General features: G+C 45.3%; 1 protein-coding gene across 1 annotated transcript; it reads left to right on the forward strand.

The window, feature by feature from the left end:
* The first annotated feature begins 53514 nt into the window (after positions 1-53514).
* On the forward strand, positions 53515-107878 carry LOC126109517 (glycoprotein-N-acetylgalactosamine 3-beta-galactosyltransferase 1-like). Its single transcript, XM_049914538.1, has 6 exons — positions 53515-53596; positions 65077-65235; positions 72408-72549; positions 82878-83098; positions 102280-102425; positions 107747-107878. Exons 1-6 carry the CDS (start codon positions 53515-53517, stop codon positions 107876-107878), a joined length of 882 nt encoding a protein of 293 aa, XP_049770495.1.
* The last annotated feature ends 28517 nt before the right edge of the window (positions 107879-136395 follow it).

Consider the following 136395-nt stretch of genomic DNA (forward strand, 5'->3'; position numbering starts at 1 on the left):
TTTATGATGTTCCTGGACTGCTGTCGATTGCTTATGTTGTCTTGAGTAATTTCCAGTTCCTTAATGTCTTATTCTGTTTCATTGGTCCACTTTGTGTTGTTCTTGTTAGTGTTTACTATGCCAAAGATTTGCCTTGCAAACCTGCTCTTGTTCAACCTGCTGATACGTAGATAAAATTTCAGTCTTCTGTTTCTAAAGCTGTCCGTTATTGATTATTTCTCTTTGTAGGTCTCTTTTGCTGGCCTCTTTATCCAAATTCCTTCATGAAACTCTGGTCCATATATCTTCCTCAGAAGTTTTCTTTCTTGCTTTTCAATATTTCTGGTTTTGTTATGACCATGAATCACTGTAGTTTCTGTAGCGCAGTGTGCTTCTGGTAGCCGGCCGTGGTGGTCTAGCGGTTCTAGGCGCTCAGTCCGGAACCGCGCGACTGCTACGGTCGCAGGTTCGAATCCTGCCTCGGGCATGGATGTGTGTGATGTCCTTAGGTGAGTTAAGTTTAAGTAGTTCTAAGTTCTAGGGGACTGATGACCACAGATGTTAAGTCCCATAGTGCTCAGAGCCATTTGTGCTTCTGGTAGAACCACTGAGTTGCACTGCCTTAGTTTTGTGCTGACAGAAACAGATTTTTTATTGTAGTGATTCCAAGTGAGCTTATATGCTTTCTATAATTTGGAGAGTCTTTCTCGATTGGCTATGGAGTTCAATCCTGATGTTTGGATTGTCTATCCTAGATATCTGAAGTGCACAACTCATGCCACTTTCCCATTCTGTGATGGATTGATTCTTCTCATAGGAGATTTGTTTCTATCAATCCAACTCGAAAAGCACTCAGGGGTGAACGCTGAGAGATAGAAATGTTGAAAACTGACGAAACATAGCAAAATACGTTTTCAGCATCTTCGAAAAGAGGACATGGAGTAAACACCAGTTTCATCAACCCTTATTAAGGAAAATGCTGTTTTATGAAAGCATCCTTTTCATATAGCATACTTCTCTTATTGGCTACTCGAAACGCCTAACGGTACAAACATTAAATTAAAGAGGCGAAATGCGTCGTTTTGCTGCATCATATACGCTTTTAAAGACCAGAAAACGTAGAAACCAATGCTTGCTTCTTTCTGGTACTGCTTCTTGTTAGTTACACTTTCAGCTCGTACGCACAGCCTCGGATCTACGATATTTCCGAACGGGGGCAAAAACTTGATGGTGACGCCCCCCCCCTCCCACCCCTCGAGCATTTGAGATTGGAAGTCAAAATTTTTTTAAAAATTGATTTTTCGAAAAGTATGTTCATTTTTAGCGCACGTCTTTCTAAAGAGTTTGATATATAAAACATATATGTGTGAGGAAATGTAAGGCATGTTATTTGATATTAAGTGTGCCGAAATGCAGTGTCACACCACATCGCGCAGCATTGTTCTATCGCACGTCACTGTATTTCGTTCTGTGGAATCCAAACGTGTTTATTTTTGTAATGGAAGCCATCAAACTTATGTTCGGGACAGTGGAAATTAAAAGATCCTGTGGTGCCTCTCCTGCTCCCAGTTCGCCAGTTTGACATTGGACACCCCTTTAAAAAAAACTTACAATTAATACTGGGTGGGATTATTTGTGACCGGGAGAAAAAGAACCCTTCAACAACTTCGCACTCTTTATTGGCTATTAGCTAATAATTTTCCCTTTTGTGTGACATAAAATTAAATATAGGAAACATAAAACCAGTAAAGACAAGAGACAAGCAAGGCAGTACACATTTCTTCAATCCTTAGGTCCCAGCATTTTCTCCCTCTCTAATCTTGCTACAGCCTTACACTATATGCTTTCCTTTCAACGAAAGAATCTATTACCTCATCAAAGTTCGTCAAACGTTTTGCTACATGAAAAATCAAAATGTCACTGTCTAATACTGAGAAAGCTGTTAATGAGAACAGTACCCAAGACTGGTGTGCTTTCTCGATTTGAGTAAGTCTATTTTGTCACTGTCTGCTAGATAAAACAAAATAAGGCTTTCTCATATTGCAGCAATTGTAACACACGCCAAGTAAGGCGAAACTGTTTTGGCACAAATGGTCATTTTTAACTAACTCATTTACATGAATAAAACGACAGAACATAATTCACGAAGTACCAATATGAAATGCCTATGCGGCCTACTACAAGCTAAAAGTTTTATGTTAGGAAATAGTCTCACATTTAATCCAAATGCTCCAGTTTCTCAAACATGAGATCGAAAAATAGCAGTAGTACGAAATTTTTATATAAATTTGGAATCGTCATATTCTTCTGTATAATTTGGGTGATGTCCCCGTTTCTTCTCCTTCCTCGTTCCAACAAACAATCTTGTCGTCACTAATTCTGTAACTATTCCTACCATTGTCAAAACTTATTCTCTTGTTAACTTTACTAACCCAGCCTGAGCCACCGGTTCAGTTATTCCGCGTTTAATCTCCGGTTAGCTGTTACTGCGTTTTCCGTGCTATTCCGAGAATAGAACTTAAGCGGCTGCTACCAGATGCTGTACAACTGCCCCTTAGTAGTGTAACGACTGGCAAAAATTTTCTGTCAGAATTTCATTTTTTTCAATACACCGAGAAGATGATACGTAAACTTTCTTACCTGTTATTCCTGTTAGCCGCTTATTTCCATTCTGGTAGTCTGAATCTAGTGATTTTGCTAATAAATATAACAACGCTGATCATTCGCACACAGAATCAACCACATAAACAAACAGCGTGTGGCATTCACCCGTTCGGGTTTATTCGGCTCAGCTCGTATAGCCGGCTCCACTTTTGTCTGCGGAAAAGTTTTTTTAATTTCCAGATGCGACGGGGATTTCCGTGGTAGAGACATCACGTACACTATGCATGCATTCAAAAATCAAGTTATGATTCGTTCAGAAATCAACTTAGAACGTGTACAAACACTAACAGGGATGTGTTTCAAAATCATATGAATAATCGATAGGCCAAAGTGTGATTGTTATTTTTCTTCGAGAATATGAATTTGGCGTTCTCTGAAATTGCCGCCTGGATCAATTAGCGCGGTCTGTCCACCCCCGCCCCTTCCCCCTCTGTACACCACGAAATCAACAACGACGCTAGCGCTTGGTCTCGTGACTGCTCTTTTTTCTCCATTATTATAGTATCTAGATCACTGATGCGTTATTAACTGACATTAAGTGATAATGGTTGCTTCGAAACGGAATACTGCAAGTTATAATTCAAAACATTTAAATATGCCAAAATGAATGTGGCGTCTGACCCACCGATTGTCGATATTCCGTGTGACGTCAAGTTTGCAGATCTTCTGAGATGAGCGTTAACCATAGAGGTTACCTCAGTGGTGTTACCAGTTTCTGTGGCTCCTCAAACAGTATCTTTGATAAGTTACGGTTTCTGTTTGAAAATATCGTAAACGAACGTTTGTCGTGAAACGTGTGTGAGTTGTATTTTCAGTACGTAGTGTGTTAGCGGGGCTCATTTATCTTTCGTTGCCGCTCTCGTCTTGCCTTCAAATATACATCATGCTGATGACGTATTTCAGAAACAGTAAGTAAATACTCTTACACCAATAATCCGCTGTATAGTATGGAACGTAAATATTGTGTTCAGTTCGGTCTCTTGTTAAGGGTCCAGTGTTCGAAATAAAAAAATCGTTGTCATATTCGCTTATTATTTAACATGCAATTCTCAGCAAATACAATCGCGTGGTAGATCTAGAAATTTTGTATTGCTTTATTATCTTCAGGCTGCATCGTTCCCCTACGCTCTGTAAAGAAGCATGGGACTTCATAAAAATATAAACATGTTTATTGTACATATCCCATACATCTGCTATATTGCTGGGTGGGCTACAAAGTAGTAGCCGAAATACAATTACAGAACAAAAAAATGGTTCAAAAGATGGTAACTGGAGTACCTTGATTGACTGTTTTGTATAGATGCGTTTACAGGGGCCATATTTTAAGCCAGTTCGTGGTCGCAGTACTGTTGATATCAACATTGCTGCGATGTGGCTCTAGCATATGCAATGCTGCGGTGTGGCCCGGCAGTACTGTTGATGATAGAGCAGCCTGTTGCAAATAGTTGCCGAGGTTTTGCCCAGCAACGGTGGAGAATATTTTGTATGGCCTGGCCCTATGAATGTGTTCTCGTCTGTAAACGCTTTCCTCTCGTGCCAGCCTTGCTGATTTCGTTCTCGCGCCTAGTGTTGCCAAATTTCCGAAACAAAATAAGCTAGTTGTGTCCGTGAAACAAGCAGAAAAAAGCTGATAGAAAGCATTCTTTCAAACTGTAGCCATTATACCGTGTAAGATGTTTAAGTGGGGGACGGACGTAATCGAAAATCCAGTAAGGTAGGTATTGTTAGATAACTGCAACTATATGAATAACAATTTGAACAAATTTTACACAACGGCAAGCCAAAATGGAATCAACGCTAATATTATTTTCACGAATTCTTTTTACTTTGCAATTGAGTTTAGGGGGACAAAATTTTCGGAAATATTTTTTCTCACTTTTTGATCTCGAAGATGTTATTTATTTTCATCCCCGATAAAAACTTTTTAATATATCGAGAGAAAAAAAATTTTTAATGAAAAAATTTTTTCCCATTATTTTGACCGGATCACGAATATGTTATTTGCAAACATCATTCAAGCTAAATCGTAGCACATCAAAGCACTCGGATAAAAACGCATCATCCAGTTTGCACTAAAGTCAAGTAACAGTGTAGTTAAGTGTTAGTTCGGTGTTTGTTCTGTGCGTTTGTTCTACTGACTCGTAATGACTAGAATTTTCCCTGATTTGACCGAATTTCGTGTGGTAAATCTGTTCGACGTTTGCCGTGATAGTGATTCAGCTATTGAATGGGCTTTCGGTCATGGTTTGCTGAAACGTGAGAGATTCTGTGAAGATGGACAATGCCTTGGTGGTGCGAATAAAATGTTCTTAGAACGCAAGCAATCTTCCGACGGTCGTATTTGGAGCTGCTCTGTAAGACGCATTTGCTATAAGATTATTTCAATTCGCAAAGATTCTTTTTTTACGGGTAGTCATCTATCCAATGGATTATCAAAATGCCTTACTTCTGGAGCTTCGAACTCGATAAGCAGGAATTTTTGATGCGTGAACTGCAAATCTCGGCTAATACGGTTGTGGATTGGAAACAGTTCTGCAGAGACATTTGCCACGAGTATTTCGTGCAAGAGCCGATTGTTTTAGGCGGTCAAGGGCGTACAGTTGAGATCGACGAAAGCTGTTTTGCCCATCGAAAATACAATCGAGTCCACAAGGTTACGGAACAGTGGGTATTCGGCGGATACGACACTTTAGACCAGAGAAAGCGTCCTCGTTCCTGTAGTTCGAAGAGATGCAGCAACTCTGCTGCCGATTCTACAACATTATGTGCGGCCTGGGACCACTATTGTTTCCGATTTGTGGGGAGCGTATAACACAGTCCAGAATCTAGGTTATCAGCATTTGACTGTTAATCATTCCACGCATTTCGTTGATCGAATTACTCACGCACTAATCATGTTGAAAGTGTATGGCAGAAAGCAAAACAGAAACACAAGCGCATGTTTGGTACTCATCGCAATACGCTGTCCAACTGTTTGGCCGAGTTTCTACGGCGGCAACGCTTTGGATCAAACCCATTTCACAATTTGATTGATCACATCAGGCGCGTTTATCCGAATGCTGCGATTTAACTTGCTGCAATTCAACTTCAGTGATCTTTATGCATTGTTATATTTCGATTACATGAGAATATTTTATTGTTTCAATCACTTTGTCGTATATTACATTTTGATTAAATGACAATATGTTTTACTGTTTCAAAACTGATGAAAAATATTTCATATTCGTGATCAGCATAGTCAAATTGACGATAATCGGTAAAAAATCAGATTTCATGGGTGTCCCCCTAAACTCGATAAGTGCGTCAAGTTCCTGGAAAAATAGTTTGGTCGTATCAAGTACGTAAGTCAGTTTAAAACAACTAGAGGAAATAAATATCCCATAGGATTCAGTATTTTAAATGTGTGTACGACGTTTCATTTTAATGGGTTTAAAAGTCGGAGAGCAGAAAAGAAAAAAAATGTAGAGACGTTCCTTGTGCATCTCATTAGAAATTATTTCTAAACGCACTAGTACTTAGGATACGGAAATAACAATTTGAGAATTTATTTCTATGATATGCATGTGAAATACCAGCCCATTTTTAAAACCTCGTTACTTTGATACAAAAATGTAGGCTTATTTAAGTAATCATCTTCATGTCAGTTTCTTTCCCAAAGCTTTTTTCTCACAACAAAAATGTAAGTAATGCTTCTGCTAGGTACTTAGAAAACGCACTTCAGAATATCCGCACTGTAACATTACACTGTTCCTTTTATGCATCTTCCTTCATTGTTGTGTAGTTGACATGCTACACTACGCTGCAACAGCTTTTCCTGTGAGGCTCTCAACTGTTATCTACATCACACTCCGCAAGCCACCTAATGGTGTGTGGCGGAGGGTACTTTCGGTACCACTATCTGTCCGCTCCAACCCTGTATCACTCGTGAATAGTGCCTGGGAAGAAAGATTGTCGGCAAGCCTCTGTATTGGCTCTAATTTCTCGAATTTTCTCCTCGTGGTCAATACGCGAGATGTATGTGAGGGATGTAATATGTTGTCTGACTCCTCCAGAAAAGTGCTGTCCCGAAATTTCAATAGATCTATCCGTGAAGCACAACGTCTCTCTTGTAACGTCTGCCAGTGGAGTTTGTTTAGCATCTCCGTAACGCTCTCTCGCCAGCTAAACGATCCCGTGACGAAACGCGCCGCTCTTCATTGGATCTTCTCTATCTCCTCTATCAATCCTACCTGATAGGGATCCCGGTAATTTCCAAGAACGTTTGCCCATCGAAGCCGCGGGCTGCAAACGACATATATCGAACGTGCGATACTTAAACGGTTCAAATGGATCAGAGCACTGTGGGACTTAACATCTGAGGTCATCGCTCCCCTAGAACTTAAAACTACTTTAACCTAATGAACCTAAGGACATAACACACGTCCATGCCCGAGGCGGGATTCGAACCTGCGACCGTAGCGGTCGCGCGGTTCCAGACAGAGGCGCCTAGAACCGCTCGGCCACAGAGGTCGGCCGTGCGATTCTAAGTCGATCACCCGACTGTGGTGGCGGGCGTTATGAGAAATTATCTGTAAGACGCTAGGAAAACCCAAACGATTTATGACGGTAGTGAGTGCTATGTCTGGTATTGTAGACGTTTCTTCGGCCGATTGCCTCACGTGGAAGAATCTAATTCCCTGCTTATGCAATGTAGAAAATTGTTCGAATTTTTGTCGGAAATGTACTACTCTACCCATACTTCTGTGTGACATTGGAAGAGTGTACCCAGGTTACGGCAAAAAGGGAATGCTTCCCGTAGCATACACATCAGATGGACTTTCTCATGACGACAACGAGTGAAGTAAGTCGTTTCCTTTATCATTTCAAATATTGTAGTAATGCTCTTCTTTTGTCGTTGCTGTAGTGGCCACTATAAACATGCTCATAACGCCCGCCCCCAAAGTCGCTTGATCGATTTAGAGTCGCATGTTCGGTATCTATCGTTTGGAACCCACGGCTTCGATTGAAAACATTCTTGGAAATTACCGGGATCCCAGATAGATGAACAATACTCAAGAATCGGGCGAACAAGCGCCTTATAAGCCACTTCTTTCGTGGATGAGTTACATTTCCTTAAGATTATTCCAGTGAATTTGAGTCTTGTCTGCTTTTACCACTATTTGTTTTATATGGTCATTCCACTTACGGTCGCTCTGGATAGTTGCGCCTAGATATTTTACGGCAGACGCTGCCTCCAGCTGTTTGTCATCAATAGTGTAGCTGTACAGTAGTGGATTTATTTTCCGTACTGTATGCGTACGCCGACGAGCCCTGAACACACACACGCACACGCGCACGCGCACCAACACAGCTTTAGTTTCCTTTTCGCACTTTTTCATTCAGTCGAATTTTCATGCAATATTGAAGCGAGTTTTGAAATCATAGTTTAGTGCAATTTTTCTTCAATCAACACGACTTTTAATGCTTTCCTGTTGAGAAAAGGAGGTTAGAAAAGAATCTAAATAATTGCGAAAAAAGCCTTAGCTCCCGACCCCAGCTGACCACTCATTTGTATAGTATTAAAAAGAAGCCAGAGTTAGATCTATAAAAGCTGATTTAGCAGCATTGCTCACGCCGGCTGCGCTGTTCTGCCAAGCCACACGATCTTTGTGCTGAAACAATATTACATTACTGGCCATTAAAATTGCTACACCAAGAAGAAATGCAGATGATAAACGGGTATTCATTGGACAGATATATTATACTAGAACTGACATGTGATTACATTTTCACGCAATTTGGCTGTATAGATCCTGAGAAATCAGTACCCAGAACAACCACCTCCGGCCGTAATAACGGTCTTGATACGCCTGATCATTGAGTCAAACAGAGCTTGGATGGCGTGTACAGGTACAGCTGCCCATGCAGCTTCAACACAATACCACAGTTCATCAAAAGTAGTGACTGGCGTATTGTGACGGGCCAGTTGCTCGGCCACTATGTGACCAGACGTTTTCAATTGGTGAGAGATCTGGAGAATGTGCTGGCCAGGGCAGCAGTCGAACATTTTCTGTATCCAGAAAGGCCCGTACAGGACCTGCAACGTGCGGTCGTGCATTATCCTGCTGAAATGTAGGGTTTTGCAGGGATCGAACGAAGGGTAGAGCCAAGAGTCGTAACACATCTGAAATGTAACGTCCACTGTGCCGTCAATGCGAACAAGAGGTGACCGATACGTGTAACCAATGGCACCCCATACCATCACGCCAGGCGATACGCCAGTATGGCGATAATCATGATGCTGTAAACAAAACCTGGATTCATCCGAAAAAATGACGTTTTGCCATTCGTGTATCCAGGTTCGTCGTTGAGTACACCACCGCAGGCGTTCCTGTCTGTGATGCAGCGTCAAGGGTAGCCGCAGCCATGGTCCCCGAGCTGATAGTCCATGCTGCTGCAGACGTCGTCGAACTGTTCGTGCAGATGGTTGTTGTCTTGCAAACGTCCCCATCTGTTGACTCAGGGATCGAGACGTGGCTGCACGATCCGTTACAGCCATGCGGATAAGATGCCTGTCATCTCGACTGCTAGTGATACGCGGCCGTTGGGATCCAGCACGACGTTCCGTATTACACTCCTGAACCCACCGATTCCATATTCTGCTAACAGTCATTGAATCTCGACCAACGCGAGCAGCAATGTCGCGATACGATAAACCGCAATCGCGATAGGCTACAATCCTATCTTTATCAAAGTCGGAAACGTGATGGTACGCATTTCTCCTCCTTACACGAGGCATCACAACAACGTTTCACCAGGCTGTTTGTGTATGAGAAATCGGTTGAAACTTCCCTCATGTCAGCACGTTGTAGGTGTCGCCACAGGCGGCAACCTCGTGTGAACGCTCTGAAAAGCTAATCATTTGCATATCACAGGATCTTCTTCCTGTCGGTTAAATTTCGTATCTGTAGCACGTCATCTTCGTGGTGTACCAATTTTAATCGCCAGTAGTGTATTTCGCTCCAGTTAGAAAAGTTAGCGCTTGTTGGTAAAGGTACTCGATTTATTTGCTGTCTACAAGAATGCAGAAGTGGGCCAATAAATTTGATTCGTGTGCCTCTGGCCGTAGCTATGGAACGTAGGAATTAATCTAGACGAGACAGCTGTTACCGTCATAATAATCGGCAACAGAGAGCAATAGTTCTATGTCACGTAAGATACGTCTCCTAAACTGTTTTAAGTTTCATCACATGTGTTTCATGCTCATGGGCAGCAGCCTGCCAATTGCCTTTTTTATTCCAGATTTCGTAAAAATAACTTTTCGCGTCCGTTGATACGGGTCGTAGATGTGTCATTTATGAAATTCGTAGTACTCTCATTGTACTGGTCAGTTGCTCCATCGAAACGTTGCAAAGTCTGGTAACGTGAAATCTGTCGGTGAGAAGTTTTTATGAGGTACATCAAACTAGTGTATGATTCGGCAGCAGTCAGGAACTAAACGGCTATAGCCATTCTAGTTGTCACCTAGTTGTCAACTGATATAAATTTTTTCTGGGTTTGGTACCGCGTCATAATGTAAAAACTACTGCTGCTATAGAAAAACCGTTTCGGCCACGATTGCAGCGGCCTTCTTCTGGGTCCAGACTTCTATGTCGACTGACTCTGGCCGCGGAAGCCTACGCAATTATATAGTTGTCAACTGGTTGGAGCAATTCCTTTTGCGATAAATTTAAAGATATGTCCGCACGTTGCCTCTTTCGTCGTGTGCAATCATAGATGCGTGGGTAATAAAAGAGCATGCAAATTTGTGGAAAGAACGCATCATAGGCGTTTCCGTGTCCACACGTTGCCTCATCGCGCAAGCAGTATGTTATGGATCCTCTTCTTTGCCTCGGAGCCTGTGCTGCGTTTGTTGTGATGTAAACGCGACAGGAAAAGAAAACACAAAAGCGACTATAGGTGAAGAAGTATTTTTATAGAGGTACGAGTAACAGAAAGTGAGAACATATTGTTTGCAAGTTACAGGAGGTGGCCACAGTGGGAGTTTAGATTTTTGTTTGCTAACTGCAGCGGTAAGATTGGCAATCAAATTTCTTTAGCTGGTAACCGGCGACTTGTATACCAGTTTAAACTATTTATTTGGCGTTTCATAACAAAGCATTTCATTGCCTTTGCGTTTTCTAGGTGTCACCATTTTCATTTGTAGTCGTAGGTCTATTAATTTCTGTTTGTTTTCATGTCAGTCTTGTGTTTTAGGTGGCAGTACACGAAATCTATTTTTTTAACGAGTGTTGAAAGCTGTGTTGCGTTACATATGTTGGGTTTGCAGTGTTGTAGGGTACCACCCGTCTGCTTTGCCCTGTGACGTATTGCTCTGTGCCGCGAAGTCGAGGCCAACAAAAAGACAGGCCGCGGCGCGTACGTTCAAATAGCTCAAATGGCTCTGAGCACTATGGGACTTAACATCTGTGGTCATCAGTCCCCTAGAACTTAGAGCTACTTAAACCTAACTAATCTAAGGACATCACACACATCCATGCCCGAGGCAGGATTCGAACCTGCGGCCGTAGTAGTCGCGCGGTTCCGGACTGAGCGCCTGAACCGCTAGACCACCGCGGCCGGCGGCGCGTACGTCACGGATACAGGCCAGAGCTCGCTCACCGACGAGTTAGAACGGAATTTTTTTTCACATTTTCGGATTTTTACTCATTATAAAATTTGCAATTTTCCGAATAAAATGATACGTATATCACTTATACGTTGTGTTAAAAAAGTCTCTCCGCAGTGCCGTATGATTGTTAGCCGCGCGTGCCGTATGATTGTTCGCTTGCCTGCGTTACTTCCCTTCAAGTGGACTCTCCCAACATTCCATTGTTTCGTTTATCTCAGCCAGCGTCAGTAGTATCGTTGGTGTGTGTCGTTACGTGTTGATGTGAATGTTTAAGTTTAGTTCCTTTGTTCGTTTTTGTCACTGTTAAAATGCTAACCATTGAAGAACGTGTGTTTTTAGTCGAAGAAGTGTTCAAATCTGCCGGTAAATACACACTTTTAGTTCGTAAAACATTTCCCGGAGACAACACTCCCACATCACGATACTGTGCGAGATCTGATTAACAAATTTCGAGGTACGGGTTCAGTGACAGATGCACCGAGAAGTGGTCGTCCTAGCAGTTTGTCTGAGGATAAACTACACGATGTTGTTGTTGTTGTTGTTGTTGTTGTTGTGGTCTTCAGTCCTGAGACTGGTTTGATGCAGCTCTCCATGCTACTCTATCCTGTGCAAGCTTCTTCATCTCCCAGTACCTACTGCAACCTACATCCTTCTGAATCTGCTTAGTGTATTCATCTCTTGGTCTCCCTCTACGATTTTTACCCTCCACGCTGCCCTCCAATACTAAATTGGTGATCCCTTGATGCCTCAGAACATGTCCTACCAACCGATCCCTTCTTCTGGTCAAGTTGTGCCACAAACTTCTCTTCTCCCCAATCCTATTCAATACTTCCTCATTAGTTATGTGATCTACCCATCTAATCTTCAGCATTCTTCTGTAGCACCACATTTCGAAAGCTTCTATTCTCTTCTTGTCCAAACTATTTATCGTCCATGTTTCACTTCCATACATGGCTACACTCCATACAAATACTTTCAGAAATGACTTCCTGACACTTAAATCTATACTCGATGATAACAAATTTCTCTTCTTCAGAAACGCTTTCCTTGCCATTGCCAGTCTACATTTTATATCCTCTCTACTTCGACCATCATCAGTTATTTTGCTCCCCAAATAGCAAAACTCCTTTACTACTTTAAGTGTCTCATTTCCTAATCTAATTCCCTCAGCATCATCTAATATTAGACTACATTCCATTATCCTCGTTTTGGTTTTGTTGATGTTCATCTTATACCCTCCTTTCAAGACACTGTCCATTCCGTCCAACTGCTCTTCCAAGTCCTTTGCTGTCTCTGACAGAATTACAATGTCATCGGCGAACCTCAAAGTTTTTATTTCTTCTCCATGGATTTTAATACCTACCCCAAATTTTTCTTTTGTTTCCTTTACTGCTTGCTCAGTATACAGATTGAATAACATCGGGGAGAGGCTACAACCCTGTCTTACTCCCTTCCCAACCACTGCTTCCCTTTCATGTCCCTCAACTCTTATATTTCCTATAAAATGTCATGAGTCCGAACAAAACAGTGAGAAAACTCGCCCAGGAAATCGATGTTAGTGTCGGAACGGCCCACACAGCAGTAAGGAAAAAATTAGAACTTTTCCCACACAAAGTGACAGTCGTACAAGAACTGAAAAATACTGAACATGGCAAGAGACTGCATTATTGTCAATAGTTCAAAAATTTCGTTTAACAAAATGGAAGGGATATTTTTAATGAAAAGTTTTTAACTGATGAGGCGTGGTTTCATTTATCCGGGTTCATTAACTCTCAAAATTCTCGTATGTGGAGTACTGAAAATCCATTGTGTATTCTTGAGTAACCACTTCATTCATGAAAATAGGAGTTTGGATTTCAATTTCTAGACGTCAGATTGTGGGTCCCATATTTTCAACGAAACAATAAACGCACTACGATACTGCAGTGATATTCTGTACCCATTCATAGGAGAATTTGTGTTAAGCGAAATACTGAACGGTTATTTTCAAGATGGTGCAACCGCGCATACAGCTCGCGTTTCAATGTCACTGCTTGCTGATGTTTTTGGTGATCGCATAATTTCACAGGGACTTTGGGCTCCACGATCACCTGACCTAACACCACCTGACTTTTTCTGCTGGGCTGCAGTGAAAACAACTGTTTATAAAAACCGTCCAAAATCCATCGATGAATTGAAAACTACAATATCCACTTTCACTGCTTCTGTTACAGAAGAAACGTTACAACTTGTGTTTGGAAACATGATTAGACGAATTGAATTGTGTATTCAACAACAGGGAGGACACTTTCAGCATTTAATGTGAAAATTTGTAAGTAAAAACGAATATTCAATAAATTAATAACTTGTATTTCATTGAGTTTAATTTCGATATATCCACTGCAGCATACGGCACATGCGGCTAACAATCAAACGGGACTGCGGAGACACTTTTGAACATCCCGTATAATATCACATTGGAAGTACTTTTTTTTAATGTAATCTTCACCGGTTGAAAATGTTAAAATTTTTATGTGCATTACTTCAAGATCTAATAAAATCGGTAATTTTTTGTATAGAAGGCTGTGGACTGCTGATGGTAAAACCATAAGAGACAGGCTGAGAGACATAATGATTTATGAACCACAGCAGAATTATGTGATGGCCATTAGAAATAATACTGAGTATCTGTTGAAAATGAAGCAGGCAGTATGGGCTTCCACAGACTGTCAACTGATGATAAACCAGTGCACCATCTTTGCCCTCCTGGAGCTGATTCATGGTGCAATTACCGCAATGCCCAGTACTCAAACAGTCGATACAGCCATAAACAACAGCAGTCATAGATATCATAAAAACTATTCAGAGACATGGCAAATCCTTGATTACTGAAGAAGTGTCTGCATGGTCAGGCTCAAAATTCCAGTGACTCGTTCAGTAATCTTACATGGGCTCGCTTACCAAAAAATGTTTTTGTTGGACCGAAGGCACTGAAGTTGAGGTCAGTGATGCTGATATTGCTTTTAATTATGGCAACACTGGTAGGGTGAAAATGCTACAGCATTTGAGAATTAATCCTGGAACAAACTGCATCAGAAAACTTGAATGGATGGACAAGGTTCGCATTGATAAAGCAGAGTATGCAGTACAGTTGGCCACTAAGGAGTCCAGAAAGAAGGAAAGAAGAAAAAACTTGGAAAAAGCTAAAGAGGATGATATACAGTATGGTGCAGGGTGCTTCTGAGTGACTAAAAATAAAAAATAAAGCATATATTAAGTGAGTTACAGTCTTTTGAAACTTTGGAAGCCGTTCCTGAAAAATTACATTTTCTGTTGCATTTTTCCCTAAATCCCAGAAACCACTTCGAGTAGAGTATTCAAATTTTCAGGCAGTAATAACATACATGTTCTGAGTTTACTGAACTAAAACAAGACCATAATGTTATGTATAATTAAAATTGTTGACGCAAAAAAGTACACAATTTTAACTGTGTAATTAAAAAATTGTATTTCCGAAAGCATTGCTGAAATGCAATTATTGTAGTTCAGTTGACTCCGCGTACAGTTTAATGTCCTATAAAAGTTTCTTGTCAATGGCTACAGTGGTTCCTGAAATAAAGGGAAGCCGTCACTAAATTTGACATTGTAGGGATAGGGCGCTCCAACTTCCCTTAACTCGGCAGACAAAATGCGTTTCTAAACCTGTTAACTAGCAACTGGGTGTGAATGTACTAACGAGAATTGCACCTTCTACTGGAATCTGCTATTATAAAGTCTTACTGATTACTACTTGCACAACAAAATTTAAAATCAATTCTCGACGTAAATGGTATAACGGCTTGTTTGTGGCATTTAGTATCTTCTGCGTAGCAGTCCTCATTTCATACAAGATGTGGTTCCTTACGCAACTGATAGTGATTTTGACATATTAATTTTATTGTGCAGCAGTTCAGCTGTTAGTAGGCCCATGCACTTCCTATCATTGCAGGTCTAATAACAGTAAAATTGAATAATAGTGGATTCCAGTAGAAGATGCAACTCTCGTTTGTACTTGCAAATCCAGTTATGAGTTAAAAGGTGTAGAAACGCAGTTTTTCCGCTGAGTTGAGCGAGCGAGCGAGCGAGCTTGGCCTACCTTAGTGACGTACGCGTCGCGGCCTGTCATCCTCGTGGGGCCTGGTACGAAGTTTTGTGACGTCATAGAGCCTGTGTGTGTGTGTGTGTGTGTGTGTGTGTGTGTGTGTGTGTGTGTGTGTGTGTGTGTGTGTGTGTGTGTGTGTGTGGTGGAAATAATTTTTGACTTTGTGTTCACGATCCTCATTTTTATTAAACTTCGTGTAAATTCACATATACTTCTTCTTGTCACATCATCAAGAAAACAGTTTTGTATCAATCTTCATATGTTTAATTTCCACGTTAACCAAACACAAGACTTGACTGTTCTTTATACAAAGCGAAATAACAACTTTACTTCTGCAAAGTGAAACGAAGACTGCTCTGTGCGCATTCGCGCCAAAACGGTTACAAGTAAGTCAAAGATTATGGCAGTTTCACAGAAATACACACAAGAACCATATCACTGTAATATATCGATACATCGGCGTACTTATACATTAATAAAACCAAATGTGAATATTGTCACAAAAATATGTCTGTTACTTCGCAGAAAAGTAGTACGATATTACTGGTATCGAGAACTGGGGTTGGAGAGCCGTAATGGTCACGTAAATAAAGAACCGTTACACTGGTCTAGAGTTCAGTTGCCTGTATATCGAACGTGCGACTCTTCAGTAATAAACACTGATCCAATTACTTCCTCCCAGATTTAATGGACTCGCGTTTGGCAGGACGACGGTTCAATTCCGAGTCCGGCCATCCAGATTTAGGTTTCCCGTGATTTCCTTAAATCGCTCCAGGTAAATGCCGGGATGGTTCCTTTGAAAGGGCACGGCCGACTTCCCTTCCCATCCTTCCCTCATCCGATGAGACGAATGACCTCGCTGTTTGGTCTCCTCCCCCAAACAACCCAACCCACCCCCATAATTTAATTGATATAAATTGATTCACTTAGTCATTATTCTTGTGCAAATCGATCAGTGGGTGTTTTTATGGTTTTGTCGAGTTTTAATTTTAATTCCAATTCCAAAGAAAGCGGGTGTTGACAGATGTGAAAATTACCGAACAATCAGTTTAATAAGCCACAGCTGCAAAATACTAACACGAATTCTTTACAGACGAATGGAAAAACTAGTAGAAGCCGACCTCGGGGAAGATCAGTTTGGATTCCGTAGAAAAATGGGAACACGTGAGGCAATACTGACCTTACGACTTATCTTAGAAGAAAGATTAAGGAAAGGCAAACCTACGTTTCTAGCATTTGTAGACTTGGAGAAGGCTTTTGACAATGTTGACTGGAATACTCTCTTTCAAATTCTAAAGGTGGCAGGGGTAAAATACTGGGAGCGAAAGGCTATTATTCAATCTGTATATTGAGCAAGCAGTAAAGGAAACAAAAGAAAAATTCGGAGTAGGTATTAAAATCCATGGAGAAGAAATAAAAACTTTGAGGTTCGCCGATGACATTGTAATTCTGTCAGAGACAGCAAAGGACTTGGAAGAGCAGTTGAACGGAATGGATGGTGTCTTCAAAGGAGGATATAAGATGAACATCAACAAAAGCATAACGAGGATAATGGAATGTAGTCGAATTAAGTCGGGTGATGTTGAGGGTATTAGATTAGGAAATGAGACACTTAAAGTAGTAAAGGAGTTTTGCTATTTGGGGAGCAAAATAACTGATGATGGTCGAAGTAGAGAGGATATAAAATGTAGACTGGCAATGGCAAGGAAAGCGTTTCTTAAGAAGAAAAATTTGTTAACATCAAGTATAGATTTAAGTGTCAGGAAGTCATTTCTGAAAGTATTTGTATGGAGTGTAGCCATGTATGGAAGTGAAACATGGACGATAAATAGTTTGGACAAGAAGAGAATAGAAGCTTTCGAAATGTGGTGCTACAGAAGAATGCTGAAGATTACATGGGTAGATCACATAACTAATGAGGAAGTATTGAATAGAATTGGGGAGAAGACAAGTTTGTGGCACAACTTGACCAGAAGAAGAGATCGGTTGGTAGGACATGTTCTGAGGCATCAAGGGATCACCAATTTAGTATTGGAGGACAGCGTGGAGGGTAAAAATCGTAGGGGGAGACCAAGAGATGAATACACTAAGCAGATTCAGAAGGATGTAGGTTGCAGTAGGTACTGAGAGATGAAGAAGCTTGCACAGGATAGAGTAGCATGGAGAGCTGCATCAAACCAGTCTCAGGACTGAAGACCTCAACAACAACAACAACAACAACAACAACAACAACAACAATTTTAGGGAGTTCGATTTTTCTTATCTTCAGATGTTGTGTATGGATCAGTGTTTTCATGAATGAATTCTTAGATTTCCCTTCCCCAAAATCTTCTGTGGTGTTTTGGTGTTCGTATTTTCGCACACTTTATCATCGATGTTACAGTTGCCATGTTGGATACGCTCGAAAAAAAAAGAGGGCTCGGCATGGTGATGACATTGGTTAAAGCAGACAACTGATATCCCAGTCTCCAGAACCCACTTTATTTAGGAGTCTTTCTTGTATGAGGTTTTGCATTTACTTTAGTTGCATATAGCTGTGATGGCTACAGCTGCAATGTCGTGAAGACTATTTTTTGGTTAAATTTTAATGTATCGATATCGCACTTTCAGGCAATATAGCGCAACCAAACATATAAGAATAGGGCGTCTCGTGGATAGATCTTTAATGCGCAGCATTGAAACTGCAAATTTGAGAAATAAGCAAATATCAATACGAAATCCACCAAATAAGGCACGATAGCTTCAGAAACTGTGAAATCGGGAGTACGCTGTACGATGTGCTTTTGTTAGGCAATCTGACCACAGCACGCATGATCTCATTAGCCAGTTACAGCGAGCATAGCATTGCGCCCCCCCCCCCCCCCACACACACACACAAATTAAAATACATACAGTAAAGAAATAAGTAGCGCTATGGCTTCATACATAATTTTGGTTCTACTTGCTTTAGCCACAGATGTTGTTAGGATGGTATGTAAGGCGACATCTTAAATTGATACGAATGAAGCAGTGACATAGCTACTCCTGTTTGCGAGAACTATATGACTCTTTTATTCCGAATATGTCGTGGTTTTCATATCGCGATTCACAAGGGTATGGTACTGCTTGGGCGTAACGACAGAACTTAATCCTAAAACATTACAGAGGGCAGCACTGTGACGTTGTTAGTAAACCATCGCAAATTTTTCTATTCAGCATTTTATCCCAAGGAAATCATAATTTATACACCACTGGCCATTAAAATTGCGACACCAATAAGAAATGCAGATGATAAACGGGTATTCATTGGACAAATATTTGATACTAGAACTGACATGTGGTTACATTTTCACGCAATTTGGGTGCATAGATCCTGAGAAATCAGTACCCAGAACAACCACCTCTGGCCGTAATAACGGCCTTGATACGCCTGGGCATTGAGTCAAACAGAGCTTGGATGGCGCGTGCAGGTACAGCTGCCCATGCAGCTTCAACACGATACCACAGTTCATAAGGAGTAGTGACTGGCGTATTGTGACGAGCCAACAGCAGCCATGGTCTCCAAGCTGATGGTCCATGCTGCTGCAAACATCGTCGAACTGTTCGTGCAGATGGTTGTTGTGTTGCAAATGTCCCCATCTGTTGACTCAGGGATCGAGACAAGGCTGCACGATCCGTTACAGCTATACGGATAAGATGCCTGTCATCTCGACTGCTAGTGATACGAGGCCGTTGGGATCCAGCACGGCGTTCCGTATTACTCTCCTGAACCCACCGATTCTATATTCTACTAACAGTCATTGAATCTCGAACAACGCGAGCAGCAATGTCGCGATACGATAAACCGCAATCGCGATAGGCTACAAGCCGATCTTTATCAAAGTCGGAAACGTGATGGTGCGCATTTCTCCTCCTTACACGAGGCATCACAACAACGTTTCACCAGGCAACGCCGGTCAACTTCTGTTTGTGTATGAGAAATCGGTTGGAAACTTTCCTCATGTCAGCACCTGTGAATGCTCTGAAAAGCTAATCATTTGCATATCACAGCATCTTCTTCCTGTCGGTTAAATTTCGCGTCTGTAGCACGTCATCTTCGTGGTGTTGCAATTTTAATTGCCGGTAGTGTAGTTTATGCGCTACTTAATTACAGTTATAAGGTCTCCACTGGTATTCCACAAGCAAAATGCCCTGTTTTAGACCCTATTCTGACAATTTTTGCTCATAGTGTTGGCGGGAAGCACGAATTAGTACAAATTGCAGTCATAAATTCTACGAGGGTTTAGTGATCTAGGGCGAAATTGCTGTCAGTGAAGCAGTGACTTTTAAATTCTTTGTTGATCTACGAACAGGTCGCGATTTCTAGGAGTGTGATTAAGCAGTTTACGGCTGCATTTTCCGAATATCTCGCGATTTCCGATGCTGTTGTTAGGCTGGGACGTAAGAGTTTAGGCTGGGACGTAAGAGTACAGCTTCAGTTTGTAAAAAAAAAAAAAAAAAAAAAAAAAAAAAAGTGATAGACCGATCTGTCGTGTAGCCAGAGTTCCAGGTTAGGATGGAATGCAACAGTTTGGCTGAGAGTTAGCGAAGCCAACGAATGTGAAATAGAAAAATCTGGGTGTAGTGACAGACTGATCTGTAGCATAGGCAGAGCTCTGAGTTAGGATGGAATGCAACAGTTTGGTTGAGAGTTGGCAAAGCCTTAGAATATGGAAGCAAAAAACCGGGGTGTAGTGACAGACTGATTTGTAGCGTAGCCCCAGATCTAGGTTAGGATGTCTTGCAACAGTTTGGTTGTGAGTTGGCGAAATAAATCTGGGAAAAGGAAAGGCAACAAATCTTATGAAATTAGCTGTTCGGTGGAATTCAGCGAGGGTCGACAAAAATGCTTCCTAGAGTCCCTTGAATTTTGGACCAAGAATGATAAAAGATCCTGGCTGGGACTACGGCCGTTAGTGTCTGCTTCAATTCATACAACACTGTAGGTAAACACAGAACGTCGACAGAATGCGGCGAGACGTTAGAGGTTCCATCCCACGGTATGGCAGGAAGTTCAAACATTTCGCGAGTTACCTAGTTTAGTATTTGTTCCGTCGAGCACATCGCCAGAAAGAAATATTACGTCACTTTTTTTGCTGAAGCGGCTAAACTTTACCCGCTCGGCGCAATAAATACGAAATCCGCCAAATACGGCACGATAACTTTGGAAACTATGAAATTGAGACCACGCTGTACGATGTGCTTTTGTTAGGCAATCTACCACAATAATTCTTTCAAAGAATGTTGCAAGTACGACTAACGACTACATTTCCGTGTCTTTCGAGCAAACCGACTTTGTTTCCTCAGCATTACAGTTATGTTACAGTGTCGCTTTGCTTGGTACTGTACACTTTGTACATTGCACTGGAATATCAACTTTAGTCGTGTTTCACTCTTAGCATTTTTCGTCGTTTGTGTGCGCGCATTGAAAATGTGGTGGTATGATTGGATGATTAGAAATCGTGTAATGTGCTCTCATTCTGTTTTCTGATAAGCTCAGGAGATCACATGTCCTGTGCCTGGGTTGTGTAATGAAAGTACATTGTACAGCGCAATATCGAGTTGACAATTTCCGAAGCTACGTATTTGGTAGATATCGTATTTATACTTCCTTATTACGCAAATATGCAGAGCCATTGCTACGGCGCATGAAAGATCTACCCAAGAGACATCATTTTCTTCTGTTTGTTGTGCTACTGTGCCTGGAAGTGCTATATCAACGTATAAAAATTCTACCTATTTTTGTTGCTGATAAATTATAGAAGTATAAAAGTTAGGTTTTTTAGGCAATGCGCACCTTTCCTCATACGTTATACACTCCTGGAAATGGAAAAAAGAACACATTGATACCGGTGTGTCAGACCCACCATACTTGCTCCGGACACTGCGAGAGGGCTGTACAAGCAATGATCACACGCACGGCACAGCGGACACACCAGGAACCGCGGTGTTGGCTGTCGAATGGCGCTAGCTGCGCAGCATTTGTGCACCGCCGCCGTCAGTGTCAGCCAGTTTGCCGTGGCATACGGAGCTCCATCGCAGTCTTGAACACTGGTAGCGTGGGGCGTGAGGTCTCCACAGTACATCGATGTTGTCGCCAGTGGTCGGCGGAAGGTGCACGTGCCCGTCGACCTGGGACCGGACCGCAGCGACGCACGGATGCACGCCAAGACCGTAGGATCCTACGCAGTGCCGTAGGGGACCGCACCGCCACTTCCCAGCAAATTAGGGACACTGTTGCTCCTGGGGTATCGGCGAGGACCATTCGCAACCGTCTCCATGAAGCTGGGCTACCGTCCCGCACACCGTTAGGCCGTCTTCCGCTCACGCCCCAACATCGTGCAGCCCGCCTCCAGTGGTGTCGCGACAGGCGTGAATGGAGGGACGAATGGAGACGTGTCGTCTTCAGCGATGAGAGTCGCTTCTGCCTTGGTGCCAATGATGGTCGTATGCGTGTTTGGCGCCGTGCAGGTGAGCGCCACAATCAGGACTGCATACGACCGAGGCACACAGGGCCAACACCCGGCATCATGGTGTGGGGAGCGATCTCCTACACTGGCCGTACACCACTGGTGATCGTCGAGGGGACACTGAATAGTGCACGGTACATCCAAACCGTCATCGAACCCATCGTTCTACCATTCCTAGACCGGCAAGGGAACTTGCTGTTCCAACAGGACAATGCACGTCCGCATGTATCCCGTGCCACCCAACGTGCTCTAGAAGGTGTAAGTCAACTACCCTGGCCAGCAAGATCTCCGGATCTGTCCCCTATTGAGCATGTTTGGGACTGGATGAAGCGTCGTCTCACGCGGTCTGCACGTCCAGCGCGAACGCTGGTCCAACTGAGGCGCCAGGTGGAAATGGCATGGCAAGCCGTTCCACAGGACTACATCCAGCATCTCTACGATAGTCTCCATGGGAGAATAGCAGCCTGCATTGCTGCGAAAGGTGGATATACACTGTACTAGTGCCGACATTGTGCATGCTCTGTTGCCTGTGTCTATGTGCCTGTGGTTCTGTCAGTGTGATCATGTGATGTATCTGACCCCAGGAATGTGTCAATAAAGTTTCCCCTTCCTGGGACAATGAATTCACGGTGTTCTTATTTCAATTTCCAGGAGTGTATTTTCATCAATCTATATTAATATTTTATTAATTATAGGCATATTCCTTCACATGTATAGTTCTCCAGTGAAGGATGAATCTTTGATGTCTGAGCGAACCTGAACTCTGGCGACAAAATTTCGGATGTTATGTGATATTTGAGTGTTATGGTTCAAGGGACTCGTGGTCTCTGGTGGGTCATTACAGAACAATAGTGTAATTGAGTTGTTGCATTTGTTCCCTCAATTGTTTTTGTTCCTGCGAGAATACTATCATAACAGCGAAAGAGTCTTTCATTTTCAATCCCCGAAATGGTACAACTGTTCTTCATGCAAGATTCGCTAAACATTAGTTTCGCTAATGTTCAGACCTCGTGCAATGCGTCGGCTATAGCACGTAACGAATTATCTTCCAGATCAGGTGTTCTGACATACCTTCATTCCAACATGCAAGGATTCTGTTTCTGATAGATGCCCATGTACAGATGCAGAACCAGTGCGATGTTATGAAATGAAACTATATGGCTCCACAGACTTTTCAAGTCTCAAAGATCTACGATATATATATGCAGACTGAAGCGACAAATGAAAATTTGTACAAGGTCGTGATTCGAAGCGTGGTTTCCTGCTCACTAGACAGATGTGCTAATACGATGCAACCCTGTTAGTCTGCGCAGAATAACGTAGCCAGTAGACGCGTAGTCGGCAGGGCATCTGTGGGGAGAGTGGCTCAAATGGCTCTGAGCACTATGGGACTTAACATCTGAGGTCATCAGTCCCCTAGAACCACTTAAACCTAACTAACATAAGGACATCACACACATCCATGCTCGAGGCACCCCCCTGCGGGTCCGGGGTAAGAATAGGCCCGAGGTATTCCTGCCTGTCGTACGAGGCGACTAAAAGGAGTTTCAACCGTTTCGGCCTTCCATGTGATGGTCCCCCTTGGGGTTTGACCTCCATTTTTCTAAATTTCTACAGAAGTACGAGCCTTTTGGGGAAGGACACATTACGTGGTGTACCACTGGTCCTAAGTGCACTCAGACCTTGGCACTCAGCATTGCACCGGCGTTGTAACCATACCCACTATTACTCAAATTGGGAAAAAACGCCTTTTGGGTTGTCCAAGTTACGCCCATAGTGCGTCTCCATCTGCACCAGCGATCATGATGGACTTTCCATGGCACCAGAAATCCAGCACGGTAGCCAGCCCGTTGTGGTGGGGTCGTCATGTACCCTCTAGGTTGTAGCCCCCTGACAACACAGGGATCGTACTGCCGATACCTGAGCTGCACCCTCCCCACGTCGGCCAAGGAGTAGATGCCCGTCCCCTTGGGGCATCAGGACTCCCGGCAATGGTCATCCTGCCAGGTGGCCCTTGCTGCGGCTGGGTGGCGCCCGTGGGGAGAGCCCCTGGTCGGAGTGGGTGGTATCGGGGCGGACGTTTCGCAGATGAAACGTCACCACGTATCGGGTCGCTCTGCGGCCGAGTCTTTCAAAAGAAAAGGTACCGTTTCTAGTTCTGGTTCTCCTGCCCCTTCCTCCTTGGCCACTCCATGGGAGGAGGGACAGGCCCGCCGGCTTGGAGCGAAGTACTTCCCCCGCTATTTGGTCTGTTCTCGAACCGATGGGGGGACATTCGCCACCTCCAAGCCCATGTTCTTTGTTCAGCACATTGAGGACATCTTCGGGGAAATCGAGGCTCTCAGCAAGATGCGTTCAGGGTCCGTTCTTATCAAGACCACGTCCGCCACACAGTCGGCGGCGCTCCAGGCGTGCGACCGCCTAGGGGACATCCCAGTCTCCATTGTCCCACATCTTGCACTCAATAGTTTGCAGGGGGTTATTTTTCATCGTGACCTCCTGCTACAATCTGATGAGGAGCTCAGGGCCAACCTGGAGCGCCGAGGCGTGCATTTCGTCCGGCGAGTCCAGCGCGGCCCCAAAGACCGTCGCATCGACACTGGGGCCTTTATCCTTGCCTTCGAGGGGGACGTTTAGGTGTTTGCGCTTTGGGCACATGTCGTCACGGTGTGAGGCTGAGCCCCTCTGTGGCGATTGTGGACGTCCTCTTCGTGAGGAACATACATGCACCCCACCACCTCGGTGCGTTAATTGTCCTGGCGTCCACTCGCCTAGATCCTCAGACTGCCCCGCATATCAGAAGGAGAAGAAGATACAAGAAATCAAAACTTTGGATCGGCTGTCTTATTCTGAGGCCAGGAAGAAGTACGACCGCCTCCATCCCGTGCCATTGACCACTTCGTTTGCCTCAGTTGTGTCCACTCCTTCCGCGGTATCCTCACCCCTCTCCTGTCCGCCCTCCGCCTCCTCCGCCCATCAGGGGGCTCTGCCTCCGCCTCCCAAATCCCTCCCTTCCAAATCCTCCCCCCCCCCCCGTGGCCCCCACCCCCTCTGCCCCAGGGGCCACCCTTCCTCCTCCTTCTCCCCACACGCCACCTGAGAAGCGATCCTCTTCTCAGGCGTCCATCGGGGAAACGCTCCGGACCCCGGCTTCCGAGGTCCGGCGTTCCAAAACGGACCCCGCGCGTGAGGACCTTCTTCGGGTCCAGCCCACCATCCCTGTGCCTCCTCGGCCTTCCAAGAAGGCCTCCAAGAAGAAGTCTCTATCCCCTTCTCCACCCCGGCGCGTTTCGACTGACGCTCCATCCGTGAGTCGCCGCTCCCGGCTGTCCTCAGTTTCGCCGGGACGCTCTGCTGCCAGGCGCTCAGCTGGCCTTTCGTCGGCAAATGATGCTGCCCCTCCTACACCACCAGGGACAGCGGCCGCAGCTGGCGACCAGTCGATGGAACCGGATCCGCCTCCCGTCTGTTGTAGCGTTGTTCCCTCGCAACCTGGCCCTCCGCGGCCGTCGAGGTGACCAGCCCTTCCCCCGTCTCGTTCCCCCGACTCTTTGACTAGCGATGGCGTTGTTTCATTGGAACATAAGAGGTATTCGATCTCATTGGGAGGAATTACAACTGCTCCTCCGCCTGCACTGTCCGCTCGTCCTTGGACTCCAGGAAACCAAGTTGCGCCCGACTGACCGTATTGCCCTTAACCACTATACCTCGGAGCGGTATGACCTCACCCCTGTGGACGGTGTCCCAGCTCATGGTGGTGTCATGTTGCTCATTCGGGACGACGTCTATTACCATCCCATCCCACTGACCACCCCACTCCAAGCAATAGCTGTCCGCATTACTCTTTCTGCTTTTACTTTTTCAGTTTGTACCATCTACACTCCACCGTCGTCTGCTGTTAGTCGGGCTGACATGATGCACCTGATCGTTCAGCTTCCCCCGCCGTTTTTATTGTTTGGCGACTTCAATGCCCATCATCCCCTTTGGGGCTCTCCTGCATCCTGTCCAAGAGGCTCACTCTTGGCAGATGTCTTAAACCATCTCAATCTTGTCTGCCTCAATACCGGCGCCCCGACTTCCCTTCGGACTCCACTCATACCTACTCCCACTTGGACCTCTCGATATGTTCTACCACTCTTGCCTGTCGGTTCGAGTGGTATGTCCTTTCTGACACCTATTCGAGCGACCACTTCCCCTGTGTCGTTCGTCTCCTGCACCACACCCCATCCCCACGTCCTTCGAGCTGGAACATACTGAAAGCTGACTGGGGACTTTACTCATCCCTGGCGACCTTTCCGGACCACGATTTTCCCAGTTGTGACAGTCAGGTCGAATACCTCACGGCTGTTATCATCCATGCTGCTGAACGTTCCATTCCTCGTACTTCTTCTTCACGTCGCGTTTCCGTCTCCTGGTGGAACGAGGCTTGTAGGGACGCTATCCGTGCTCGACGACGTGCTTTACGCACCTTTCGCCGCCATCCTACGCTGGCGAATTGTATTGAATACAAACGACTCCGAGCGCAATGCCGTAGAGTCATCAAAGACAGCAAACAAGCTTGTTGGGCCTCTTTCACCGGCTCCTTTAACAGTTTTACTCCCTCTTCCGTCGTTTGGGGTAGCCTGCGCCGGCTCTCGGGCATTAAGGCCCACTCCTCGGTACCTGGCCTGACCTCAGGTAATGCGGTCCTTGTTGATCCGGTGGCTGTCTCCAACGCCTTTGGCCGCTTTTTCGAGGAGGTTTCAAGCTCCGCCCATTACCGTCCTGCCTTCCTTCCCAGGAAAGAGGCAGAAGAGGCTCGGCGACCTTCCTTCCACTCGCTGAATCTGGAAACCTATAATGCCCCCTTTACTATGCGGGAACTCGAACGTGCGCTTGCACTGTCCCGGTCCTCTGCTCCGGGGCCGGATGACATTCACGTTCAGATGCTGGCACACCTTTCTCCGGCGGGCAAAAGCTTCCTTCTCCGTACCTACAATCACGTCTGGACCGAAGGTCAAGTCCCCATGCGTTGGCGTGACGCCGTTGTTGTTCCTATACCCAAACCCGGGAAGGATAGACACCTTCCTTCTAGTTACCGCCCCATTTCTCTTACAAGCTGTGTCTGTAAGGTGATGGAGCACATGGTTAATGCTCGGTTAGTCTGGATTCTTGAATCTCGACGGCTACTTACTAATGTCCAATGCGGCTTTCGTCGCCGCCGCTCCGCTGTTGACCACCTCGTGACCTTGTCGACATTCATCATGAACAACTTTTTGCGAAGGCGCCAAACGGTAGCCGTGTTCTTCGACTTGGAGAAGGCTTATGACACCTGTTGGAGAGGAGGTATCCTCCGCACTATGCACAGGTGGGGCCTACGCGGTCGCCTGCCCCTTTTTATTGATTCCTTTTTAACGGATCGAAAGTTTAGGGTACGTGTGGGCTCCGTATTGTCCGACGTCTTCCTCCAGGAGAACGGAGTGCCTCAGGGCTCCGTCTTGAGCGTAGCCCTTTTTGCCATCGCGATCAATCCAATTATGGATTGCATTCCATCTAATGTCTCAGGCTCTCTCTTTGTCGATGACTTCGCGATCTACTGCAGTGCCCAGAGAACATGCCTCCTGGAGCGCTGCCTTCAGCGTTGTCTAGACAGCCTCTACTCATGGAGCGTGGCAAATGGCTTCCGGTTCTCTGAAGAAAAGACGGTTTGTATCAACTTTTGGCGATATAAAGCGTTCCTTCCGCCATCCTTACATCTCGGTCCCGTTGTTCTCCCATTCGTGGACACAACTAAGTTTCTAGGGCTCACGTTGGACAGGAAACTTTGTTGGTCTCCGCATGTCTCTTATTTGGCAGCCCGTTGTACACGTTCCCCCCCCTGCGGGTTCGGGGGTTAGAATAGGCCCGCGGTATTCCTGCCTGTCGTAAGAGGCGACTAAAAGGAGTCTCAAATGTTTCGGCCTTATGTGATGGTTCCCTCTCGGGTTTGACCTCCATCTTTCTAAATTCTTCCGAAGAGCGAGCCAATTGGGGAAGGGCGCCTTACATGGTGCACTGTATCCGTCGTGCAATTAGACCTTTAGCCGGCTTTCACGTCGTTGCAATGGTGTCCCGCTCGTTTTCGATCTTTAGGGCGGGGATACGTCCCTGGGTGCGATTACCACGCTGCCCTCTGCAGTGTTTCTTTTAACTGCGACGACGACCTTGGACAGTTTTGCACCTAAGATCCAGCACGGTAGCCAGTCCGTTGTGGTGGGGCCGCCATGTACCCTCTTGGTTGTAGCCCCCTGACAACACAGGGATCGCTCTACTGATGCCTGCGCCGTTAACTCCCCACGTATGCCAAGGAGTAGATGCCTATCCTCCTGGGGTATCAGGACTCCCGGCAACGGCCATCCTGCCAGGTGGCCTTTGCTGTGGCTGGGTGGCGCCCGTGGGGAGGGCCCTTGGTCGGAGTAGGTGGCATCAGGGCGGATGACCCGCAATGAAGTGTGGTACATCATCTCTCGCTGGCGGCCAGCCGCCAGCAGTATCTAAGCGTTCTCGGGCTCATTTTAATGCTCAGAAGTACGATCCGAAAACGTTCCCCTCCCTGGCCACGCCGTGGGAAGAGCGTAAGTCCCAGGATGGAGGTAACAGTTATTCGCCCCGATTCTTAGTTTGTACGAGAGCTGATGGGGAGTCTTTTCTCTCCACAAAGCCTCACTTCTTTGTCGAGCATTTAGAGGACAAGTTTGGGGAGGTGGAGGGCTTGTCTAAAATGCGCTCTGGCTCAGTACTGATACACACGGCATCCTCCGCCCAGTCACGCAGGTTACTTGCTTGTGACAAGTTGGGGGATGTTAACGTTACTATTACTCCACATAAGAGTTTAAATATGGTCCAGGGTGTTATTTTCCATAGGGACCTCCTTTTGCAGTCTGATGACGAGCTGCGCGCCAACTTAGAACGTAGAGGTGTTCATTTCGTCCGGCGCGTTCATCGGGGTCCGAGGGACAATCAGGTTGCTACCGGTGCTATCATCTTGGCCTTAGAGGGTGATACGTTACCGGAAAAGGTCAAGGTGATGGTCTACCGATGTGACGTCAAGCCCTATATCCCTCCCCCGATGCGGTGCTTCAAGTGCTGGAAGTTCGGCCATATGTCTTCCCGCTGCACTTCCAGCCTCACATGTCGAGATTGCGGACGCCCATCTCATCCCGATACTCCATGTGCCCCGCCTCCCATCTGCGTCAACTGCGGGGAGCACCATTCACCTTGCTCGCCAGACTGCAGAATATTCCAGAAGGAGCGCAAAATCATGGAATATAAGACCCTGGACCGACTGACTTATACTGAGGCCAAACGGAAATACGACCGATTACATCCAGTGCGAATGACAACTTCCTACGCTGCTGCTACAACACCTGTGCTAGCCCCATCAGTTTCGAGCCTTCCGGCTGGATCGACGAGTGATACAACTCCTCCTGCCCCCTTGCCAGTGGGGGGCTCTACCCACCGGGTTGCTCCTGTGCCACCTACCTCAGGAGCAACACCATCCCCCCCCATCGGAGACGTCGGTCCCCGCTTCTAAGCCGGAGAAGTGTCCAACTTCTTCAGCTTCTCACGCTCGCAAGGGGTCCCTTGGGTCCCTCCCTTCCCAGGTTTCCACCGGCGGGAAGGCTGACGATCGACAGTGGCGTAAGTGCCCACAATCTGCAGGTCGAAGGTCTTCCCGATCCTCCTCAGTCCCGGAGACTGAATCGGTGAAGCCCTCCCAGCCAGTTAAACCCAAGGAGCAGCGTGAGAAATCAAAGAAGAGCAGCTCTAAGCCCACGGAACGCGCGGTGGTAGCCACCCCATCGCAACCTTCTAGCTCTGCGTCTGGGGACGAGGTGGAGATTCTGGCGTCCGCTGAGGACCTCGATCTCGCCGGTCCCTCAGACGCCGTGAATAGCAATAGCACTAGCACGGGTGCTCAATCGGAGGCAGCAGGTGACCCAGCGGCGTAATCTGCCGTCCCAGTCCCGGCACGCCTTTCTCAGCCATGAACAAAACCATCCTCCAGTGGAACTGCAGCGGTTTCTTCCACCATCTAGCTGAGCTCCGCCAACTTATCAGCCTTCACCCTTTCCTCTGCATTGCTCTGCAGGAAACTTGGTTTCCAGCAATGCGCACCCCCGCCCTCCGTGGCTATCGGGGTTATTATAAGAACCGAGCAGCTTATGAAAGGGTGTCTGGTGGCGTCTACATCTATGTCCTTAACTCTCTTCACAGCGAGTCTGTCCCTCTCCAAACAGCTTTAGAGGCTGTCGCTGTTAGGGTGTGGACGCCGCAGGCTCTTACCGTCTGCAGTCTTTACCTTCCACCGGAGGGTGATGTCGCGCAGCATGTCCTGGCTGCGCTGATAGCCCAATTGCCGCCACCTTTCTTCTTACTGGGCGACTTTAACGCCCATAACCCTCTGTGGGGTGGGTCAGTGGCAACAGGTCGAGGCGCCACCGTTGAGCATTTATTGTCGCAGCTCGATCTCTCGATTTTGAATGATGGTGCCTCCACACACTTCAGTGTGGCGCATGGCACCTACTCCGCCATTGACCTTTCAATCTGTAGCCCTAGCCTCTTACCATCTGTCCACTGGAGTGTGCATGACGACCTGTGTGGTAGTGACCACTTTCCGATTTTTCTATCACTACCACAGCGTCACTCTTCTCGGCGCCCTAGCAGATGGGCTATGAATAAGGCTGACTGGGACTTGTTCTCCTCCACTGCCGCTATTGAGCCTCTCTCAACTGATGCCATTGATGCGGTGGTTACATCGGTCACCGCCGGCATCGTCACTGCCGCCGAGTCTGCCATTCCCCGTTCTTCTGGGTCCCCTCGGCGGAGGGCTGTGCCTTGGTGGTCGCCTGAGATCGCTGAAGCGATTAAAGATCGCCGGCAGGCGCTCCAGCGTCACAAGCGACATCCCTCCATGAACCACCTTATCGCCTTCAAACGGCTGCGTGCGCGGGCCCGCCTCCTTATCCGCCAAGGCAAGAAGGAGTGCTGGGAGCGGTATGTGTCCACCATTGGACTCCATGTCACTCCATCGCAGGTGTGGGCCAAGATTCGACGGGTCTTCGGCTATCGGACCCCTGCCAGCGTCCCTGCGGTCTCACTGAATGGAGCAGTTTGTACTGACTCCGACGTCATTGCAAACCGCTTAGCAGAGCATTTTGCTATGAGTTCGGCTTCTGCGACTTACCCCCAGGCCTTCCGCTCCATTAAAGAGCGGATGGAACGTCGGAGCTTTTCTTTTCGCACCAACGCTTCTGATCCCTACAACGCTCCATTCAGTGAGTGGGAATTTCAGAGTGCCCTTGCCGCTTGCCCTGATACCGCTCCCGGGCCAGATCGCATCCACTGTCAGATGCTGAAACACCTTTCAGTGGACTGCAAGCGACGCCTCCTTGACCTTTACAACCGTCTCTGGGTCGAGGGTGAGTTTCCGTCGCAATGGCGGGAAAGTATTGTCATCCCCCTTTTGAAACCTGGAAAGAACCCTCTGGAGGTGGACAGCTACCGTCCCATTAGTCTCACCAACGTTCTTTGCAAGTTGCTTGAACGGATGGTGAGCCGGCGCTTAAATTGGGTGCTGGAGTCTCGGGGCCTTCTGGCTCCGTCTCAGGGTGGGTTCCGTAAAGGCCGCTCCGCCACAGACAATCTGGTGAGCCTTGAGTCGGCCATCCGTACAGCCTTTGCCCGCCGTCAGCACCTGGTCGCTGTCTTTTTCGACATGCGGAAGGCGTACGATACGAAATGGCGTCATCACATCCTTTCTACGCTTCATGGATGGGGTCTTCGGGGCCCTCTGCCGATCTTTATTAGAAACTTTCTGTCGTATCGTACCTTCCGCGTGCACGTCGCGGCCTCGTATAGTTCCTCCCTCGTCCAGGAGAACGGGGTACCCCAGGGCTCTGTCCTCAGTGTCTGCCTGTTTTTAATTGCAATAAACGGTCTCGCTGCGGCAGTAGGAAATTCTGTCTCCGCTTCCCTGTATGCTGACGACTTCTGTCTTTACTATAGTTCTATTAGCATTGCAGCAGCTGAACGTCAGCTACAGGGCGCAATCCGCAAGGCGCAGTCTTGGGCTGTAGCGCGTGGTTTTCAGTTTTCGGCTGCCAAGACCCGCGTTATGCATTTCTGCCGGCGCCGAACGGTCCATCCTGAGCCGCGTCTTTATCTTGCCGACGAACTTCTTGCTGTGGTGGAGACCCACAGGTTTTTGGGTGTCCTTTTTGATGCCCGGTTGACTTGGCTGCCTCATCTCCGGCAGCTTAAACAAGCGTGTTGGCGGCATCTCAACGCCCTGCGTTGTTTGAGCCACACCCGCTGGGGCGCCGACCGATCTACCCTGTTGCGGCTCTACCAGGCGTTAATCCAGTCTCGCCTGGATTATGGGTGCCTAGCTTATGGCTCAGCATCCCCATCCGCGTTGCGGGTGCTGGACCCAATTCTCCACAGCGGGATACGCCTTGCCACTGGTGCTTTCCGCACCAGCCCTGTGGACAGCGTCCTAGTGGAGGCAGGTGTACCTCCACTGCGGTTCCGACGCCAACATTTGCTGGCCGCTTATGCTGCCCATGTTTTTAGCTTGCCCGGGCATCCAAATTATCGTGTCCTGTTCCCGCAGTCAGTCGTCCATCTGCCAGACCGTCGGCCCCGGTCGGGTTGTCCGATCGCCGTACGCATCAAGGAGCTTCTCTGCGGGCTTGGGTTTTTCCCAGTTCCACCTCCTTTCCGGGCGCCTCTGTGTACACCCCCGTGGTGTGTTCCTCGCCCTTGCCTTCGGCTCGACTTGGCACAGGGCTCGAAGGACTCGGTCCCTCCAGAGGCCTTCCGCCGCCGCTTTTATTCCATCCTGGCCACGTATCAGGGCTCTGGAATTGTTTACACCGACGGTTCGATGGTTGCTGGTCGTGTCGGGTATGCGCTAACTCTAGGGGACCATTCCGAACAACGGTCCTTGGCGGCTGGCTGCAGCGTTTACACTGCTGAGCTAGTCGCCATCTTTCGTGCCCTAGAGTATATCCGCTCCTGCTCAGGTGAGTCCTTCATTATCTGTAGCGATTCCCTGAGCGGTTTACGAGCTCTCGACCAGTGTTTTCCTCGTTCTCGTCTGGTGATGGTTATCCATGAGTCCCTGCATACTCTTGCGCGTTGCGGCCGCTCTGTGGTCTTTGTGTGGACCCCCGGTCATGTCGGTATCCCGGGCAATGAACATGTTGACCGCCTGGCGAAAGAGGCCACGAGTAAACAGTCTCTGGACGTTGGCCTCCCCGAGACTGATTTGCGGGCAGTCCTCCGCCAAAAAGTTTTTGCGCTTTGGGACGCTGAATGGCGCAATCAGATCATGCCCAATAAACTCCGTGCCATCAAGGAGACGACGACTGTGTGGCGGTCATCCCTGCGAGCCAACCGCAGGGACTCTGTCGTCCTTTGTCGGCTCCGCATTGGCCACTCCCACCTGACACACAGTTATTTACTGCGCCGGGAGGACCCTCCTGTATGTCGCTGCGGGGCGGCTTTGACAGTGGCCCACATTTTGTTGGCCTGCCCCCTTTTAGCTGTGGTCAGGCAGACATTTGCGCTGCCTGATACGCTCCCTGCCCTCTTATGTGATGACCCTGGTATGGCTGACTTAGTTTTCCGTTTTATTCGGGCAGGGGGTTTTTATTATTTACTCTGAGTGTTTGTTCTGTTCTTTTGTGTTGATTCTGGCCATTGGCCTACGATTTTACGCTGAGTTTTTAATGTGTTCTCGGTGGTTGGCTTTTCCTTTTTATCTCTATGGTCGGCCAACCACTGTCACACTCTGTGTGATTTTAATTTGTTTCGTCTGATCTCTGTAGGAGTATTTCTTGTCCTGTGTCGTCTGACGTCTTTCCTGTTGTTCGTTTTTTATTCTTTTTGGGTGGTTTCCCTTTTTTTGGAAAAAGGGACCAATGACTGTCGCAGCCTGGTCCCTTTAATCTCCCCCAAACCAACCAACCATGTACACGTTCCCTTAATGTCCTCAGAGTTCTTAGCGGTTCATCTTGGGGAGCGGATCGCACTGTCCTGCTTCGCTTGTATCGGTCCATAGTCCGATCGAAGCTGGATTATGGGAGCTTCGTCTACTCGTCCGCTCGGCCGTCCCTCTTACGCTGGCTCAACTCCATCCACCATCGGGGGATACGTCTTGCGACCGGAGCCTTCTACACTAGTCCTGTCGAGAGTCTTTATGCTGAAGCTGCCGAGTTACCGTTGACCTACCGGCGCGACGTACTGCTGTGTCGGTATGCCTGCCGGCTGTCGTCTATGCCCGACCACCCCTCTTACAAGTCCTTCTTCGCCGATTCTCTCGACCGTCAGTACGGGTTGTATGTGTCTGCCCTGCTGCCCCCCGGAGTCCGCTTCCGTCGCCTGCTTCGACAATTGGATTTTGCCCTCCCTACCACCTTCAGAGAGGGTGAGAGCCCGACACCACCTTGGCTCCAGGCCCCGGTTCATATTTATCTCGACCTCAGCTCACTCCCGAAGGATGGTACTCCGGCTGCAATGTATTGCTCACGGTTTGCCGAACTTCGTGCTCGACTTGCTGGTCACACCTTTATTTACACCGATGGCTCCAAAACTGACGATGGTGTCGGCTGTGCCTTTGTCGTCGGGGCCGCCACATTTAAATACCGGCTCCTCGACCAATGTTCCAGCTTTACGGCCGAGCTTTTTGCTCTCCATCAGGCCGTTCAGTATGCCCGCCGCCACCACCATTCATCATATGTACTCTGCTCTGACTCACTCAGTGCTCTTCAGAGCCTTGGAGCTCCCTATCCGGTCCATCCCTTGATTCAACGGATACAGCAGTCCCTCCACTATTTCGCTGATAACGGTGGTTCTGTCAGCTTTCTGTGGGTTCCCGGACATGTGGGAGTGCCTGGGAATGAGGCTGCAGATGCTGCGGCCAAGGCTGCAGTCCTCCTGCCTCGGCCAGCCTCCCATTGTGTCCCGTCATCCGACGTTCGTGGGGCTGTCTGTAAGAGGCTTGTGTCGTTGTGGTGGGATGCTTGGTCATCCCTCCAAGGAAACAAGCTCCGGGCAGTGAAACCGCTACCAACTGCTTGGACAACATCCTCCCGACCATCTCGGCGCGAGGAGGTCCTTCTGACCAGGTTGCGGATTGGGCATTGCCGGTTTAGCCACCGCTACCTGCTCTCCGGTGACCCAGCCCCGCAGTGCCCTTGTGGTCAGGTATTAACAGTGCGCCATGTTTTATTGTCGTGTCCCCGTTTTAGTCAATTTCGTGTTGTCCTGTCCCTGCCATCTACTTTACCGGATGTTTTAGCTGATGACGCTCGAGCAGCTGCTCGTATTCTGCGTTTTATAACTTTAACTGGCTTGTCCAAAGACATTTAATCTTTTTACTTATTTTGTCTGCATCTTTGTCAGGTCCTTCTTGTGTCCCCTCCATCCCCTTGAGTTTTACCAGATTCCATGTGCTTTAACAACAGTGACTGGGCGCTAATGACCTCAGCAGTTGAGCGCCCTTAAACCCAACCAAAAAAAAAAAAAAAAAAAAAAATGCTCCAGGCAGAATTCGAACCTGCGACCGTAGCGGTCGCGCGGTTCCAGACTGAAGCGCCTAGAACCGCTCGGTCACACCGGCCGGCGGTGGGGAGAGTGGTAGGGAAGAAGTTATGGGCAGGCGCTGTGGGGAAAATGCCGTGGGCTGGAGCGGAAGTGACGTTTTAAGTTGGAGCCTATGCTCAAATTTTTTATAAATATTAAGTGGAGCCACTGCATGGTGACCATTCAAGAAGCTCTGTCACCACTGCTCTGGTTAGTATCCAAAAGGATTCCGCTGAAAATGGAACAGAGGCAGCGATTTATTTGCGTCTGGCTTGTTAACCATTTGCAACTTACAGAGAAGCGTCATGAGAGGCGAATTTTGAGTTGCCATGTTAAAATTTGCTTTTTCTGCGGAAACACGGGAGAGTTTACATAAGTTATGCACACTCAATTGCGAGAGACTTGTGAAATAGTAGAGGGTGCGGCAGAACCGACTAAGCAGTTTCTATCGATTACCGCTGGGGCCGTGGTGGGATAAGCAGTTGCACATGGTCTGCCTTTGTTCAGTCGTTGACCCCATTTCAGTAGACAACATGGTCTGGAAAGGTGCACATGGTGGTTTTGCCGTTCGCGCTTATTATGAAAGCAACAAATCTGTGAGCGCTACAGCGCGGCTGCTGCGGTCGCACGTTCGAATCCTGCCTCAGGCATGGATGTGTGTGATGTCCTTAGGTTAGTTCGGTTCAAAAATGGTTCAAATGGTTCTGGGCACTATGGGACTCAACTTCTAAGATCATTAGTCCCCTAGAACTTGTTAAACCTAACTAGCCGAAGGACATCACACACATCCATGCCCGAGGCAGGATTCGAACCTACGACCGTAGCGGTCTCGCGGTTCCAGACTGCAGCGCCTAGAACCGCACGGCCACTTCGGCCGACTTAGGTTTAAGTAGTTCTTAGTCTAGGGGACTGATGACCTCAGATGTTAAGTCCCATATTGCTTAGAGCCATTTGAATCATTTGTGATCGCTACACAACGAGCTTTTCGGCGACACTTCAACGTTCCACGCAACAATGCCGTTCCTAATGCAAACACAATTCGGTCTTGGGTTCGGCAGCTGGAGGGAACTGGTAGCACTCTTAAGAATAGATACACATGGCCGACATAGATCCATCAGAACGCTAGCAAATGTGCAGCGGGTGAGAACAGCAGTTCAACAATCGCCGAAATGTTGTGCTCGACGACATGCTGTTGCATTAGGGATTTCAGACCGCAGTTTGAGAAGGATTCTGCAGTGCGATTTCAAGTTTCATTCTTTCAAAATAATGGTTGCTCAAGAATTATGCCCAGCACACTACGCCAATCGTCAAAATTTGTGTGAGCAAATGCTTGCTCAGATTCCTCCGAATGCAGATTTCTTCAGTAGTGACGAGACACATTTCCATCTTAGTTGGTGCGTGAATAAGCAAAACTTTCGCTACTTGGTTGAAAATAACCCCCGAATTATTCATGAAAGGCCGCAACATTCTCCTAAAGTGACAGTGTGGTGTGCCATATCACAATTTGGCGTGGTAGGCCCTTACTTTTTTGAGGATGGAGTGACCGTGTCAGTGAATTCCACACGTTATGTTTCGATGTTGGAAAATTTTCTGCAACCCAGAATTGACGAGATTGTTGAACATGAACCGGGGGACTTGTGGTTCCAACAGGATGGAGCTACTGCTCACAAAGCCCGAATTTCGCTTGCTGTTTGGAGAGAAATGTTTCCGTGACGCCCCTTCTCTTTGACGGGTGATGTCGGGTGACCTGCGCCGTCACCGGATTTGAGCATTGGTGATTCATTTCTTTGGGGATATCTGAAGGAAAAGGTTTTCAAAAGCCGCCCTCACACCCTACCAGAGTTAAAAGAGCGGATTATTGACGAAGTGAATGCCATACCCCGCGATATGTGTGCAAGAGCTGCTCGAAACTTCAGGGATCGTCTACAAAAACGTATTAATGCTAACGGCCGCCATCTTGAGGACATTATTTTCAAAACTAAATGAAATTAAAATGGTATATTGTACTAATTTAGAAAATAAAAACTTTTTTTTCTATACATCCATACTTTTTATTGCTCCCTAAAACTGCTTAGTCGGTTCTGCCGCATCCTGTAGTTTATTAAGGAAATGAGTAAAAGTACATCCTCGGTACAAAAATAAATGTTCAACGTTTTCACTGGTTCCAAAACCCATAGCATTTCTCGTTTCACCGGCTCTTGATGATCCTTAAAAATTACACTCTTTCATCGCAGAAGCCTGTAGTAAGGGGAATAACACACTAGACAGTGTTCTGCATAACAACCATATGGCAAAACACTCTTCATTGCGTGTTACCATTTGCCACAATCTCATTTCGATTTCTCAAACCGTTTATGAAAAGTGGGGAATGTTGTGAATATTTCACAATGGCTTTATCGCTGGTCCACGTGATCACAAATCAGTGTGCTACATTAGATCAATTTTCTCGAGACTGGTGACGGAGACCTCCATCCATGTCTTAAGAAAAATAGAATTTATCTAAATTTCATATGCAGCAGCTTCTTATGTAAGATGCACCTAAAAAATCATGCGACCTCTACTTTTCAATGCAAACTTTTTAGAATTTCTCGCAGTGTCTTACTTCTATGCAAATATCACAATAACTGTGACCATTAACGAAATGATGGGCGCATCATGAAAATGACTTATAAAGCTACAAGTAAACCAGAAATGAATTTTTTTACCGAAAAGTTTCTTAAAGAAAGACTGCAGGGCGTGTCCCTCGATTCTCTCATCACCGACCGACCGTAGGGGGAAAATTTGTGTAGTTACAAATTATTGTACATTGGTGGAGGGGGGGGGGGGAAGGGCGAAGGATGCCATGAACAGTAAGTATATTAAATATCCTGAATGGTAGGGTGTTAACGTTGGAGCAGCTGGCGGGAGGGGGGAGGAGGAAGGGCGTCCGAAGATCAGCTAAGCTGAAAGAACGCTTGTAAGCGATATACACTACTGGCCATTAAAATTGCTACACCAAGAAGAAATGCAGATGATAAACGGGTATTCATTGGACACATCTATTATACTAGAACTCACATGTGATTACATTCTCACGCAATTTGGGTGCATAGATCCTGAGAAATCAGTACCCAGAACAACCACCTCTGGCCGTAATAACGGCCTAGATACGACTAGGCATTGAGTCAGAGCTTGGATGGCGTGTACAGGTACAGCTGCCCATGAAGTTCAACACGATACCACAGTTCATGAAGAGTAGTAACTGGCGTATTGTGACGAGCCAGTTGCTCGGCCACCATTGACCAGACGTTTTCAGTTGGTGAAAAATCTGGAGAATGTGTTGGCCAGGGCAGCAGTCGAACATTTTCTATATCCAGAAAGGCCCGTACAGGACCTGTAACATGTGGTCGTGCATTATCCTGCATCAATGTAGGGTTTGGCAGGGATCGAATGAAGAGTAGACCCACGGGTCGTAACACATCTGAAATGTAACGTCCACTGTTCAAAGTGCCGTCAATGCGAACAAGAGGTGACCGATACGTGTAACCAATGGCACCCCATACCATCACACCAGGTGATACGCCAGTATGGCGATGACGAATAGACGCTTCCGATGTGCGCTCACCGCGATGTCGCCAAACACGGATGCGACCATCACGATGCTGTAAACAGAACCTGGATTCATCCGAAAAACTGACTTTTTGCCATTCGTGCACCCAGGTTCGTCGTTGAGTACACCATCGCAGGCGCTCCTCTCTGTGACGCAGCGTCAAGGGTAGCCGCAGCCATGGTCTCCGTGCCGATAGTCCATGCTGCTGCAAACGTCGTCGAACTGTTCGTGCAGATTGTTTTTGTCTTGCAAATGTCCCCATCTGTTGACTCAGTGATAGAGACTTGGCTGCGCGATCCGTTACAGCCACGTGATACCAGGCCGTCGGAATCCAGCACGGCGTTCCGTATTACCCTCCTGAACCCACCAATTCCATATTCTGTCGACAGTCATTGGATCTCGACCAACGCGAGCAGCAATGTCGCGATACGATATACCGCAACCGCGATAGGCTACAATCCGACCTTTATCAAAGTCGGAAACGTGATGGTACGCGTTTCTCCTCCTTACACGAGGCATCACAAGAACATTTCACCAGGCAACGCCGGTCAACTGCTGTTTGTGTACGAGAAATCGGTTGGAAACTTTCCTCATGTCAGCACGTTGTAGGTGTCGCCACCGGCGCCAACCTTATGTGAATGCTCTGAAAAGCTAATCATTTGCATATCAGAGCATCTTCTTCCTGTCGGTTAAATTTCGCGTCTGTAGCACGTCATCTTCGTGGTGTAGAAATTTTAATGGCCGGTAGTGTAGAAACTTTATTTTGAGAAAGTACAACACATGTCAAAACTCATACCGGTTCGCAATAGTTCGCGTTGACACGCCAGGACTCACAAATCCTCTTCCTGTGCTGTGGTAGCTGTACGGTCTGCCGCTGCTGGCCTTTTAGTATGGCGATCTTGGTGGGCGTCTGTGCTGCGTGGACGTCCAGAACCTCATCTGTGAGTGTGAGAACGACCACTCACACTAGCGTCGTTGCACAACTGGCGCAGCTCTCCAACTTGTGTGTCAGTTCTCTGGAAGGACCATCCCGCCGCTCGGAAGACCACAATTCCCTTTCAAACTTGTTCAGTTGGCTGTGTAGACTCGGCCTAGACTCCAGCTTTAGTGCGATTTGTACCTGGATTTCAGCTGTTGTCCAGTTCGTGGCGGTATTCTACCTGTATCCTCTACCTGGGTTTCAGCTATTGTCCGGTACGTGGGGCACGCCACGTGTAACTAGGGCTGACGGTTATCTCTGAAAAATCTGGTTTTCGGTTACACTGGTTGTTGTCATCTCGGATTTAACTTAACCGCTCAAGATAACCGGTTTTTTCGTTGCTATTATTTCCAGAAATAAACGTAGACATCACACGAAGGTTGATAAATTCTACGACTTCCTCTGACATTTGTGTTAGGCTTGTCAAGATACACAGAATCAGAATATCAAATAAAATAGATAAATAAATGAAAACTTAGTCCATCCACCGTCCGGTGATTTTCTCGAAAATTAATGGGAGTTTTAATACTGCAAATATTCGCCAGTATTCTCCTGCCGATTCTAATTTTTTAAATCTAGTAAAAAATCACGTTGTAGTTGATGTGTTCGGGTATTCCGAATAGTCAGTGCTAAAGGGTGAGAACTTAGGTTGGTGAACTGAATTTTTCGCGTTAACTTATCCGTTTGTAAAGGTTGCAAGCAGATGAAAACGTATTAAGTAGTAACAGGCAGCAGATAAAGTAATTTCTGTTATCATAAACTACGAATGAATTGTTAAATTTTTATTTTATTTACTTTATTACTCATAGCATAACTTCCTTTTCTATTATTTCACAGAAATGGCGGAGTAGTACTAAGCTTTTGTGTAAAATTTGTAGCTTTCTTTTCCTTTAATTATTTCGAATGAAAAAGCTGTTTTTACTCAAACATGCATCCTTACTTTCTGACTGGAATCTGAATACAATTGGGTTTCGCTGGCAAAACCAAAAATGGTCTTTTAAAAAATTCGAATGAACAGTAGAGATAGTGCACAAAACATAAAATTTACCAGGAGCAATGACATGACAACGCATAAAAATTTCAATAATGAATTAATCCAATATTTATAGTTCCATCTGATCATAAATACTGAATCTATAATGTGTTGATCCGTAAGTTGATTCCTTGAATCAGAAAAAAAGTCATTTAAAGACTATATCAGTCTTTCATTAGCCACAAAAAAATGGTTCAAATGGCTCTGAGCACTATGGGACTTAACATCTATGGTCATCAGTCCCCCAGAACTTAGAACTACTTAAACATAACTAACCTAAGGACATCACACAACACCCAGTCATCACGCATTAGCCACATATCGCTCGTTTTTTTTTTAAGTTTTTTCTTAAACCAACAGTTCCAGCACAATTGCTGTGGTAAATTGATACATTGATTTTACACTCGGTTATCAGAAAAAAGAAAAATACACACTATATGACCAAAGGTATCTTGTCATCTGGCTGAAAATGACTTAAAAGTTCGTGGCGCCCTCCATCGATAATGCTGGAATTCAAAATGGCGTTGGCCTACCCGTAGCTTTGATGACAGCTTACACATTTCAGGGGCGTGTTGCTAGATTTATTACCGGTAGGTTCGATCTGCACGCAAGTGTTATGGAGATACTTTGGGAACTCAAAATGGAATCAGTGGAAGGAAGACGAGGCTTTTTTTGTTTGACACTATTGCGGAAACGTAGAGAATCTACATCTGAAGTCGACTGTTGAACGAATCTACCGCCGCTAGCTTAGGTTTCGCGTTAAGGACCAAGAACATAAGATGAGAGAAATTAGGGCTCGGATGGAGGCTTGTAGACAGTTGTTTCCCTCGTTGTATTTACCAGTGGAACAGGCAAGGAGGTGACTAGCGGTACATGGTACCATCCATCATGCACCGTGTGGTGGCTTCCGGAGCACGTGCGTAGATGTAGAAAAATATTGGTATGAACTGGGAATTGGATCAATTTTTAATAATCTTCTACACTACCACCCTTAAAATTGCTACACCCTGAAGACATGCAGATGATAAACGGGTATTCATTGGACAAATACATTACACTAAAGCTGACATGTGATTACATTTTCACGCAATTTGGGTGCATAGATCCTGAGAAATCAGTACCCAGAACAACCACCTCTGGCCGTAATAACGGCCTTGATACGCCTTGGCATTGAGTGAAACAGAGCTTGGATGGCATGTACAGGTACAGCTGCCCATGCAGCTTCAACACGATACTACAGTTCATCAAGAGTAGTGGCTGGCGTATTATGACGAGCCAGTTGCTCGGCCACCATTGACCAGACGTTTTCAATTGGTGAGAGATCTGGAGAATGTGCTGGCCAGGGCAGCAGTCGAACATTTTCTGTATCCAGAAAGGTCCGTACAGGACCTGCAACATGTGGTCGTGCATTATCCTGCTGAAATGTAGGGTTTTGCAGGGATCGAATGAAGGGTAGAGCCACGGGTCGTAACACATGTGAAATGTAACCGCAGCTACGGTCTCCGAGCTGATAGTCCACGTTGCAGCAAACGTCGTCGAACTGTTCGTGCAGATGGTTGTTGTCTTGCAAACGTCCCCATCTGCTGACTCAGGCATCGAGATGTGGCTGCACGATCCGTTACAGCCATGCGGATAAGATACCTGTCATCACGACTGCTAGTGATAAGAGGCCGTTGGGATACAGCACGGCATTCCGTATTACGCTCCTGAATCCACCGATTCCATATTCTGCTAATAGTCATTGGATCTCGACCAACGCGAGCAGCAATGTCGCGATACGATTAACCGCAATCGCGATAGCCCACAATGCGACCTTTATCAAAGTCGGAAACGTGATGATACGCATTGCTCCTTCTTACGAGGCATCACAACGTTTCACCAGGCAACGCCGGTCAACTGCTGTTTGTTGTGAGAAATCGGTCCGAAACTTTCCTCATGTCAGCATATTGTAAGTGTCGCCACCGGCGCCAATCTTGTGTCAATGCTCTGAGAAGCTAATCATTTGCATATCACAGTATCTTCTTCCTGTCGGTTAAATTTCGCGTCTGTAGCACGTCATCTACGTGGTGTAGCAATTTTAATGGCCAGTAGTGTAATACAAATTTGTTCTTTCTTCCAGGCAAAAGTGAAATATTTTAATCTGTTTTTATTATATTTATTCATTTATATTTTCTTTGTGTACTTGCTGACTGTGGAAGTGGTTGCAGGATACTCGCATCGTGGGCTGATCGCGTTCTGTGCTGCTACAGTTGTGGGCTTTGCTGGCGGCCTGCTCTTCACAGGTAACTGAAAATATCCTACTTCATATATTTTCAAGTGGATATTTTATGAAATTTTGAATGAGCATCCCAATTATATTAGTACCTGTAAACCATCAATCCCATTTCTCTTCCAAGAATCGATCTTCTGTGTGTGAAATTGTTTCAAACGTATTGCAAATCAGTTAATGTGATAAACGTTTGACGTTATGTAAACGAGAAAAAGTTCAGAAAAGGTTTCAAATTGTGTGTAAAGTTGGCTGGAAGACGCTAAGTGCTCTGATTCTAAAATACCTGAAGATTACGTACTGTGTATTTGAGCACCGTAAATCGCGTTGGCCAAGCCATCGAAACGGCTCCTAACAGTAATAGCTCTCTGTATTACACCTTTAACGAAAGATTATAGGCCTTTCAGTGGATTATGACAGCATTTTCAAATTTAGCCTGCCTATGTGGCCGTGCGGTTCTAGGCGCTTCGGTCTGGAACTGCGTGACCGCTACAGTCGCAGGTTCGAATCCTGCCTCGGGCATGGTTGTGTGTGATGGCCTTAGGTTAGTTAGGTTTAAGTAGTTCTAAGTTCTAGGGGTCTAATGACCACAGATGTTAAGTCCCATAGTGCTCAGAGCCATTTGAACCATTTCAAATTTAAATTTGGTCCATAATTATGTAAAATATTGAAAAAGAGGTTTTTGTCGCCTCTGGAAGCCATTGGATAGGCAACTTACAGTTCCGACCATGTACTGGACTATCCATTTAGTAATATTGCTATTGACAGGTGGCTGTAAGCAGGGGAGTTCTCTAGGCTACTCACAAGGGTAAGGCATCAGACACTGCGAACCGATTAGGCTGCTCATGTGTGCGTCTAAAATCAAAGATGTGTATATGCAGACTGAATTGACCAATGAAAATTTTTACCAAGGTCAGGATTCGAACCCGGGTCGCCTGCGCATTAGGCAGATGTGCTAACCACTACACCACCCTTGCTCAGTGGCTATGCACGAACTACTGTATTGGCCTCCCTCCTCAGTTTTTCTTCAGTACCCCCGACCCAACCTCTCCCTCTCCCCTTCCCGCCGTTTTTTGAGAAAACCACATAAAATTCATGACGAGCAGCCGTCTCAAAATTGAGGGGATCAGTACAAAATTTGTTATCGTATATTAGGTCTACAAACGAAAATTACATAGAAATTGAGGAAAGAAAGTTTTACGAACTACTGCTCGTGTACCCATAAGGTGAAAGCTGTTGAACGAAAGCGCCGCTGGTGCAGCGATCAAAGGCATCTGGCTGGAGGACAGAGAACATGTCTTCAGTTCCCAAATGCAGTCTGCAGCTTTTCATACATGTATATTTTTTTTTGTGTCGAAATTGGAGGATTAATAAGGCAGGTAAATAATACCATACTAATAATAAAACCGTAAAACCGTGTCTGGTCTGTTTGTTTGAACACACTAATCTTCAAAACTGTTAGACGATTTTTCATAGCATTTTTACAGGTAACTTGAGCGTAGGCTTTATTTCGTCAAAATTGGATCACAGAAAGGAGATAGAGTAATTTAAAATTTTAACGCCGCTGCAATGTGGAGGTAACGTGCAAACCGGTGATAAGTGAAATAATAAGTACAGAGGACTTGCAAGATATAACATATTTATTGGCTGATCAACAGTTTAACCCAAATGGCACAGTATTTATCCAAAAATTTTGTGCAAGTGTCTCTTATTCACAAGTCAGAAAAATCCATTACACAATACCTTTCTAATTGAATTAGGTGCAAACAAGAACTTCTTATAACTTCCCTACTAACTGTAATTGCTTTAATAATAAGATAAAATCAGTTCCATTTGACAAGGGCACTTTAATAATAAAGGTGAAATAAGTTTCTTTGATCTGGATACACCAAGTTACAAATACAAATACATTACACAAAACCTTTCTGATTGAATTACTTGCAAACAAGAACTTCTTATAACTTCGATCTTACTGTAACCACTTCAATAATAAAAGGTAAATATAAAAGCAGTATAGCAAACGGAACAGACGCCTTGGCATCCCAATGCAGATCCCCACTCACTGCAACCTGAAGAACTCAGTGGCCGCCGTATCGGTTGCCATTTTCCCGGCGGACAAAATAACCCCCATTCCCTCTGGTACTGGTCGGCCAAGACATCGTACTCCAGACATCGATTTAGACATGGACTAGGTGCCCGCTGTAATAGAAAAGCACGAACACACAGCCACAGCCCAAAAGAAACAATGTTAACAGCCCCAGAATATAGTAAGATAAAATTCTGCAACGATAGATCACACCAAGACAAAGGCAAATTAAAAATGGTTAAAAGCATTAACTGTAGATTTCAATTTTCAAAATATGTAAAATTGCCCCAGGACAAACAGACTAGTTTTAAAAGGGCAACGATAATACAAGACATAATATTATTACACCAGTACGTCGCAGTTCCAATACAATATTGACACTCATAAGAAAAGGTAGAAGCTAGTGATAACACGGGTAGGCCCAATTGCAAAACTAGAAGCTTGAATGTCTACTTCTTCAATGGACTCCACTAGGCAAAATGAATAACACATTGCTCAGCGTCCTGTGTAGAAGACTATGGCCCAGTCACACCTCAAGAACTTGCAATAACAGGCCCGCTTCTGCACTCAGAGCCACATACACCAGTCAAATCCAGCTAACTCCATGCATACACAAGTTTCACTGTCTGAGGAGCGACACGTACCGGCCGTTACGAAGCCAAAACCAAATCTGCCACCAGCACCACCACTGGCCAATGAGGCAAAGATAAGCAACGTCAGAGGGAAACAATCGATCAGGGTGAATCGAACGGAGAGAGCACTGGCGCCGGCGCCTCCCCACATACCAGCCGCATAGAGAAACATGTTGTATCTTTGGAAAAAGCTTTCAACTTTTTGATGATGTTTGAACTGCATAATATTTGCGAAAATGTTTTTATTGATTGAAATGTTCTACATAATACTATTCAACGTAATGAATACAGTGTTTATACTAAACGTCAACGTGTTTAATGCATACTTCCATACCAATTTTATTAAATGCGAAAGTAACTGTGTGACATATTCACGACGAAACTGCTGAACTGGTTTTCGTGAAATTTTGTATGGAGAAAGCTTGAACCCTGAGTATGAACATGGAGTAGTTTAGTGGGAGAAAACGGCCCCTGAGAGTGTGAAGTAGGGGATGGATCATATTTTCCGTTATCGAACATGAACTATGTGAACAGCGTATTAAATTTGTTATATAATGTCCATTTAGATGCTTCAGTGACACGGTAGATAGATGCACCCCTCCGCACGCCCCACTCTGCTGCGACATTGTGCGTGATGGTGCGCCGTTTCGTGCTTTGGGGCAGTGGAGACGTGGGAAAAGGGTGGTGGTGGGGGGGGGGGGGATGAATGGTGGGTGGGACAAAAAACCCAATAGCAGTAACTAAGCTCGCTGGAACAGGCAAACATGCGAGTCCAGCTACACCATTGCACATACAACAGCTGACTTCCTCACCGTCGCTCATCATAACTAAACTACTGGTAAGTGAGTGCAGTCACAAGTAGGCAAATAAATTTCTCGTACAATGGATTAGTAAAGAAATAAAATTTTAATCCTTGTCACTTTGAAATTACTCTTTCATCACTCTGTTACATGTCCTTTCCTTCAAACAACTTGTCATATAATCATTCAATGCAAGTACGAGGTGCAACAATAAAGTAATGAGACGGATGTGAAAAAATGTTGCTTACCGTTTTAGTCAAGTTTAGTGTTGTCTACTTCAGAGTAGTTGCCTTCTGATTGCACACACTTTTTCCAGCGCTTCTGCCATTGTTGGTAACATTTCTGGAACTCACCTTCTGTAATACCCTCCAAGACCCTCGTCATAGCTTTTTAGACATCTTGTGTTGTTTGAAAATGGTGTCCCTTGACCGCCCTTTTGACTCTTGGAAATAGAAAAAAGTCGCACGGAGCGACATCTGGTGAATAAGGTGGCTGTCCTAGTACTGAAATTTGTTTTGAGGTTAAAAATTGCTGTACTGACGGAGCAGTATGGGATGGCGCATTATTGTGATGCAGAATCCAATTATCAGCAATATTGGCACGGACACGAAGAACTCTTTTACAAAGTCTTTCTAAAATTTCTTTCTTGTAATATTGGTTAACTGTTTATCCAGGAGGCACCCACTCTTCATGAACAATTCCCTTGGAATCAAAGAAGCGCATAAGCATGCGTTTCACTTTTGACTTCGACATGCGAACTTGTTTTGGTCTGGGTGATCCCTTTGAGCGCCATTGCGAACTTCGGCGTTTTGTCTCTGGATCGTACTGAAAAAACAACTTTCATCACCAGTGATAACACGGCTCAACAATTCTGGGTTGATTTCCGTTTGCTCTAACAGATCAGCTGCCACATTTTCCCGAGTTTCTCGCTGTCGTGGTGTGAGATTTTTGGGGACCATTTTTGCACAGATCTTTCTCATACCAATATCTTCAGTTATTATTAGACGAACCGTTTCTTGATTGATGTTCAGTTCTTCAGCAATCATTTTCATGGATAATCTTCGATCAGATCGTACGAGTTCACGCACCCTGGCCAAGTTGACATCCATTCGTGTGGTTGATGGTCATCCACTGCAGTTTTCATCTTCAACATTCGTTCTGCCTCACTAAACATTTTGTGCCAACGAAAAACTTGACCTCTTGACATAACCTCCTCTCCAAAAGCATTCTGAAGCTTACCGTAAGTTGTCGTCGCGTTTTCACCCAATTTAACACAAAATGAAATGCCATACCGTTGCGCAGTATTATGCGGTTCCATTTCCGTGACGAGAGAGACAAACACCTGTTAACTTGCAGCACAACTCACGACTGAGCAGTTGCATCGATGTGCCGCTTGGACTACAGTTCAATTCTTTCATCTTGGCGGCTCGCGCATGCCCGCCCAGACGCGGGAGATTGCTGCGTTGCCAGTTGCACACGACGCACATGCCAAGAGAAGCAGCGCCATTGTATAGCATAGTTCGCAAGCTTACGTTTAGGGGGGAGCGCGCAGTTTATGAAGTAAAGCCACCACGGCTGCATTAACCCTTTCGCTGTTACACAGACGTGCTCCCCGCGATTTTGTCACTGCACTGCTCGCCTGTGCAGACACATGGTGTTCCGACTGCTTTGACACTCTTATCATTCGATTCCACAAAAACTATTTGGCCCAAAAATTAGATTTTCACACATATTCTTGACTGATACCTTCCCACCATAAATGATTTAATTTTGTTTCGATGTTTAACGCAGTTATTATAAAGCATTAAATATAGTAAACTATTCCATGAAATTTCGAAGAGTTTGCAGAGGTAAAAGTCCATAGCGTATATTTTCCATATGGTCGATTTTAGTTGCCACAATGTTGAGACTGAAATGTGGACAAATACCTAAATTTCATATAAAATTTACTGTATAACAATATATCATTTAAGTACCACATAGGTGTCGTATGTAATATTGAGAAATATTCCATCTTTCGCGACTGTAACAAAAGTTTTATTTACACCGGGCACGTTTGGCTTTATTTTAAAGCATAACTCGACAAAATTTCGTGCAATGGTTTACTACGTCTAATGCAGCACAATAACTGTGTTGAACATCGAAACAAAATTAAGTCATTTATGGGGGGAAGGTATCAGTCAAGAAGACGTGTTAAAATCAAATTTTTGGGCCAAATAGTTTTTGTGAAATCCAATGACAAGTGTGTCAAAGCATTGGGAATACCATGTGTATGCACAGGCGAGCAGTGCAGTGATGACAAAATCGCGCACAGCGCGGAATGCGGGGAGCACGTGTCGGCAGCAGCGAAAGGGTTAATGAAGAGACAAAGCACTAGAAATTTCAAAAAATTGCATTCAAACGAATAAAATTCGTCAAGTAAGGCACTTCAATATTGTTTTTAAATAAAGAAAATATTAGGCACCATGCGAGGTTTGAACTCGCAAGCTTGCGCTTATCAGCCCAACATCTTAACCGTTACGCAAACACAACTTGTCTGACGACAAAACTCCAGAGGATTGTAACACAGCACGCAAAATACTACAAACACTGTTGGTGTAACTATGAATTACTCACGATTCATCGAAGTACAACAGGAAATAAACAATTACCGCTGTTCTTTATTGCAAAAAAGTGGTTCGTGAGATTGATACAAACACCTTTCCTTGCTATTGCCTGAATTAGGAGTCTTATTGCTTGTTTGGTTTAATTAATTAATAGAATATGAAGCAATTGGTATAAAGAATGCTTTTTCCAAATATTCTGTAAATGAAAGGCTGCTATCAAGACATTGCTTTTGTTCTATTACTTTATTTTTGACTGAACGTTTCTAAAACTGAGGACACTCGTCCGTGCTCTGCACTGCAGTCGAGATCTGGCAACGTCGTTCTCTGTTCATTGGCTGACTGTGTTTTGTGCCGTCAGATGCGCAGAACGAATCTAAACTCGGCCACCAACATAAATGACGCGCACTTTAGAAGCAGCTTATAGGCCAAGGTCAAAGATATTGTGCCTACGCAAGTTTGCAGGGTTGCCACATCTTGCGAAGAAAATAAGTCTCATTGCTTTATTGTTGCAACTTGTATACTTGCGGCACCAAGAACATCTAATGAATGCAATCTTCGTGCAGCAACATTGTTCCTTCCAAAGACTCGACAGAAAATAAACTTCATGTACATTTAAAAAGGTTACTTCTTGGGGAATTAATTTTGATGCATACCACGCACGCGATAGCATCACCTGAAAAATCGGTACTGGAAGTTGATCATGAATTATGCTATGAATTGTTATTGTGTCCTTACAGTCTTACTCCGAATTGTTTTCATTCAATGAGGCTTAAAATTTTGAATCATTACTAACCCAATTTACTTGTCTACCATTGTTATTACTCCTTATTGATTTACTTGCTTTATTGCCCCTCCCATTCCTACCAGTTTCGATACAGAAAAGAAATAATAGTGAAAGGAAAGCTACAGGATGCATTTGGGAATTTAGCCAGATGTATTGATCGCTACGCCAGTGGCGATTTTCTTGAACAGTGTTTATCTTATGGGTATGTAACGAAAAAGTTTCTTTCGTTGATTAAAGAAAATATGCGTTTCCAGATCCCATATACGATGATTAAAAATTCTGAGTTTCCAGTCATCTATCGATCCCTACAAGTTTGAGTCGATTGTGCGTCATGAAATTTTGGGGTGGGTTTCTTAAAAATGGTGTGGTGGGGGTATTGAGTGAAATATCTCAGACTTTTTCATTTTAGGTTTTACAGGAGCGATCTACTACACATGGGCTAGATCAGTTGGCTCTATCTTAGCCCTTCCATTTGTTAGTGATTTTAGAATATTCGCAAGCTGTATTGTGGGCAATGTTGTGGGTACTGGAACAGACGGAACATATCTGTACTGAGAAATTTAGCCTCTACTCTCACTGTAAGAGTGCCCTTGTTCTATACAACGCATGTGTCCAAAAGACACATAGGCCCAGAACAGTTAAGGCTCCCTTCTCTACCTACAGAACCTTGGGAAGTAGCTGTCATTCGGCTGACTACTAGGGCACAAGTAATTCAGGGAAATCAGTTTAGTGGCTATGACTGTCAAGAAAGCGCGTATCCCAAATCCCAAAGCTCAGTGTGCCATCCCACCATCCAAGATTACTCATTAGGATATATTCAGTCCCTGCCCCATTGAAGTAGTTATCATGAATACCGGATCTTACCATGCCATACAACTCATTAGGGTAGCATTCAAGTCCATTGTTGCTCAAAGTTGGTAAAATGCTAATGAAGAACTGCACAAAAGTGTTGAAGTCTTTTGATGTATAACTTGTCAGATGCTCTGCATTCAAGATGTTATGGAGATAACATAGATCTCTGTGTGCGGTTGGATGATGTACATACATATCCGCTGGATATATGCTTTTTACTCGTAAGTGCTGCAATATAAACAGGGATAGTGATATGCGGTAGTGTCACGTGCACAAAAAATGAAAGTGTAGTGCGTTGGCGAAGCTGTTATTTGTACTGGGATTATTCATATGAAAAGGTTTCGACGTGATTATGGTCGCACGAGGGCATTTAAGACACTTTGAACGTGGACTGGTAGTCGGAGCTAGACACATGAGACTTTCCATTTGGGAAATCGTTAGGAAATTCAATATTCCGAGATACACAGTGTCAAGAGTGTGATTCAAATGGCTCTGAGCACTATGGGACTTAACTTCTGAGGTCATCAGTCCCCTAGAACTTAGAACTACGTAAACCTAACTAACCTAAGGACATCACACACATCCATGCCCGAGGCAGGATTCGAACCTGCGACCGTAGTGGTCGTGCGGTTCCAGATTGTGGCGCCTAGAACCGCTCGGCCACCCTGGCTGGTGTCAAAAGTGTGCCAGGAATACCAAATTTTAGGCATTATCTCTTTTATCACGAACATCGCAGTGGCTGACGGACTTCACATAACGACCGAGAGCAGCGACGTTTGCGTGTAGTTGTCAGTACTAACAGACAATCACCACTGTATGAAATAAGCGCAAAAATTAATGTGGGACGTACAGCGAAAGAATCCGTTTAGGCAATGTGGCGAAATTTTGCGTTTATGTGCTATGCTAGCAGACTACTGACCCGAGTGCCTTTGATAACAGCACGATATCGCCTGCAGTGCCTTTACCGGGTTCATGACCATATCTTTTGGAACCTAGACGACTGGAATACCATGCCTGTTCAGATAAGTACGGATTTCAGTTGGCACGAGCTGATGGTAGGGTTAGTGTGGTGCAGACTCCATGAAGCCATGAAACCAAGTTTTCAACAATGCACTGTGCAAGCTTGGTGGTGGCACCATAATGTGTGGTCTGTGTTTAAATGGAATGGACCGGATCCTCTGGTCGAACTGAACATCTTAGAGACCATTTGCAACCATTGATGGACTTCATGTTCCCAAACAACGATGTCATGCCACTGGGCAATGGTTGTTTGCGATTGGTTTGAAGAACATTGTGGACTGTTTGAGCCAATGGTCGCCCGACATCAATCCCATCGAACATTTATGCGACATAATCGAGAGAGCAGTTCGTGTGCAAAATCCTTCCCCAGCAAGACTTTCGCAATTATGGACGGCTCAATTTTTATGCATGGACGACTCAATATTTCCGAATGGGACTTCAAATGACTTGCCGAGTCAACGCAGTGTCGAGTTGCTGCATTACACCAGACAAAAGGTGGTCCGACACGATATTAGGAGGTATCCCTTAGCTTCTGTCATCTCAGCGTAATCCACTCATCAAAAAAGCATATTTCCAAATTACTCACCAATAATGGATTTGGACGTTCCTTTTATGTTTATACAGGAAGGTGGTTGTGTACATAAGGCGAATTCGTCCATCATTGCCACTCCGCCTCATCAGGGGCATGCAATTGCGGCTTGTAAACAAACGCAGTACGCCAGAGCTGAGTTCTTGTGAATCCACTGTTGTCCGTGTGCCTTGTATTGTGGCACAGTACCTCACAACAGGCTCTCTGTGGCAGACCGTATCTAAATCATTGGGGAGAAAACAAGAGACAAGCTGACGTTGCGGATATTGTTCGCGTTAATCAGTGTGGTGTCTCCAGACGGCGGAAAAAATTCCAGGAAACGCATTCAGGGGCGGATCGACATCGCGAAATCTGTCCACGCAAAACTCCAGCAGCTCAGGACCGCTTTGTAAAGGTATCTGCACGGAGACACCCTACAAAGACAGCGACTACTCTGCGCCACAAGCTTCGAGAAGCAACAGGGTTACCAGAAGTACCCAAACTGTGTGCAACAGACTTCATGATGGAGAGTTGTACAGCTGAAGACCTCTCAAGACTCCACCACTGCGTCCACGTCGCAGGGGTGCTCGTGTAAGATGGGCTGGAGCAAGTGAACATTGGACACCAGACCAATGGACCTAATCGCTGTTTGCAGACGAAGTGCGAATAGGCTTGCATCCAGACGACGATTCTGTTCGCATACAGGGGCGACCAGGGAAGACCAGTCATCCCTCAATGGTGTGGCACGTCGCCAACGATCTGGCGGCTCAATCATAATCTGGCAGGTGCCATGTATGACATCCGCACAACACTCCTTGCAATTGAAGGCAACATGATTGCTGCAATGTATGAAAACAGCGTTCTCCGACCAAGTCAGTAGTTTTGCAGAAACTGTAGGGAAAAGGTTCGCTCTACGGGACGATAACACCTGTCCTCATCGTACTGGCAGTGTGAAGGTATCTGACACGATGTAGGATCAGAAGAATGGATTGGCCAGCATGCTCACCAGATATGAATTGGATAGAGAATGGATGGAGGTTGCTCATAAGAGTGATTTCTAATCGTAATTAACCTTCATTACCGATTAAAGCCCTCAGGAATGCTGCCATTATGGAGTGGGGAAAATGTCTCAAGAGGCCTGCAATGAGTCGTTACTGAGCATGCCCGGTAGCATTCAAGAATGCCTGAGGATTCGTGGAGGATCTACACGTTATTGAATAGTGCACTGAACGCACAATTTATGTTTTTTGATATTATGGGACAATGCAAAGTTCTTTTTTTTTCCAAAAATGTCCCTTTTTCCTTTCATAATAGATTTAAAGGAAACATAGTATAGTTTCCTTTTGCGTAATATTCTGTATTATCAAAAACAGAGTGTAAGACATCAATCTCATTTCAAGATATGAGAAACAAATATATCCTTAACTTTTTTTTGGTGGGTGTATACAATGTACTGTTTTGATGTAGGTGTAGCGTACAGTATCCTCACTGTTGAGATAGCGCATGATGCTTGGTTGAGAGATGAGAGGCTGGAAGTGGCAGCAATGAGGTGCGGTTAGTATTTTTTAGATTTTAGATTAGATTTACTTTCATTCCAATTGATCCGTAGTGAGGAGGTCCTCCAGGATGTGGAACATGTCAGAAAAACAACAATACATGACAAATATTTACAACTAAAACAAATAAGCTAATGTACCGTTCCACAGGTCCCAAGTGGAATGATCGTCATTTTTTAATGAACACTAAGTCATTTTACAAATACTAATGCACTGAATTTAAAATAAAAAAGTTTATTTATTTATAAGGTAATAAACATGTAATACAACTACTGTAATACTTATTTACAATGAACACATTACTGCACTAAATGGTGCAGAAGTTACACACACACACACACACACACACACACACACACACACACACACACACACACACACACACACACACACATTTTCAGTGAACACATTACTGCACTGAAGTTATGTTGTACTTATATGCAAATCAGTTGGTTTTACTAAGAAATTCATCAATGTAGTAGAAGGAGTTGGCCACCAATAAATCCTTCAGGCTTCTCTTAAACTGAATTTCATTGGTTGTTAAGCTTTTTATGGCTGCTGGCAAGTTATTGAAAATGTGTGTTCCTGAATAATGCACACCTTTTTGTACAAGGCTAAGTGACTTTAAATCCTTGTGAAGATTATTCTTATTTCTAGTATTGATTCCATGAATTGAGCTGTTGGTTTGAAAAAGTGATATATTTTTAATGACAAATTTCATTAAGGAATAAATATATTGGGAAGCTGTAGTTAGTATCCCTAGTTCCCTAAACAGGCTTCTGCAGTATGTTCTTGAGTTCACACCACATATAACTCTTACTGCACATTTTTGTGCCCGGAAAACTTTAGCTTGGGTTGATGAATTACCCCAAAAAATAATCCCATATTACATTATGGAATGAAAGTAAGCATAGTATGCCAGCTTTTTCATTTTTATATCCCCTATGTCTGACAAAATTCGCATTGCAAACAGAGATTTGTTAAGACGCTTCACCCCTGCCGTTCCTCCTCCTGGACACTGACGGAGATGAAGGCCTTCACACTCGCCTCAGAATTGAGCACAGCCTGATAACACAAGACTTCCTGCTCTGGTGGGTGGCTGTCCAATGTGAGACATTGAAAAATAAATGTTCTGTTGGAGTAGATGACCTCTCTAACAAGTTATTAAAACAATGTGGAGCAATTACAGCTGATGTTTTGAGTCACATATGTAATGCATCACTGACTCAGGGTACTTTTCCAGACAGGTCAAAATATGCCATTTTTAGGCCTCTCTACAAAAAGGGGGAAACCACAGAAGTCAATAATTACCGGCCAGTATCCTTGCTTACAGCATTTTCAAAAATCTTTGAGAAAGTAATGTACTAAAGAGTGGTTAGCCATTTCAACAGTAATGGGATACTTAGTAAATCACAGTTAGGATTTCAGAAATGCTGTTCCACTGAGACAGCAGTATACAATTTCACTGTACACATAATAGTCTTTAAATAGTGAAATGTCACCAGTAGGGATATTCTGCTACTTATCCAAAGCATTCATTGTGTGAACCATGACATTATGTTAGAGAAATTACAATATTATGGTATAAACGGAACAGCATATGAGTGGGTTAAGTCATATCTACAGAACAGGAAGCAAAGAGTCTCTTTACATGCTTCAAGTGATTCAAAGGAATTTGTCACTTCATCTAACTGGGGTGAAATTACATTAGGTGTTCCACAAGGTTCGATCATGGGTCTCCTCCTGTTCTTGATATATGTGAATGATCTCCCTTCTTATGTGAAACAAACTGCTGAACTGACACTGTTTGCTGATGATACAAGCATAATTATTAATCCAGTAAAAGTAAGTCCGATAGAAAATTATACAAATAAGGTCTTTGGAAAAGTTATTAATTGATTTTCTGCGAATGGGCTTGCTCTGATCTTTGAAAAAACACAGTACATCCAATTTTCTGCTGCAAAAAGTATAATTCCTTCAATAAACATAACACATCAAAAGAAGTCAGTAGCCAGTGTAGAGCATACTAAGTTTTTGGGTGTGCATATAAATGAGAATCTTAATTGGAAAATTCATTTGATGGATCTCCTAAAGCGACTAGGTTCAGCAACTTTTGCAATCAGAATAATTGCCGATTTTGAGGATGTAGAAATTAGTAAGCTAACATACTCTGCATACTTCCACTCTCTGATGTCATATGGAATAATATTCTGGGGCAACTCAACTCTCAGGCAAAAGGTATTCACTGCTCAAAAGAAAGTAGTTAGACTAATGTGTGGGGTTCATAGTCGCACATCTTGTAGGCATCTGTTTAAAAGGTTAGGAATTCTTGCAACTGCTTCACAGTACATTTACTCAGTAATGAAATTTTTTCTCAACAACATGGACCAGTTTAAAATCAACGGAGACATTCATGATTACAATACCAGAAAAAAGAAAGACCTACACTGTTCTTTACTTAAACTATCTTTGGCACAGAAAGGGGTAAAATATGCTGCTATAAAACTTTTTGATAAATTACCAGATGAAATAAAATGTCTGACAGACAGCAGTAATAGTTTCAAAAACAAACTGAAATCATACCTCCTTGACAACTCCTTCTATACCATAGATGAATTCTTGAATGTGAGTAAATAAATCTGGGGCTATAATATGAGTTTTATGCCATTTAAGGGAATGGGATAGAGAATAGCAATATTTAGGTATAACACTATAATGTAAAAAAAAAACTTGTTTCCTGTACGCATTTCTTATGCATTTGACACGTTCCACATCATAACGGTTTTTCCGTGCTATTGATCAATGGAACACGTAACTAACTAGCAAAAGAGCAGTGAATGGTTTATCAGATGATGTGTCCTCTGTTTTAGCATGTAATGAGACAAGTGTGGTGAAACTTTGAAGAGCTTGTGAACCGTCTGACTTTCTCCCTTAGACAAGCCTACAAATTAAAATTAGGGGAGTAAATTTTTGTACAGAGATAGAAGGGAGTGTAACGAACAACATACTAAAAATCCTGACCAGTGACGGTGGAGTTGGGAGGGCATTTAAAGGTTACTTTTTTACGGTTTTTCTCGACTGTCTTGAAAATCGCAGCTTCTAGCGAAAATGTTTCTCAATACAAAATTAAACTACATTATATTGCCTACAAAACAGTTCCTTTAAATTTTTTCTCTAGGACTAATAGTTACTGCGTTGCAGGGGATGGAAAAATCTGATTACTAAAAATGTTTTAATGGGATAAAATTAATGTGTATTGTTAGATAACGTGGGTTAAGAACAAATATTACATTTTTGTACTGCATATAAGTGCAGTAGAACCGTATTAGCGGATAAACTGTATTTTGGGAGTGGAGGTTAGAAACATGAGGGAAGATAGGTCGCCAGATTGTGGTCATACACTTCCTCCTTCGTGCTGTCTACCACACTGAAGAGTCTGTCCCTAGAGTAACATGCTGTCAGTACGTATTTGACAATCTCAATTTGTCTCCACTACCTATAGCGTTTATTAACCTTACGGAAAAACCCTAAGAACTTATGGAACAACCTAATACATTACGACACTTTTTGTAATAGTTGGCCGGCGGGGGTGGCCGAGCGGTTCTAGGCGCTTCAGTTCGGAACCGCGCTGCTGCTACGGTCGCAGGTTCGAATCCTGCCTCGGGCATGGATGTGTGTGATGTCCTTAGGTTAGTTAGGTTTAAGTGGTTCTAAGTCTAGGGGACTGATGACCTCAAGGTGTTAAGTCCCACAGTGCTTAGAGCCATTTGAACCTTTTTTTTTAACCTACAGAGGAGCAGGTATGTAATCGTAGACGTGTCGCATTATCAGTATTCATTCACAGTGATTTGAGTACGTATTTTCATCTCTAATTGTTTTTGTCATGTAATTTTGTTAATTATTACGTAAGGTAGTCTCACTTCCATCTTTAATTAGCAACCAACCATCATACCTGAGTTGTTATTCTCATAAGTGCAATTAATATCACACTCTACCGTGCTGATTACTCCCGTTGTGTTTAGCGAAATTCCTTCCCCTGCCAGCCCACGGCTACTTCCAGAACCGCTGCAGACCTCGCTGACCTTGGCCGCAGATCCCGTTGCCTCCCCAGGGACCCACCCCCTCCCCCTTCCCTCCCGGGCGCTTTCACTGCACAGAACTGGGAGGACACTCCCTCACCCCCCCTCCTCCTTCACACGCATTCCGCATTCCTCATGCCAGACCCTCACCGCTAACCACAACCCGCAAACATCTGTCGGCACTCGGCAGCCTCCTCGGGCAATCAACACCCGAACGCACCAAGCTGCATATTGCACTTGCAAATGTCCAATCTCTGCATCTCTGCCAGCTCACTTCGACGAGTTCAAATATACACTCCTGGAAATGGAAAAAAGAACACATTGACACCGGTGTGTCAGACCCACCATACTTGCTCCGGACACTGCGAGAGGGCTGTACAAGCAATGATCACACGCACGGCACAGCGGACACACCAGGAACCGCGGTGTTGGCCGTCGAATGGCGCTAGCTGCGCAGCATTTGTGCACCGCCGCCGTCAGTGTCAGCCAGTTTGCCGTGGCATACGGAGCTCCATCGCAGTCTTTAACACTGGTAGCATGCCGCGACAGCGTGGACGTGAACCGTATGTGCAGTTGACGGACTTTGAGCGAGGGCGTATAGTGGGCATGCGGGAGGCCGGGTGGACGTACCGCCGAATTGCTCAACACGTGGGGCGTGAGGTCTCCACAGTACATCGATGTTGTCGCCAGTGGTCGGCGGAAGGTGCACGTACCCGTCGACCTGGGACCGGACCGCAGCGACGCACGGATGCACGCCAAGACCGTAGGATCCTACGCAGTGCCGTAGGGGACCGCACAGCCACTTCCCAGCAAATTAGGGACACTGTTGCTCCTGGGGTATCGGCGAGGACCATTCGCAGCCGTCTCCATGAAGCTGGGCTACGGTCCCGCACACCGTTAGGCCGTCTTCCGCTCACGCCCCAACATCGAGCAGCCCGCCTCCAGTGGTGTCGCGACAGGCGTGAATGGAGAGACGAATGGCGACGTGTCGTCTTCAGCGATGAGAGTCGCTTCTGCCTTGGTGGCAATGATGGTCGTATGCGTGTTTGGCGCCGTGCAGGTGAGCGCCACAATCAGGACTGCATACGACCGAGGCACACAGGGCCAACACCCGGCATCATGATGTGGGGAGCGATCTCCTACACTGGCCGTACACCACTGGTGATCGTCGAGGGGACACTGAATAGTGCACGGTACATCCAAACCGTCATCGAACCCATCGTTCTACCATTCCTAGACCGGCAAGGGAACTTGCTGTTCCAACAGGACAATGCACGTCCGCATGTATCCCGTGCCACCCAACGTGCTCTAGAAGGTGTAAGTCAACTACACTGGCCAGCAAGATCTCCGGATCTGTCCCCCATTGAGCATGTTTGGGACTGGATGAAGCGTCGTCTCACGCGGTCTGCACGTCCAGCACGAACGCTGGTCCAACTGAGGCGCCAGGTGGAAATGGCATGGCAAGTCGTTCCACAGGACTACATCCAGCATCTCTACGATCGTCTCCATGGGAGAATAGCAGCCTGCATTGCTGCGAAAGGTGGATATACACTGTACTAGTGCCGACATTGTGCATGCTCTGTTGCCTGTGTCTATGTGCCTGTGGTTCTGTCAGTGTGATCATGTGATGTATCTGACCCCAGGAATGTGTCAATAAAGTTTCCCCTTCCTGGGACAATGAATTCACGGTGTTCTTATTTCAATTTCCAGGAGTGTATATTTCAAACTACTGATATACACGTAATACTTTTGTCAGAGACTTGGCTCAAACCAAGTATTCCTACAGCTTCCGTAAACCTAGATTGCTATATCTTTCTCAGGCACGACAGATGCAACAGACGAGGGGGCGGAGTAGGGGCGTACATACGCTCTGATTTGTCACCTATTGTACTACATACATCCGACAACAATGTAGATAAACAAGAGGAATATATGTTCATAGAGACCAAATCTCTTAACAGAAAGTGCTTAATATGTGTCCTTTACAAACCTCCTAAAGTAGGTGGGTTCGCCTGCTTCGAAACTGCCCTCTCTAGTCTCGAATCGTCATATGAACATGTAATTATAGCAGGTGACACTAACATTAATTTTCTGCGCAATAGTCCTTCCACTGGGAAATTTGAGAGGATGCTTTCTTCCTCAAATATGACGCTACTTCAGCTGGCACCTACTCATGACACGACTACCAGTCACACTTTCATAGATATATTCGCAACGAAATCTCTAAACAGAATAATCCGCACCTCTCAAATATCTGCGCCTGGCATGTCTGCCCATGACATCATTTTCATGACGTATTCACTACAATGTCCTAGAAAGAAACAAAAACTGTCTACATACCGAGACTTCAAACACATAAATTTGCCTGAATTCGAAACTGAGGCACAAGAAATAGTTTGGGGGATGACCTCTACTCCCCTCATGGACATAAACCACAAACTCCAGGATTTCACTAACAAAATTACTCAACTATATGACAAATATGCTCCAATAAAGACCAGAAAAGTAAAAAGGAAACCTGCTCCGTGGCTGACTGATGAACTAAAATAGCTCATGAATCTCAGAGACGCTGCACATCAAGCATAAAAGATACACCCTACAACTGAAAATCATACTGTATAGAAGCAGAAACGAAACAGTCAGTCAAGCGGTGAGAAATGCTAAGCTCAGGCATGCCCTTACATTAGCTAACAATAGATGTAGACCAGCTATTCTGTGGAAAAACCTCCGTAGTCTCGGTTTAGGCAAAATAAAAGTTGCAGAAAATCCCATGGTCCCAGCTGAAGAACTAAACCGATTCTTCACATTACCTATAACCATAATTGAACCGAAAAAAAGAATCATTGATTACTTCATGAGGATGAACGACTGTAGCAAAGAAAAATTTTATCTACAGCACGTCACTTGCAATACTGTCAAGAAAGCCATAATGCAGATTAGATCAGCATCTACTGGACATGATGGCATCACTATCCAGATGGTAAAACTTATTGATCAACTACTGCCCTCTATAACAGACATTTCCAACGATTCATTAATCACAAGTGTTTTCCCTGAGGCCTGGAAACTGGGACAAACTAAGCCACTGCCTAAAAAGGACATCGCCACAGCACCCTCTGACTACCGCCCCATCTGCCTTCTTCCTGCACTATCAAAGGCCTTAGAATATACAGTCCATGACCAGCTCACCAACTACCTAACTACTAACAACCTACTAGACGAATACTAATGAGGTTTCCGTAAACATCGAAGCACAACATCCGCACTGATAAAGGTGACAGATGACCTGAAACTTGCCATGGACAGACATGAAGCGACTACCATTTGCTTGTTAGATTTCAGCAAAGCATTTGATACTGTCGACTTCGACATCTTACTAGCCAAACTTAGCGGTCTAAATTTCTCACCAAGTGCAGTGGAGTGGTTCCGCTCATACATGACTTCTCGTCAGCAACGCGTCCCGTCCGGGAATATAAAATCACAATGGCGGCAGCTAATGTCAGGCGTTCCCCAAGGTTCAGTATTAGTTACTATACTCTTCTCCCTGTATGTCAATGATGTGTCATCGGTTCTGACCTATTGCAAATATCATATGTATGCAGATGACCTTCAGTTGTATCTAAGTGCGAAACCAAGCAATCTTAAGAAAGCTATTGAAAATTTCAATACTGACCTCGATGCACTATCAAAATGGGCACAGGACCTAGGACTAAAACTAAACCCATCTAAAACCCAAGCGGTACTTGTTGGTCACTCTAAGCTCATTAGCCCAAAACATCGGGAATCCGTACCATCTCTTATCCTTAATGGAACAAATATTAACTTCTCTCCCTCAGCAAAGAGTCTGGGAGTAATAATAGATGAAAATCTAAATTGGACAGAGCATGTAACTGCAATGTGCAAAAAAGCATCTGCATCCCTTCATGTCCTACAAAAATATAAAAAACTCTTCCCTTTCGATCTGAAAAAGAAATAAGTACAAATGTTTATACTACCAATCATTGACTACAGCGATATTATCCTACAAGTCCCCTCTCTGGAAAATTCGCGACGTCTGGAACTGGTCATGAATGCCTGCGTCCGATATATCTGTGACGTTCGACTCCATGATCACATTTCACCGGCATATGCAAAATTGCCCTGGCTGCGTGCAGACAAACGCAGAGATTTCCACACACTCTCTCTCATCTACTGCCTTATAAATGTACACTGTCCCTCATAACTCTCCTCGTCCTTAACGCTTATGTCGGAACAACATGACAGAAACACGTTTCCATCATAATAAAATCCTCTATGTTCCACTGCATCGCTCAGTCACCTTCGCCAAGTCCTTTACAGTAGCAGGAACTCGACTCTGGAATAACCTCCATCGTTATGTTAGAGAACTTAAAAACATGTCCGGCTTCAAAAAACAGTTAATGATATATCTACTTAAGCAACAGTAATGCGAATTACGCGAAGCGAAATGTAGTGTGAAGAGAGCTATGCGAGAGGCGTTCAATGAATTCGAAAGTAAAGTTCTATGTACTGACTTGGCAGAAAATCCTAAGAAATTTTGGTCTTATGTCAAAGCGGTAGGTGGATCAAAACAAAATGTCCAGACACTCTGTGACCAAAATGGTACTGAAACAGAGGATGACAGACTAAAGGCCGAAATACTAAATGTCTTTTTCCAAAGTTGTTTCACAGAGGAAGATTGCACTGTAGTTCCTTCTCTAGATTGTCGCACAGATGACAAAATGGTAGATATCGAAATAGACGACAGAGGGATAGAGAAACAATTAAAATCGCTCAATAGAGGAAAGTCCTCTGGACCTGATGGGATACCAGTTCAATTTTACACAGATTACGCGAGGGAACTTGCCCCCCTTCTTGCAGCGGTGTACCGTAGGTCTCTAGAAGAGCGTAGCGTTCCAAAGGATTGGAAAAGGGCACAGGTCATCCCCGTTTTCAAGAAGGGACGTCGAACAGATGTGCAGAACTATAGACCTATATCTCTAACGTCGATCAGTTGTAGAATTTTGGAACACGTATTGTGTTCGAGTATAATGACTTTTCTGGAGACTAGAAATCTACTCTGTAGGAATCAGCATGGGTTTCGAAAAAGACGGTCATGTGAAACCCAGCTCGCGCTATTCGTCCACGAGACTCAGAGGGCCATAGACACGGGTTCACAGGTAGATGCTGTGTTTCTTGACTTCCGCAAGGCGTTCGATACAGTTCCCCACAGTCGTTTATTGAACAAAGTAAGAGCATATGGACTATCAGACCAATTGTGTGATTGGATTGAGGAGTTCCTAGATAACAGGACGCAGCATGTTATTCTCAATGGAGAGAAGTCTTCCGAAGTAAGAGTAATTTCAGGTGTGCCGCAGGGGAGTGTCATAGGACCGTTGCTATTCACAATATACATAAACGACCTGGTGGATGACATCGGAAGTTCACTGAGGCTTTTTGCAGATGATGCTGTGGTGTATCGAGAGGTTGTAACAATGGAAAATTGTACTGAAATGCAGGAGGATCTGCAGCGAATTGACGCATGGTGCAGGGAATGGCAACTAAATCTCAATGTAGACAAGTATAATGTGCTGCGAATACACAGAAAGATAGATCCTTTATCATTTAGCTACAAAATAGCAGGTCAGCAACTGGAAGCAGTTAATACCATAAATTATCTGGGAGTACGCATTAGGAGTGATTTAAAATGGAATGATCATATAATGTTGATTGTCGGTAAAGCAGATGCCAGACTGAGATTCATTGGAAGAATCCTAAGGAAATGCAATCCGAAAACAAAGGAAGTAGGTTACAGTACGCTTGTTCGCCCACTGCTTGAATACTGCTCAGCAGTGTGGGATCCGTACCAGATAGGGTTGATACAAGACATAGAGAAGATCCAACGGAGAGCAGCGCGCTTCGTTACAGGATCATTTAGTAATCGCGAAAGCGTTACGGAGACGATAGATAAACTCCAGTGGAAGACTCTGCAGGAGAGACGCTCAGTAGCTCGGTACGGGCTTTTGTCAAAGTTTCGAGAACATACCTTCACCGAAGAGTCAAGCAGTATATTGCTCCCTCCTACGTATATCTCGCGAAGAGACCATGAGGATAAAATCAGAGAGATTAGAGCCCACACAGAGGCATACCGACAATCCTTCTTTCCACGAACAATACGAGACTGGAATAGAAGGGAGAACCGATAGAGGTACTGAAGGTACCCTCCGCCACACACCGTCAGGTGGCTTGCGGAGTATGGATGTAGATGTAGATGTAGATGAATGCACTTCACCTCATTACTTCCCTCTTTCCCCCTCCTTAAATCTCCCTTCCCCAAAACTCGCTATACTACTAAACATCTACTTTACACACCAAGATATTAATTTACATCTGCACAAATCTTCGTTACTATTGCCAATTTTTCTCATGTTTCTCATTATTATTTGATTTTTTACTGTTATTATTATTGCTTTTATCATAATTTGTATGTATAGCACCTGTTGTAAAAATACTGCCAGCATTTACTTTATTTGGTCTTAGTCACTACTCTTCATTCATATTGTCACTAGAGTAATCCAATGTTCTTATTTAAACTTTTGTCATGATGTAACTCTGATGTGTGAAATGCTGCATGTGTGGAACACTGGTCCGATGTAAGAGAGGGCCTGATGGCCCTAATCTGATCAGATTAAATAAATAAATAAAAATATTATCCGGTAGGTGAAAGCTGCCAGCTGGATGGAGAGAATCCATTGGAGAAGGTGCGCGTGCTGTGTGTGGTGATCACGCAGCCAGAGAACCACCGTGACAAGGCGCTCGCCGTCAAGGAGACGTGGGGACAGCGGTGCTCGGAACTCCTCTTCTTCAGCTCTCAGCTGGGTAAGCCGCCTGCTCTGAACAGCGCTCATCATCTGGCGTATGTCACATAAACACAGAAGAATCAGTCATCCCAGGCAGCGCCGCACTCACGACCATTTTGTTTTGGGCGTGGGGGGGGGGGGGGAGGGGGGGAGATCGGAAAGCTAATTTTATCTACGAGGGCAGTTCAATAAGTAATGCAACACATTTTTTTTTCTGAAACAGGGGTTGTTTTATTCAGCATTGAAATACACCAGGTTATTCCCCAAACTTTTAGCTACACAACACTATTTTTCAACGTAATCTCCATTCAATGCTAAGGCCTTACGCCACCTTGAAATGAGGGCCTGTATGCCTGCACGGTACCATTCCACTGGTCGATGTCGGAGCCAACGTCGTACTGCATCAATAACTTCATCATCCGCGTAGTGCCTCCCACGGATTGCGTCCTTCATTGGGCCAAACATGTGGAAATCCGACGGTGCGAGATCGGGGCTGTAGGGTGCATGAGCAAGAACAGTCCACTGAAGTTTTGTGAGCTCCTCTCGGGTGCGAAGACTTGTGTGAGGTCTTGCGTTGTCATGAAGAAGGAGAAGTTCGTTCAGATTTTTGTGCCTACGAAGACGCTGAAGTCGTTTCTTCAATTTCTGAAGAGTAGCACAATACACTTCACAGTTGATCGTTTGACCATGGGGAAGGACATCGAACAGAATAACCCCTTCAGCGTCCCAGAAGACTGTAACCATGACTTTACCGGCTGAGGGTATGGCTTTAAACTTTTTCTTGGTAGGGGAGTGGGTGTGGCGCCACTCCATTGATTGCCGTTTTGTTTCAGGTTCGAAGTGATGAACCCATGTTTCATCGCCTGTAACAATCTTTGACAAGAAATTGTCACTCTCAGCCATATGACGAGCAAGCAATTCCGCACAGATGGTTCTCCTTTGCTCTTTATGGTGTTCGGTTAGACAACGAGGGACCCAGCGGGAACAAACCTTTGAATATCCCAACTGGTGAACAATTGTGACGGCACTACCAACAGAGATGTCAAGTTGAGCACTGAGTTGTTTGATGGTGATCCGTCGATCATCTCGAACGAGTGTGTTCGCACGCTCCGCCATTGCAGGTGTCACAGCTGTGTACGACCGGCTCGCACGCGGGAGATCAGTCTTGCTTGACCTTGCGGCGATGATGACACACGCTTTGCCCAACGACTCACCGTGCTTTTGTCCACTGCCAGATCACCGTAGACATTCTGCAAGCGCCTATGAATATCTGAGATGCCCTGGTTTTCCGCCAAAAGAAACTCGATCACTGCCCGTTGTTTGCAACGCACATCCGTTACAGACGCCATTTTAACAGCTCCGTACAGCGCTGCCACCTGTCAGAAGTCAATGAAACTATACGAGAAGAAGCGGGAATGTTTGAAAATATTCCACAAGAAATTTCCGGTTTTTTCAACCAAAATAGGCCGAGAAAAAAAATGTGTTGCATTACTTATTGAACTGCCCTCGTAGTATGACTTTACTATAAATATAGATTCGATTGAACCTTTTAACAGAAAAGACAAATGGACAGGAACTGATTTGCTGCATCCCCCCCCCCCCCCCTCTGCGTGCGGGTCCGCATATCACGCAATCTGGTCACCCTGCACTGTAGCAAGATTTATTAGTTTATTATTCGGTTACTGTTACAGAACTCAAGGATGGACTTCTCTCACGCTAAGTTGGTTACTCTAAACGAAAATATCTGAAACATATAATTTATTTAACTTGGAAAGATTAGGGCCATCAGGCCCTCCCTTACATTTAACCAGGCATTCTACATATTGTACGTTCATATGTTATAGTAGGCATGTTAAACTACAGCTAGTAAAAGACATACACATACAGTTTATATTCGTAGATGATAAGTATTGCGATGATTAGACGTTATGATAAAGACAGATTTTAGATAGGAGTGCTAGTAGCAGTGTATATGAGGGAACTCATGGTGGTGGTGATCGGTTTGCGGGCGCTCAACTGCGCGATCATCAGCGCCCGTACAAAGTCCCAATTTTTTACACACTCCAATTTTTAAAAATACAAAGTAGCCACTGTCGCGGATGGTGATGACGAAATGGTGAGGCTAACACAGACACGCAGTCCCCGGGCAGAGAAAATCCCCACCTGGCTGGAATCGAAACCGGGATCCCATGATCCAGAGGCAGCAACGCTAGCCACTACACCACGAGATGCGGACGAAACTGAAGGTGAAGGGAGGGGAAGAACAAGGGCGTGATGAAATGCAGTTAAGAAAATATAAGGTAGAAGGAGACTGCATGGCTAATGGAGATAGAAGAAGAGAAAGGAGCAAGATAGGAGGCACTAGCTTTGTTATTTGACAGGGGGGAAGATTGGCCGTGTACATTAATTTTGCGGAAAACGTTGTGAGGGTGATAGCAGTAAATACTTCAACTTCTTAAAAGCAGCATGGGTTATGTCATAAAGCTGCACTTGAAATTTTAGTTTTTTTCTCGGAATTGGTTGGCTTTAGATGTACTTTCAATTTACCTAGGTAGTGCGTACCCCTTGTAAGATAATCATTTAATGTAATCTACCTAATTAGCGGAAACATGACTTTGAAATAAGGTCATGGGGACTAATCTTTTTTTTTCCTATTGAATCGGTGGATACGAATACTGTCCGATGTTATGATTATGAACAATCAGTGATCAAACCCCAGTTGGTATCATTTACAATTTCCATTTAGCTCTAGTTGGAAACAGTGAGTTCGAACCTGGTATCATTTGTGTGCTAGGCATTTTATAATTACAGTACATATTAAGTAATGACGTTTTCTGTAGGCTTCGGAAGAGAGGTATTTTATATCTCGTTAAATAAGTCTTTCTGGTTTACAAATGTTTATAGGTGGATAAAATGCTTAATGCAATTTTACTTTCGAAGAATTGAAATGAAAAATTAAAATGTGTTCATTATTCGCAATAAATCCATTGACTGGAGATGGCATGGTGAGCCTGTTTCTATCAACCGTACAGTTGAAGAAAGGATGTAAAATAGTGAATGCGCCGGCTTACTAAAATGCGCTCTTAACTGAGAACACACATACTTTATACCGAACAAACCGAAAATTTACTTCCAGTATCTAACTGGGTCGACAGGTGTCTTATAAGCTGATCGATGAAAACTCTGTTACGTGACTTCGAGCTACTGTCTTCACTTTCTTACATGGTTTGAGGTGCTTGCTTTGATATCATTGGACGGAGCTTAAAGATAACTTTGATAGGTCTTTCCACTTTACGTTACCCTTCCTGCTAAAATCATTCGGTATTTTCTTTTTCTACCGGAAAGGCATGGTACACAAGTTTTCGAACAAGAATTCTAACCTTCGGTCTATTCCGTTGTGTTCCGAAATAGCCCAGAAGCAGCAGTGTTGCACCTAAATTTTTCTTTACATGGCCAAGTATGGCACAGAGACTAGAGACAAAGCAAGTTAATTAGCTGAGACTTGTCCTTGCCCGATCTATTTTCAGCTGCACGGAAATCTTTACCCAGTTACAAACGTAGTAATGTTGTGAAACTGTTCGCCATATACTCTGCTCTAGAAGAGTTGAAGCTTTATATATACTGTAGCGCCAAAGAAACTGGTATAGGCATGCATATTCAAATACAGAGATATGTAAACAACCACAACAGGGCGCTGCGGTCGGCAATGCCTATGTAAGTCAACAAGTGTCTGGTGCAGTTGTTAGAACGGTTGCTACTGCTACAATGGCAGGTTATCAAGATTTAAGTCAGTTTGAACGTGATGTTATAGTCGGCGCACAGCATCTCCGAGGTAACGATGAAGTTGGGATTTTCCCGTACGACCATTTCACAAGTGTAATGTAAATATCACGATTCCGGTAAAACACCAAATCCCCGATATCGCTGCGACCAGAAAAAGATCTTACAAGAAAGCGGCCAACGGCGACTGAAAAGAATAGTTCAGCATAACAGAAATGCAACCCTTCAGCAGATTTTGCAGATTTCACTGTTGGGGCATCAGCAAGTGTGAACATGCGATCTATTCAATGAAACATCATTGCTATGGGCTTTCGGAGCCGAAGGCCCACTCGTGCACCCTTGATGACTGCACGACACAAAGCTTTACACCTCGCCTGGGCCCGTTAACACTGACATTGGACTGTTGATGACTGGAAACGTGTTGCCTGGTCGTACGAGTCTCGTTTCAAATTGTATCGAGCGGATGGACATTTACGTGTATGGAGACAACCTCATGAATCCATGGACCCTGCAAGTCAACAGGGGACTGTTCAGGCTGGTGGAGGCTCTGTAATGGCGTGGGGCGTGTGCATTTGGAGTGACAGGGGACCCCTGATACGTCGAGATACGACTCTTGACATGTGACACGTACGTAAGCATCCTGTCTGATCACCTACACCCATTCATGTCCATTGTGCGTTCCGGCGGACTTGGGCAATTCCAGCAGGGCAATGCTACACCCCATCCGTCCAGAATTGCTACAGAGTGACTCCAGGAACACTTATGAAAACACTTCCGTCCTCTAACAAACTCCCCAGACGTGAACATTATTGAGCATATCTGGGATGCCTTGCAACGTGCTGTTCAAGAGAGATCTCCACCCCCTTGTACTCTTACAGATTTATAGACAGCCCTGCAGTATTCTTGCGTCAGTTCCCCCCAGTACTACTTTACACGTTAGTCGAGTCCATGCCACGTCGTGTTGGGGCACTTCTACGTGCTCGAGGTGGATGTGCATGATATTAGGCAGGTGTACCAATTTCTTTGGCCCTTCAGTGTATGAACACGTGGTCTCTATTCTTACAAACAGGTCTGTATGAACAGAGACCACGGATTCATCTAGGGAATCACTGTCCCACGCATAGGCTGTCATCACACAAAACTATCAGCTGCATTCAGGGTCCAGGTGAATGGTGTCACAATGTGTTCAGCGATGAATGGTCTGCCCCAGGGAGTGCATATGAATGGGGTCACATTGCGTTCAGCGATGAACTGCAGTTCTGCACTACCCTGTATGACCATTGTTGGCGAGTGTGGTGGGGAACTGGAAATGCACAAGTTCGGTGAGGGGAGCCATCGGGTATGACTTGAGGTCACAGCTGATAGTGAGTGAGAGAACTCTGAGAGCACAATGGTATGCCATGGGTATCCTGTGCCCTCATCTGTTACCACTCATGTGACAGTGTCATGGTGCCATTTTTCGACAGGACAAGGTTCATCCACACGAGAGTATTTTGCTTAATGTTGAGGTAGTCCTGCAGCCACCAAGATCCCCATATCTTTCATTGATAGAGCGTGTGTGGGACCATTGTAGACATCAACTCTGTCCCAGTGCCAGCATCCAGGAGATCAAGGACAAGTTACAATAGTTGTGGCCCAGCTTGCCTCAGGAGAGGATACACCAGCTTTATGCCACCCTTTCCAACTGGATCAGTGCATCCATGCAGGACAGAGGGGGTGTAACGACATGCTGATAAGTGTGCTGAGACTTTATTTTTTTAAGATTTGATTCAATTTTTTAATCGCTGAGATAACATCACACACCCTGTCGACCCATGGAGGTTCTGTTTGTTTTTTGTCCCCTTTGGTTTACTTTACATTTTTTGTCAGACAGTAAAGTATCACCTCAACACGTTCAAAAAGAAATGAGCTGGAGGCATAATTACAGAAACCAGTACCTGTACGTTACATGTATTGACCCTGGCTGTTGAGACACTTAGCCCACTGTGACAAAAGGCGATGAATGGCTTTCTCATAAAATTCCCAGGGCTGCATGTTAACCAGTTAAGCACATACAGCTGGACGTCGTTGTCCGCCGCTCGTGGTCTCGCGGTAGCGTTCTCGCTTCCCGAGCACGGGGTCCCGGGTTCGATTCCCGGCGGGGTCAGGGATTTTCACCTGCCTCGAGATGACTGGGTGTTTGTGTTGTCCTCATCATTTCATCATCATCCAGGAAAGTGGCGACATTGGACTGAGCAAAGATTGGATAATTGTACGGGCGCTGATAACCACGCAGTTGAGCGCCCCACAAAAACCAAACATCATCATCTCAGCTGGACGTCGTTGTCTGAGGTGAATCGTTTGCCCCTCAGAGCCTTTTTAAGTGGACCAAAAATGGCGTAATCACAGGGAGAGAGGTCTGGACTGTATGGAGGGTGGCCGAGAACCTCCCATTTGAATTTCTGCAGGAGTGCCGCGACTGTGTTGGCTGTATAGGCTTTGCATTGTCGTGGAGCAGAATGACCGCACGGGTGAGATTGCTGGGAATTCACTGTTGTCCCTTGCTGCAGAAAGTGTATCAGAAGAGGGCCACCTTGGTCATAGAAGAGCGTCATCATAACCTTTCCTGCACTTGTGTGGATGGCCTTGGGTTTTTTTTTGTGGTGGTGACCCTGGATGCTTCCACTGGAGACTTCGTTGTTTCGATTCTGGTTCGATGTGATGACACCATGACTCATCTCCAGCCACCACTCGTGCCGGGAATGCATTCCCTTCCTGAACATAGCACTGCAGATAAGCAAGACAGTGGGCCATTCGATATGCTTCCTGGTGTGGTTGAAGACTGTGGGGCACACATCGGGCACACGCTTTGCGAATGTGGAGTCTTTCCTTCATGATGGTGTGAACACTTCTGACGCTCAATACGACCGCGGTGGCTATGGCTTTCAGTGTCACTCTGCGGTCTTGGGTAATGAGTGCATCCATCAGCTGGACGATATCGTCGGTAATGCAGTGTGGTGCTCCAGACTGTAAATCATCAGTTAATGACACCCGTCCTTCCCTGAAGCACTTGCAAGGGACATGCAGTGTTCGCTGGGCACTTGTGACATTCGTCAGTGAATGTCCACTCCTTCCGCTGTCAGAAAACGAACAATACCTCTTTGCTCTTCTTTTGACGCCTCCATGTCACTGTTTGCAACGCCACTGGCAGCGTTTGACGATTGATGCATGCTGCTACTAGCTGTGTATAGTCACGGGATGTACACACGTGCCATCTAGCGATGGGCTGCGAACTTCCACGCCCTGGTCGGAACCACACCTCGTTACACACACCACAATATTACCCTCCTCTCACGAGTTTGCGCATTCCAGACTCCAACTCTTTTCTTTTTGAACGCGCCTTATAGTATGTGCTGTTTGTTTGGGTTTCAGACATGATGCTGCCGGTTGTAACCTTGAATGTGTCAGAGGGGAGAGAGGTGCTGTGGAACAAGACGAAGGCAGCCGTACGGTATGCGTGGCACAAGGGGCTGCTGAGAAGGAACGAATGGTTACTCAAGGCGGATGACGACACGTGAGTACTTGTCTCGCAAAGAAATAGCTAAGCAACTTCTCAGGATCTCAATGTTGTGATGGGTTGTCAAATTGATTTGGGTTCTAACAGGTGATAAATAACATGATTATTGCGCACGTAAAATGAAGAATTGAAATATATTATACAAGCAGAATGGACACTTAACTCTTATTATAAAACTACTTCGATGTGCGTCAGAGTGTAGGTATATTTACACAGGTGAGCCAAAACATTATGAACACTTTCCACTGCGACGATGGATATCGCTTGTGGCGTTGCTGTAACGTGACGCGGTAACAAAGGTAGGAAACACATCCAGAAAATAAGTTTCCCTATATTTTAAAAACACAGACAACATAGTTACATGGAAAACTTTGACAGCAAGAGGTACAACAATGTTTGAGCTATTTTTCGACATAGTACCAAAAGAATTTTTTATTTCTGTGTCGTAGAAGTCTGCTGTGATTCCAAATGGCACAGAATTTCTTGAACAGCAGGTGCTTAGTGACAGTCTCATGCAATAAGGATTGCGATGTCTGAAGTAAATAGTAGCTGGGCTGCATAATTGTGAAGCGAGGTTTGTCCAGGATGCCCTGCCGCGCCAGCTCAACCAGCTGATCATTGATGAGGGAATGTCACCTACTGTGCCCTTCATCGTGGACACTTAGACGACAGTCAGGAAGCAAGCCTACATCAGCAATGCACCTTCTGTTTCTTCATAATGCTCTACCCATAGACCTCTACATCTACATAAATACTCCGCAATCCACCATATGGTGCGTGGCGGAGGGTACCTCGTACCACAACTGACATTTTCTCTCCCTGTTCCACTCCCAAACAGAACGACGGAAAAATGACTGCCTATATGCCTCTGTACGAGCCCTAATCTCTCTTATCTTCGTGGTCTTTCCGCGAAATGTAAGTTGGCGGCAGTAAAATTGTACTGCAGTCAGTCTCGAATGTTGGTTCTCTAAATTTCCTCAGTAGCGATTCACGAAAAGAACGCCTCCTTTCCTCCACCCGAGTTCCTGAAGCATTTCCGTAACACTCGCGTGATGATCAAACCTACCAGTAACAAATCTAGCAGCCCGCCTCTGAATTGCTTCTATGTCCTTCCTCAATCCGACCTAATAGGGATCCCAAATGCTCGTGCAGTACTCAAGAATAGGTCGTATTAGTGTTTTATAAGCGGTCTTCTTTACAGATGAACCACATCTTCCCAAAATTCTACCAATGAACCGAAGACGACTATCCGCCTTCCCACAACTACTCCCAAATATTTAATCGACGTGACTGTGTCAAGCGCTACACTACTAATGGAGTATTCGAACATTACAGGATTCTTTTTCCTATTCATCTGCATTAATTTACATTTATCTATATTTAGAGTTAGCTGCCATTCTTTACACCAATCACAAATCCTGTCCAAGTCATCTTCTATCCTCCTACAGTCACTCAACGACGACACCTTCCCGTACACCACAGCATCATCAGCAAACAGCCGCACATTGCTATCCACCCAATCCAAAAGATCGTTTATGTGGATAGAAAACAACAGCGGACCTACCACTCTTCCCTGGGGCACTCCAGACGATACCCTCACCTCCGATGAACACTCACCATCGAGGACAACGTACTGGGTTCTATTATTTAAGAAGTCTTCGAGCCACTCACATATTTGGGAACCAATCCCATATGCTCGTACCTTAGTTTGGAGTCTGCAGTGGGGCACCGAGTCAAACGCTTTCCGGAAGTCAAGGAATATGGCATCCATCTGATACCCTTCATCCATGGTTCGCAAGATATCATGTGAAAAAAGGGCGAGCTGTGTTTCGCAGGAGCGATACTTTCTAAAGCCGTGCTGATGCATGGACAGCAACTTCTCTGTCTCAACGAAATTCATTACATTCGAAATGAGAATATGTTCGAGAATACTGCAACAAACCTGTGTTAAGGATATTGACAAACCGATGTTATGGACCTAACAGAGTTGACGATGAATTTCGATGGGCGCTAAGTTTTGTGCATCAAGGAATCTTATTACGGTCTGAACCTCTAAGGCGGCAGGAGAACGAATAAGAGCTGCCATTTTGGGGCACTGCTGGCGCTGTACTGGCACCAGACAGGATCGCTCCGATCGGCACGTCACAGATCTGTTGCGCATGCGCAATTTTCCCGGCTAAATACGTCTCCTTTAAAGGAAACAACATCTGGAAACTTACTTTCTGGATGAGCCTCATGTGTAAGGAGAGCAGACATGGACGAGGGATCACACTAAGACATGGACCGCAAATTGGCAAATCTATTGAGAGAAGCGACTTTCACAAAGGGCAGATTATTATTACGCAGAGCCTGTGGACGAGTAACTCCAAAATGGCGAAGCTGATCGAATGTTCACGTGCTACTGTCGTGAGCATCTACGAAAACAGGTAGGACAGTGAAAGTATCAGTAGGTGCTAAATGGTCGGGCGACCACTACTCTTCACAGAACATGGGGGTTCGGAGACTTGTCTGCTCCGTAAAGGATTATAGATGGTGATCCTGTGGCATCTCTGCCGGAAGAGCACAATGCTGGTGCAAGCACATGTGTTCAGGAGCACACAATTCATCGTACATTGTTGAACATGAATTTCTGCAGTTTCCTCTACTTGCACACATGTTCACACGACGACATAGTCAATTACAATTGCAAAAATTTCAAATGACTCTGAGCACTATGGGACTCAACATCTATGGTCAGAAGTCCCCTAGAACTTAGAACTACTTAAACCTAACTAACCTAAGGACATAACACAACATAAATTACAATTGCAGTGTGCACGGGAAAATCGGGATTCGACCATCGACCAATGGAAACGTGTCGGCTCTTCATGTGAATCACATTTTCGCTACAATAGGTCGCTGATTGTCTCCACAAACGCCGTCATCGTGGTGAATGGTGGCTCGAAACGTGCAGCGCGCCAGGGACGCAGGATGATGGGATCGGTATTATGCTGTGGGAGACATTACTCTTCGCTTGCGTGGGTCCTGTGATAGTAATCCAAGACATGCTAACAGCACTGAAACACCTGTATCCCTCCATGCTTGATGTCTTCGCCGACGGCTGTGTCATCTTTCAGCATTATAATTGTCCCTGTCTCGGAGCCAGAAATGCGCTGCAGTGGTTTGATGAGCATTATAGTGAACTCGCGTTGATGTCTCAGCGACCAGACTCGCCTGAGATAAATCCTATCGGACCCATCTGGGTTGCTATCGGGCGCCATACTATGTAAGCAAATCAGTGGCCCATTATTTTACGTAAGCTGTGCATCGACATCTATGGCCACATGCCCAAAGAACTACCAACAAACGGTCGGATCCATAATATACAGAACCAGGGATGTATTTTGATGGAAAAATAGACAAACAAGCTATTAAGCAGGTGGTCATACTGTTTTTGCTATCAGTGTATATACCATTATTGATAGAACCAGTCTGACACCTATTACCAAGTAGACTGTCAATGGTAATACAGCTGGAAGCACTCTTCAATAGAAACTCTTTCTCCTAGCACCTTTCAAAGGCAAAGTTCACAGCCGGCCAGGGTGGCCGAGCGGTTCTAGGCGCTACAGTCTGAAACTGCACGACTGCTATGGTCGCAAATTCGAATCCTGCCTCGGGCATGGATGTGTGTGATGTCCTTAGGTTAGTTAGGTTTAAGTAGTTCTAAGTTCTAGGGGACTGATGACCTCAGAAGTTGAGTCCCATAGTGCTCAGAGCCATTTGAAAAAAGTTCACAAACATGTGCAAGGACTTGCAGATCAAGTCTGTTGGCGCCAGATGAGGTACCCATGTCACTGCTTGCTGTGGACTTGTACTGACTGGAACTTAGTCTGTCTTAGAAACGACCTCGTGTCCATTGGTTGGTCTGTTTCAAGAAAGGTCACCAACTGTGGCGCGAAGAACTTCAGTGGGCGTGCTTTGGTCCTAACGTGTCATTGGTGTGATCCGTGATGCTCTGACAGCTAGGAGCATCTCACCAGTGCTACGCCTATCAGCTACATCACCCTCAAAGCAGTTTCAAAAGGCGAAAATATCCATCTTGACACTGCAGCAGTTGATAGGTTATTCGATCACCACCAGCTGTCACACATTCTCTGTTGAAGATCTATGTTGGCAGACCACCTTATCCCTGAGGATGTACTTGTGACGACTGTCTACGAAGTGGATCAGAAAGCTTCACCAAATTTCACAACTTTATATCTTCTCTATGAATCAAGATAGGCATTTTAGCTTACACACAGACTTATTGTTTTTACCTGCCAGGTTAGCTGAGAGCGCTATTGCGCTGCTTCCTGGACTTGCGTAAGTGCTTCGGCAACGGATCGAATCTGCCCGGCGGATTACCGACGTCGGTCGCTGTGCCGGCCAGCCTGGATGTGGTTTTTAGGTGGTTTTCCACATCCCGCTAGGTGAATACTGGGCTGGTCCCCACGTTCCGCCTCAGTTACACGACTCGCAGACATCTGAACACATTCGCACTTTTCCATGAATTACATTAGACGCAGACAGCAGGGGTAAGCTAATTCCGTCCCGGAGGGGGTACGGGATAGCGGCAGGAAGGGCATCCGGCCACCCCTTTCCACTAACCTTGCCAAATCCGTTCCTAACAATGCCGACCCTGTGTCACCGTGGGACATAGCACCAGTGAAAGACAGACAGACTTACATTGTTTTAATTTTCAAAAGAATAATCCGATCTACAAGGGTATGTCTTTTACATGCATTCACACACAATATCTGATCAAAAGAATCTGTATCCCACTGTGTAATGCAGAATCTATCACTAGAAGTTAAGAGAGGCAGTCCCGCTAATTTAAAGGTATGAACAAACAAACACTGTCTGAAACAGACCGTGTAGGCCCAACGGCACCGACCAGCCGCCATGTCATCCCCAGCCTTTAGGCGTCACCGGATGTGGACACAGAGGGGCATGTGCTCAGCACGGCGCTCTCGTGGCCGTTGTCAGTTTTTGTGACCAGTGTCTCTACTTCTCAGTTAAGTAGCTCCTCAGTTGGCCTCACAAGGGATGTGTGCACACCGCTTGCCAACAGCAGTCATCAGACGTGCAGTGTGACCTACCCAAGTGCTAGCCAAACCCACCGGCGTTTAACTTCGGTGATCTGACGGGAACCAGTGTTACGACTGCGGCAGGCCGTTGGCTAATATAAAAATAGGTGGTGAGTTCAGATGTGTGTGAAATCTTATAGTACTTAACTGCTAAGTTTACACACTACTTAACCTAAATTATCTTAAGGACAAACACGCACACCCAAGCCCAAAGGAGGACTCGAACCTCCGCCGGGACCAGCTGCACAGTCCATGACTGCAGCACCTTAGAAATAGGTGGGGAATATTGTGTTGTTGGTACAAAAGCAGTGACAGCAGAATGGGTCGCTCAGAGAGCTGAGTGACTTCGACTGTGGACTTGTCATTGGATGTCCCCTGAGTAATAAATCCAACAGGCATTTCAACCTACCTAAAAAGCAACCCAAAATGACTGTTGGTCATGTCATTGTAAAGTGGAAATGTGAAGGAGCAACCACAGATAAACTGAGACCACGCAGTAGTGATGAGCAGGGACAGTCGAGCATTGTGGAGGGTGATTGTAAAAAATATTAATCTAGCAGAAAAAAAACACTCGTGACTTCAAAGTGCTACCAGCAGTCCATATAGCACAATGACTGTGCATACCGAGTTAAAAAGAATGGGGTGCAATAGCCGCGCAGATTTTCATAACCCACACATTTCTGAAGTCAATGCCAAGCAACACTTCAGGTGGTTAAACATCAATACCACGGGACAGTGGATGACTGGAAACGAGTGATTCGTTGTGATGAATCATGATATAGGTTTTGGCAATACAATAGAAAGTTTTCAGTTTCGCAAATCCCTGGCAACTTTACCTGCCATAATGTATAGTATCAGCGGCGAAGTACAGAAGAGGTGGTTTTACAGTATGGGGTCCGTTTTTTGTGGTTAGGCTGTGGTCCTGTTATTGTGCTTAAACCTTTGAGTCCCAACAACAAGAAAAAATACCTGGTGATCAAAAAGTCAGTATAAACTTGAAAACTTAATAAACCACGGAATAATGTAGATAGAGAGGTAAAAATTAACACAATGCTTGGAATGACATGGGGTTTTATTAGAAGAAAAAAAAACGAATTTCACAAAAAGTCCGACAGATGGATCTGGACAGCAAGACGTCAGTGACTGCGCATGACAATCGTGTATAAAAGGAGCTGTAATGAGAGAGAGAGAGAGAGAGAGAGAGAGAGAGAGAGAGAGAGAGAGAGAGAGAGAGAGAGAGAATCAGATGCCCCAGCAGTCGCAGCATGTTGACGTTACCTGAAAAGGCGCTTTTAGTGAAGCTGTATTATCAGAATGGGGAATGTGCTAGTTCAGCGTTACAATCCTATCGCCATAGGAAGGGGATTCGAACGGGTAAAGGTCCGTTGACAAATGCAGCTGTGGCTAGAATGATTTCGACGTTCGAAGCCACGGGTTATTTAGACGATAGACCCCGTGGTGGCCGACCGAGCTCAAGGCGTAATGCTGCTGAGACAGTTCAGGAAGAAATGGAGACTGTAGCGGGTTCGTCTACGCACGGGGAAGTCGGCGCTCGTGCAGTCGCACGTCGCACCGGCATTCCATACACTACTGTTTGGTTGGCACTTAGGCGTATCCTCCGATGCTGTCCGTACAATATCTTTCGGTATCAGGAACTGTTACCTGGCGATTTAGTGAAGTGGAGGGCATTTGCGCTGTGGGCGTTTGAAAACATGGTGGAAGATGACGATTAGTTGACTAACGTGTTGTGGACCGACGAAGCTCATTTCACGCTCCGAGTGTCTGTCAACGCCCACGACCGCAGAATTTGGGCTACCGAAAATCCTAGAACTGTTGTGGAAACTCCAATGCACGACGAGGAAGTCACGGTATGGGTTGGAATTACCACATCTACCGTTATTGCGCCTTTTTTCTTAGAGGAAATGCGTGATTCTGATTTTGTAACTGCTACCATGACGGGTGAGAGGTACGCTGGTATGTTACAGAATCAAATCATCCCCAGCGTGGCTGATAAACACCTGCTGGAACGTACGATGTTTATGCAGGGTGGCGCTCCACCCCATATTGCTAGACGCGTGAAAGATCTCTTGAGCGCGTCGTTTGGTGATGGTCGTGTGCTCAGCCGCCACTTTCGCCTTGCTTGGCCTCCCAGGTCCCCAGACCTCAGTCCGTGCGGTTATTGGCTTTGTGGTTACCTGAAGTCGCAAGTGTATCGTGATCGACCGACATCTCTAGGGATGCTGAAAGACAACATCCAACGCCAATGCCTCACCAAAACTCCGGGCATGCTTTACAGTGCTGTTCACAACATTATTCCTCGACTACAACTATTGTTGAGGAATCATGGTGGACATACTGAGCATTTCCTTTAAAGAACATCATCTTTGCTTTGTCTTACTTTGTTATGCTAATTATTGCTATTCTGATCAGATGAAGTCCCACCTGTAAGACATTTTTGGAACGTTTGTATTTTTTTGGTTCTAATAAAACCCCATGTCATTCCAAGCATGTGTGTCAATTTGTACCTCTCGATCTACATTATTCCGTGATTTATTCAGTTTTCAAATTTATACTGACTTTTTGATCACCCAGTATTTTAAAAATTTTCACAAAAATAATTACACTGATTAGTCAGAACATTGGCCACCTACCTAATTGCTGGTATGTCTACGTTTGTCATGGATAACAGTGGTGCCACAATGAGACCTTGGTAGATTGCTGGAGGGAGTTGGCACCACATTCACACACAGGTCACCTAAGACCTTCCAGGGAAGGGGGCAGTGAGCTCCGACACTACATTCAATCACATCCCAGATGTGTTTCATTGGGTTCAGATCTGGCAAGTTTGGGGGGCCAGCACATCATTTGGGACTCGCCACTGTGTTACTTAAATCACTCAATCATCCTCCTGCCATTGTGGCATGACAGTATCTTGTTGGAAATTGCCACTGCCATCAGGAAACATGATCATCATGAAGGGGTGTATGTGGTGTACAACCAGTGTGCGATACCCCTTGATCATCGTGGTGCCTTCCAAGAGCTCCACTGGTCCAATGGATGCACACGTGAATTTTCGCCAGAGCATAATGGAGCCATCGCCAGCTTCTCCCCATCCTGCAGTACAGGTGTCAAGGAGCTGTTCCTCTGGAAGACGACAGGTTTGTGTCCTCCCATCAGCATGATGAAGAAGGTATTGGGATTCATCAGAACATGCAGTGCTCCTACACCATATGCCAATGGTTACATGCCCATTTCAATCATAGTTGCCAGTGTTGTGTTAACACTGGCACATGCATGGATCGTTGGCTGCAGGGTCCATCATTAGGAGTGTCTGGTGCACTGTGTTCGGACATACTTATACTCTGCATAGCAGCAAAGTCTGGCATCTGTAATGAGTGGCCAGCCGCTGTAGCCGAGCGGTTCTAGGTGCTTCAGTCCGGAACCGCACTGCTGCTACGGTCACAGGTTCGTACCTGCCTCGGGCATGGATGTGTGTAATGTCCTTCAGTTAGTTAGGTTTAATTAGTTCTAGGTCTAGGGGACTGATGACCTCAGATGTTAAGTCCCATATTGCTTAGAGCCATTTGAACCATTTTTTGTAACGAGTGGTGGCCACCCAACCCTATGATGATGTCTGGATGTGGTTTCACCAGGTACTGAAGACACACACCACACCACAGCACTCCTCAAACACCTGACGAGTCATACAGTTTCTGAAAAGCCTCCAGGCCATCACAATCTGCCCTCGGCCAAACTCACATAGATTGTGTGCATTCCTCATTCTATACACAAACAGCAAGCTCTCTGATACTACATGCACCTTGCATGTGTCTGACTAGTAGTCATTCCTCGCCAGGTGATGTTGCTGTCACCTGGACTGGTTTATATTGATAGTAGGGCAGTGGTCATAATGTTGTGGCTGATCAGTGTATATCATAGTAGCAAGCCATGAAGAGAAGAAGAAACTGGCAAAAAGTAAATAATCGTTTGTTTGAAAGAGGGGGTTTCGGTTTGGAGACAGTTTTCAGCCACGCATCATTTCATGAAATATTTGTATTTGAAAGCAATTTGGCCTTTCTCCTAGGTACAATCCCACATCCCGAAACTCTCATGAATTCATAATGCCTAAAACGGATTATAGTCCTAAATAACAAGCAAGAATAGATCTAAATTTATTCAATTATATCAAAAGTACTTACTCCCCCAGGAGGTTAATTTCGAAACTACTCACTAAAGCAGCAGCACAAATTTACGTTGCAATATTTTTAGATACCTATTTTCACTGCCAGCAATCTCCTCAATATGGTAATTAGAAACAAGGCACATGTCCATAATCTCCTTCAATCACGTAGTACAATCTCTGCACCGACTGTTGCTTTCAACATTGTAAACTGCTACAATACGCTGTACTCGTGAAAGAGCCCTAGTGTACAATTAGATGTCTTTATATTGCAATAGCATCGATGGTTTTACGCGAAAGGCACCGGTACCTGGTACTTAAGTAAAAATTTAATATAGCGGCTTGAGGCAGAAAGGTCTGGTGCTCAAGGTGTTAAGAAAATTTTAAATGCAGAAGCATATGAGCACATGTTACAGAATTATATACTGCATACAGTACAGGCACAGTTCAGAAGTGATGATTGATTGTTATCAGCGTGACAATTCCCTTTGTCATAAAGTGATTTGTGGATGATAACATTCTTGAAATGTACAAGCCTGCTTAGAGTTTGGCCTGAACTCCATGTAACGTCTTTGAGATAAGTTAGAACGTAGAACTCACTGCAATGCCAAGTGTCCAACATCACCACATTCTCTGCATTTGGCTTTTGGGGGTAAATGGACTTACATTCATCCAGACATTCAGCCACCTCATTGAAATTATTCACAATAGAGTTCAAACAGTCACGAAGACGAAGGTTGGACACATCTTGTACTAATGCCCATTAATACATGCTGGGGCCAGCCGGTGTGGTCGAGCTGTTCTAGGCGCTTGAGTCTGGAACCGCGCGTCCACTACGGTCACAGGTTCTAACCCTGCCTTGGGCAGGGATGTGTGTGATATCATTAGGTTAGTTAGGTTTAAGTAGTTCTAAGTTCTAGGGGACTGATGACCCCAGATGTTAAGTCCCATAGTGCTCAGAGCCAATTCATGTTTGGACAATTTTGACCACACTCTATATAATGTGATGGAGGAACTAATTATTCATCGGTTGTGGGCAGGTATGTGGTGATGGAGAACCTACGGCAGCTGCTCCAGCCCCTGGAACCTGAGGAGGCGCTTTACCTAGGGCTCCACTTGCTGGCCAATGTACCCAAAGGCTACATGAGCGGTGGGGCAGGCTATGTGCTCAGCCGTGGTGCCGTCCAAAGGCTGGTGGCTGCCTGGGATCTGGATGTGGAACTGAAGGAGGACGACTCTGGTTTTGAGGACATCAACATTGGTGAGCAGTACCTTCCCAGTCAGTAATTCCAGCATCATTATCAGCTTACTATACTAAAAAAGTTGCTTTCATAGTTGACACCACTAATATGCACCTGTGCAGTGGCGACCGAATTGGAGATAGACACATGGAATCCTGGTGGTAATAAATTTCACTGTCACTTTTTGGGTGATGCTAATCACGAGACACAGCAGCAATGTCCTGGATTAAATGGCATACCTCTCAACTGTGGCTCATGGACCGAGAGCATGTCACTGTCGATAGTGATCTGCCAGTGTATAGGGATACAAGCCGTTAACCACGACTGTGGATCGTATTTAATCGCAATCAGTTGAGTGGTTTAGTCACGAAAACGTAACAATGTTACTTTCCCATTTATAATACCAGTATTAATATGGAAGTATGGATTAAGCTCGTTGAGCATTATGTAAGCATTGTATACATTAGATTGAACTATATTATGTAGAACAAACCAACCAATAAAAGCATTTTTGAAAATACGAGGGCAGTTCAATAAGTAATGCAACACATTTTTTTTCTCGGCCAATTTTGGTTGAAAAAACCGGAAATTTCTTGTGGAATATTTTCAAACATTTCCGCTTCGTCTCGTATAGTTTCATTGACTTCTGACAGGTGGCAGCGCTGTACGGAGCTATTAAAATGGCGTCTGTAACGGATGTGCGTTGCAAACAACGGGCAGTGATCGAGTTTCTTTTGGCGGAAAACCAGGGCATCTCAGATATTCATAGGCGCTTGCAGAATGTCTACGGTGATCTGGCAGTGGACAAAAGCACGGTGAGTCGTTGGGCAAAGCGTGTGTCATCATCACCGCAAGGTCAAGCAAGACTGATCTCCCGCGTGCGGGCCGGCCGTGCACAGCTGGTACCGTGCAGGCATACAGGCCCTCATTTCAAGGTGGCGTAAGGCCGTAGCATTGAATGGAGATTACGTTGAAAAATAGTGTTGTGTAGCTAAAAGATTGGGGAATAACCTGGTGTATTTCAATGATGAATAAAACAACCCCTGTTTCAGAAAAAAAATGTGTTGCATTACTTATTGAACTGCCCTCGTATAATACAGTTTAAAGTCAGAGTTAATACATAGCTTCTTCAAAGAGTAGTTATTTTTCCCTAATTCTCGTTATATTCTTCATATCATTTAGTTACTCTCGCATTTATATTATCAGTGGGGATTAAACTGGCAAACCCCTTACTGCTATTTGAGAGGGGCAGGCTATGTGCTGACACTGTATTTCACTATCTCTTATCTCTACATCGTCCAAAGCAGACGTAATGCAAGACTATATACACTCATCAGCGATGGTGGATGTAATGCTATTTGACTCCACAGTTTTAATATTGCCATGTAAACTGTTTAAATGACTGAATGTGTTTTTGACATCTTCTTATGCAATTTTTCGTGAGTATTTTAGGTAACTTTGTATTCAAAGTGACATGTGAAATGCATTTCATCTCTTCTCTACCTTTGTGTACAGTTGATGCCATGAAAACGTTCCCCAGAATCTCCAGAAGATAATGCTTCCTCCTACACTCTGCTTCCAGACATCATACGCCATACACGCCAGCCTATCCAATGGAGCATAAAACATAATTCATCTGCAAAGACCGCTAGTCAGCACTCAGTGGACATTCAGTTGCGGTATTTCCAGACAGACTCCAGCCTTTGTCACCGGTGAACAGCAGTGAGCGTCGGTGTAACGGTGGGGAACCTGCTGTGGAGGCACATACACAGCAGCGTTTGTTGAACAGTCATTGGAGGAGACAGTGTTGGTCATCTCTTGGTTTATCTGGACGGGCACTTGCTCAACAGCTGCACATCTATTCGCCCATACACGTCTCCGCAGCCATCGTTCACCCCTTTTGTCTATAGCTCGTGGTGCACCACTGTTGCCTCGGCACTGATTTTGGGTAGTGCCATTCTGCCGTGCACAGTATACTTGAAACACGGTGGCATCCAAACAGTTTACAAAATCATCCGTTTTGGAAATGTTTCCACCGTCGGCCCAAAACCATTTGATCATGTACTTTTGGATGTCAGATAAATTGCTCCATTTCTGCATAATGAAAACAACTGCACAGTTCCCCTGTCTGCCCAGCATGCTTTATACACCCTCCTTAGCTAGTGCTGTCACCTCCGCCTGAGTGTGATTATTGCATGTTGACTTCGAATGTAGGCGTTGGTCACATTAATAAGGCTGGACTGTGAATAAGAAACTGGCAGTTTGTGTTATCCCCGCCTGGATAAATTTCTACAGACACACGTGACTATATTCAGTAAAGTCACTGCTGATAATGGTGGCGCAAAATCTTTGACCGACTAGAAGCGACTGTGTAGCACAGTTATCTTGAAGCTTTCTCTTGGGATTCCACAGCTGTTGGGTGAGCGCAGTATAAAGAGCGCTGGTGGTGTTTCAGTTTGGAACCTTTCTGGGTGAGTACCTTTGTTGTATGATCAGTCAGCTATTTCTGATGGATCTTGTCTTTCTCACATTTAAGGTCGATGGAATGTAACAGAATGGAAGGCAATGACACTGTCAGGTGGAGGGGTGTTTTGCTACACAGAATGCCAGTGAAGTGCCACTTTGCTTACTCCAGTACCGAATGGGGGAAGTGAGGTAATAACATGCCATCAGCGAGTCAAAAAGTCGTAATACAGTGGCAGAATTAAGGAACCAGCGATTTATTTTATTTAGCGTATGCCTAACCACCCAAACATAAACATTTACGAGCTGTTCACTGCCATGCATTGCTGTGGCTCAGTCTGGTGCAATGGAAGAGATCAAGCACTCATCTGTAATATGTATGGGAATTGGATACACGTCCTAATCTCCTTCTCTCCCGTCTTTGTCCATCTCCTTTTCTCCCATCTCTGTACATCCCCTTCTCTCTGGCCTTCTGCCTTGTTTATTATTACACTACTGGCCATAAAAATTGCTACACCAAGAAGAAATGCAGATGATAAACGGGTATTCATTGGACAAATATATTATACTAGAAGTGACATGTGATTACATTTTCACGCAATTTGGGTGCATAGATCCTGAGAAATCAGTACCCAGAACAACCACCTCTGGCCGTAATAACGGTCTTGATACGCCTGGGCATTGGGTCAAACGGAGCTTGGATGGCGTGTACAGGTACTGCTGCGCATGAAGTTCAACTCGATACCACAGTTCATGAAGAGTAGTAACTGGCGTATTGTGACGAGCCAGTTGCTCGGCCACCATTGACCAGACGTTTTCAGTTGGTGAAAAATCTGGAGAATGTGTTGGCCAGGGCAGCAGTCGAACATTTTCTATATCCAGAAAGGCCGGTACAGGACCTGTAACATGTGGTCGTGCATTATCCTGCATCAATGTAGGGTTTCGCAGGGATCGAATGAAGAGTAGATCCACGGGTCGTAACACATCTGAAATGTAACGTCCACTGTGCCGTCAATGCGAACAAGAGGTGACAGACACGTGAAACCAGTGGCATTCCATACCATCACGCCGGGTGATATGCCAGTATGGCGATGACGAATACACGCTTCCAATGTGCGTTGACCGCGATGTCACCAAACAAGGGTACGATCATCATGATGCTGTATACAGAACCTGGATTCATCCGAAAAAATGACGTTTTGCCATTCGTGCACCCAGGTTCGTCGTTGAGTACATCAACGCAGGCGCTCCTGTCTGTGATGCAGCGTCAAGGGTAACCGCAGCCAAGGTCTCCAAGCTGATAGTCCGTGCTGCTGCAAACGTCGTCGAACTGTTCGTGCAGATGGTTGTTGTCTTGCAAACGTCCCCATCTGTTGACTCAGGGATCGAGACGTGGCTGCACGATCCGTTACAGCCATGCGGATAAGATGCCTGTCATCTCGACTGTTACTGATACGAGGCCGTTGGGATCCAGCACGGCATTCCGTATTACCCTCCTGAACCCACCGATTCCATATTCTGCTAACAGTCATTGAATCTCGATCAACGCGAGCAGCAATGTCGCGATACGATAAACTGCAATCGCGATAGGCTACAAACCGACCTTTATCAAAGCCGGAAACGTGATGGTACGCATTTCTCCTCTTTACACGAGGCATCACAACAACGTTTCACCAGGCAAGCCGGTCAACTGTTGTTAGTGTATGAAAAATCGATTGGAAACTTTCCTCATGTCAGCACGTTATAGGTGTCGCCACCGGCGCCAACCTAGTGTGAATGCTCTGACAGGCTAATCATTTACATATCACAGCATCTTCTTCCTGTCGGTTAAATTTCGCGTCTGTAGCTCGTCATCTTCGTAGTGTAGCAATTTTAATGGCCAGTAGTGTATTATCGTGAATTCAGACTCTGTAGTAGTATTCCAATAATAAGCCAATAAGCCATAAATACAACTTTCTTGTGAGCTAAAAACTTCTCTCTCTCTCCCTCCCCCCTCCCCCTTTCTCCTCCCTCCCTCCCTTTCTCCCCCCTCCCTCCCTTTCTCCCCCCTCCTCCCTTTCTCCCCCTCCCTCCCTTTCTCCCCCCTCCCTCCCTTCTCCCCCCTCCCTCCCTTTCTCCCCCCTCCCTCCCTTTCTCCCCCCTCCCTCCCTTTCTCCCCCCTCCTCCTCCTTTCTGCCCCCTCCCTCCCCTTTCTGCCCCCTCCCTCCCTTTCTGCCCCCTCCCTCCCTTTCTGCCCCCTCCTCCCTTTCTGCCCCCTCCCTCCCTTTCTGCCCCCTCCCTCCCTTTCTGCCCCCTCCCTCCCTTTCTGCCCCCTCCCTCCCTTTCTGCCCCCTCCTCCCTTTCTGCCCCCTCCCTCCCTTTCTGCCCCCTCCCTCCCTTTCTGCCCCCTCCCTCCCTTTCTGCCCCCTCCCTCCCTTTCTGCCCCCTCCCTCCCTTTCTGCCCCCTCCCTCCCTTTCTGCCCCCTCCCTCCCTTTCTGCCCCCTCCCTCCCTTTCTGCCCCCTCCCTCCCTTTCTGCCCCCTCCCTCCCTTTCTGCCCCCTCCCTCCCTTTCTGCCCCCTCCTCCCTTTCTGCCCCCTCCTCCTTTCTGCCCCCTCCCTCCCTTTCTGCCCCCTCCCTCCCTTTCTGCCCCCTCCCTCCCTTTCTGCCCCCTCCCCTCCCTTTCTGCCCCCTCCCTCCCTTTCTGCCCCCTCCCTCCCTTTCTCCCCATCACACACACACACACACACACACACACACACACACACACACACACACACACATCTGTGATCAGGTGTGTCCACCTTTGGTATGGAAAACAGAGGTGACATGTCATGGCATGGAGGCTATGAGCCATTGATAGGTTGATGGAGGGAGTTTACACTACATCTGTAAACTCAAGTCACCTAATTCTCATAAATTCCAGGCATGGGTGTGAAGAGCTCTAACACCACATTCAATCACATTCCAGATGTGTTCAGTCAGGTTCAGATCTGGCGAGTTTATGGGCCAGCACATCAACTGGAACTCTCCACTGTGTTCCTCAAACCACTCCATAACCCTTGTCGCCTTGTCACCAGACGCATTATCTTCTACATAAATGCCACTGCCATCGGGAAACATGATGATTGTGAAGGGGTATATGTGGTGTACAACCAGTGTTCGATACTCCTTGGCCATCATGGTGCCTTACACGAGCTCCACTGGACCCATACATGCCCATGTGAATGTTTCACAGAGTATAATTGAGCCAGCACCAGCTTGCCTGCATCCCCCACTACAGGTGTCAAGGAGCTGTTTCCCTGGAAGACGATTGATTCGTACACTCCCATCAGCATGATGATGAATATATTGGGATTCATCAGACCATGCATTGCTCTGCCACTGTGCTAACATCCAGTGCTGATGGTCATGTCCCATTTCAGTCATAGTTGCTGATGTCATGATGTTAATAGTGGCACATGTCCAGGTCGTCAGCTGCTGAGGCCTGTCGTTAGAATTTTCTGTGCACTGTGTCATTACACACTTATACTCTGCCCTGTATTAAAGTTCGTTGTTAGTTCCACCACAATTCACTGTCTATCCTGTTTCACCAGTCTTCCCAGCCTACAATGTGTGACATTTGTAATGAGGTGTGTCAGCCCAGCCCCAAGGCGTCCAGATGTGGTCTCACTTAGGTTTTGCCACATGTTTAAGATTCTCACCATAGCACTCCTCAAACATCTTACAAATCGTGCAGTTTCCCAAATGCTCGTGCCGAGCCTTTGAGCTATCACAATCTGCCCTCGGTCAGACTGAGAATGTGTGCCTTTCCTGTTCCACACACGGACTGCATGTTCACTGATACTACATGCACTGTGCCTGTGTCTCATAGTGGTCATTGCTACCATGTGATGCTGCTGTGTCCTGGACAGGTTTATATCGATAGTAGGTGGGTGGTCATAATATTAGCTAACTCGCCCACCCTATGATCAGCCAGAACAATATGGCCTTAGATCTACTATCGATATAAACCCATCCAGGCATTAGAAGCATCACCTGATGAGGAATGACTGCTAGTAAGATGCACGCATAGTGCATGTAGCATCAGTGAGTGTGGTGGCTGGGTGTAGATGGGCCAAGAGTGTACAGTCTATCTGAGTTTGACCAACAGCAGATTGTGATGGCCAGGGGAAGTTCGAAATGAGTGTTTCAGAAACTGCATGATTTTTCGTGTCTTCGAGGAGAGCTATGGTGAGTGTCTCAAACACATGTCGAAATAAAGTTGAAATCACATCCAGACGTCATGGGGTTGGGAGGCCACCCCTCGGTTTCAGCTGGTGGACGTCATGGCTGGGCAGACAGGTAAAACAGGACAGGCGGTGAACTGTGGTGAAGCTCACAACAGACTTTAATGCTGGTCAGAGCACAAGTGTGTATGGACACAGTGCAGTGACAGTCCTAATGGTGGCCTCCGCAGCATGATGACCCATGCATGTGCCAGTGTTAACACCATGACACTGACAACTACAACTGAAATGGGCATGTGACCATCAGCACTGGATGTTGGAGGAGCGGCAGAACATTGCATGGTCTGATGAACTCTGATACATTTTTCATCATGCTGATGGGAGTGTGCGAATCCATCGTCTTCAGGGGAACAGCTCCTCAAGTCTGTAGCGCAGGATGGAGACAAGCTGGCGGCAGCCCCATTATGCTCTGGGCATTCATGGGTGCAGTGGAGCTCGTGCAAGGTGCCATTTCGACCAAGGAGTATGATACACTTATTGTAGACCGCATGCCCCTTCATGATGATCATGTTTCCTGATGACGGTAGCATTTTTCAACAAGATAATGCGCCATGTCACAAGGCTGGCAGTGTGACAGAGTGGTCCGAGGGACGCAGTGGCAAGTTCCTATCGATGTGTTGCCCCCCTCCCCCCCACCAATCTCACCAGATCTGCACCCAATAGAAAATACCTGTGATGTGATTGAATATGGTGTAAGAGTTCAACCCCCCCCCCCTACTGGAATTTATGGAATGAGGTGACGTGTGTGTAGATGTGGTGCCAACTCCTTCCAGCGAAATACCAACGCCTCATTGCTTCTATGTTACTACGTTTCGCAACTGTTATCCATGCCAAAGTTGGACATACTGGCTTTCAAGTGGATGTTCATAATGTTCTGACTGATCAGTGTATATAATCTGTATGTGTCCATACATTTATTACAGTAACCTTTAAAAATTTGATATATTTCCACTGTGTGTGTGTATATATATATATATTAAAATATGTAACCTATGAGTGTCTGACTGTTCATTAGAGTATTGTGTAAAAATCTGAAGTAACTCAGCGAAGAACATCTCGAGATTTTTGGTAATAATGTTTCCCCTTTAAATATTACACGTTTATTTATTACTCATATTTAAAAGTAGGTATATAAAACCAGATGGGTATTTGAGTGAAATGTTGTGTCAAATTGTGAAGAGCTTTTGGAGAGCAAGGTTTTGAACAAACGAGCATTTACATTTTGTTCCATGCAGTCAAATGCCTTAAGTTGCAGAAGATACAAACTGATGCTAAGTCGTTACATAATGCTCATAAAATTTGGTGAGTGAACGTGTAAATGACATTCTCAGGTGAGCACCTCTTTCACAATCCAAAGTAAGATTTACTGAACTTGTTAGTGTTGCCCACGTGGGATACTGGCGTAGATCACATCTTTCCAGAAATTTTGGAAAATGATGTCCAGAGTGAAACGCTTCAGTACTTATTGACATCTATCCTATCACCTTTCGTGTAGATACGCTTAACAATGGCATATTTCAATCTCTTGGAAAGGAAATCCTGAGTTAGTGGCGTGTTAAATATTTTAGATACTATAATATTAATGAACTTAATTACAACAAAAAATAATAAATTTTCAATTAAAAGTAATAGTAAATAATACCTAGTAAATTGTTTTAACATAATTTCCAATAAATTGAAATTCAGAGAAGATACAGCATAGGAAAAGGTCTGTGTATCATGTAATAGTTAGAACTACAATAGAAGCAAGCTGTCCCAACTTTTACATTATTTGTTTGTCCAACGCACCTCGTCAGTTTGTGTTATTGGGAGTAATTGATTCATAATTATTGAGGTTCAAAAATTTTCTTTCATACATTTTTCTGCAATCAAGCTACAGGCTTAGGTCCGAGCATGAGTTATAGCCGTGCCTGTGTGAGCAACTGCTCAATCCTTTCTGATTAGAGACGTTTCTTTTGGGGTGATATTCGCTGGCAGGGTGTGCTTTCAGACCTCTGCTGAAACTAAAGCAACCATGCCACCAGCTAGGCACTTGGGAGATGTGAGGAATGAGTTACGTGGTTGCTACTGTGGAGGACGGTGAAGTCTCTAACAATATGAAGTGTCAATCATACATCATTAAAATAACATCAATTTATTGCTTAGAGTTCGTCTCCTCCACAGTGTAGGTTGGTAGTAACCGTGCTGCGTCTGCATCACAGGAATGCGATGAGTGGCGTGTTAGCACCCATCTGGGAATCTGCAATAATAGCCCCTGGTGTTGTCTGTGGCCGATTCTGCAACCTTGTGCAAGGTGGAAGGCAGGTGGTACATCACCACAGCCTAGAGTGACTCACCATCCGCCACAGCCTCAGTGCTTCTGTTGAGCACAGTTGCAGTTAGGCGTGCTGCCAGAAAACTTCACAGCCCTGGTGTTGTTGTGATGGCGAGAAGGCAGAAGTACCAGCAGCCACCAAGGACAGCCCAGTCAGGCGATGCACACACTGCAAAGAAGGGGCAGCACCAAGCACCCTATACTCGGGTTAAACAACTTATAGTCAGACTTAGTTCTTCATCCACTGAAGATCTGCTCAGCACTCAACTTCACTCAGTCACTGGTGTGACTGACAGGAATGGCGGCTCACAGAGCTGAAGTTCCCTCCCCTCATTCCCGACGACTGGGGATATGTCGAAGTAGACACCAAACTGGCAGTGGCTGACAACACTGCATCAGATGTGAATAGGTCATCCTTTGAATAGTGGAACAGGCCTTCCATCGGTATCAGTGATGCAGGCAGAATGCCCAGACCCAATAACTCATAGTCCTGAGTGGAAGGAAGTGGAGTAGTATTGTTGTTGCTGTGATTCCTGTGTACAGGTAACCGAATGTGCTCCAGTTTTTTGATCCCATCAGCGTTCTCTGCTGGACTAATGTTCAGTTTTAGAGCTGCAGGCCATTCTTTTATGCATGGTTTGCAGCCTGAAAGCCGTTCTTGCGTGGTCTTTATGTGTAGTTACTCCACACTGCCCTGTTAATAGAATATCATTATGCCTTCTTTGCAATGATGTCATGGTGCTGAATCAGTTGTTTCTGACACTCTCGCATATTCTGTTGCAATGTGCTCCTAGAACGTTTTCTAGCGTCCCTGAACATGCTTAGCCTGGACATCATTTCAGACAGCTGAAAGACGTTGTTATTTACTCTAATACTATTTTACTGTGTAATAGTTGGTTTCTGTCTTTCAGATGGAACAGTCAGACTCTTGCCATATGCTTCCATCTCTTCTCTCTCCTACCAGCCTCTGGTTAGTCCGAACATGAAGCGCCTATTTCCTATTCCACTATTTCACTAACACTCCGTCCAGGAAATCAGTCTTTCTGTAATGCCTTTCCATACTGGAGCGTCTTCCCTGTCCTGTTTTTACGTGCTCAATTGCCTGCTGTCTACAGTCTACAGTGTTGGTCTGTCGTCAGTGGAAGATACATTCAGCCTGCAAATGGGTGCCTCTACCCGGCTGTAATGTTCTTGCAGTCCATCACCACGCAAGCCCATCATTGTACGCAGGCCTCATGCAAGCAACTGAGAAGTATCCTGTGTTAAACAGGGTTTTTAAGTTATAGAACTCAATGCCATTTTTGAGATTCTTAGTTTTCATGTCTTTTTATTGTCCCAGAGAATACTGAAAAATTTGGAAATTGATATACATAAAAATATAAGCGTTTTGATTAAAATACCCTTTTTTTTGGGGGGGGGGGGAAGTGGTCACATCCTCCACTATCCCGTGCCCATTCTACTATGGATCCATGGCTGCTGCTCCATGTATTACAGTGACGTGCATAGCTCAGTTGTGGGAGGGTATGCTGTAATGTAATGCCTCTGAGTTTTTTATGTGGTAACTTATAAAGCTTTATCAACATCTAAATCTTTGTTCTTCATGTCTACATATGCAGGGTGAATCATGTAAAACTTGCAGGATTGATGAAATGGAAAGTGCTGGTGATGTACAGTTTTCACAGAATGAAGCGGTAGTCAGAGGCTCATACTGTTAGCAATAACTAGATTGTAATAACACATAGCAAGTGTATTTTTGTTGTAACGTACACTTTTTTAAATGTAACAATGCATATAGACATTAAAAAACCCAGTTTAATCCTCGTACCAACAAAAAGATGAATGAAATAAGTATTAGTGTCAGCGGTGTTGAGAAACAGCTGAAATCGTTGATACTGAACAAAGCTCTGGGGCCTGATGGAATCCCTATCAGATTCTATACTGAATTTGTGCCTGAGTTAGCCCCACTTGTACTAAAATCTGTTGTAGATTCCTCAAACAAAAAAGCTGTGCCCAGTTCTTGGAAACAAGCATGTCACGCCCATCTACAAGAGGGGTAGTAGAAGTGATCCACCAAACTACCATCCAATATTGTCAATCTCAATTTGTTGTAGAATACTACAACATATTTTGAGCTGAAAAAAAGAAGTGAGTTATCTCAAACACAATGATCTCCTCCATGCCATGCAGCCCGAATTACGAAAACATCGACTGTGCAAAACCCAACTGCCCTTGTCTCACACGATGTACTAAAAGCTGTGGATCAAGGCAGTCATGTAGAGTCAGTGTTTCTTGATTTTCGAAAAGCATTTGACTCACTGTCAGACCTATGCTTATTGCCAAAAGTTCAATCATATGAGGTATCAAGTGAAATTTGTGACTGGATTGAGGGAGGAAAAAGCATGTTATTGTGGATGGAGACTGCCCCATCGAAGTATATTGGGACCATTGCTGTTCTTGTTGTATATTAATGATCTTACAGACAATATTAATAGAAACCTCAGAATTTTTTGCAGAGGATGCAGTTACCTGTAATGAAGTAATGTCTGAAAGAAGCTGCATAAATAATCAGTCAGATCTCGATAACATTTCAAAGTCGTGCAGTGATTGGCAACTTGATTTAAATGTTCAGAAATGTAAAATTGTGTGCTTCATAAAATGAAAAAACGTAGTATCTTATAATATGAATGAGTCACTGTTGGAATCAGCCAAGTCATAAGAATACCTGGGTGTAACACTTTGTAAGAATATGAAATGAAAGTACCATCAGTTTACAAAGGAGATTGCTTACAAATTACTCGTGCAACTGGTTCTAGAATATTGCTGAAGGGTGTGGGACCCATACCAGATAGGACTAGTGGGTTACTGAATGCATACAGAGAAGGGCAGCACAAATGGTCACATGTTTGTTTGATCCATGGGAATGTGTCACAGAGGTACTAAAGGAACTGAATTGGAAGACTTTTGAAGACAGCCTTAACCAAAACAAGTCTATACCAAGAAAGTCTATTTGGCTTTCAATGATGACTCTAGCAATATGTTTAAAAAAACCTACATATCATTCATATAGGGATCAAGAGGACAAGATTAGAATAATTACTGCATGTACAGAAGCATTCAAACAATCTTTCTTCTCACACTCCATATCTGAATGGAGCGGGAAGAAGTCCTAATTGGTACAATGAGACGTACCATCTGCCATGCACCTCATGGTGGTTTGCAGAGTATACAGGGAGGTCCATTGATCGTGAACGCGCCAAATATCTCACGAAATAAGCGTCAAACAAAAAAAACTACAAAAAACGAAACTTGTCTAGTTTGAAGGCGGAAACCAGATGGCACTATGGTTGACCCGCTAGATGGCGCTGCCACAGGTCAAACCAATATCTGCGTTTTTTAAAGTAGGAACCCCACTTTTTATTACATATTCGTGTAGTAGGTAAAGAAATATGAATGTTTTAGTTGGACCACTTTTTTCGCTTTGTGATAGATGGCGTTGTCATAGCTACAAACATATGGCTCACAATTTTAGACGAACAGTTGGTAACAGATAGGTTTTTAAGTTGAAATACAGAACGTAGGTACGTTTGAACATTTTATTTCGGTTGTTCCAATGTGATACATGTACCTTGGTGAACTTATTTCTGAGAACGCATGCTGTTACAGCGTGATTACCTGTAAATACCACGTTAATGCAATAAATGCTCAAAATGATGTCCATCAACCTCAATGCATTTGGCAATACATGGAACGACATTCCTCTCAACAGCGAGTAGTTCGCCTTCGGTAATGTTCGCTCATGCATTGACAATGCGCTGACGCATGTTGTCAGGCGTTGTCGGTGTATCACGATAGCAAATATCCTTCAACTTTCCCCGCAGAAAGAAATCCGGAGACGTCAGATCCGGTGAATGTGCGAGCCATGGTATGGTGCTTCGACGACCAATCCATCTGTCATGAAATATGCTATTCAATACAGCTTCAGCCGCACGCGAGCAATGTGCCAGACATCCATCTTGTTGGAAGTACATCGCCATTCTGTCATGCACTGAAGCATCTTGTAGTAACATCGGTAGGACATTATGTAGGAAATCAGCATACATTGCACCATTTAGATTGCCATCGAGCCAATTCGGAGCCAATTATCCTTCCTCCCATAATGCTGCACCATACATTAACCCGCCAAGCTCGCTGATGTTCCACTTGTCGCAGCCATCGTGGATTTTTCGTTGCGCAATAGTGCATATTATGCCGGTTTACGTTACCGCTGTTCGTGAATGACGCTTCGTCGGTAAATAGAACGCGTGCAAAAATCTATCATCGTCCCGTAATTTCTCTTGTGCCCACCGGCAGAACTGTACACGACGTTCAAAGCCGTCGCCATGCAATTCCTGTTGCATAGAAATATGATACGGGTGCAATCAATGTTGATGTAGCATTCTCAACACCGACGTTTTTGAGAATACCGATTCTCGCGCAGTTTGTCTGCTACTGATGTGCGGATTAGCCGCGACAGCAGCTAAAACACCTACTTGGGCATCATCATTTGTCGCAGGTCGTGGTTGACGTTTCACATGTGGCTGAACACTTCCCTGTTTCCTTAAATAGCGTAACTATCCAACGAACGGTCCGGACACTTGGATGATGATGTCGTCCAGGATACCGAGCAGTATACATAGGACACGCCCGTTGGGCATTTTGATCGCAATAGCCATACATCAACACGATATCGACCTTTTCCACAATTGGTAAACGGTCCATTTTAGCACGGGTAATGTATCACGAAGCAAATACCGTCCGCACTGGCGGAAGTTACGTGATACCACGTACTTACACGGTTGTGACTATCACAGCGCCATCTATCACAAAGCGAAAAAGTGGTCCAACTAAAACATTCATATTTCTTTACGTACTAAACGAATATGTAATAAAAAATGTGGGTTCCTATTTAAAAATCGCAGTTGATATCCGTTTGACCTTTGGCAGCGCCATCTAGCCGGCTAACCATATCGCCATCTGGTTTCCCCCTTCAAGCTAGACAAGTTTCGTTCTTCGTAGTTTTCTCGTTTGACGCTTGTTTCGTGAGATATTTGGCCCGGTCACTATCAATGGACCACACTGTAGATGTAGAGATGCAGAGAAGTAGGGTAAATTAGAACTGAATGGTGTTTCTAGCAGGAGTCTAATGCGAGTCGTTCACGAAATATCCTATTTTGCAGTTTCCGCCCTGAACTTGTTTGTGCCATTTCACCTGCATAGTTGCTACATACAATGTTATGTTTGCTTATAGTATGCTTGTGTTTTCTCTAACTTGCTAGTCAGTGTGTGACAGTCCAAGCAGTACGTCGTGAGTTTACGATGGGATTTACCGATGCAAAAAAGCCGGCGTGCTCATGGTGTATGGAGGGTGTAAGAAGAATGCAGTTCGTTCTTGTATGAAGTATGCGGCAAGATATCTCAATAGGCATCAACCATCTCGGCAGTTATTTATCAACTTCTTCAGCCACATACGTGAACGTGGTAAATGCAACACCTAGACAATGTAACAGAAGGAAAGAAGTGACAACAGAAGAGGAGGAAGTTAATGGTCTTGTTGGGCTGCAGTTGATCTACACATTAACTCCCCTGCAGTTGCATGAGGAAGAGGGGTGAGTCAGGCATGTGTCCTGCACAACCTGCATCTACAGAGGTTCCATCCTTATCACATCTCCCTCCATCAAGAGATGCAAGGAAACCATTATCAGATTAGTGTTAATTATCTTACATGGGCTTTAAGACAGCATACCCCATATTTATCATGTGCACTACTGGCCATTAAAATTGCTACACCACGATGATGACGTGCTACAGATGCGAAAATTAACCTACAGGAAGATGATGATGTGATATGCAAATGATTAGCCCGTCAGAGCATTCACACAAGGTTGGCGCCGGTGGCGACACCTACAACGTGTTGACATCAGGAAAGTTTCCAACTGATTTCTCTTACACAAACAACAGTTGACCGGCGTTGCCTGGTGAAACGTTGTTGTGATGCCTCGTGTAACGAGGAGAAATGCGTACCATCACGTTTCCGACTTCGATAAAGGTCGGATTGTAGCCTATCGCGATTGCTGTTTATCGTATCCCCACATTGCTGTTCGCGTTGGTCGAGATCCAATGGCTGATAGCAGAATATGGAATCGGTGGGTTCAGGAGGGTAATACGGAACGTCGTGCTGGATCCCAACGGCCTCGTATCACTAGCAGTCGAGATGACAGGCATCTTATCCGCATGACTGTAACGGATCGTGCAGCCACGTCTCGATCCCTAAGTCAAGAGGTGGGGGCGTTTGCAAGACAACAACCATCTGCTCGAACAGTTCGACGACGTTTGCAGCAACATGGACTATCAGCTCGGAGAACATGGCTGCGTCTACCCTTGACGCTGCATCACAGACAGGAGCGCCTGCAATGGTGTACTCAGCGGCGAACCTGGGTGCACGAATGGCAAAACGTCCTTTTTTCGGATGAATCCAGGTTCTGTTTAAAACATCATTATGGTCGCATCCGTGTTTGTCGACATTGCGGTGAATGCACATTGGAAGCGTGTATTCGTCATCGCCATACTGGCGTATCACCCGGTGTGATGGTATGGGGTGCCATTGGTTACACGTCTCGGTCTCCTCTTGTTCGCATTGACGGCACTTTGAACAGTGGACGTTACATTTCAGATGTGTTACGACCCGTGGCTCTACCCTTCATTCGATCCCTACGAAACCCTACATTTCAGCAGGATAATGCACGACCGCATGTTGCATGTCCTGTACGGGCCTTCCTGGATACAGAAAATGTTCGACTGCTACCCTGGCCAGCACATTCTCCAGATGTCTTACCAATTGAAAACGTCTGGCAGCTGACTCGTCACAATACGCCAGTCACTACTCTCGATGAACTGGGGTATCGTGTTGAAGCTTCATGGGCAGCTGTACCTGTACACGCCATCGAAGCTCTGTTTGACTCAATGCCCATGCGTATCAAGGCCGTTATTACGGCCAGAGGTGGTTGTTCTGGGTACCGATTTCTCAGGATCTATGCACCCAAATTGCGTTAAAATGTAATCACGTCAGTTCTAGTATAATATATTTGTCCAATGAATACCCGTTTATCATCTGCATTTCTTCTTGGTGTAGCAATTTTACTGGCCTGTAGTGGAATTTGTCTAGGTATGAAGCCACATTCACCAGTCATTGCCAAGTCAACGACCGAAACATGCACTACTGGTGTGTTGACAGTCCCTATTGGCATCATCAGGTGAAATATCAGTGTCCGTGGAGTGCAGACGCATAGTGTGGGCTAGTGTACCAGCAGATAGGCCCGTTTTCCATACACAGCACACTGCACCCACACAAGCTTTCCAGCCTCCTAACAGACCATCTTTCTCGGGTGCTAGATGATGTAGCTCTGCAGACTGGGAGGAACCTGTGGTACAAACATGATGGCTATCCAGCACACAGTGCACTAAGTACTACAGAATGTCTTCAAGAATTGATTTCAAATTGTTCGATTGGACACAGAGGACCTGTACCTTAGCTGGCCCGTTCCCTGGATTTGAACTTTTCAAAATACGATATCTCCTACACGACTCGCATTAGAATCGTGCAACAAACACCTAGTTTTAGGTTGTTAATGTCAGTAGGCATTGTCTCATTTAAAAAAGTGTATGTTTTCACAAAAAATACACGAAGTATTATTACAACCTGTTTATTGCCGAACACTATGAGCCCCTGACTACCAGTCTACTCTGTGAAAAACGCACATCAATAGCACTTTCCATTTCCGCAATATTTGCGTTGCAAGTTTTAGGTAATTTGCCCTGTATATTTCGCAATATAGTCACTCTGGCGATGAACACAATCTTCCTGACGAGAGACCAGTTTGTCGATACCGACACTGTAGAATGTGAGCCACAACCTCACCCCTGCTTGCACTGTTTCATCACTATCAAAGTGACGTCCTTGAAGGTGTTCTATTAAGTTTTGGAAACAGATGAAAATCAGATGGGGCCAAGTCGGGCTGTGTGGAGGATGGCCGATGACAGTGAACCCATGGTGTTGGATTGTTGCAGACGTGACAGCACTAATGTGTGGTCTGACGTTGTCAAATTGAAAGAAGCGTAGTCCATGTGTGAACGGACTTCTCAAATTCGACACTCTTTTACAACACAGTAATTACACTACAAACAGCTATGTTACACAATACAGTTAGGAGCCCTTTAGCACCTGAGGGTTGCAAATATGTAGGCGTGAAGGATACAGATGTAGAATGTTAATAACGTTTGTTTTATTTAAAAAAGCTATAATTGTTTTGTCATAAGAATTGGAGTAATTTTTTTCAACATATCCTCGTAGTTTTAGGTCGCACTCTAGTACCTTACAAAATCCACAAAACAGTAACACGAGCAGTGTGAATGTGACATGCCTAGGCACACACACTGACATAAGGTGCTTTGCTAAATATTTCTACCACGGCATCCCCAAAATATGGAGGGTGGAAAACGTATTGACTCGAGTATGACATATTACACTACTGGTCATTAAAATTGCTACATCAAGAAGAAATGCAGACGATAAACGGGTATTCATTGAACAAATATATTATGCTAGAACTGACATGTGATTACATTTTCACGCAATTTGGGGGCATAGATCCTGAGAAATCAGTACCCAGAACAACCACCTCTGACCGTAATAACGGTCTTGATACGCCTGGGCATTGAGTCAAACGGAGCTTGGATGGCGTGTACAGGTATAGCTGCCCATGCAGCTTCAACACGATATCACAGTTCATCAAAAGTAGTGACTGGTGTATTGTGACGAGCCAGTTGCTCGGCCACCATTGAGCAGACGTTTTGAGTTGGTGAGAGATCTGGAGAATGTGCTGGCCAGGGCAGCAGTCGAACATTTTCTGTATCCAGAAAGACCTGTACAGGACCTGCAACATACGGTCGTGCATTATCCTGCTGAAATGTAGGATTTTGCAGGGATCGAATGAAGGGTAGAGCCACGGGTCGTAACACATCTGAAATGTAAAGTCCACTGTTCATAGTGCTGTCAATGCGAACAAGACGTGACCGATACGTGTAACCAATGACACCACAGATCATCACGCCAGGTGATACCCCAATATGGCGATGACGAATACACGCATCAAATGTGCATTCACCGCGATGATGCGACCATCATGATGCTGTAAACAGAACCTGGATTCTTTAAAACTGTGTGCCCGACCGAGACTCGAACTCGGGACCTTTTTAATCTGCCAGGAAGTTTCATATCAGCGCACACTCCGCTGCAGAGTGAAAATCTCATTCTGAGAACCTGGATTCATCCGAAAAAATGACGTTTTGCCATTCGTGCACCCAGGTTCGTCATTGCGTACACCATCGCAGGCGTTCTCGTCTGTGATGCAGCGACAAGGGTAACCGCAGCCATGTCCTCAGAGCTGCTAGTCCATGCTGCTCCAAACGTCATCGTACTGTTCGTGCAGATGGTTGTTGTCTTGAAAACGTCCCCATCTGTTGACTCAGGGATCGAGACTTGGCTGCACGATGCGTTGCAGACATGCAGATAAGATGCCTGTCATCTCGACTGCTAGTGATACGAGGCAATTAGCATCCAGCACGGTGTTCCGTATTACCCTTCTGAACCCACCGATTCCATATTCTGCTAACAGTCATTGGATGTCGACCAAAGCGAGTAGCAATGTCGCGATACGATAAACCGCAATCGCGATAGGCTACAATCTGACCTTTATCAAAGTGGGAAACGTGATGATACGCATTTCTCCTCCTCACACGAGGCATCGTAACAACGTTTCACCAGGCAATGCCGGTCAACTGCTGTTTGTTGTGAGAAATCGGTTGGAAACTTACCTCATGTCAGCACGTTGTAGGTGTCGCCACCGTCGCCAACCTTGTGTGAATGCTCTGAAAAGCTAATCATTTGCATATCACAGCATCTTCTTGCTGTCGGTTAAATTTCGCGTCTGTAGCACGTCGTCTTCGTGGTGTAGCAATTTTAATGGCCAGTAGTGTACATTAACATAAGAGGGAATTCCGTGATAAAAGGAGGGAACTTGTGACCTAAAATTACTGTCCAGCCTGTCTGTGTTCTCGTGCAGGCTGGTGGATGGAAAAAGTGGGCGCCACATTTGTGCAGACAGCCGACGTGAGTGGACGGAGGCGCTTCCACGCTTTTCCCCCGTCCCGCGAGCTGAGCCCGGCCATAGACATGATGGCCATGAGTCAATTCTATAGGGAGGCCACGGTAAGTTCTGGCCGAACATTCTTCTACGCTATAGACTAAGGTGACAAAAGTCATGCGATAGCGATGTGCACAAATTCAGATGGCGATATTGTCGCGTACACAAGGTACAAAAGGACAGTGCATCGACGGAATTATCATCTGTGCATGTGAAAAGGTTTGCGAATGAGTATCGCAGCTCAACGGGAATTAAGACTTTCAAAGCCTAATTGCGATTGGAGCTATATGTATGAGATATTCCATTTCAAAAATCGTTAGGGAATTCAGTATTCATAAACCCACAGCATGAAGAGTGTACCTGTCACCACAGACAATGCAGTGGCTGAAGGTCTTCACTTAACGACCCAGAACAGCGTTGTTTGCGTAGAGTTGTCAGCGCTAATAGACAAGCAAGACTGTATGAAATAACTGCAGAAATCAAAATGGGCCGTACGACTAACGTATCCGTTAGAACAATGTGGTGAAATTTGGTGTTGATGGGCTATGGCAGCAGACGACCAACCTGACTAGATTGCAGAGCTCATTCCATATAAACACAGCCTATACCAATTTGGAGACACTCATCTGACCCGCCAGGGTAGCCGAGAGCGCTAACGATCTGCTTCCTGGACTCGGGTAGGCGCGCCGGCCCCAGATCAAATCCGCCCGGCGGCTTAACGAGGAGGGCCGGTGTGCCAGCCAGCCTGGATGTGGTTTTTAGGCGGTTTTCCGCATCCCGCTAGGTGAATACCGGGTTGGTCCCCACGTTCCGCCTCAGTTACACGCGTCACAGACATTTGAAACACGTCCACACTATTTCACGATTTACACTAGACGCATACAGTTGGGATACACTGATTCCGTCCTGGGGGGTACGGGGTGGCGGCAGGAAGGGCATCCGGCCATCCCTCAAACTAACACTGCCAAATCTGTTGTAACCATGGCGACCCTGCAGTCGCTGTGGGACTATGGCGCAAGCGAAAGAAAGAAAGAAAAGAATCGGCACTCATCTGACCAGGCCAGGGTTTCACAGTTCTCTCGGGTCCAAACCAATATGGCCGCAAGTATAGAAACAGGCTCTGCAGGCGATGTTGTGCTGTTAGCAAAGGCACTCGTAGTGGTCGCCTGCCGCCATAACCCATTAGCGTCAAATTTCGCCACACTGCCCTAACGGATACGTTCGTCGTACATACCAAATTGATTTCTGCGGTTATATCACGCAGTGTTGCTGGTCTGCTCTCTGTCGTTAAGTGAAGGCCGTCGGCCACTATGTTGTCCCTGATCAGAGGTACGAGGGTGGTTTGAAAAGTTCTCGGAACAGAATAGGAAAAAAGTACTTACATCACTGAAACTTTTATTTTTCAGTATAGCCTCCTTGTAGATTAATGCAGCAGATCCCATCTCGAAAATGAATTTCCTCCAGGCCTGGAAAATAGTTGTCAACTCTGGATATCAATTCTTCGTTTGAAGTGAATCTTCGTCCACCAAGAAAATTTTTCTGTTTTGGGAAGTGATGGAAGTTAGACGGAGCCATATCAGGTGAATACGACGGGTCTGGCAACAATTCATACCTTAGTTCGTGTAATTTTGCTACGTCGACACCATGCGTTTTTGATCCAGCGTCAAGAGTAGCGACACCGATCTTGCAGATAATTTTTTGATTCCTAATTCTTCAGTTAAAATGTGATGTACCGTTTCAGATGACATCTGGCAAGCATGAGAAATTTCACGCACTTTCAATCGGCCGTCTTCCATGTGCATTTTGTGCACTTTTACAATGATTCTGGAGTAGTGACCCATATGGGCCGACCACTGCGCGGGTCATCGTCTAAGCTCTCCCGACCATATTTAAATTCATTTGTCGACTTGGCAACAGTTGAATGGTTCAAATGGCTCTGAGCACTACGGGACTTAACATCTGAGGTCATCAGTCCCTTAGAACATAGAACTACTTAAACCTGACTAACCTAAGGACATCACACACATCCATGCCCGAGGCAGGATTCGAACCTGCGACCGTAGCGGTCGCGCGGTTCCAGACTGTAGCGCCTAGAACCGCTCGGTCACTTCGGCCGGCAACAGTTGAATTTGAAGGAGCAGAGCCCCTCAGTGTATTCTGGAAATCCGCTTTTATACCTTTCTTTATGAAGTATTAATCACTGCTAGAATCGCGATTTTTTCCATCTTCGCAAAACAATACTAGGGAACAACAAGAGAGCCACGTCACCGCCACAGCTCTCCTCCAAAGGCACTGCTGTGGCACGTGTTTACAGTTAACAGTCCACAATGACTATCACGTGATCAACTCGTTGAGCTAGCGCTGACCTCTGGTGGTGATTCTGAAAACTTTTCAAACCACTCTCTTAATACCTGAAATTTGACATCTCAGCACACTCTTGACACTGTGGACCTCGGAATACTGAATTCCCTAACGACTTCCGAAATGGAATGTCCCATGCGTCTAGCTCCGACTACCGTTCCGGCCACAATCATGTCCGAAACCCTTTCAGATGAATCACCTAAATAAAAGTTACATCTTTACCAATGTCGCTTTATACCTTGTGTACACGTTACTATCGCCATCATCTGTATGCACTATGTGATCAAAAGTATCTGGTCACCCTAAAAAACATACTTTTTCCACATTAGGTGCATTGTGCTGCCACCTACTGCCAGGTACTCCATATCAGCGACCTCAGTAATCATTAGACATCGTGAGAGAGCAGAATGGGGCGCTCCGCGGAACTCACGGACTTCGAATGTGGTCAGGTCATTGGGTGTCACTTGTGTCATATGTCTGTACGCGGGATTTCCACACTCCTAAACATCCCTAGGTCCACTGTTTCCGGTGTGATAGTGAAGTGGAAACGTGAAGGGACACGTACAGCTCAAAAGCATACAGGCCTACCTCTGTTGACTGACAGAGACCGCCGACTGTTGAAGAGTGTCGTAATGTGTAACAGGCAGATATCTATCCGGATAATCACACAGGAATCCAAACTGCATCAGGATCCACTGCGAGTACCATGACAGTTAAGCGGGAGGTGAGAAAACTTGGATTTCACGGTAGAGCGCCTGCTCATAAGCCACACATGACGCCGGTAAATGCCAAACGACGCCTCGCCTGGTGTAAGGAGCGTAAACATTTGACGTCATCTGCCAGCATGTGTAGTGACAACAGTAAAATTCGGAGGCGGTGATGTTCTTGTGTGGTCGTGTTTTTCATGGAGGGGGCTTGCACCACTTGTTGTTTTGTGTGACACTATCACAGCAGAGGCCTACATTGATGTTTTAAGCACCTTCTTGCTTCCCACTGTTGAAGAGCAATCCGGGAATGGCGACTGCATCTTTCAACACGATCGAGCACCTGTTCATATTGCACAGCCTGTGGCAGAGTGGTTACACGACAATAACATCCCTGTAATGGACTGGTCTGCACAGAGTCCTGATTTGTATCCTATAGAACACCTTTGGGATGTTCTGGATCGCCGACTTCTTGCCAGGCCTCACCGACCGACATCGGTACCTCTCGTCAGTGCAGCACTTCGTGAAGAATGGGCTGCCATTCCCAAGAAACCTTCCAGCAACTGATTGAAACGTATGCGTGCGAGAGTGGAAGCTGTCATCAAGGCAAAGGGTGGGCCATTATTGAATTCCAGCATTACATCTACATACATACTCCGCAATCCACCAATCGGTGCGTGGCGGAGGGTACCTCGTACCACAATTAGCATCTTCTCTCCCTGTTCCACTCCCGAACAGAACGAGGAAAAAATGACTGCTTATAGGCCTCTGTACGAGCTCTAATCTCTCTTTTCTTATCTTTGTGGTCTTTCCGCGAAATGTAAATTGGCGGCAGTAAAATTGTACTGCAGTCAGCCTCAAATGCTGGTTCTCTAAATTTCCTCAGTAGCGATTCACGAAAAGAACGCCTCCTGTCCGCCAGACTCCCACCCGAGTTCCTGAAGCATTTCCGTAACACTCACGTGATGATCAAACCTACCAGTAACAAATCTAGCAGCCCGCCTCTGAATTGCTTCTATGTCCTCCCTCAATCCGACCTGATATAGATCCCAAACGCTCGGGCAGAACTCAAGAATAGGTCGTTTAAGTGTTTTATAAGGGGTCTCCTTTACAGATGAACCACATCTTCCCAAAATTCTACCAATTAACCGAAGACGACTATCCGCCTTCCCCACAACTGCCATTACATGCTTGTCTCGCTTCATATCACTCTGCAATGTTACGCCCAAATATTTAATCGACGTGACTGTGTCAAGCGCTACACTATTAATGGAGTATTCAAACATTACGGGATTCTTTTTCCTATTCATCTGCATTAATTTACATTTATCTATATTTAGAGTTAGCTGCCATTCTTTACGCCAAGCACAAATCCTATCCAAGTCATCTTGTATCTCCTACAGTCACTCAACGACGACACCTTCCCGTACACCACAGCATCAGCATCATAGCAAACAGCCGCACATTGCTATCCACCCTATCCAAAAGATCATTTATGTAGATAGAATACAACAGCGGACCTACCACACTTCCCTGGGGCACTCCAGATGATATCCTCACCTCCGATGAACACTCACCATCGAGGACAACGTACTGGGTTCTATTACCTAAGAAGTCTTCGAGCCACTCACATACTTGGGAACCAATCCCATATGCTCGTACCCTAGTTAGGAGACTGCAGTGGGGCAGGAAGTCAAGGAATATGGCATTCGTCTGACACCCTTCATCCATGGTTCACAAGATATCATGTGAAAAAAGGGCGAGCTGCGTTTCGCAGGAGCGATGCTTTCTAAAGCCGTGCTGATGCATGGACAGCAACTTCTCTGTCTCAAGGAAATTCATTATATTCGAACTGAGAATATGTTAGAGAATCCTGCAACAAACCGATGTTAAGGATATTGGTCTGTAATTTTGAGGATCCTTCTTATATACAGACGTCACCTGCGCTTGTTTTTTCCCAGTCGCTCGGGACTTTACGTTGGGCAAGAGATTCGTGATAAATGCAAGCTAAGTAAGGAGCCAATGCAGTAGAGTACTCTCTGTAAAACCGAATTGGAATCCCGTCAGGACCTGGCGATTTATTTATTTTCAACCCATTCAGCTGCTTCACGACCCCGAGGATGTCTATCACTATATCCTCCATACGGGAATCTGTACCGATGGAGGGCGCCACGAACTTGTAAGTCATTTTCAGCCAGGTGTCCGGATACTTGTGATCACATAGGAATGTGCAGATGGCTGTCCCATGACTTGTCACCTGAGTGTAGAGTGACTGGCTGCACATAATGGCAGTGCAAACTACGACAGCTTGTTTTGAACAGGGGTGCTGCTCAGACACCGCAGTCTCCTTCCACTACTTGTCTGCTGCAGCCCTGAGGACCATGGAGTACCTGCTGTACGACGTGGCGATCTATGGGGACGGATGGTGTCTTCCCGGCTATGGGAAGTGGTGAAACCAAACACCAATAGCAGAAACCTTGAAACTCCATCGCCAAATCATGTCAGCTTTAAAAATCATACACATACATACAACGTAACTGATTCTTACTGAACTCGTTTCTGAGCGGCTACCTGGTTTAATAATAATTGTGCTGCTTCGCCACATACGGCTTTGGGTATTTAACCTGTATCAGTATGTAGATGCCCAATGAAGTTGCAAACTGTCATTGTTATGCAAGAATTTTTAATTAAAGCTAAATTATGGCCCTGCAAACTTTAAAAGAGTGGCTGAATAATGACACTGTAATTTTGTGAGCACGTGAGATAAGTACCGGGTGATCAAAAAGTCAGTTTAAATTTGAAAACTGAATAAATCACGGAATAATGTAGATAGAGAGGTACAAATTGACACACATGCTTGGAATGACATGGGGTTTTATTAGAACCAAAAAAATACAAACGTTCAAAAAATGTCCGACAGATGGCGCTTCATCTGATCAGAATAGCAATAATTAGCATAACAAAGTAAGACAAAGCAAAGATGATGTTCTTTACAGGAAGTGCTCAATATGTCCACCATCATTCCTCAACAATAGCTGTAGTCGAGGAATAATGTTGTGAACAGATCTGTAAAGCATGTCCGGAGTTATGGTGAGGCATTGGCGTCGGATGGTGTCTTTCAGCATCCCTAGAGATGTCGGTCGATCACGATACACTTGCGACTTCAGATAACCCCGAAGACAGACTGAGGTCTGGGGACCTGGGGGGCCAAGCACGACGAAAGTGGCGGCTGAGCACACGGTCATCACCAAACGACGCGCGCAAGAGATCTTTCACGCGTCTAGCAATACTCTTTTTTTTCCTTTCGGTTCTAATAAAACCCCATGTCATTCCAAGAATGTGTGTTAATTGTTAGCTATCTACTTATTCCGTGGTTTATTAAGTTTTCAAATTTATACTGGCTTTTTTATCACCCGGTATGTAATGAATGTTATTACGCACTGAAGCCCCAAAGAAACTGGTATAGACATGCGTATTCAAATACAGAGATATGTAAACTGGCAGAACACGGCTCTGCGGTCGGCAACACCTATATAAGACAACAAGTGTCTGACGAAATTGCTACATCGGTTACCCCTGCTACAATGGCGGGTTATCAAATTTCAGTTTGAACATTGTGTTATAGTCGGCGCACGAGCAATGGGACACAGCAGCTCCGAGGTAGCGATGAAGTGGGGAGTTTCCCGTACGATCATTCCACGAGTGTTCCGTTATTATCAGGAATCCGATAAAACATCAAATCTCTGACATCGCTGCTGCCGGGAAAAGCTCCTACAAGAACGAGATCAACGACGACTAAAGAGAATCGTTCAACGCAACAGAAGTGCAACCCTTCCGCAAATTGCCGTAGATTTCAATGCTGGGCGATAAAAAAGTCAGCATGCGTATCGTTCAACGAAACATCATCAATATGGGCTTTCTGAGCCGAAGGCCCACTCGTGTACCCTTGATGACTGCACAACACAGAGCTTCACGCCTCGTCTGAGCCCGTCGGCACCGACATTGGGCTGCTGGAGACATGTTTCCTGGTCGGTAGAGTCTAGATGCAGATTGTACCGAGCAGATGGATGTGTACAATTGTGGCGACAACCTCATGAATCCATGGACCCTGCATGTCATCAGGGGACTGTTCAAGCTAGCGTGGGGCGTGCGCATTTTCTACATCTACATCCGTACTCCGCAAGCCAACTGACGGTGTGTGGCGGAGGGTACTTGAGTACCTCTATCGGTTCTCCCTTCTATTCCAGTCTCGTATTGTTCGTGGAAAGAAGGATTTTCGGTATGCCTCTGTGTGGGCTCAAATATCTCTGATTTTATCCTCATGGTCTCTTCGCGAGATATACGTAGGAGGGAGCAATATACTGCTTGATTCCTCCGTGAAGGTATGTTCTCGAAACTTCAACAAAAGCCCGTACCGAGCTACTGAGCGTCTCTCCTGCAGAGTCTTCCACTGGAGTTTATCATCTCCGTAACGCTTTCGCGATTACTGAATGATCCTGCAACGAAGCGCGCTGCTCTCCGTTGTATCTTCTCTATCTCTTCTATCAACCCTATCTGGTACGGATCCCACACTCCTGAGCAGTATTCAAGCAGTGGGCGAACAAGCGTACTGTAACCTACTTCCTTTATTTTCGGGTTGCATTTCCTTAGGATTCTTCCAATGAATCTGTCTGGCATCTGCTTTACCGACGATCAACTTTATATGATCATTCCATTTTAAATCACTACTCATGCGTACTCCCAGATAATTTATGGAATTAACTGCTTCCAGTTGCTGACCTGCTATATTGTAGGTAAATGATAAGGACTCTTTCTTTCTATGTATTCGCAGCTCTTTACACTTGTCTATATTGAGATTCAATTGTCATTCCCTGCACCATGCGTCAATTCGCTGCAGACCCTCCTGCATTACAGAACAATTTTCAATTGTTACAGCCTCTCGATATACCACAGCATCATCCGCAAAAAGCCTCAGTGAACTTCCGATGTCATCCACAAGGTCATTTATGTATATTGTGAATTCAACGGTCCTACGACACTACCCTGCGGCACACCTGAAATCACTCTTTCTTCGGAAGACTTCTCTCCATTGAGAATGACATGCTGCGTTCTGTTATCTAGGAACTCCTCAATCCAATCACACAATTGGTCTGATAGTCCATATGCTCTTACTTTGTTCATTAAATGACTGTGGGGAACTGTATCGAACGCCTTGCGGAAGTGAAGAAACACGGCATCTACCTGGCAACCCGTGTCTATTATGGCCCTCTGAGTCTCGTGGACGAATAGCGCGAGCTGGGTTTCACACGATCGTCTTTTTCGAAACCCATGCTGGTTCGTACATTGTAGATCTCTAGTCTCCAGAAAAGTCATTATACTCGAACATAAGTGTTCCAAAATTCGACAACTGATAGACGTTAGATGGTTCAAATGGCTCTGAGCACTATGCGACTTAACATCTGAGGTCATCAGTCCTCTAGACTCAGAACTACTTAAACCTAACTAACCTAAGGACATCACACACATCCATGCCCGAGGCAGGATTCGAACCTGCGACCGTAGCAGTCGCGCGGCTCCGGACGATAGACGTTAGAGATATAGGTCTATAGTTCTGCACATCTGTTCGACGTCCCTTCCTGAAAATGGGGATGACCTGTGCCCTTTTCCAATCCTTTGGAACGCTACGCTCCTCTAGAGACCTACGGTACACCGCTGCAAGAAGGGGAGTCAAGTTCCTTCGCATACTCTGTGTAAAATCGAACTGGTATCCCGTCAGGTCCAGCGGTCTTTCCTCTTTTGAGCGATTTTAATTGTTTCTCTATCCCTCTGTCATCTATTTCGATATCTACCATTTTGTCATCTGTGCGACAATCTGGAGAAGGGACTACAGTGCAGTCTTCCTCTGTGAAACAGCTTTGGAAAAAGACATTTAGTATTTCGGCGTTTGGTTTGTCATCCTCTGTTTCGGTACCATTTTGGGCACAGAGTGGCTGGACATTTTGTTTTGATCCACCTACCGCTTTGACATAAGACCAAAATTTCTTAAGGTTTTCTGCCAAGTCAGTACATAGAACATTACTTTCGAATTCATTGAACGCCTTTCGCATAGCCCTCCTCACACTACATTTCGCTTCGTGTAATTTTTCTTTGTCTGCAGGGCTTTGGCTATGTTTATGTTTGCTGTGAAGTTCCCTTTGCTTCCGCAACAGTTTTGTAACTCGGTTGTTGTACCACGGTGGCTCTTTTCCATCTCTTTTCACTGATATGGGACCCCTGATACGTCTAGATACGACTCTGACTCTGACAGGTGACATGTACGTAAGCATCCTGTCTGATCACGTACATCCATTCATGTCCATTGTGCTCTCCGACGCACTTGGGTAATTCCAACAGGACGATGCGACACCCCACACGTCCAGAATTTCTACAGAGTGGCTCCTGGAACACTCTGCTGAGTTTAAACACTTCCGCTGGCCACCAAACTCCTCAGACAAGAATATTATTGAGGATATCTGGAAGGCCTTGCAACGTGCTGTTCAGAAGAGATCTCCACCCCCTTCATACTCTTACGGATTTATGGACAGCCCTGCAGGATTCATGATGTCCGGTCCCTCCAGCACTACTTCAAACATTAGTCCAGCCCATGCCACGTCGTGTTACGGCACTTCTGCGTGCTCGTGGGGCTACTACATAATATTAGGCAGTATTGCCAGTTTCTTTGGCTATCCAGTGTAGCTCGATCTACGTATCACTCTGTATCATTTGCATATGAAATATCAATAACGTGAAAGTCACGAAACCATCAGTTTCGCCATCTTTCATAATAAAGGACACTTTTGCTTCTAGTGTTGTAGGTATGGATGTCATTATTCTCCTCTAATTGTGACATTTTATTTATGACGAATTTTAATTGCGGATATACACAAGATGATCATAGTTAGAATTCACCGAGCGAGGTGGCGCATTGGTTAGCACACTCGACTCTCACATTCGGCCAGCCTGATTTTTTTTTTCTGTGATTTCCCTAAATCTTTTCAGGCTAATACTAGGATGGTTCTTTTGAAAGGGCATGGTCGATTCCTTCCCCATCCTTCCCTCATCCAATGGGACCGATGACCTCGCTGTTGGTCCCTTCCCCCAAATCAACCAACTAGCCAACTAATTACAATTCCACTTTCAAAGTGCTGTAAAAAAAAAGAACCACAGCTCAGAATTGAATGGTATACTATCGCAGAAGGCGGAAACGTTGTGGACACAAAAAATTTAACGAAAATGTTAGCGCTAGATGGTTCTGCAAGCGGCAGAATATGTGCAACAGATGCGCGGCATGCAGCTGTTGCTCAGTTTGCAGCTGAAACGCTTGTTGTGAGTAATTCAATGTAGCATCACATGCAGCACGTAAAGTTGTTATTACAAGAATGTTGACTGTGCGCCAGTAGCTCTGCAGAAGTTCTGAACACTCAAGGTTCTGAAAAATTTGGTCCAATGTCTGCCAAGAGTCTGGAGGAAATAATTACGCAATTCAAGAAGACAGGGTCGTTTGAAGCGTGGGGCGACAGAGGGGGAAAACAGTTGATCTGACGTGAGTAGAATATTTTGCCAAAATTTCGCAGGAGGGTTCGAGAAGTGGTGTGCAAACATTTGCCTTAACTTTAGATATACCTCTGAGCACAGTGCATAAAATTCTATGAAACGTACTGCATTGCCATCCATACAAAATTACCCTTATTCAGGAGTTGCTTCATGCTGACCAGCCATTAAGACAAACATCTGCTCTAGAATTTTTTGCTCACATGAAAGTGGCTGATGATGGTTATGGAACATTCTGTCGGCAGACAAAGGACATGTCAATACACAGAACTGCGTATTATGGGCAACAGAAAACCTTTCGCACATCAGCCGGTACCGCTTCATTCTCAAAGGTGACTCTGGGCTCCGGATTGACAGCATCGTTTACAGTAGGGGCATATATATATATATATATATATATATATATATATATATATATATATATATATATACACTCCTGGAAATTGAAATAAGAACACCGTGAATTCATTGTCCCAGGAAGGGGAAACTTTATTGACACATTCCTGGGGTCAGATACATCACATGATCACACTGACAGAACCACAGGCACATAGACACAGGCAACAGAGCATGCACAATGTCGGCACTAGTACAGTGTATATCCACCTTTCGCAGCAATGCAGGCTGCTATTCTCCCATGGAGACGATCGTAGAGATGCTGGATGTAGTCCTGTGGAACGGCTTGCCATGCCATTTCCACCTGGCACCTCAGTTGGACCAGCGTTCGTGCTGGACTTGCAGACCGCGTGAGACGACGCTTCATCCAGTCCCAAACATGCTCAATGGGGGACAGATCCGGAGATCTTGCTGGCCAGGGTAGTTGACTTACACCTTCTAGAGCACGTTGGGTGGCACGGGATACATGCGGACGTGCATTGTCCTGTTGGAACAGCAAGTTCCCTTGCCGGTCTAGGAATGGTAGAACGATGGGTTCGATGACGGTTTGGATGTACCGTGCACTATTCAGTGTCCCCTCGACGATCACCAGTGGTGTACGGCCAGTGTAGGAGATCGCTCCCCACACCATGATGCCGGGTGTTGGCCCTGTGTGCCTCGGTCGTATGCAGTCCTGATTGTGGCGCTCACCTGCACGGCGCCAAACACGCATACGACCATCATTGGCACCAAGGCAGAAGCGACTCTCATCGCTGAAGACGACACGTCTCCATTCGTCCCTCCATTCACGCCTGTCGCGACACCACTGGAGGCGGGCTGCACGATGTTGGGGCGTGAGCGGAAGACGGCCTAACGGTGTGCGGGACCGTAGCCCAGCTTCATGGAGACGGTTGCGAATGGTCCTCGCCGATACCCCAGGAGCAACAGTGTCCCTAATTTGCTGGGAAGTGGCGGTGCGGTCCCCTACGGCACTGCGTAGGATCCTACGGTCTTGGCGTGCATCCGTGCGTCGCTGCGGTCCGGTCCCAGGTCGACGGGCACGTGCACCTTCCGCCGACCACTGGCGACAACATCGATGTACTGTGGAGACCTCACGCCCCACGTGTTGAGCAATTCGGCGGTACGTCCACCCGGCCTCCCGCATGCCCACTATACGCCCTCGCTCAAAGTCCGTCAACTGCACATACGGTTCACGTCCACGCTGTCGCGGCATGCTACCAGTGTTAAAGACTGCGATGGAGCTCCGTATGCCACGGCAAACTGACTGACACTGACGGCGGCGGTGCACAAATGCTGCGCAGCTAGCGCCATTCGACGGCCAACACCGCGGTTCCTGGTGTGTCCGCTGTGCCGTGCGTGTGATCATTGCTTGTACAGCCCTCTCGCAGTGTCCGGAGCAAGTATGGTGGGTCTGACACACCGGTGTCAATGTGTTCTTTTTTCCATTTCCAGGAGTGTATATATACACTCCGTGTTTCTTGACTTCCGCAAGGCGTTCGATACAGTTCCCCACAGTCGTTTAATGAACAAAGTAAGATCACATGGAATATCAGACCAATTATGTGATTGGATTGAAGAGTTCCTAGGTAACAGAACGCAGCATGTCATTCTCAATGGAGAGAAGTCTTCCGAAGTAAGAGTGATTTCAGGTGTGCCGCAGGGGAGTGTCGTAGGACCGTTGCTATTCACAATATACATAAATGACCTTGTGGATAACATCGGAAGTTCACTGAGGCTTTTTGCGGATGATGCTGTGGTATATCGAGAGGTTGTAACAATGGAAAATTGTTCTGAAATGCAGGAGGATCTGCAGCGAACTGACGCATGGTGCAGGGAATGGCAATTGAATCTCAATGTAGACAAGTGTAATGTGCTGCGAATACACAGAAAGAAATATCCCTTATCATTTAGCTACAATATAGCAGGTCAGCAACTGGAAGCAGTTAATTCCATAAATTATCTGGGAGTAGACATAAGGAGTGATTTAAAATGGAATGATCATATAAAGTTGATCGTCGGTAAAGCAGATACCAGACTGAGATTCATTGGAAGAATTCTAAGGAAATGCAGTCCGAAAACAAAGGAAGTAGGTTACAGTACACTTGTTCACCCACTGCTTGAATTCTGCACACCGGTGTGGCATCCGTACCAGATAGGGTTGATAGAAGAGATAGAGAACATCCAACGGAGAGCAGCGCGCTTCGTTACAGGATCATTTAGTAATCGCGAAAGCGTTACGGAGATGATAGATAAACTCCAGTGGAAGACGCTGCAGGTGAGACGCTCAGTAGTTCGGTACGGGATTTTGTCAAAGTTTCGAGAACATACCTTCATCGAAGAGTCCAGCAGTATATTGCTCCCTCTTACGTCTACCTCGCGAAGAGACCATGAGGATAAAATCAGAGAGATTAGAGGCCACACAAAGGCATACCGAGAATCTTTCTTTCCGCGAACAATGCGAGACTGGAATAGAAGGGAGAACCGATAGAGGTACTCAAGGTACCCTCCGCCACACACCGTCAGGTGGCTTGCGGAGTATGGATGTAGATGTACATGCTATTAGTTTATCTATGGATTGTCATTTTTTATTTGTAATTCACTGGACGCTAGAAAATGGAATGCCAAGTGGAGAAATCGGAACATTTCCGGCATATTCTTCTGCTGGAGAGGGGTGACAGCAGCATAGCCAGTCAGAAACATTTGCGCAGTGTGCGTGTGCGTGCGTGCGTGTGTGTGTGTGTGTGTGTGTGTTTGGATAATGCCATTGGACAATGCATGGGAAAAAGATTCTCTCGTTTTAAGGAGGAACGTTTTGACATTAGTGACTCTTCACGTTGAGGAAGACTCTTTGGGGTTTGGTGAAGAGTGTTTAAACGAATTAATCCACAGTGATCATGTTAGTGTACTCGACAACTGGCAAATGTGATTAACTGTGATCATTTCTCCATCGTACGACATCCTCATGCAATGGGGAAGCTTAAAAAATCGAGTGTGTGGGTACTGCATGCCGTGTGCCAAAATCACAAAAATCACCGGTGACCATAGTGCATCTCTGCTTGCTCATCATCAGTTGGCTCATGAACAACGCCGACTATTTCTATACTGGATCGTTACTGACAGCGGGAAATGTCTATATGCTAACATACGGAAAAGAAAGGAATGATTGAGCCGAAACAAAGCAGCAACTCGTGTACAAAAACCTTTTCGCACCCACAAAAGATAACGTTATGCATCTGGTGGAACAGCAACGGTGCGGTGTATTTCAAATTGCTTCCCTGAGGTAACCATCGCTGCTGACATGGATTGTCAACAACTGAGTACGTCTCAATGAACTACAACCACAAGAATGTCTGAAGTGATGCTACACGCACGCCCACATTCTGTTAGAATGACAAAAACGCTATACAGGAGTTGGGTTGGGAAGTCATTCCACACCCACCTTCCGACCTCAGAGTTTCACCTTTCCCGCTGTCTATCAAGCAATCTTCAACGAACTTCCTTTCCGGATGAAAATACGTGTCGAACATGGCTCAGCGAGTTCTTCGCCTCAAAATCGCGTGATTTCTAGTCGCAGAATTGGAACAATTACCCTAGCGTTGGCAGACTGTTCTAAATAGTGAAGGAGAATTTATTATTGATGACTAATGTCTCTGTTATCTGATGTGGTACGACCTTGCCGTGGAGGATGGGCTTACCTAACTTACTGCCATGGCACTGTCATGCACAATACAGTTGATTTAATGTACAACTGACAACACAGCCGTCGCAATGGGATCCATATGCCATTCGTGGCATTACCTATTCACATTATGATGATTGCAGCGCCAATTAGTGGTAAAATGTTTATTAAACTTGTTTCCATAACGTTTCCAACTTCTCGGATAATACTCTGCTGAAATTTGACGTCATTCTGAGCAGCGATTCTTTTTTTACTTTTTTAAACTGGTACTTCAATTACAGTTACGAGGATGGTTTGATAAGACTGGTAAAAATGCAAGAAAAATGTTTCATAAACAGCTCACCTTCCTTCTCGTCACAGCCTCCTTTAAGGGTCATACACTTGGTCTAGCGATCCTGAGGCTTCTTCATTCCATTGGAAAAATAGGTTTTGTCAGAATCTGAAAAATACTTCTCGACTGCAACTATCGATTCCTCATTTCATTTCGACTTAGGGAAGACGAAGAAGTCACTTGGAGCGATGTCTGTTGAATAGGATATATGTGTAACCAATTCAAAGACGAATTCATCACTGTCGCCATTGTTATCCCTAATGTGAGGGATGGTGCATTATCTGGTGAGCGAGCACTTTTCTGCACTCCAACCTTGGTCTTCATGTTTCAAACGATCCGACAATGAAGTATAATGGGGTCCTGTTACTGTTATGGTTCTGCCTCTTTCAGAGTAATCTATGAGAATTGTTCCTTGGGAATCCCCAAAAAAACTTTGGCCATCACCTTACCAGCTGACGAAATGATATTTGCCTTTTTTAGTTCACTTTCACCAGCCTTCGTGACTGCCGTTTTGGCTCTGATGTGTAATTCTGGATCTAGGTTTCATCAAGAGTCACAAATCGGCACAAAAATTCGTAAGGGTTGCCATTAAACATCGCCAGACATTGTGTAGAAACGTTGTGGCGTATATGGTTTTGGTTGCCTGTGAGAAATGGTTTTAGACACCTCGCATACAGCTTCTTCGTAACCAATTCTCCACATTGGATGTTATGTACTCGCTATGTTGAGATGCCTACAGTCTCAGCAATCTCACGAATTTTTATTCGGCAGTCTTGCGTAACCATATCATGGGCTTCGTCAGTGGTTCTCTGTGTGATGGTCTCAGGGGACGGCCGGAGCCCACTTCGCCTTCGGTGCTTGTTCGACCACGTTTAAATTCATTACTCCAAAAGTAAATGGTCTTTAATCATGGTGCGGGGTCTGCGTGAACTACATTCAATTCTGTTTTGATTTGTGTGGTAGCACGAAACACTGTTTTCTCCGCTTTCAGTCGGTCGACACACTGAGCAATTCAGACAGTTGTCAGTGTAAGTTGTACACTGTTTAAATTTCTTACACCATCCTTGGAATAATGAAGCTTACCAACCATTAAGGCGGAAAAAAATGTTGCATTCATTCATGAAAGCCGGCCGTTGTGGCCGAGCGGTTCTAGGCGCTTCAGTCCGGAACCGCGCTGCTGCTACGGTCGCATGTTCGAATCCTGCCTCGGACATGGATGTGTGTGATGTCCTTAAGTTAGTTAGGTTAAAGTAGTTCTAAGTCAAGGGACTGATGATCTCAGAAGTTAAGTTCCATAGTGCTCAGAGCCATTTGAACCATTTCATGGAAATTTACCAGGCTTACCAAAGCACCGTCGCATGTTGTGTCGCAGTTAAAATGCCTGACTGCTCGAAGAGGTACCTACGAGATGGCTGCGAGTGAACACTATATTGTATTCTTGCTGCCCGCTTCTGTGTAATGAATGCCTTCTTTCTAAGTGGTGAATTGCTTCAGAAAATAATTCCGTAAGATCTAAGAGTCGAGGGGCACGAAAGGGAAGCAGTGGTTGGGAAGGGAGTGAGACAGGGTTGTAGCCTCTCCCCGATGTTATTCAATCTGTATATTGAGCAAGCAGTAAAGGAAACAAAGGAAAAATTCGGAGTAGGTATTAAAATTCATGGAGAAGAAGTAAAAACTTTGAGGTTCGCCGATGACATTGTAATTCTGTCAGAGACAGCAAAGGACTTGGAAGAGCAGTTGAACGGAATGGACAGTGTCTTGAAAGGAGGATATAAGATGAACATCAACAAAAGCAAAACGAGGATAATGGAATGTAGTCAAATTAAATCGGGTGATGCTGAGGGGATTAGATTAGGAAATGAGACACTTAAAGTAGTAAAGGAGTTTTGCTATTTAGGGAGTAAAATAACTGATGATGGTCGAAGTAGAGAGGATATAAAATGTAGACTGGCAATGGCAAGGAAAGCGTTTCTGAAGAAGAGAAATTTGTTAACATCGAGTATAGATTTAAGTGTCAGGAAGTCGTTTCTGAAAGTATTTGTATGGAGTGTAGCCATGTATGGAAGTGAAACCTGCACGGTAAATAGTTTGGACAAGAAGAGAATAGAAGCTTTCGAAATGTGGTGCTACAGAATAATGCTGAAGATTAGATGGGTAGATCACATAACTAATGAGGAGGTTGAATAGAATTGGGGAGAAGAGGAGTTTGTGGCACAACTTGTCTAGAAGATGGGATCGGTTGGTAGGACGTGTTCTGAGCCATCAAGGGATCACCAATTTAATATTGGAGGGCAGCGTGGAGGGTAAAAATCGTAGAGGGAGACAAAGAGATGAATACACTAAGCAGATTCAGAAGGATGTAGGTTGCAGTACGTACTGGGAGATGAAGCAGCTTGCACAGGATAGAGTAACATGGAGAGCTGCATCAAACCAGTCTCAGGACTGAAGACCACAACAACAAGAAAATATTACTTAGTGGTAACTATGCCTCGTTAAAAACCACAATCAAGTTAAAATCCGGAAGAAGCTCGTAACTGAAAGACAACTCTTAGTACTTTCACGCTGAGGTGTCAAAAGTCATTGGACAACGATTTGCACATACACAGATTGTGATAGTAACACTTAAACAAAATATGAATGGGTAGTGCCTTGGCGGAGCCATCATTTGTACTCAGATGATTCATGTGAAAAGTTTTCAGTTGCGATTATGGGCGCACGACAGGAATTAAGATAATCTGAATGCGGAATGGTACGGCTAGATGAATGGAACGACTCTTTGGGAAATGATTAGGAAATTCAGTATTCCACGATCCACAGCATCGAGTGTGTGCCGAGAATACGACATTTCAGATCTCTCATCAAGGAAAGTCAAGTGACCGACGACGTTCACTTAACGACCGACAGCCGCGGCGTCTGCGTAGAGCTGTCAGTGCTAACATACAAGCAACACTGCATGAAGTAACTGCAGAAATCAATGTGGGACGAACGACGAACATACCTGTTAGGACAGTGCGGCGGGAAATGTGCCTTTGCTAAGAGCACGACATCGTCTGCAGCGCCTCTTCTGGGCTCGTGACCACATCGGTTGGACTTGGGCGCTAATGACCATAGATGTTTTGCGCCATAAAACCACAAACAAACAAAAAAAAAAACCATCGTTTGGACTCTCCAACTGAAAAACCGTGGCTTGGTCAGATAAGCCCCGATTTCAGTTGGTGAGAGCTGATTTTAGGGCTCGGGCGTGGTGCAGACTCCACGAAGCCATGGACCCAAGTTGTCACAGTGCTTAGACACAGGACTCGCATTCGGGAGGACGACGGTTCAATCCTGCGACTGGCCATCCTGTTTTAGGTTTTCCGTGATTTCCCTAAATCGCTCCAGGCAAATGCCGGAATGGTTCCTTCGAAAGGGCACGGCCGACTTCCTTCCCCATCCTTCCCTAATCCGAGGAGACCGATGACCTCGCTGTCTGGTCTCCTTCCCCAAACAACCCAACCCCAACCCAACCAAATTGTCAACAAGGCACCGTTCAAGCTGGTTGTGGCTGCATAATGGTGTGTGCTATGTTTACATGGAATGGACTGGGTCTTCTGGATGTTCGCCTACTTGTAGACTATTTGCAGGCACTCAACGATATTATTTTTGTGGGTGACAATATTCCATGTCACTGGGCCACAGTTGCTTGCGACTGATTTGAAGAATATTCTGGACAAATCCAGAGAATGGTTTGGCTGCGTAGATCGCCCGAAGTGAATTATATCAAACGTTTATGGGACCCAGAACCTGCCAAGTTAGCCGAGGGCGCTAATGCGTTACTTCTTGGACTCGGGTAGTGGCGCCGGCCCCGGATCGAATCTGACCAGCGGATTAACGACGAGGATCGGTGTGCCGTTTATAAAGACATTCCAACTACACCTGAGGATATGCGAGAGAGAACTGCCAGAGGATGGGCTTCGATAAGTGCCAGTTTGATAAAGAATACCACTCAATCCACGATAAGAAGATTGCAGCACTGTATTGATAACAATGGTCATGACTTCGAACATCTTCTGTAAATGGACGGTCATGCCACCTTTGTGACCTTGAAAGACCTTACTGTGACACGTCATTGGATTCATCTCGAAAGCTGCTATCAAAAAATAAGTACGAAACTATATCATCCTTTTTGAAAAAACAAAGATGACCTTCGTATCTCTGACGCGACCCCACCTAGCAACAAAAAAGCAACGTCAAATGGTTCAAATGGCTCTGAGCACTATGGGACTTAATTTCTAAGGCCATCAGTCCCCATAGAACGTAGAACTACTTAAACCTAACCAACCGAACGACATCACACACATCCATGCCCGAGGCAGGATTCGAACCTGCAACCGTAGCGGTCGCGCGGTTCCAGACTAGCGCCTAGAACCGCACGGCCAAATCGTATTATGGCCCCCATGCACCATTTGTTCCTTTTCAGTTGCTATCATACTTTCGGAGTTATTCTTGGTACAGTAGCTAGTGACTCACCCTGTATATTAGCAGGGTTGCCACAAGTTCTGGAAATCAGGGAATATCAGGAAATTTCAAACGTGTCAGGGAAATTTGAAACATACCTTGGAAAAATCTCGTATTTGCCTCAGCAGATGAAATGGTTTGTTTACCGAGATGTCATGCATCGTCGCTGGCTGACCGCCTCTTCCCCCCTCCCTCATTGTAACTGCTTCTCCGCTCCCTACCTCTCCCCTCACCATGCAGTCAGTGCTGCCACCGCTGCTTGCCGCTAGCCTAGCAGCTGCTGGTGAGAGGCAGGAAGGCGTGAGGAGTGGTTTGTTTCGAGCTGATTCTCGGATGTTGTTGACGCAGCGGCCGGAGACTGCGGTCATGTGTGCCTACTGGCCATTAAAATTGCTACACCACGAAGATGACGTGCTACAGACGCGAAATTTAACCGACAGCAAGAAGATGCTGTGATATGCAAATGATTAGTTTTTCAGAGCATTCACACAAGGTTGGCGCCGGTGGCGACACCTACAGCGTGATGACGTAAGGAGTTTCCAACCAATTTCTCATACACAAACAGTATTTGTCCGGCGTTGCCTGGTGAAACGTTGTTGTGATGCCTCGTGTAACGAGGAGAAATGCGTACAATCACGTTTCCGACTTTGATAAAGGTCGGATTGTAGCCTATCGCGATTGCGGTTTATCGTATCGCAACATTGCTGCTCGCGTTGGTCGAGATCCAATGACTGTTAGCAGAATATAGAATCGGTGGGTTCAGGAGGGTAATACGGAACGCCGTGCTGGATCCCAACGGTCTCGTATCACTAGTAGTCGAGATGGCAGGCATTTTATCCGCATGGCTGTAACTGATCGTGCAGCCACGTCTCGATCCCTGAGTCAACAGATGGGGACGTTTACAAGACAACAACTATCTACACGAACAGTTCGACGACGTTTGCAGCAGCATGGACTATCAGCTCGGAGACCGTGGCTGCGGTTACCCTTGACGCTGCATCACAGACAGGAGCGCCTGTGATGGTGTACTCAACGACGAACCTGGGTGCACGAATGGCAAAACGTCATTTTTTCGTATGAATCCAGGTTCCGTTTACAGCATCGTGATGGTCGCAACTGTGTTTGGCGACATCGCGGTGAACGCTCATTGGAAGCGTGTATTCGTCATCGCCATACTGGCGTATCACCCGGCGTGATGGTATGGGGTGCCATTGGTTACACGTCTCGGTCACCTCTTGTTCGAAATTGACGGCACTTTGAACAGTGGACGTTACATTTCAGATGTGTTACGACCCGTGGCTCTACCCTTCATTCGATCCCTGCGAAACCCTACATTTCAACAGGATAATACAGAACCGCTTGTTGCAGGTCCTGTACGGGCCTTCCTGGATTCAGAAAATGTTCGACTGCTGTCCTGGTCAGCACATTCTCCAGATCTGTCACCAATTGAAAACGTCTGGTCAATGGTGGCCGAGCAACTGGCTTTTCACATTACGTCAGTCACTACTTTTGATGAACAGTGGTATGTTGTTAAAGCTGCATGGGCAGCTGTACCTGTAAACGCCGTCCAAGCTCTGTTTGACTCAATGCCCCAGCGTATCAACGCAGTTATTACGGCTATAGGTGGTTGTTCTGGGTACTGATTTCTCAGGATCTATGCACCCAAACTGCGTGAAAATGTAGTCACGTGTCAGTTCTAGTCTAATATGTTTGTCCAATGAATACCCGTTTATCATCTGCATTTCTTCTTGGTGTACCAATTTTAATGGCCAGTAGTGCAGTTATGAGAGTGTGGTTGTCTTTTGTGCGTGCTTGTTTGCGGTTCAGCGATCATCTTTACGGTGAGTTGCTACTTATCCTCATTAGTACTGATTCTCAGAGCATCTGCGCAACTTACCTGCTGCATGAACTGATCACTGCAGTCCCATTTCCGCAACGTAGTTCGGTGACACGTGAATAGCTGGCCACACGAGACTTCCACAACGGGCCAGAACCATACCCATTTTTGCGGTAATCTCTAACGAATCTGAAGCCCGTAGTTTCCCACTAATGCGCAAGTCCTGCCTGTCGGATTTAGTCTCAGCAATCTACCTGCAGGCTACATCTGTTTGTATGTGGCATAATGCTGCGGATTTTCGTGGTTTATCCATGGACCTAGGACTGCAGTTCTCCTCGGCAGGCCAGAGGCCACAGGCGATGGGTTTCAGGAATTGCCACTGTCTCACCGCAAGTACTTTGCACAGTGTGGTGTTTTATAGATGTTTTATTCGTTCTACTACTTTTTGGCATCTTCAAAATAGTTTACACACACAACAAAAAAAGTTTTGCATCACTTCGGTTCCGACTGTTCCGGAACCTGTACACAAAATTGGAATAGAGATCAACATAAACATTATTTCCGGCCTTTTTATTGCTCATGAAAACCACACATTGCATATTGTAACACCATACAGCGAGACCTTCATAGCTAGTGATCACCCAGATTGCTGTACGCACCGGTACCTCTAATACCCAGTAACACCCCCTCTTGCATTGATGCATGCCTGTATTGGTCGTGGCATACTATCCACCTATCCACAAGTTCTTCAAGGCATTGTTGGTCCAGGTCGTCCACTCCTCAACGGCAATTCGACTTAGATCCTTCAGAGTGGGTGGTGAGTCACGGTGTTCATAAACCGCCCTTTTCAATCCGTCCCAGGCATGTTCGATAGGGTTCATGTATGGAGAACATGCTGGCCGTAGTCGAGCGATGTCGTTGTCCTGAAGGAAGTTCAAATGGTTCAAATGGCTCTGAGCACTATAGGACTTAACAGCTGTGGTCATCAGTCCCCTAGAACGCAGAACTACTTAAACCTAACTAACCTAAGGACATCACACACATCCATGCCCGAGGCAGGATTCGAACCTGCGACCGTAGCGGTCGCGCGGTTCCGGACTGAGCGCCTGGAACCGCTAGGCCACCGCGGCCGGCTCCTGAAGGAAGTCATTCACAAGATGTGCACGATGGTTGTGCGAACTGTCGTCTATGAAGACGAATGCCTCTCCAATATGCTGCTGATACGGTTGCACTATCGGTCGGAGGAAGGCATTCACGTATCGTACAGCCGTTACGGCGGCTTCCATGACCACCAGCGGCGTACGTCGGCCCCACATAACGCCACCCCAAAACAGCAGGGAACTTCCACCTTGCTGCACTCGCTGGATAGTGTGTCTAAGGCGTTCAGCCTGACCGGGTTGCCTCCAAACACGTCTCTGCCGATTGTCTGATTGAAGGCACATGCGAGACTCGTTGGTGAAGAGAACGTGATGCTAATCCTGAGCAGTCCATTCGGCATGTTGTTGGTCTCATCTGTACCGCGCTGCATGTTGTGGTTGCAAAGATGGACCTCGCCATAGATGTCGGGAGTGACGTTGTGCATCATGCAGCCCTTCCTGACACAGAGTAACAATGCGGATGCGATCGAACCACGGTATTAACCGTCTAGGCTTCGTCTAGGCTTGTTTGAACTACAGACAGCACGAGCCGTGTATCTCCTTCTTGGTGGAATGACTGGAGTTGATCGCCTGTCGGAGCCCCACCGCCTAATAGGCGCTGCTCATGCATGGTTGTTTACACCTTTGAGCGTGTTTAGTGACATCTCTTAACAGTCAAAGGGACTGTGCCTGTGATACAACATCCACAGTCAACGTCCATCTTCCCGAGTTCTGGGAACCGGGGTGTGTATATTACAAAGTGTGGACGATAAGAGGAAGAAAATTGTGGCAGTCATTGACGATTTTTACGCTTTGTAGTCATACATTTCTCGAAAGAAAAATCCCGCAATATCTGTAAGATAATAGACATAAACCAGTGACAGATAACCGACAATAACGAACATAGTGGAACTAACATTTTATTGGTGGTCACCTATAGTGTTGGTTTACACGACTCTTCCTCACTTTCCACCTTATACACTTCTTTCGACAGGCCTACATTTTTCTGAAGTTATTTCTGAAGTCAGTGAAGGTATTTTAAGCATGTCTTCCGACTCTAAGGAAAAGCGTATTTTTGTCACCAAATTTGTTTCATTTTATTGAAATAAAATAACAGCAGTGGTCTTAATGAAACACACATACCATTTGGCTTGCTTTCTCCATCTAAAGCAGCCCATTACAAAATATGTTGATTTCGATACTTAAGATTTTTGCTCATACGGGAGAGAAATACGGAAGTGCTTACATTTTTTGTCAGTTTACTTGCCCTTGAGATCTCAAAATTTGTCACGGAAAAACATTAAACTTGTCTGAAAATCAGGGAAATATCAGAGAATTTCACTTGGGGAAACTTGTGGCAACCCTGATTAGGTGCTGATAATGCTGTCTTACACAAGTATATGATATATCCGTCTCTTGCAAAGTGATCATATCTATTCTTATGAACCCCACCAGGCCTGGTAAGAACCTGGCTGCCGTTCTTTTTGACACACAGAATTGGAACTCCAATGATTCACACACCCACCAGTGTTTGTGAACGAAGCAACCATATCTTGGAGAAGCACAACAGCGCTACTCCTAGCGTCATGGTGTGAGGAGCCATCAGATATGGAGAACAGAAACTGTCCTCACCATGAAACTTCCTGGCAGATTAAAACTGGCAGAAGTAAAGCTGTGAGGACGGGACGTGAGTCGTGCTTTGGTAGCTCAGATGAGCTGGCACGGTAACTCAGCGTGTTCGGTCAGAGGGTTAGCTGCCCTCTGTAATAATATAAAAAAAAAACTGAGTTAATGGATCAACGACGAACTGAAACGGGTGTCTTGCGTCGTCCGCCCCGAGCAGATACAAAGAACGAAGACGAACAAAATGAGATTAAAAGAGAGAGAGAGAGAGAGAGAGAGAGAGAGAGAGAGAGAGAGAGAGAGAGAGAGAGAAGGGGGGGAGAGGGGGGGGGGAGATGGTAGAGCACTTGCCCGCGAAAAGCAAAGGTCCCGAGTTCGAAGCTCGGTCCTGCACACAGTTTTAATCTGCCAGGAAGTTTCATATCAGCGCCCACTCCGCTGCAGAGTGAAAATCTCATTCTGTCCTCACCATATTTGCTGCGATGGTCATCTGAAGTATCGGGATAGTGCAGAACCGCGATTCGTCATTGAGCACAGTGCGGCGCCATTCTTCTGCAGTCGTTGCTTCCCAGTCGTGACACTACTCTAAACACAACCTGTCTGCTGCAGCTCAAGGTCTAGTGGTTAGCACTGCTGCCTCTGCATCACAGGGACCTGGGTTCGATTCCCGGCTAGGTCGGGGATTTTCTCCATCCATGGAGTGGGTATTTGTGTTTTCCTCATCATTTCATCATCATTCGGGAAAAAGGCGAGACTGGAGAGTGGAAAGACTGGGAATTTGTACTGGCGCTGACAAACAAGCTGTTGGGGCACCCCACAAACCGAAATGATCATCTCTAAACACAAACAATAGAAGATCCAGGATGGAATGTATGGAATGTAACAATATTAGAGAAGGAAAGTTGCTACTCACTATATAGCGGAAATGCTGCGTCACAGATAGGCGCAACAAAGATTCTTACAATTATAGCTTTCGGCCATTAAGGCCTTTGTCAACGACACACACACACACACACACACACACACACACACACACACACGCAACTCGCACACACGACAGCAGTCTCAGGCAACTTGAGCCACGCTGGCACTGTATTGTGTGTGTGTGTGTGTGTGTGTGTGTGTGTGTGTGTTGTTGACAAGGGCCTTAATGGCCGAAAGCTATAATTGTGAGGATCTTTTTGTTGCGCCTATCTGCGACTCAACATCTCCACTATATAGTGAGTAGCAACTTCCCTTTTCTAATATTGTTACATTCCATCTGTAAACACAACCATTTATGCTGTGGTGTTAATGGTACCCTAAACGTGACAGTAATTACATGGCTGCCAACTACTACGGATTGTCCGTAATTATTACGGATTCACCTTACTTAACGGAATTATGGGAAGTTAATAACAATTACGGAAGTAGACATTTTACAGTTTGATGTTTAGAAAAATCGGTAAAAGGTTCTGCTCACATTTCGTAATCGTATGCTGCTACTCGTAAAATGTTAGTTATTTCCTTCCTGAGTGATTAGTAAATTGACTACGAATAAGTTCGTCATCACGGCGTTTTGAGATAGGTTACGCTGAGTGACGACGAAAATTTTCGTTCTGCTTAAAGGATAGGAATAAAACATTTGTCGAACCATCTAACGTCATAAGGTTCAAAACGTTCGTCTGTAACCTGTTGCAGTTCTTCTAATCAGGTAACGTTTTTAATCTCTTGAGGGAAGAGTTGCTAAGAAAAGTAGTTCCCTGAAAAAACTGCATTTCATTCGCAAGTGGTAATGAAAATACATTTGTGGGACACACAGAAGGAGCTTGCTACTTTAAGAAACTTCAACCACACGCAAGCCTATAAATTTGTTCATACCATTTGCTTCATGTAACTACACAAACAGCTGCGTAGAGCGTAAAATACTTTTATGCCGAGGAATTTGTAATTGATTTTTACTACTTCCTCCAAAAAAGTTCATAAAGACAGTCTAGTTCTAAACTGTGTAAAAATATACACTGGAGAGCCAAAGAAACTGGTACACCTGTCTAATATCTTGTAGGGCCACCGCGAGGACGCAGAAGTGCCGCAACACGACGTGGCATGGATTCGACTAATGTCTGAAGCAGTGCTGAATGGGACTGACACCATGAATCCTGCAGGGCTGCCCATAAATCCGTAAGAGTTCGAGGGGTTGCAGATGTCTTGTGAACAGGACGCTGCATCCGAGATATGCTCAAAAACGATCTATGGCGTTTGGTGCCCAGCGGAAGTGTTTAAATTTAGAAGAGTATTCCTGGGGCCACTCTGTAGCAATTCTGGACGTATGGGGTGTCGCACTGTAACGCTATGGTTGTTCTACAAGGTCGCATTACTGCCACTTTGCTGATCAGATCTATCCGATATTACAAGACGACACTTTCCCTGTTCACACAGCTCGCATCGTTCAGAACTGCTTTTGTGAGCGCGAGGATAAATCGCATTTTCCCTGTCCACCGCTGCCACTAGATCTCAGAATTATTGAGTCTTTGTGATCTACTTTGGAGAGAATGGCGCGTGATCGCTATTTAACTTGATCATTATTACCTGAATTTGCCGCCGTTCTCCAGGAAGAATTGTATAAGGTTCCCTAGAAAACTATGCAGGACCTGTATTTATCCATTCCGAGACGGCTGAAAGTTGTTCTGAATGCCAACAGTTTACCTGTAGCATATTAGGCATGGTAATGTGTTGCGCTTTTGGTGTTCCACATTTTTGTCCACCCCTTATACGAGGGTTGAATGAAAAGTAATGCCTCCACCTTCATTGATTGGGTGTGGATGGGAATATTTTAATAAATCAAACGCAGAAATAATCCTTAGAATGTGATCTTTACTGACCAATATTCACTTTTCGCCACAGTCGCCAGCCAGTTGGATACATTTCTGCCAGCGATGCAAAAGTTGTCTGAAGTCGACACGGAAGAAGTCGACACTCTGCTTCTGCAATCACAGTCTCACAGTTCTCTCAACGTCTTCATCAGAAGCATAATGATGCCCCCGCAGATCGTCTTTCATTATCGGGAACAGATTGTAATCTCCCCACGGAAAAATACCCTCTACCACGCACCAATTAATCATTGTCAATCAAACCATCCACATTTATTCACTTTTGAAAAGTATCTGATCTGATTTTCTAGTAACATATGCGGCGACAGCTCGTCGACGCCAAAGTATTTTCTAGTGCGTTTATTCTTTGGAATAACAGAGATACATGTATGTATTCTCCAAGGTTGTTAGACTGGTAACTAGGACAGCTTCGGAAGTATCTGTTGAAGGACTGAGGTGTTTTCCGAGAGATAAATATTTGCTTTTCTTCTCGCTAAAGCGAGCTATTAACATTTGTGCCACTAGCGGGTTATTTGAAGAGAGAGAAAGACTGTAAACGGAAAATAATTAAGACTTGGAATCAACAGAAATCTGGACATGTAATGGAGATGGATTGAATATACAATTTCCTTCATAAATAAGGTTTGTGACCCCTTTTATTCTGGAGTGAATGAACGAATGAGTTCTTTGTCTGAATCATTGATGATCGCGTTGGCCCTGTAATTAGTGGGGAAGTTTCAGCTGTGTCGAAGAGAACCTGCAATCACCGAGTCTTTGTTAAATCGTTCAAAAAGGCTTCGTACACATCTGGAATTCGAAATCTTTCGTAAAAGGAACGAATTGTTCAAACGATTGATTTTCCCAACTGAATGCAGCGCTTAATAATAACAATAAATGTAAAGATCTCTTACAGCAAGCCAGCCGCTGAATACTAAGACGAAGGGCTCCACCAGAGATTCTATTTGGCTGATTTCACGTAATGAAATATTATATCAAAAACTGTACATAGATAAAGGGGAGAGAGAGAGAGAGAGAGAGAGAGAGAGAGAGAGCGAATGAAAATTAGAGAAATTACTAATAATCCTCCATTAGTCTAATTTTTCGCCTGTCTTATCACGGATCAGCCTAAAGACAAAACGGGAGGCCCTTACTTTACTGCATAGATTTATGTGTGAAAGTAAAGGGATCTTAAAGGCAACAGATACACGTCTATACAGACAAGACATTACACAAAGTTAGCGGCAAGCTGCATGCATTCATCATAGTATCTAATCTTACCATAATACATTATAAGATGGAAGTTAGACGGTGCTAAATCTGGACTGTATGGAGGATGCCGTACGATGGTGAGATTCAATCTCTGAAGTTTTGCTGTGGTGATGCGTGCAGTGTGTGGTTCGGCACTCTCATGCTGCAGGAAAACATTTCCCTTTTCCTTTCGGACCCTTGTCAGCCGTGGTTTCAGAGTTCGCAGCGTTGTGATGTAACGCTCTGAATTTATTGTTGTTCCACGATCAAGGATATAAACATGGATAACACCATCTGCGTCCCAGAACACTGTGCCCATGATTTTTCCAGCCGGGGGCTGCGTCTTGAATTTCTTTTTCTGGGCGCGAGTCTTTCTGTCGATATTCCATAGACTGACGTTTCATCTCCGGGTCGTTATGGTGTACCCACGTTTCGTCTTCTGTCAAAACTGAATGGAGAAAGGCGTCACCATTCTCGTTACGCGAGAGGAGTTCCTGGCAAATTTCAAGTCTGTGCGCTTTCATTTCAGGAGTCAGCATCCGGTGTACACATCGTGCACAGATCTTCCGATAGCCAAGCAAAGCAATAATGTGACCCACACGTTCTTGTGAAATGCCGATTGTGCTTACAATTTCTCTCTGAGTGATACGGCGATCGTCTTGAACCAATCTGTCAACATTTTGCTTGTGAAACTTGGTGGTTGCTGTCACAGGACGTCCAAATCTTTGTTTGTCACGCATGTCAGATATTCCTGCCACAATATCTTTAAACTTACTCGCCCTACGACGCAAAGTATTCACATCAACACAATCACCATAAACTGCTTTAATTCTCTGATGAATCTCCTTTGGGGTGACACCTTCTGCTGTCAAGAATTCAATTTTTTTTTTAATAGAGTTGGAGCCCCTCCACGCCCACACCGGCACGATGGCCAACACAAAAGGTCTACTGCCATCTCTGCATAAGGGTTAGTATTCACTAAAGTGAGGTGTCGCAGGATGTGGGTACTGCGATGTTTGCGTACGTCTGGTTAGGATTAACCATTAATGAGCGCTCATCTGGAGATAGATTGGTCGAAATCTGACGAAGGGTAGCGGTTTGAAGGGCAGAGGAAAAAAAGTGCCAAGGCAAGAGCCAAGGGAAAAAACCTCTGCGAAAGTTAGGTGGGCGGTAAAGGCAGTAGCGGTTGTCTTGCTGCCTGCGATAGGTTGTGCAAGGATAGGCTTTGTTAGTAGTGGGTATCATGCATGTCGATACCTTGACGTTGTGCGTTTGTGCTGCTCGGCGGCTGGCGCTGGGTGCTGGTACAGAGTCCTCGTTCAGCGTCAGCAACCTGCAACAGTTAGGTTTGTTATCGATCTTGTGTCCGATAGGTCATATACCGGAGGCACAGTGTGAGGGAGTGTTGGCAGAGTGTTTGTGCGTCTGTGGGCGAGCTCGTCGGTGTCCCTGCTGTGGCCTGTTGGTCGCCTCTACTAGCAGCTGGTAGTTGCCAGTCAATGTTGCTGATATGCAGGGGCTTACCGACGTTTGTCGCTGTTTGCGTATGTTAGTTTACCATAGGTGGCTATGCCCTAGCTAGCAGTGTCTTTGGTCGATTGTGCTTCCACCTGTGGTTGTGATGTCAAGAATTCAATTACTGCACGTTGCTTAAATCGCGTTGTCCGACCGTCTGCGCAGGGTTCCATACTTTACACTGTAGCAACACAACCGTTCAATGTTAAGACTTCCCGCCAACTGGATCTGTGGAGAAGAGGATACGGAACAAGACAGTACCTGCCGCATACCAGTGCTGCCAACTGTTGAAGAGGTACGAAGGTGGAGGCATTACTTCTCAGTCAACCCTCGTAGATGGTTTTCGTTCTCCAGAAAAGATCATAATACAGAAACATCAAACATTTACCGTAATTAAACAGAGTGACGTCAGTGATATAGGTGCTTATTTGTACCGATACGACGAGTCTTCCTGGAAACCAGAATGTGTTGAACTTCTTTCACAAACACGTGTAATGCTTCGTTGCTGTTTCGGCCTCGGTGAACCGCTGCTAGTAGCGAGCAAGTTATTTCGCGTAATATAAGTAGAATCGAGCTGTCTTCACGTGTCCGCGGGCAGTGGAATGAACTGTGCTTCTCAGTGATGTTGGGGCATTTCCAGCAGGTGCGTTGCACCACTGCCACTTGAACTACACTTGAAACTCTAATGACAGTGATAAAATCACAGATGGCGGATAACCTTGCCCCAGAGGCCACCAGTTACCCATCTTTTGTCGCCATGCCTTATCGCGTATCCTAACGATCCATTTCGTCACCTGTTGCGGAATTAGCTCACTCATCATCTGGAAGACTGTATGCGATCTCTTTGGCTTCCCCAGTTTGTCATACGGTAAAACGGTACGACTTTCTGAGGTGATTAAAGTATGCGACACGGGAGTGACATATATGAAGCATGTTGAAAAGAAGCCAGGTGCGGCTAGGACTCGTGCACTAAGGGTTCGGTACAAACTTAATTAGATATGTAGACAGACTATCCACGCCGACAATCGACGTTACTGACGACTTTTGCCTGTCACCGACGTTGATACTGGCAATAGATCGGTCCTAGGGTTTCCAAAATTTCATTTCAGGTTTGAAGTCTGACAACAAATGACAAAAGAAATATTTTTTCGTTTGATGTAATCACAAATCAACGATTTTTTTCCCTTTACGTGTATTGTGAAACCTTGCTTCTTGCCACATATCATGATTCTAGGTCAACGGGAAATAACCTGTAGATTTCGATGACTGAGTTTTCGAGTATCAAAATACGTGACACAAACGGCCGTACCTATTAAGTGCATTGAATTGCAAGATTAACATTACTACATCGCCAAGGAACCATAGAGCTTTATATGTGACATAAATTTCAATTTGGCACGTGAACTCATTTCTGAGAAAAATGGTTCTTAACAATCGTACCGGATGGACGGATAAACAGACAGGAAAGCGATCCTGTAACTGTTTTCGTTCTTACTGGTTACTAAAAATAAAGGGAATTTTTGTTTTTGAGAATGAATTTTATTTATATGTCTACATCAGTGTTACTCCTCCTAAATAGACCCCATTAGATATTACACTTATATCGGCGCGTTTTCCGAGCCCCTGGAACTCTGTTTGGGATGGGTTTCAGCTCTCTCAGCGATGCGTTTTTAATCTCATACCAGCGCTGTGTAGAACCCGATGCCAGCTATGTATAAGGCGTAGTATACCATTGGCAGAGCCTGGTCTGTTGATGGTGCGAATGGAGAGGTCTACTGCCTCTCGAATCTCTGGAACAGTTCTGAAGCGAATGCCACGAAGTGGTTCCCTCATGCTTGGAATCAAATCAAAGTCACAAGGACTTAAGTCCAGGGAATATGGTGTTTGGTATAGTACTTCCCAGTCCCGTCGACCGAACAGAGCAGCCACAGCTTGCGCTGTATGTGCCCGCACATTGTCGTACAAAACGATGGGTGGGCTGCGCAGAAAGTGTCGCCGCTTCTTTCTCAAAATTGGGCGCAGGTGATGCTCCAAAAACGAACAGTAATACTGTGCACTGACGGTATGCCGTGGAGGAACGTAATGCGGTAGGATAACAAGCTGTGGCTGCTCTGTTCGGTTGATGGGACTGGGAAGTACTGTACCATCCTCCTCAATTTCCTCCTACGGAGGTTGACAAATAAATAAATAAATACGGTATTTTTATTGCATGAACAGCTGAAAAGTATCGAGCGATAAACATTTTTCCTTTCGTGCTTTTGTAGGGATTGTGGGTGAGAGAAAGATTTCGTAAAGGTTTGAAATTGTATGTAAGCTTCGTTGCAGGTCGCAAACACTGGACGAATAAAAGTCTGGGAATTCACGCTTCGCGAGTTACGCTTTCTTCACCCCCATCCCCACTCCTTTGACAGGTTGGTGGTTCTTACGCCCACAGCAATTGTCGCCTGACAGTGAGGGATTCGTGTACCAAGATTGCTTGAAATCAGTCCAGTGCTTTAGGAGGAGATATGAAAACACACACACACACACACACACACACACACACACACACACACACACACACACACACACACACACACACACACATTGATTTGTATCGTATGTATGGATAAACAATAGTCGTACTATCAAAAGACATGTAATCTTTTTCATAGCTGAGTATAGGATAAATGTCAGATATGGCTAAAGTATATAGACTCTTTTTTTATACATGTTTATCAATTCAACGAAAAAATTACCAGAATTGGACGAATACTGTTGGGTCTCGCCCACTAGTCTCGAATAGAGTGCCAAAGGGGTGCAGCGTTTTCGGAATGCTATACAGCAGTTCAAGCGAATAACATTAGTAGTTTTATTTCTACACTACTGGAAATTAAATTTGCTACACCACGAAGATGACGTGCTACAGACGCGACAATTTACCGACAGCAAGAAGATGCTGTGATATGCAAATGATTAGTTTTTCAGAGCATTCACACAAGGTTGGCGCCCGTGGCGACACCTACAGCGCGATGACGTGAGGAAAGTTTCCAACCGATTTCTCATACACAAACAGCATTTGACCGGCGTTGCCTGGTGAAACGTTGTTGTGATGCCTCGTATAAGGAGGAGAAATGCGTACCATCACGTTTCCGACTTTGATAAAGGTCGGATTGTAGCCTATCGCGATTGCGGTTTATCGTATCGCGACATTGCTGCTCGCGTTGGTCGAGATCCGATTACTTTTAGCAGAATATGGAATCGGTGGGTTCAGGAGGGTAATACCGAACACCGTGCTGGATCCCAACGGCCTCGTATCACTAGTAGTCGAGATGACAGGCATCTTATCCGCATGGCTGTAACGGATCGTGCAGCCACGTCTCGATCCCTGAGTCAACAGAGGGGGACGTTGCAAGACAACAACCATCTGCACGAACAGTTCGACGACGCTTGCAGCAGCATGGACTATCAGCTCGGAGACCATGGCTGCGGTTACCCTTGAAGCTGCATCACAGACAGGAGCGTCTGAGATGGTGTACTCAACGACGAACCTGGGTGCACGAATGGCAAAACGTCATTTTTTTGATGAATCCAGGTTCTGTTTACAGCATCATGATGCTCGCATCCATGTTTGGCGACATCGCGGTCAACGCACATTGGAAGCGTGTATTCGTCATCGCCATACGGGGTATCACCCGGCGTGATGGTATGGGGTGCCATTGGTTACACGTCTCGGTCACGTCTTGTTCGCATTGACGGCACTTTGAAAAGTGGACGTTATATTTCGGATGTGTTACGACCCGTTGCTCTACCCTCCATTCGATCCCTGCGAAACCCTACATTTCAGCAGGATAATGCACGACCGCATGTTGCAGGTCCTGTATGGGCCTTTCTGGACACACAAAGTGTTCGACTGCTGCCCTGGCCAGTACATTCTCCAGATCTCTCACCAATTGAAAACGTCTGGTCAATAGTGGCCGAGCAACTGGCTCGTCACAGTACGCCAGTCACTATTCTTGATGAACTGAGGTATCGTGTTGAAGCTGCATGGTCAGCTGTACCTGTACACGCCATCCAAACTCTGTTTGACTCAATGCGCAGGCGTATCAAGGCCGTTATTACGGTTAGAGGTGGTTGTTCTGGGTACTGATGTCTCAGGATCTATGCACCGAAATTTGCATGAAAATGAAATTACATGTCAGTTCTAGTGTAATATATTTGTCCAATGAATACTCGTTTGTCATCTGCATTTGTTCTTAGTGTAGCTATTTTAATGGCCAGTAGTGTATA

Source organism: Schistocerca cancellata, chromosome 12, assembly GCF_023864275.1.
Source record: "Schistocerca cancellata isolate TAMUIC-IGC-003103 chromosome 12, iqSchCanc2.1, whole genome shotgun sequence".
Taxonomy (NCBI): Eukaryota; Metazoa; Arthropoda; class Insecta; order Orthoptera; family Acrididae; genus Schistocerca; species Schistocerca cancellata.

Bases quoted from the DNA above. Each gene is read 5' to 3' on its own strand.
- LOC126109517 (XM_049914538.1), top strand. From the start codon at position 53,515: ATGTATGACATCCGCACAACACTCCTTGCAATTGAAGGCAACATGATT. The intron at 53,597-65,076 runs GTCAGTAGTTTT...ATTATCCGGTAG, and splicing joins AAACAGCGTTCTCCGACCAA to GTGAAAGCTGCCAGCTGGAT. The intron at 65,236-72,407 runs GTAAGCCGCCTG...TTTGGGTTTCAG, and splicing joins CTTCTTCAGCTCTCAGCTGG to ACATGATGCTGCCGGTTGTA.